Source organism: Bufo gargarizans, chromosome 4 (assembly GCF_014858855.1).
Source record: "Bufo gargarizans isolate SCDJY-AF-19 chromosome 4, ASM1485885v1, whole genome shotgun sequence".
Taxonomy (NCBI): Eukaryota; Metazoa; Chordata; class Amphibia; order Anura; family Bufonidae; genus Bufo; species Bufo gargarizans.
In genome coordinates this window covers 215406452-215509577 of record NC_058083.1, presented here as the reverse complement: position 1 = coordinate 215509577, position 103126 = coordinate 215406452, and the positions used below count along the sequence as shown (strand labels likewise).

The 103126-nt window shown below is 45.6% G+C and overlaps 1 protein-coding gene across 1 annotated transcript; it reads right to left on the bottom strand.

Annotated features, from left to right (window-relative positions):
- Positions 1–2523: 2523 nt before the first annotated feature.
- On the bottom strand, positions 2524–49310 carry LOC122935327 (5-hydroxytryptamine receptor 3A-like). Its single transcript, XM_044291093.1, has 9 exons — positions 49205–49310; positions 42206–42363; positions 41517–41561; positions 22703–22812; positions 21768–21937; positions 14248–14408; positions 8581–8791; positions 7363–7641; positions 2524–2792 (listed from the first exon to the last, which is right to left on the bottom strand). The coding sequence occupies exons 1-9, from the start codon at positions 49308–49310 to the stop codon at positions 2524–2526; spliced, it is 1509 nt and encodes a 502-aa protein (XP_044147028.1).
- Between the last annotated feature and the right edge of the window lie 53816 nt (positions 49311–103126).

The following is a 103126-nucleotide window of genomic DNA, read 5'->3' as shown; positions in this document are numbered from 1 at the left end:
TCTATTTTCCATTATTTCTTGTGGAACACCTAAAGGGTTAACAAAGTTTGTAAAATCAGTTTTGAATACCTTGAGGGGTGAAGTTTCTTAGATGGGGTCACTTTTATGGAGTTTCTACTCTAGGGGTGCATCAAGGGGGCTTCAAATGGGATATGGTGTAAAAAAAATCAATCCAGCAAAATCTGCCTTCCAAAAACCGTATGGCATTCCTTTACTTCTGCACCATGTCGTGTGCCCATGCAGCAGTTTGTGACCACATATGGGGTGTTTCTGTAAACTACTGAATCAGCCCCATAAATATTGAGTTTTGTTTGGCTGTTAACCCTTGATTTTTAACTGGAAAAAAAATATTAAATTGGAAAAGCTGCCAAATTAGTGAAATTTGGAAATTGTATCTCTATTTTCCATTAATTCTTGTGAAACACCTAAAGGGTTAACAATGTTTGTAAACTCAGTTTTGAATACCTTGAGGGGTGTAGTTTCTTAGATGGGGTCACTTTTATGGCGTTTCTACTCTAGCGGTGCATCAAGGGGGCTTCAAATGGGACATGGTGTCAAAAAAAACAATCCAGCAAAATCTGCCTTCCAAAAACCGTATGGCATTACCGTTTTAAAGTTATCACCACTTAAAGTCACACTGGTCAGATTTGCAAAAAATGGCCTGGTCCTTAAGGTGAAATATGGCCATGTCCTTAAGGGGTTAAAGTCGCCCATTTTGAGCCTTAGCAATGCTCCTCTGTCTTCTATTTACATAACTGGGGCGACTTGCCCAACACTGACTGTGTTATCTAAACAGAAGATAGAGCAATGTTGGTAATGCTCAAAATTGGCCACTTTAGACCTATTTTTCTGATAGAAATGTATGATTTCACTAATTAAAGTATATTACAAAAATTGTCAGTATAACTGACCCTACACAATACAAAAATAAAAAAAAGAATGACAGTTACACTTTAACATCCAGATGGATGCTGTCATATTTTACTATTTCTGATCCCACTTGACTTAACTACTAACAAAGTTGTGTAGGACAGTTCCAAATCACTGGAGAGTCTGGATGCACATACGCCAGATTGGGATGGCCTTACTAGGCAATCCAAGAAGCGAAAGAGGCAACATTATCCATCATCCACTAGGCAATTTTTATTGATGCAACTTACACGAAAAGGTATGGTTTTGACTCCTCGCAATGGCTGGGTCTTTATCAAGCCTCTTCTGCTTCTTGGATTCAGAAGTGACTTTGGTCAGATGAGCTGCTATGATATTGTGATATCACAAGTGTTTCTCCTGTTGTGACAACACAAGTTGCTTCAGTGAAGTAAGCTGCTGTGACATCACAAGTGTGATTCAGGTGATTCTGTGAAATAAGCTGCTGTGACATCAAAAGCGATTTTCATTTCTGTGAGCGGTTGTGATATTTCAAGTTGGTGTTGAGATCACAAGGGACTTTCAGTCACAAGTAATCTGCTGTGACATCACAAATTGGTTTTCAGCCAGGTGACCAGTTGTGACATCACAGGTGAATTCAGTAAGGTATTCTTCTGTGACATAAGTGGGTTTCAGTCAAGTAACTGCTGTAACCTCACGAGTGTGTTCCTGTCATGTTGGTGGCTGTGGCATCATAAGTGAGTTTCCATCAGGTATGTTGTGACATCGTAGGTGAGTATCAGGCAGCTATCCTACTGTGACATCAAAACTATGTGTGCTGTCAGTGTCATTGCTGTGACATCACATGTAGGTTTCAGTTAAATAGGCTGCTGTGACATCACAAGTGAGATTCAGTCAGGCACACAGTAGTTTTTGTATGTCTTCATGCAGCAGATTCATTGCAGAAACTTCTGTGACATACATCACAATGTGATGGGACCGTTGCAGCAAATCTGCCATGTGTAAACATACCCTAAAATGCTAAAATACTTTTTGGTGCAGAATTGTATCGTCATTAAGAATCTGGCGTATATGTACCATATTTATTAAAAACCTTACACCATTTTATAATTTTTTTTACAATATTAGACATTTATTCTCAAATTATAAATTTGCGTTTTTGTGTTTCTTGGTCAGTTCTAACTAATCAGTTCCTCTAGAGAAATCAGTATAATGTGATAATGAGGCTATTGTCACAATGTTTCACACTACGCGAGGGTCAGGGTGTGGACTGGTCCCTGAGTTCACACCAAGGTAAGGTACAGATGTGTTGTTTCTCATTAACAGTCCCAAAAGTGTACTCCAAATGTTCATGCTCATATTAAACACCACCATTCACTATGTATATGTTTTTCATAAGCTCAAGAAAAAGGTTCATTTGATTTTCAACATAAATACATTTTTATTTCGTATGTCATATGTTGCATCTTGAGATGCAAATCCAGGATTCAAAAGTTCAGCAGATTAGACAACTCAATTTGTAGTCATTATGGTCTATCTCTTATGGGTTGATTCTGTATAGATGAAGGGTGGACCATCAGAATCATTTCTTCCGGTGGAACCAAGAAAGCCCAGTCCAATGCTTCCCTCATCAGTCTACATGTTGTACCAAACGCACCACACACTAATGATTATAATAGCATATGATCCAATGAAGATCAGGTATAGACGATACAACAATGAGTCGAGGATGTAGCCGACTTGAATCCATTCTTCTTCCTGTGCACGTAGCTGGTTCCTACTCTCCAACATTTCTCTCACCATACGCAAGTTTTGGCTAATAAGAGCGAGTTGTCTCTCTGCACCAGGACACAAGGCCTCTGGGGGAAGTATCTCCAGGACAGGTGGGACAAACTCCTTTAGCTCTAAAAGAATACAGATATATATCTGTAGTTAGAACGCTTTCAAAAACAGAAGTGTTAATAGTTTTTTTTTTAATCAATTAACACAATGCAAAGAGAGTGAACAAGAGATGTGTATGTAAAGAGATGTTTATCGGATCAATACTTGGGGTGACCACCCTTTGCCTTCAAACCAGCATCAGTTCTTCTAGGTACATTTACACACAGTTTTTGAAGGAACTTGGCAGGAAGGTTGTTCCAAACATCTTCGAGAACTAACCACAGATCTTCAGTAGATGTAGGCTGGCTCATACATGATTAGGAACAATTCCGTTTTTTTTTATCTCTATAAATCTAAGGGGAAAACACCTGACCCTGCGTTTTGTCAAAAGTGTCAAAAATGTACAAATGCAATGCAAATGTCATAATTCTCTATAGACTTTAAGTAATATACAGGATGTATGCAAAAGAAAACATAAAAAAAATGCAGTAAAAAGGCAAATAAAAAAACTAACAAAAAAGACTGTGTGAAACCAGCCTTGAAAGCATCACTCTTATAAAGGGTAATATCTACCCCTTCTTCTCAGTACAGAGGTGTCACATAACTGGTATCTCTTCTTGTGCTTACGTTTACCCAGTCCTGCATGATTTATTTTGTGACCTTCTCATTCTTCCTGTAGTCTGACCTTCCCCTCCCTAGTATGCTCAGTTATTTAGGTATTGAGAATTGCTGGGAAATGTTTTTTATGTTCTTTAAAAATCTCAGTATTCCCATTAGCGGTTGTAAATTCTTATTATTAAGAATAAATGAACAATCTGTTCTCTTGCCTTATTAACAGCTAATGGTGCTTATACGTATATGATGGAGCCAGAGATGAAACAGATCAGGCTAAACATAAAGACTGGTTCTTTTATTTATAGATCAAACAATATCTTTTTTTTCCCCATCTCTAATCCTTAAAGAGATTGTCTCACTTCAATCCTGTTCTACTTACGTCCCAAAATTAAAACCCTCAATCGTTATTAAAGTCACTTAAAAGACCTAGAAACCTAGGTCCAGATATCTCTATCTCTCTCTCTCTCTCTCTCTCTCTCTCTCTATATATATATATATACTATATATATTCACTCTAGTCAGCTATATACATTCTCGTGTTGTCTTTATGCTGATATCGGACACACAAATATTCAGAAATAATAAGGTAGGCAAAATAGGGACTCTTGGAAAGGGGATATCTTTTCCTAGTTTAGCCCTGCTTGTCCCTCAGCCCGGAGGTATCCCCTGATGGTGGGGACCCTCCGTCCTCGTTCCTACCCTACAGTACCCTAATACACCCTAATTGATAGATGTTTCCATTATACCCCGACGCGTTTCCCCCGAGACACAGGGTTCCTCAGGGGGTCGTGTGGGAGGCCTAGATAGGCTAAACCAAATGAAGTAAAATATAGGGTAACAGATACCAAAAGAAAGAAAAAAACAACTATAATGAGCGAAGCTGGTTGCACAGATATATAGTGAGGCACTTGATAAGCATACATAACATGAGGATCCAGTGAAAGATCACCAAGTCCCTCCTGTACTGGAATAAAAACTTGGTAAGACAAAAGAAATATAAGTGCATTAGCATCATACCATAATGCAAAATGCAATTACTCACAAGTACTGCTGGATGGTGCGGACAAGTATCGTGGGTAAGTCCCAGGTTAAATAGAAAGACGCCATGGGAGTCCCTATATAAGGTCCCTATATTGCCTACCTTATTATTTCTGAATATTTGTGTATCCGATATCAGCATCAAGACAACACTATAATATATATAGCTGACTAGGGTGAATATATATATATATATATATATATATATATAACTGTGGACCTAGGTTTTTAGGTCTTTTAAAGGGAACCTGTCACTGGGATTTTGTGTATAGAGCTGAGGACATGGGTTGCTAGATGGCCGCTAGTATATCCGCAATATCCAGTCCCCATAGCTCTGTGTGCTTTTATTGTGTAAAAAAAAAGATTTGATAGATATACAAATTAACCTCATCGCAAGATTACAGCTCTCTAGCTTTCTGACGTTGGGGAGCGAGGAGATTCTGAGTATGCAGGGCGGTGCTGGGCTCCTTCACACTGGACTCATCTCAGGGACAGGACTCATCTCAGGTAATTTGCATATGTATCAAATCGTTTTTTTTTTACACAATAAAAGCACACAGAGCTATGGGGACTGGATATTGCGGATGTGCTAGCGGCCATCTAACAACCCATGTCCTCAGCTCTATACAAAAAATCCTGGTAACAGGTTCCCTTTAAGTGACTTTAATAAAGATTGAGGGTTGTAAGGTTCCTTTTTTATTTAGTTTGGTCATAACCATGGAAACAAGCAGCATATAATGTGATGAAAAAATGAAGCAAAGGAGTCAATATCGACAATCACAATACATTAGTAAGTGCCTTGTATTAACTTTCTCTATATGATAAATGCCATTTGCTGAAGTGAGACAACCCCTTTAAATGGTGTACAGTTGCTGTTTTGTTCACATGATGTTTATGACAAGAATATCTTATATATTCTCGTAAATGGGCTGCCCGGGTTCAGAGCTGAACCCGGGCATATCCCCTTCTTCACCCAGGCAGCATCGGAGCATGCTCATCCTTGCCCTGCGCTTTTCTTTTATATTTTTATAATGTTAGGTGAAGGCTCCCACTTAGCAATGTTCCCGGTGTCATCACTGGCACTAATATGCGGGCTTTAGCGCTGCCCTGGCTTTTTTTTTACAGGCTAGGGCAGCACTAAAGACCGCTAAATGCTCAACTCAGAGGGGCTGCCTGGATGACAACTGGTTTAAGGTTGGTTTACATGTCCCAATGGAGTAGGAGATTGTCAAGAAGGGACTATTCCTTCCCGACAACGGCCTGCTCATCAGTAATAGGAACGCTTAATGTCCCCTGGATTTGCAGTGCGCCCAGTAGTTATTTTCCTCCCTCCACCATACAGTTCCATGTAAGTAACATCACACCCCTCCCTTCAGCCCCTCCAACATACAGTCCCATATAAATAGCACTATTTCCTTCTCTCTGCCATAGAGTCCCATGTAAATAACATCATACCATCTCTCCACCCACTCCAATATACAGTCCCATGTAAATAACATCCCTCTCTATCTACAGACCCCTCTAAAATACAGTCCCATGTAAATAACATCACCTCCTCCCCAGCAGCCTTCAACAAACAGTCCCAAGTAAATAAAGTCACCCCCTCCCCAGCCGCCTCCAACATGCAATCCTATGTAAACATCACCCCCTCAACATTCAGTCCCATGTAAATAACATCATTCCCCCCACCAGCCATCTTCAACATACAGTCCCATGTAAATAACATCACCCTGCCCCCTCCAACATACAGTCCTATGTAAATAACATCACTCCCTCCTACAGCCACTATCAACATACAGTCCCATGTAAATAACATGACCCCCTCCCCAGCCACCTCCAACACACAGTTTCATGTAAATAACATCCCTCCCTTCAGCCCTAACATACAGTCCCAGTTAAATAACCATAACTCCCAGCATTGCTCTGCCTCTCCCTTCACTTACCTCTCGTCATGTAGCAGACATCACAGCTTCTACCCCCAGGACTTCTCCTCTTCACTGCCGTCCTCTCCTGTACTGGTCACGTGATGGTGACATCACCGCAGGTCCTTCTCAACCACTGCTTGTTTTACTGGTCACAAGACCTGTGATGTCACTACAGGTCCTTCAGCTCTTCCACTGCATTAGATTCAATTGTATTGCCGTCCTCTGTAATCAGTCCCGTACCTGTATGGGGAAGTGTGGCCCAACAGTCCTCCCGACTCCGGCCTTGTGACCCTTGAATCCCGGCATCACGGCGTTTCCCAAACTTCGGGCTGTCACAATGCTCTGGTCTCTCAGCCTGGCAATCTGAGACCACGCACAGAGCCTCTGCTCTGGGTCTCTGTATCTCACATCGTATCTGTTCCCAGACTGACCTACTCTAAAGCGCTTTATGCCAGCCTGATTACAGCAGGCCTCACCTGCGATCACTTCAGGTAGAAAGGAAAACCCGTACTGGAAGGGTGTGTACTGGCAACTCCCTCTACCAAGCGTAGCCACCAGTCCAAGTAAAATCCAGCCCAGAAAATGTATACAAAAATGTCTCAGCAAACTATGCTTTGCTGAGACTACTGCCACTCTCTGGATTTTATCTGTCTCACCCATCTGAGGTACCTGAAGTGGGACAACACACCTTCCAGCACTGTTCACATTAACACAGTATATAAAATATAATGGCTGAACTATGATTTTCACTCCAGTTCTAATTTAATCAAATTTTATGTTTTGGGTGGGAACGCTCTTTAATTAGGTTTTTGGGGCAATTTTCCATTTTGTATCAATTTATCATGGGTTTCCACTGCTTGCTGTAATTAAATGGGAACCATTTTCTTCCAGGCTTGTTACAATATAGTTATATCTAGCAAGAAGCAATATTTAATTGTATCATTGCCAGCACATTTATCTTAACATCAAATTGTACCTAAAGTGACAGTTGTGTTTCTGGAAACATAGATATTACCTCTGTTGACAACTTTTTCATGGCAGGGGCTGGGTGGCGGCTGTCTTGGTGGATTTTCATTAGTTGGAGGTAGAACATGTTCATTGGAGGATGTGATACCGTTATTAACATTTGGGTCACTGTAACATATCAGCTGGGCTAGAAAACCCAGGACAAATCTTCTGACCCAGTAAGGCACAAAGCCGCTCTGCAGAGTCCCACGATGCAGCACATGGGTGATTATTACTGTCTCCAATAAACTGAGTACTAATAGTGCAAGGCAGACTGAGAAGTAAATGCCTGTAAAACATAAAATGAGTATACCATAGTCTTGATATTAGAAGTATGTAAAATGTAGTAAAATAAGTATAATACGTAATGTGATATTATTCAAATAGATGCAAAATACATGAAGCATTTAGCACAGTGATATATTTGTTTAAATCAATATGGTTCCTCGGAAATTGACTGTAGTATGTCTGTGCGCATATGCAAAAGATAGGGAAATGAGACTGAAAACTTTACCGTAGATAGGGATCAAAGGGAAATTGCAGGTTATGTCTACATTACAGGAAAATAAAAGCAGAAATATAACACTTGTGGTCTCAAGCAGATATTGTTATGGTCATGTCTGGTATCTGGACACCCAGATGCTTCTTCTCCTCCTGTTCAGTCTCTTGCCTTGTATGGCTGCACAGCGGTATCAGGTTACAAGGCAACCAGAGCCCAAAGATGACGTCAGATATGGCTGTTTATAGGGGAATAGTCCTGCCATGTATTGCCTGATAATTGAAGTTCATTCCTTTCCAGGTTCTTGTTTCTGACGATGGTGTAGAACTTGACCTTGGCCTTGTTACTGACCTGGCGCCTACCTTGTCTGGTACCTGATGTTCTGCCCCTAGCTCGCACCCTTGGCTACACTTTTGACTACATTCCCATCTGGTTCTCTCGCCTGTTGCATCCTGACCATCATCCTGCTGAAGACACTTGTCTCTGATTTTGACTATGCTACTTCTGCATCAGCACTACTGCTTCTAATCTATGACTGTTCTGGGAACAGCGACCTGGGAATCTTCCTGCAGCACAATGCATAGTTACTTGTGGGGGTAAAGGGGATCTGTTAGACTCTGCACCCTAATCTATACAGGACACCAAGTGGATTACAGCTTAGAGCAACCACATATTTGGTATGTGACTATACAGATATCCAGTATTTAGAAGAAATAGCAAGATGCTCACCGATCAGTGGAGTCCCATTGGCTGTGCTTGGTAGTAAGTCATTCATTATAAGTAAGAACACAGTGTATCCCAAAAGCAAGGTCATCTTGAATGATGCACGGTCAGTACTGTGTGGTGGAAGGAAGAAGCTCAGTATGTCAATCAGCATCAGGAAGGCACTAGGGATAAGTAGATTCACCACATAGAGGACAGAACGACGTCTGATCACGACCTGTATGGGGTAGATAGGAACAGAATCTGAGCTAGTGATGTCCGGATCATGAACGAATCGTTCTTTTGAACCGATTCAGTTCACTGATCCGGAAGAGTCGGTTCCTCTGACTGAGCCGATCCGAATGAAACGGCTCAGTCAGATCAGCATACAGGCAGCAGCAGCCAGTGTAATAGCCCCGCCCTCCAACCAATCAGAGGCAGCCAGTGGACGCTAGCCCCACCCCTCCCCGCCCTCCAACCAATCAGAGGCCGCAGCACTGACTCCCAGCACAGGGGGAGTCGCAGGGACTCGGAGAGTCGGCTGAGTCTATTAGTTAAAAGAATCGAATGAGTCAGAGACTCATTCGATTCTTTTGAGTTAAAAGAACCGTGAGTCACCGAGTCCCTGCCAGGCTCCCTGCTCTGCGGCTCCCTGTAAGTCCGTCCGGGGGGAAGGGGGGCATTAATCTAGCATGTAGCAGAGCTGTATGTGTACTGGGTGCATGCAGCAGTGTAGCACATGCTACGCTGCTACATGCACCCTGTACACACACAACTCTGCTACATGCTGTAGCAGAGCAGGAAGTCTGGTAGGGACTCGGTGACAATTCTTTTAACTAAAACTCTCAATTATCACAGTCTGCTCGCTGCAGCAGAGCTGTGTTTGCCAGGAGCCAGTCCCTCCTGACCTTCGGTTCACTTGAGAGCCGACTCAGCAAGTGAACCGAAGATTCGATGAGCTGAACATGCGCATTGATCTTCAGTTCACTTGCCTCTGCCGGCTCAGGAAGTGAACCGAAGATCCGATTCATGAATCGGTTCATTTGAATGAGCTGATTCAAATGAACCGATTCATTTGAAAGATCCAAACTTCCCATCACTAATCTGAGCATGACAATTCTAAAATATTTACAGGATGACAATTTCTATTAGTTAAAAGGGAGGGAAGAAATGCAAATGAGCTCTTAACAAGCTTTGCCTCCAATGCCACCAGATGTAAGGCAGCTATCCTATAAGTCAATAGCCAGCTCTTAAAGTAAGCCTTGAGACATGACTAGGATATTAAAAAAGCCAGCACCTCATCTGCAGACAGCTGTTTCAGGGTGATTGCCCCTCATCAGTGCAGAGAATACTGGCTTAACTGGGTAGGAGGCCTGTGTCGGAGCAAGGGAGGAACTAACTCTCCTTAGGGAGAGAGCACCTTAATCAGTGTGAGGAGACTTATAGGCCATACATGCTCCTCTGGAATTCTGGGAGGGAAGAAATGCAAATGAGCTCTTAACAAGCTTTGCCTCTAATGCCACTAGATGTAAGGCAGCTATCCTATAAGTCAATATTCAGCTCTTAAAATAAGCCTTGAGACATGACTTGGATATTAAATAAGCCAGCACCTCATCTGCAGACAGCTGTTTCGGGGTGATTGCCCCTCATCAGTGCAGAGCAGAGAGTACTGGCTTAACTGGGTAGGAGGCCTTGTCTGAGCAAGGGAGGAACTAAATATATGCATTTTCTTTATGATTATTTCTCTCTCTCTCTCTCTCTCTCTCTCTCTCTCTATATATATAAATATATATATATATATATATATATATATATATATACAGTACAGACCAAAAGTTTGGACACACCTTCTCATTCAAAGAGTTTTCTTTATTTTCATGACTATGAAGGCATCAAAACTATGAATTAACACATGTGGAATTATATACATAACAAACAAGTGTGAAACAACTGAAAATATGTCATATTCTAGGTTCTTCAAAGTAGCCACCTTTTGCTTTGATTACAGCTTTGCACACTCTTGGTATTCTCTTGATGAGCTTCAAGAGGTAGTCACCTGAAATGGTTTTCACTTCACAGGTGTGCCCTGTCAAGTTTAATAAGTGGGATTTCTTGCCTCTTGAATGGCGTTGGGACCATCAGTTGCGTTGTGGAGAAGTCAGGTGGATACACAGCTGATAGTCCTACTGAATAGACTGTTAGAATTTGTATTATGGCAAGAAAAAAGCAGCTAAGTAAGGAAAAACGAGTGGCCATCATTACTTTAAGAAATGAAGGTCAGTCAGTCCAAAAAATTGGGAAAACTTTGAAAGTGTCCCCAAGTGCAGTCACAAAAACCATCAAGCGCTACAAAGAAACTGGCTCACATGCGGACCGCCCCAGGAAAGGAAGACCAAGAGCCACCTCTGCTGCGGAGGATAAGTTCATCCGAGTCACCAGCCTCAGAAATCGCAGGTTAACAGCAGCTCAGATTAGAGACCAGGTCAATGCCACACAGAGTTCTAGCAGCAGACACATCTCTAGAACAACTGTTAAGAGGAGACTGTGTGAATCAGGGCTTCATGGTAGAATTTCTGCTAGGAAACCACTGCTAAGGACAGGCAACAAGCAGAAGAGACTTGTTTGGGCTAAAGAACACAAGGAATGGACATTAGACCAGTGGAAATCTGTGCTTTGGTCTGATGAGTCCAAATTTGAGATCTTTGGTTCCAACCACCATGTCTTTGTGCGACACAGAAAAGGTGAACGGATGGACTCTACATGCCTGGTTCCCACCGTGAAGCATGGAGGAGGCGGTGTGATGGTGTGGGGGTGCTTTGCTGGTGACACTGTTGGGGATTTATTCAAAATTGAAGGCATACTGAACCAGCATGGCTACCACAGCATCTTGCAGCAGCATGCTATTCCATCCAGTTTGCGTTTAGTTGGACCATCATTTTTTTTCCAACAGGACAATGACACCAAAAACACACCTCCAGGCTGTGTAAGGGCTATTTGACCATGAAGGAGAGTGATGGGGTGCTGCGCCAGATGACCTGGCCTCCACAGTCACCGACCTGAACCCATTCGAGATGGTTTGGGGTGAGCTGGACCGCAGAGTGAAGGCAAAAGGGCCAACAAGTGCTAAGCATCTCTGGGAACTCTTTCAAGACTGTTGGAAGACCATTTCAGGTGACTACCTCTTGAAGCTCATCAAGAGAATGCCAAGAGTGTGCAAAGCAGTAATCTAAGCAAAAGGTGGCTACTTTGAAGAACCTAGAATATGACATATTTTCAGTTGTTTCACACTTTTTTGTTAGGTATACAATTCCACATGTGTTAATTCATAGTTTTGATGCCTTCAGTGTGAATCTACAATTTTCATAGTCATGAAAATAAAGAAAACTCTTTGAATGAGAAGGTGTGTCCAAACTTTTGGTCTGTACTGTATATATAATTATTGTACCCCTTTTATAAAACAACCTGATGTAATCAGAGGCTACTGAGCAATGCACTGGCAGAATTAGATACATTATTTGATTTTAGGGGGTAAAACATTAGGATTCACATCTGATATATCCTTCTTATTCCACTGCAGTCTTCTTGCATGGTGAACAATCATAACGTATACTGTAATGAACCATTCAATTCCAGTTGTGCTGGTTGCCCACATGCTGCTGTACTGTATATTTGTAAAATCTATGACGTTACAAATACAGTGATCAAATATGTGCCACTTGCTCCAAGTATTTGCTTCATAGCCACATGTTTTTTCCTCATTCTTCCTGAAAAGGGGTTGAAATAAATGGACTGTCCATGTAAAGCATGGACTTGCTAGTTTCTCCAGAGCAGGTAGCTGCTCTGTGCTGTGGCTAATGCACTCCTCAACATTGATATTACAATACCAAGAAGAAATTATGGAAATCACAGGAACAATAAATATGTTAATGATATGCAAATGATACAAAATGGACAAAAAATATTCAAAACATCTTTATTTATCACAGTATGGAGTATGAGGCTACGTATATAAATACACACCCTTACAGGCCTTGGCATGCTATCACTGAGGGTATTAAGGGTTTTCTGATGAACGTTCTGCCATGCTGAATGCACTTGAGCACATGAATCAAGATCTGCTGGCAGCTCCTTTTTGCAGTTGCCGACCTATGACGTCCCAGATATGCTTGATGGTAGACAAGTCTGGAGACGCTACAGGCCATGGTTGCAAGTTTCAGCCAAGCAGGTTGCTCACAGTAGCAGAAGCAACATGCTGCCTGACGTCCTGTTGAAAAACGGCTCATGGGACACTTTGGAGAAATGGCTGTACCACTGGTTCCATGACCAAATCAATGTAGCGCCGAGCTCTTACTGTATCTGAAATGAAGACCAAAGGGGTCAGTCTACCGTAAATTATGCCATGTCACACCAGAATCCTGGGAGTAGGACCATGTGATGTTCCCTTGTGAAGGTCTCTTCATGGCATTGCCCACGTGATCTTCCGACCAATCTCTGACTATCATTACATTCAAGACAACAGCGGGACCATTATAGCCTTTGAGAGTAGCGGCATGAGGTCAATGGAACACCTGTAGCCAGACATCTGGCTCGTAGTGCAAATACTAGGCATGTTTTGCTGCCCTCGCCTCGGGATATGACGTACAATTTAATTTGTCGTACAGAATGGATGACTACGCACCATTCTTCTAATCAAACAATCAGTCCGTGCAGCGGCTCATCTTTGTTTTCCCAATCATCAGGACACACAATGTTGAAGAGTGCAGATATCTCCATCTAGGCATGTAGCGATCTGCCAGAGCAATAAACCAAGGTCTCTTAAGGATTCTGTCCTTCTCAGTTTTTGACAAGTAGTGATAACTGGCACATCGATGAACAGAAGGCATCGCACAATTATCCTGCACAAGTTGTTTCGAAGTCTAAGGTTTCATGTGGCTAAAAACTTTGCTTTTAATCTAGCTTTTGTGCCCCCCCCCACACCACAGATTGAAGCTAAGTGCTTGAAAATTTCTCAATTTGCAATCTTATTCTATCTTTTTGCAGTTGCGATTTCAATATTGAGGAGTAAAGATGATGACCCTCAGAAATCCTGATTAGTATTTAATTAAGCATTTTGTTAAAGGGGTTTTCTGAGATTTTTATACTGAAGACCTATCCTCAGGATTGGTCATCAGTATCTGATCGGACCACCCGCCAAACAGCTGTTTGAGAAGGCACCGGCGTTCCTGTGAGCGCCGATGCCTTCTCTCTACTTTTCCTAGGCCAGTGACAACACGTTTAAATATCACGTGGCCTAGGAGCAGCTGAATGCAATACCAAGCACAGCCACTATACAATGTATGGCGCTGTGCTGGGTGAGCTGCGAGAAGACAGCTCTCAGGAGCGCCAGTGTCTTATAAAAATAGGTCATCAGTATAAAAATCTCAGAAACCAAACAACCCCTGTAATATTTTATTTTAGGAAAATAACATATATTTTAAAAGAAAATCATTCTAGAAATTTTTGTTTTGTTTCAGTTGACAAATAAAATAAAACACTACAGCAGCAAACAAATATAGAATATTGTATCACACAAGAATACACAATGGGGGATTAGGCTTGTTAAATTTAGCATTTTGGTTGGAATCCAGTAAACATTTGCATTTTTATATTCAAAGCACTCCTCTTTCTGACATTTTGTTTGAAAAGCATCCTCACCCAAAATGTAATTATATCCCATTCATCAATGCCAAATTTCAGAATATCAGGTTTGCCTTCAATTCTAAGGAGCTCCCATTCACCGCTTGTCTCCAAGTACTGTAGAGAGTTCTGAAGGATTTGTTCCACAGGAAGGGCCAACCCTAGGCGCACATCCCTCACTGCAAGAAGAACAAAGAACACATTTGCACTATATTATAGTGATGCTCCACTTAAAATAAAGATTGTGCTGCAAATATAGCTCATGTATAGACAAGCATGGAGCCTAATATATAAAAATTCATACACACTTCTAAGCAGGATGTCTCCACTTTTGAATTCTTCCTGTTATACATATTTATAACTTAGCCTGTTGATTATTTTCTGCATGTTCTGTATTGCAGACTATACTAAACACGGTCAGAGCATGGAAAGCAACAGCATATAATGGAGGATGGTCCAGCAAACACTGTTGGCTCCATGAGAGATACTTTCACCATAAATGCCAGAACATTTACTGTCAGTGTCAGGCACTGAGTCCACCATGATAAAAAGGGACACAACAAAAATATGTTTTTACAATTCATTGACATTACACTACCCCCTCTATTAATAATCCCAAACACAGTTGATTCAGCCAGGAAAGAACAACACCGTTTTGAACAAACTGTGTTTGGGCTATGTGGTTGCGGGTGAGGGGGCACTTATGAGGGTTATTTTTTGTTCTGCAATTTAGCTACAGCCATGGTCTTGGTTTGTTTGAAAACTGACAATGGATAATATCTCAGGATCCAACTAAGCTGGAGTTGCAATCTTGGTGTAATGACCTGCAACACGCACAGGGAGGAAAAAGGGAAAGTCCTGCCCAAGGGAGAGGGAAAGGTGGTGACCCCTAACTCTCCTTGCGGCTGGCACCTGACTGCCCTGACGTCCCTAGACGGGTTCCTCACCCGTGCAGCGATCACGTACCTAAACCCTGGCTTTCCCTGAAATAAACCCTAGATAATGAACAGGCCGGTGGGATCGCTAGTCCTCACCACTGCACTAAGAGGGAAACACCAGGGAGAGGACAGACAAACACAGACAAACACAAACACCCAGGTGGACGACAACAACTGTCCACAAAGGTCCAACAGGGATCCGGAGGGTAGCGTTCTAAAGCAACAATCAGAGAACGCAGCAACACAGCTCCAGTGGGTCAGAATAGATGTCCAGGCAGGAAGCTCTATATCTGGCAACCAGAGAAGTGTGAGAGGGGAATATAAGGAGGATTGGGAGTGCTGGACAAGGAACAGCTGAGAGAAGGAGCTACGGATCCCTGAGTGAGCCAAAAGGGTTTGCAAAGCAAACCCAGAAAGCTACAATAAGGAAACAGCCCTATCTTACATAGAGCGTGCAGCCAACCGCTGCGACCTCCTGACCCCGGGTACAACGGAGTCAGGCGTGGCTCTTGACACCCTTGTGACACTTGGTCTTGTTTGAAAGTGTTCAAACAAACTAGGATCACGGTGCTAACTTCAATACAACCATTCCATTACTGCTGTTTGTAACAGGTCCCAATGAGACCTGCATAAACTTGCAGCTCTCGCTCCCTACTCGATTTTTAAAGGCTGTATCTCTTGTCTTATGGCAGCTAGCATCATGATCCTAGTCTTATTCTAAAGTTTTTAAACTAGACCAAGATCGCAGCTCTAGCTTAATCGGATCTTAAGATTAAACAGTCCTCCCCCCATTCAGCCAGATGTGATCTCAGCCAGCCTGGTGGAGGAGCGCATGAGCAGTGGGGGACATACTGACAGTCTGAAGTAAGGAGAGACATAGATTGTCTCTCCCTGTGTAACATAGGTTCCCAGGGTTGGAGTAAAATGGACTTCTGTGCACGTGGTCAATCCCCCACTCCCCCATCAATCAGATAGCATACTTGCTACTAATGTTACTGGTCCTTAAAAGGGCATCTGTCAGCAGATTTGTACCTATGACACTGTCTGACCTGTTACATGTGCACTTGGCAGCTGAAGGCATCTGTGTTGGTCCCATGTTCATATGTGCCCGCATTGCTGAGAAAAATGACGTTTAAATATATGCAAACGAGCCTCTAGGAGCAACAGGGACCTTCCCATTAGACCTAGAGGTTCAGCTCTCTCTGCAACTGCCACGGCCTCTCCACTTTGATTGACAGGGACAGGCAGTGAAAAAATCATCACACCTGGCCCTGCCAATCAAAGCAGAGAGAGCATGGCAGTTACAGAGAGAGCAGAATTTCTAGGTGTGACGGAAACACCCCCATTGTTCCTAGGGGCTCAATTGCTTATATTTAAACTTCATTTTTCTTAGCTTTGTGGGCACATATGAACATGGGGCCAACACAGATGTCTTCAGCTGCCAAGTGCACATGTAACAGGTCAGCCAGTGTCATGGGTACAAATCTGCTGACAGATGACGTATCCCCGCTGTTTCAGGAAGCCGTGGTGCTCACCAGCCCTCTGGTGCGTGCTGGGGCCTCCTGGCAGCTTGTTACTGCAGCTCACTACTATACAGACAGGCACAGGCTGTGTCTGGCTGCCATATTGAGACCTTAGCATCCTGCCATCTGTTTCGCAGTGGTGCCGATGCCTCAGAGAGAGCACCCTCCTTTTAAACCACTCACTGTACTATTGACCGCGGCATCTAAGGGGTTAAACGGCCTGGGTGGATGCTTCTGCCACTCCGATATGGGCTCTTACTCTACGCTGCAAGGCAGACCCATGCAGCACTTAGACTAGCAGCCTAGCCTAAGGCCTGTTAGTAACTGCCATAGAAAGGCATATTGGTGGTCGATAACTGGTTAACAGTTAAATGCACCAGTCATGACACAGGTTCCAGTAATTGGCTGCAATGGTCGCATGTGTTGATGTGATGTCACCACTGCAGCAAAGTAAACAAAAACCAGTGGGAATTATTGGAGCACCATTTAACCCCTTCAGAACCAAGCCACTTTTCACCTTAAATCCCAGACTGATTTTTGCAAATCTGACATGTGTCACTTTATGGGGTAATAACTCTGGAACGCTTTTACTTATCCAAACGATTCTGAGATTCTTTTATCATTACACATTTTACTTCATGTTAGTGATAAATTTAAGTCAATATGTTTTACCTTTATGTCTAGAAAAATCCAAAATTTATAGAACAGTTTTTAACCACTTCCCATCTGGGCCATTTGCCCCCTTCCTGACCAGGCCTAATTTTGCAAAACTGACCTATCTCACTTTATGTGGTAATAACTTTGGAACGCCTTTATTTATCCAAGTCATTCAGAGATTGTTTTCTCGTGACACATTATACTTCATGATAGTCATAAATTTGAGTCAAAATATTTCACCTTTATTTATGAAAAAATCCCAAATTTACCCAAAAATTTGAAAAATTTGCAATTTTCTAAATTTCAATTTCTCTGCTTTTAAAACAGAAAGTGATACCTCATAAAATATTTATTACTTAACATTCCCCATATGTCTACTTTATGTTGGCATCATTTTGGAATTGTCATTTTATTTTTTTAGGACGTTAGAAGGCTTAGAAGTTTAGAAGAAATTCTTCAAATTTTTAAGAAAATTGCCAAAACCCACTTTATAAGGACCAGTTCAGGTCTGAAGTCACTTTGTGGGGCCTACATTGTGGATACCCCCATAAATGACCCCATTGTAGAAACTACACCCCTCAAGATATTTAAAACCGATTTTACAAATTTAGTTAACCCTTTAGGCGTTCCACAAGAATTAAAGGAAAATGGAGATCACATTTTTAAATTTCACTTTTTTGGCAGATTTTCCATTTTAATCCAATTTTTTCTTTAACACATCGATGGTTAACAGCCAAACAAAACTCAATATTTATTACCCAGATTCTGCGGTTTACAGAAACACCCAACATGTGGTCATAAACTGCTGTATGGGAACACGGCAGGACGCAGAAGAAAAGGAACTCCACATGGTTTTTAGATGCCATGTCCCATTTGAAGCCCCCTGATGCACCCTTACAGTAGAAACTCCCAAGAAGTGACCCCATTTTGGAAACTAGGGGATAAGGTGCCAGTTTTATTAGTACTATTTTTGGGTACATATGATTTTTTGATCATTCATTATAACACTTTATGGGGCAAGGTGACCAAAAAATTGGTTGCTTTAGCACAGTTTCTATTTATTTATTTATATTTACAGCGTTCACCTGAGGGGTTCAGTCAAGTGACATTTTTATAGAGCAGATTGTTACGGACGTGGCGATACCTAATATGTATACTTTTTCTCATTTATTAAAGTTTTACACAATAATAGCATTTTTGAAACAAAAAAATTATGTTTTAATGTGTCCATGTTCTGAGAGCTATAGTTTTTTTTATTTTTTGAGACATTTTCTTATGTAGGGGCTCATTTTTTGTGGGATGAGGTGACGGTTTTATTGGTACCATTTTGTGGGACATACGCGTTTTTGATCACTTGGTGTTGCACCTTTTGTGATGCAAGGTGACAAAAATTGCTTGTTTTGACACAGTTTTTTTTTTTTTTACGGTGTTCATCTGAGGGGTTAGCTCATGTGATATTTTTATAGAGCTGGTTTTTACGGACGCGGCAATACCTAATATGTATACTTTTTTTTATTTGTTTCACTTTAACACAATAATAGCATTTTTGAAACCAAAAAATTTGGTTTTAGTGTCTCCATGTTCTAAGAGCTATAGTTTTTTTATTTTTTGAGAAATTTTCTTATGTAGGGGCTCATTTTTTGCGGGATGAGGTGACGGTTTTATTGGTACCATTTTGTGGGACATACGCGTTTTTGATCACTTGGTGTTGCACCTTTTGTGATGCAAGGTGACAAAAATTGCTTGTTTTGACACAGTACTTTTTTTTTTTACGGTGTTCACCCGAGGGGTTAGGTCATGTGATATTTTTATAGAGCTGGTTTTTACGGAAGCGGCAAAACCAAATATGTCTATTTTATTTTATTTTTTCTATTTTTAATATTTTTTTTTATTCCTTACTTGGGGACCTTTTTTTTTTTTACATGTGAAACTTTATTTTATTTTATTTTTTCAACCCTTTATTTTATTTTTTTACACTTTTCGTCCCCTATAAGGTCATACAAGACCTCTGGGGGACATTTGCTTCACTTTTTCATATTTTTTTCACTGTTGATTTCTCCTATAACTGGGGCTAACATAGTAGCCCCAGTTACAGAAGAAATGCACCCCCCCAGAGAGGCTGTAGAGCATGATTCTGCGCTGTACAGCCTCAAAGCAGGGCTGATCGAGGTCTCTGTAAGACCTCACACAGCTCCTGCACTCTCCGGTCCCGGCGGTCACATGACCGCCGGGCCGGAACAGGAAGCGCATAGCGCTTCCTGCTCTGCAGACACAGCGCTCGGTGAGCGCTGTGTATGCAGCGTTTCGGAAGGCAGGGACACCTGGGAACTGTCCCTGCCTTCACTCTGGGTTGCCCTGCTGTCACTGACAGCGGGCAACCCGATCAGCAGCTGCACGATTAGCGTGCAGCTGCTATTTCTGAAAGGGCGTTTTAAAACGTGCTTTCAGAAATAGAGGTCCACCCATAGGACGTTTATATCCTATGGGCGGACGTAAAGTGGTTAAGGGCTCATGTACACGACCGTAACCTGTTTTTTCTTTAAGTTGCGGATCTGCAAAACACGGATACTGGCCTTGTACGTTTGCATTTTGCAGAACTGAATGTCCAGCCCATAATAGCACAGTCCTATTCTGTAAAACGGACAAGAATAGGATGTGTTGTATTTTTTTTTGCATTAAAGCGAATGGGTCCGCATCCAACACGCAAAAAATGCAGATCACATTCGGAGACTCCCAAAAAGTGACCCCATTTTGGAAACTACGGGATAAGGTGACAGTTTTATTGATACTATTTTGTGGTACATATGATTTTTTGATTGCTCAATATTACAATTTTTGTGAGGCAAGGTAACCAATAATGACTGGCACAGTTTTTATCTTTTGTTTTTTTACAGCGTTATCCTGACAGGATAGATCATGTGTTGTTTTTATAGAGCAGGTCGTTATGGATGCGACAATACCAAATATGTGTATTTTTTTTGTTTTTTTGTTTCAGTTTTAAATTTTTTGTTTCCATTTTCTGAAAGCCATATTTTTTAGCTGATCGTCTTGTCTAAGGGCTTGTTTTTGTGGGAATAATAGATCTTTTAATTGGTACTATTTGGGTACATATAATTTTTTGATCGTTCAATATTACACTTTCTTGGGGTTAAGGTGACCAAAAAATGGCTGCTTTGGCACCGTTTTTATTTAATTTTGTTATGGCATTCACCTGAGGGGTTAGATCATATGATATTGTTATAAGGCCACTTGTTACAGATGCAGTGATGTCTACTATATCTGTTTTTCCTTTTCTTCTTCTTTTTTTTTTTTTTTTTTACAAATTTATATGTCTTTATTATGGGAAAGGGGTGTTGTTTTTAAACTTTTTTTTTATTATGAAAAACCTTTGTTTTTTACTTTTAATTTTTCCCCCCACTGTGGGACTTCCAACATTTGGGGGTCTGATCCCCTCTACAATGCATTACAATACATTGTGTATTATAATACATTGCCTGTCAGCTTGTACACTGACAGAGTGCCTATGAAACCCAATCAGGCTTCCGTAGCTGGCAGTCTCTGATGCCTGTGGAAGGCATTGGGCTGCCATACCAGTCTATGGGCCCCCATCACTACAACGCAAAGACCTGATGATGTCGCAGAGGATGCCTGTACACTCCGCAAACCCCGCACATGCCGTAGTCAGCAGTGACTGCGGCATACAAAGGGTAATTATGCTGGCATAGGTGTATTCACTGATGCTGGCACATACAACAGGGGCTCGGCTGTCAGTAACAGCCGGGCTGCTTCTGCTACTGATTGAGTGCCCTGAGCCCACCTGATCAGAGTGCCATACGTGTATGGCTCTTGGACTTAAGTTATTTCCGGTAGCGCCATACAGGTACGGTGCTGGTATCCTCCAGATTAACAGTAAAGTAATGATTTATTTTAATCACCCACACCCCAGGCTCATTTTTATTAATGCCAGACCACCACTTCAATGACCAGTGAATGGGAATCAAATTTGACATTTGTTTTTTCATCCCATATAGTCTAAGAATGGACCACAAATTTGTTTGGTCATGAAATGTGCCTTTTCCTGTGCTTATTTCTTCTGCCGTCCCCTACAAGATAAATAATAAATACGTTTAATGCTATCGGGAAGGGGACACTGGTACCTTAAAGGGCATCTGTCAAATTTGTACATATAAAACTATCTGACCTGTTACATGTGCACTTGGCAGCTGAAGATATCTGTGTTGGTCCCATGGTCATATGTGCCCGCATTGCTGAGAAAAATGATGCTTTATTATATGCAAATGAGCCTCTAGGAGCAACGGGAGAGTTACCTTTACCCTAGAGGCTCAGTACTTACTTGTAGCTTGCTATTTGTATAGTTTTGTACATAACTTATTTGCCAATATGAACTTGTAATACACACCTGTGTGCATGTATGAGCCAAAGGTCAAAGAACAGTTCTGAACATCAAATGGGAAGTTGAAGATGCCAAGATTACATGAGCTGACCACTCTAAGCATTCTGTCATATCGCACGCGTCCAGTGTGATTAACAAATACGAAGGGGGTCCGCTGTGACTTATCCTCATCTATGCTGCAGAAAAAAATAATACAGTTTGCAGTTACACACATACATAATGCAAGAATAATAAGAAGTTATAATTTTACAATACAAATCTCCTTTGCTTCAGTCCTGCTGCGTCTTCTCTATCTTTTACCACCTCAGAACCTTTTCCTGTCCATTTAAAATGTTCTTTTTTTTGTCAAGTCAGCATATCCATTAGGTTTTAGCAGGCTGATATTTCACATCAAAATGGATACAGTTAGAAGATACTGTATCCACCATAAGGTACTTAGCATGTCAGGAAGATGTCACTGCCTGCCCTGTGAGAGGTCTGAGATCAGATAGACTTGCAGCACGTGAGTCTATCTGACAGATCTTTCTGTTTTTCCTTGCTGTCTGTTGTTGTGGGCAGGATCTCACCTCTCCACAGGTTCTGTTCATTTGCTGTTTAGTGGCTCTATTTTAGCCTGCCTCTCACTGCAGACCTTGCGGTTGTTATTTCATCCCCGCTCCCTAATTTAGGGTTTGAGTCAGTTTCAGCAGGTCTTACGTTCCGGTGTATGAGTTCTTCCACTATTAGGATTAGCTCATACTGTTAGCAGTCAGGGAGAGGCTCAGGGATTACTAGAAGGTTACCTTCCCCCTCCTCACTAGCTTTGGGGCCTAGTCTGTGTTACTGTTGTAGTTTGTTTATATGGTGTTCTTCCTTTCCCCACCTACCGTGACAGAGACAGATCAACTACTGGCATTACTGACTATACACACACAAGTAGAAATATGGCTGTCAACACATACAACTCATAGACAATTATGTCTGGGGTCCAGATGTCCTCCACTGGCAATGAAATTTTCTCAACCGATCCACATTTTGCTGGGGTCCAGGTTAAAAACTCATTGTTCCAAAACTGAAAAAATGAGAAATATGGAATTATTAAATATTATAGAAATTACTATGTACAAATCATAAACCTTGCATAATGTTCCCAGCACCCAGACAAAGCGGATGGTTACATAATGATATGCTTGTAGAAGAATGTGTGTGTCCATCAAACAGAACCAAGAGGTTGTCTGTCATGGCAAAAGGACCCCGCCCCCTCCCCCCAAAATTAAATAAAAGCATCATACTTGCCATTGGGCAGTGTCTGGTATTTCAGCTCAGTTTTATTTATGTGCTCCATTTTTATGAAAGGCTTAGGGCTCTTTCACACTTGCGTTTTTGTCTTCCGGCATAGAGTTCCGTCGTCGGGGCTCTATGCCGGAAGAATCCTGATCAGGATTATCCTAATGCATTCTGAATGGAGTGAAATCCGTTCAGGATGCATCAGGATGTCTTCAGTTCCGGAACGGAACGTTTTTTGGCCGGAGAAAATACCACAGCATGCTGCGCTTTTTGCTCCGGCCAAAAATCCTGAAGACTTGCCACAAGGCCGGATCCGGAATGAATTCCCATTGAAAGGCATTGATCCGGATCCGGCCTTAAGCTAAACGTTGTTTCGGCGCATTGCCGGATCCGACGTTTAGCTTTTTTAGAGTGGTTACCATGGCTGCCGGAACGCTAAAGTCCTGGCAGCCATGGTAAAGTGTAGTGGGGAGCGGGGGAGCAGTATAGTTACCGTTCGTGCGGCTCCTGGGGCGCTCCAGAGTGACGTCAGGGCGCCCCACGCACATGGATGACATCCATGCGCATGGGGCGCTCTGACATCACTCTGGAGCGCCCCGGGAGACGCGCGGACTGTAAGTATACCGCTCCCCCGCTCCTACTATGGCAACCAGGACTTTAATAGCGTCCTGGGTGCCATAGTAACACTGAAAGCATTTTGAAGACGGATCCGTCTTCAAATGCTTTCAGTACACTTGCGTTTTTCCGGATCCGGCGTGTAATTCCGGCAAGTGGAGTACACGACGGATCCGGACAACGCAAGTGTGAAAGAGGCCTTATACTGTCCCACAGGGGAATCCCCCGGTCGGCCCCTGAAAAAGTTGGGCTCCCAGCACAGAATCTCATCTAGCCTATATACATAAAAAAAACTAGGTAGACTATTAACCCCTTAGTGACCACCCATATGCCTTTTTCCAGTGGTCACTAAGGGGCCTTAGGCTGGGCCACCACTTTTTTACGGCGGCCCAGTCTAAGCGCTGCAAGGGTCCCCCATGCAGCGGGGAACGGGGGCCCGGAGAGGAACCCGACGCTTAGTTGGCATGGCCCGGGAGCAGGCCCTGTGTCCCCACCTGTCCTGAACCTTCATCTGTCATTTTCAGTTCCCCCACTGCGAGAAGTATTATATGCCTTAGGCTCAGCTTCACTTTTCAGCGAGGATGAGCTACTTGAGGACTGTCAGCATCTACCGCCCAGCCAATATCTGGAGGAGACATCCGCCACTTCCTCCGGTAGGCGGGCAAGTAGTGATGAGGAGAGTGGCGTGGGAGCGAGTGGTCAGGCTGTTGACCCAGAGACGGTTGAGGAGGACATCAGTGACATGCTGACGGTACTCGATGATGTAGCTGATTGCACTTGGGAGCCGGGTGACGAAAGGGCTTCAAAATCAGGAGGAGGGTGGCAGCTTGCCTGTGAGGCAGCAGCAGAGCCAGCAAGTCGCTAGCATGGCCAGGAGTCAGCAGGGTGGCAGCAGTGGGAGGTCAGGAACCAAACGTGCCCAGGATAGACCACCTGCTTCGTGGGAGCCAACCTGCCCAGAAAGTAGCGGTACACGAGTTAACGGAGGCAGCGGCGGTAGCAGTCAGTCGTAGTGTGTAGTGTTGGGGGTACAATCACCTACTCGGTGGTGTGGCAGTTTTTTGTTAAGCTGGCGGAGGATGTGAATCGCCATATGTAGAATCTGTGGACAGAAGGTGAAGCGTGGCCAGGGTGCCAATGTTGGCAATACGCCCTGCGTCAACATATGCAGCGTCACCATAAAGTGGCCTGGGAGAACTATGGCTCCGATATGGTGGTCCAGCCTGCTGCAGAAGCGGCTGCATCACCCAGTGGCACGCACCCGGTTTCAGGGAGTCAAGGCTCCACCACCTCAGCCGAAGGGAGCTGTCTGTCCTTCCCATCATCTGCTGGTCCTGATGCTCCTGTTCCTCCTCCTATTCCTCGCCAGCCATTCCATCAGCAATCGATCACCGAAGCGATTGCCAAGAGACAACAGTATGCATGCACTCATCCAACTGTGCAGAAGCTGAACTGCTCCTGTCCAAGTTTCTGGTGCTGCAGTCCCTCCCTTTCCAAGTGGTGGACTCTGAACCTTTCAGAGAACTGATGACTTGTGCCGAGCCGAGGTGGAGAGTCCCAAGCCTTCATTTCTTTGCCAAAAAGGCAGTACCAGCCCTGCACACACATGTAGAACAGAAGGTGGGCCGGTCCATCAGCCTGTTAGTGTCTGCCAAAGTGCACGGCAGCGCCGACTTGTGGAGCTGTAACTACGGTCAGGGACAATACATGTGGTTCCTTCACAGCCACACCAGCAACTGAACCATGGTGATCGGCAACGGGAAGAACATGGTGTCGGTGCTGCATCAAGGAGGGCTGAGCCATGCGCCCTGCATGAGACACGTTTTCAATCTGGTTGTCAAGCGCTTTAACTTTGCATGCACTTCAGCTACTCGTACACCGCAAAGCACACCCTCCTTGAGCTGCAGCGGCAGAACGGCATCCCTCACTGATATGCAACGTTTCCACCCGTTGGAATTCCACCCTCCATATGTTGGACCGACTGTACGAACAGAGGCCATAAACGATTTCCTGATGATCCAAGCGGACAGCAGTACTCCCCTGTTTAACTTCGATGTCAGCCGTTTGCTCAGGTCCTTTGAAGAGGCCACGTTATTTGTCAGTCGCCAGGACTATGGGATGAACGATGTCATTTCACTGCTTCATGTCCTGGAACAGATGCTGGTAAATCTGGCTGGTCATGGGACTGGAGACGTGGCACCTAAATCTCATGGCCACATGAGCCCTGTGGGGGCTGAACTGGAGGAGGAGGAGGACATTGGAGCACAAGCAATGTGTAGTGAAATGGGTGATTTTTCTACACAGTTGACAGGAGAGGATGAGCAGGAGCACACAGAGGAGCTACAGGGCGATGAGGAAGACGAGGCAGAGGACCCAGGCACAGCGTGGCAGTATGCAGTGGAGATGGAGGCAGGGAGTCCCTCCGAGCCACTTGCGCAAATGGCCCAATGCATGCTCTCTTGCTTGCCTAGTGACAGGCGAATTGTCACCATTTGGCAGTGGGATGACTTCTGGCTCTCCACCTTGTTGGACCCTCGCTACCAGTCCAAAATGGGGACCTTTTTTAAACCCGCTGAGAGGGAGGACAAACTGAACTACTATAGAGACAACCTATATAGTCAGTTGGCCGCTGCCTATCTGTGCCATCGTCCATCCTCTCACAGGTCTGACCGGGAAGGGTGGCCCTCTGCACTCACGTTCCACTGCCATGGCTGCTTGTAAGGGGTGGGGTGGCAGGAGCAGTACTAGCTCCATCAGCAGCAGTTTGAGTCTAGAGTCATTGATGAGCAGCTGTCATGGAAGGTGAGGGAAGGGAAGCAAACCAAACACAACGAAATTAAACAAAACAGCAGGCTAGGCCCCACAGCTACGTAACAGGGAAAGGTCAACTCCTGACAGTCCTTGAGCCTTTCCCTGACTGCTACCAACATGAACAAATCTCGATGGTAGAAGTGTTCATGCACTCGAACCTAAGCCCTGCTGCAACTGACACAAACCCTCAGCTAGAGAGCAGGCAAAAGACAACCGATTCCTTGCACAAGATGAAGGAACCAGCGTCTACCTAAGGCCTAGCCAGTACAAACAACAGAAGGGAAGGAAGGAGGACTTAACTAAAGACGAACTGGGAACAGGAGATCCACAAAACACCAGCAGAGAACTCCAGGAGAAACTATAAACCGCAAGGGCTATAGTGAGAGGCAGGAATAAATAACATCACTAACTAATGAGCAGAACCTGTGAGGGGGTGGGATCCTGCCCAAAGCCAAAACAAAGAAATATGTCAGATAGATGCACGTGCAGCAAGTCTGACTGACAGATCTTCTCAGATCACTCACAGGGCAGAGCGTGACAGCAGCTTTCTTCACCTGCCTAGTGAAGAAACTACTCACCAGCAGCATCTAGACCCGGAACAGAACCTGAACCAGCAGGTGGTAGCATACTTGCAGTGCACCCTGCCAGCCGTCATTAAAACATAGTGAATAGTCACCTCCACTCTATATCACTTTGCCACTCTGTGGTCTCCTCATGCTGCTGCCACCTCCACACTAGTGATGGACGAACATCGGCTGGGACGATTTGCGAAAACCTTCAGGTCATATTTGCAGCCACCAAATACTTACTGGAAGTGCACAAATCGTCCCACAACATGGACAGTGACATACCAGAGGGGGGATCAATGGCAAAAATTCCCACAAAAATATGTATTTTAACCAGGGGCCATTTTTATGTGTCTTAAAGGGAAACTGTCAAAAATGTGCCCTACTAGAGCCTAGAAAATTTTATTTTAGACCACAGGAGTACAGGCCCCAAACATTAGGCATTCACCGGACAGAAAACATCAATTGATTATGTGGCTTTAGGTATATTAGAAGGTCAATGGATATAAATTTTACTGCAGGCCAGTGAACAACAGGCCCCAAAAATTATTCATTCACCGTACAGAAAAGAACAATTGATAATGTGGCTGGAGGTATATTAGGTGGTCACCGTTTAAGAATTTTACTGTTGGCCAGATTACAGGCCCCAAAAATTACGCATTCACCGTACATAAAAGATCAAGTGATTATGTGGATGGAGGTATATTAGACAGTCGATGGATATCAATTTTACTGCAGACCAGTGGACTACAGGCCCCAAAAATTATTCGTTCACTGTACAGAAAAGAACAAGTCATTATGTGGCTGGAGGTACATTACGCGGTCACCGTATAACAATTTTACTTTTGGCCAGTTAGCTTACAGGCCCCAAACATTATGCATTCAGTATTCACCGGACAGAAAACATCAAGTGATTATGTGGCTGGAGGTATATTAGACGGTCATTGGATATCAATTTTACTGCAGGCCAGTGGACTACAGGCCCCACAAATTATTAATTCACTGGACAGAAAACATCAAGTGATTATGTAGCTGGAGGTACATTAGGTGGTCACCATATATACATTTTACTGTTGGCCAGTTAGATTACAGGCCCCAAAACTTATGCATTTACCGTACAGAAAAGATCAATTGATTATGTGGTTGGAGGTATATTAGACGGTCAATGAATATAAATTTTTCTGCAGGCCAATTATTCATTCACCGTACAGAAAAGAACAATCGATAATATGGCTGGAGGTACATTAGGTGGTCACCGTATAACAATTTTACTGTTGGCCAGTTAGATCATAGGCCCCAAAAATTATGCATTCATCGTACAGAAAAGATCACAGGATTATGTGGCCAGAGGTATATTAGACAGTCATTGGATATTATTTTTACTGCAGTCCAGTGGAGTACAGGCCCCAAACATTAGGCATTCACCGGACAGAAAACATCAAGTGATTATGTGGCTGGAGGTACATTAGGTGGTCACTGTATAACAATTTTATTGTTGGCCAGTTACATTAAAGACCCCAAAAATTATGCATTCAACGTACAGAAAAGATCAAGTCATTATGTGGCTGGAGGTACATTAGGCGGTCACCGTATAACAATTTTACTGTTGGCCAGTTAGATTACAGGCCCAAAAAATTATGCATTCACCGCACAGAAAAGATCAAGTCATTATGTGGCTAGAGGTATAGACGGCCATTGTATATCAATTTTACTGCAGGCCAGTGGAGTACAGGCCCCAAACATTAGGCATTCACCGGACAGAAAACATCAAGTGATTATGTGGCTGGAGGTATATTAGATGGTCATTGGATATCAATTTTACTGCAGGCCAATACAAATACATGTCAAATACATATGTTTAAAAGAACTAAAAATATAAAATTGGATTAAAAACAAGGCAAACGAAATCCCCCTCTCGAAACCCCCCCCCCACCCCCAATGGTAATAGGTGAAATTCAATTAAACGTGGTCATCACAGGTGTTGAATTACTCCGAGATCCATGCCTCGTTCATTTTTAGAAATGTGAGGAAGTCCACACTGTCGTGAGCTAGGCGAGTGCGCTTATCGGTCACGATCCCCCCTGCTGCACCCTCTTCTTGTATGCACGGTAGGATTGGTACCCGCAACTGTTTCTCTGTGGGTTGAAATTCCTCTGCCAGCACCCGCAACAGCATAATGCAGCATCTCTCGAAGCAAGGCCTGGAAATGCTGCATTCTGACAGCTCTGTGATGCTGGTAACATGCCCACCATTTTGTGTTTGTACTGGGGTTCTAAGTACGTTGCCACCCAGTACTGGTCCTTACCCTTTATGCTTTTTATATGAGTGTTCCTCTTCAAACACTGGAGCATGAAGGCCATTATTTGCACTAAATTGGAGGAGGTGGAGCGGCCTGGCTCCTGCTCATCGCCCAGGAGAATGTCATCCTCGGTCTCCTCCCCCCATCCATGGACAACACAAGGGATCCAAGAAAAGTTTAAAGCCTGCTCTTCTTGCTCCTCCTCCTCCCCCCAGGCAACATCCTCCTCTGACTCCTCTTCAGACACCTGCTGACTTGGCTCAGATGTAGTAGCCCCCCCTGGGAATTCATTCAGCATTGCGACTTCCTCATCTTCCTGCTCCTGTTCCTCGACGGCTTGATCAATGACACGACGCAATGCACACTCCAGAATGAAGGCGTAAGGTACGATGTCACTGATGGCGCCCTGGCTGCGACTGACCAGTTTGGTGATCTCATCAAATGACCGCAGAAATCTGCATGCGTCGCGCATGAGCAGCCACTGGCGTGGTGAAAAAAAAACAAGCTTCCCAGAACCTGTCCTGCTGCAGAGTTCGTACAGGAAGTCATTAACGGCACGTTTCTGCTGGAGCAGCCTATCAAGCATATACAAGGTGGAGTTCCAGCACGTCGGCCAGTCACAAATCAGACGTCTGCTGCTGAACATCAGCAAGGCGAGCCATGCTCATGTAAGATCTTTTAATGGCTAGAGATTTTCCTGGCCTGCCGCAAAACATCCTGGACCCCGGGGTATTTGGCAACGAATCGCTGTACGATTCAGGACGTGTGACATGCACGGCACTTGTGTCATTTTGCCCTGTTTCAGCACGCTCAGCAGATTGGTGTGCGACAACGGTGCCACTTTACCAACTGTCAAATTGAGCGGGGTCAGCCACTGATCGGCCTGTGACCGCAGAGCTGAAAGCAGTGGAGGACCAGTGTGGCTCTTGGCTTCCAGGCACAACAGCCGCAGCACAGCACGGCAACGTCTCACGTGGCACATCGAACAGGTTCTGGGGAGCTGGGGGAGTGCAGCGGAAGAGGCGGTAGCAGTGGAAAAGGAGGAGCCAGCTGAGAAGGAGACGGAGGATGGAGTAGGAGGAGGAGAAGAAGAGGCAGGCCTGCATGCAATCCATGGCGGTAACACCAAATCCACACAGGTGCATGCTTGACAGCCGTCAGAAGGTTCACCCAGTCGGCAATAAAAGTTATGTACCTTCCCTGCCCGTGTTTGATAGACCACGTGTCTGTGGTCAGATGTATCTTGGCACCGACACTGTGTGCCAGAGATACATTCACTTGCAGCTGAACATGGCCATATAGCTCTGGGATGCCCTTCTGGGAGAAATATTTCCTTCTGGGGACCTTCCATTGCGGTGTGCCAATGGCCACACATTTTCTAAAGGCCTCCAAGTCCACCAGTTTATATGGCAGTAGTTGGTGGGCTAGCAGTTCCGACAAGCCGGCGGTCAGTCGTTGGGCAAGAGGGTTATCTGGCATCATCAACTTTTTACGTTCGAACATTTGGGCCACAGAAGCCTGCCTTTTGCCAGATGAACGTGACGACGGCACGGTGGAAGGTGGAGTGGAGGAGAGAGGAGAAGGAGAAGAGGCAGGACGTGGAGCGCCGGGAGTGTGGCTTTGTGGGTTATGACGGTATTGCCCCCACTGTGCTCGGTGATGGGACGCCAGGTGCCTTCTTAAGGCGCTCGTCCCTAGGTGAGTGTTGGGCTTACCGTGACTTATGCGTTGACAGCACAGACTGCAGATGGCAACACTATTGTGAGCAGCTGACACGTTAAAAAAAAGCCCATACTGTGGAGTCATGTGCTGGTATACTGGGAGCTCCAGATGTGACCATGCATGATGGATGGCTCGCTCCAGATACATTTGCAGTCTGCTTTTTGCCTTGTGTGCGAGTTCTGCCTGCTTCTCCTCATTCTCCTCCCTATCTGCTGCTCCGTATCTCCCTCTGATCTCCCCTCCTCTTCCTCTCTTGTGGGCACCCAAGTGACGTCCATCGACACGTCATCATCATCACCTTCACCACCACTGACATTAGAGATCTCGGAGTAGGCAGCAACAGCGGGGACCACCCTCCTTGGGCTGATCTGGGTACTGTCGTCAGACCACCTGGTGGCGGCTGTTGCTACCTCCTCTTCCTTATCCGATGCCAAGAATGGCTGCGCATCCGTAAGGTCTGGGAATGGATGGGAAAATAATTCCTCTGACTCGAGTGGAGGGGCTATGGTGGTGGTGGTGTCTTTGGGGGTGCACAAAGAAGAGAGTGAGGAGGGTGCTGATACAGAGGATGAGGAGGGTGCAGAAGCAGAAGGCTGAGTAAGCGACTCAACCAACTCTGGTGCGTCCTTTGACGTAATTGCACGCACCTTCTCAAACTTCCCATTTAGACTCCGGTCTGGTGCACCTGCACGACCCCTACTACCCCTGCGGAATGGCCTGCCTCTTCCTCTGCCTGTCATTTTCAAAATGACCCTGTGACAAAGTCCCTATAGAAGAGCAGTATTTATGTAATCAGGTATATAGAACCCCTTAATGATCATTTCCTGGAAACAGATATATCAAACCCCTTAATCAGTTTTTGGGGGGCAACAGGTATATCACACCAGTTGTAATTAGTTGTTCCAAAAGTCTTTGTCCCTCTGTATAGCTGTGGTATCTTAGCAGAACCGCACACAACTGCTGCACAATATAAATGAACTATATAAAAGTATATTATAGGGTTGTTGCGGGTATCGAAATTTCGATACCCAATCGATACTTTTGTCCCGGTATCGATACGATACCGGGATTTCCGTTTTTTCGATACTGGGCTGCGCTTCTGCGCAGCCTAGTATCTCTGAACATAAGCGTGCTGCTATCGGCGCGCTCATGTTCTCTCAGCAGCACAGGGAGAAGGAAGCTGTCCTCCCTCCCCCTGTGCTGCTGCCGCTGCCACCAATGAACGAGGAGAGGGGCGGAGGAGGGGCGGGCGCACTGCGCCACCAATGAGGAGAGAGGGGCGGAGGAGGGGCGGGTGCTCTTCGCTACCAAATAGGACTATTCCCATTTCCCATACAGAGCGGCGCCCAGCGATGTCTCAGCACTCACCATTAGTCCTGGGCGCCGCTCCGTTCGCCTGCAGTGCCCCATTACTGTCTCCTCTCCTGCTCCACATGCTGCTCATTACTATCGGAGCGATGGGAGGAGACATCAGCTTCACTAGTGGGCGTTCCTTCTCCCTGCGCTGCGATTGGACAGTGCTACAGCCAGGAAGAAGGAACGCCCACTAGTGAAGCTGATGTCTCCTCCCATCGCTCCGATAGTAATCAGCAGCATGTGGAGGAGGAGAGGAGACAGTAATGGAGCACTGCAGGCGAACGGAGCGGCGCCCAGAACTAATGGTGAGTGCTGGGACATCGCTGGGCGCCGCTCTGTGTGGCCTGAAAGTCAGTCTAACACAATACAGGAGGCGGGTGCCGGCAGCAGAATCGCATTGCCGGCACCCTGCCCGACAGGGAGCTGCAATCAGAGGCAGTTAACCCCTCAGGTGCGGCACCTAAGGGGTTAACTGCTGATCTGCCAGTACCCGCCTCCTGTATAAAGGGGTAATTTATCATTGGTGGTTCAGTGTGCCCCTCAACCCCCCATCCCATTAAAATCATTGGTGGCACAGTGCGCCGGCCCCTCTCAACCCCCCAGTATTAAAATTGGTGGCAGTGGCCACAGGGACCTCTCCCCTCCCCCTCATTGGTGGTGCAGTGGCAGCTTCTGATCGGAGCCCCAGCTGTGTAAGCCTGGGGCTCTGATAGGTTACCATGGCAGCCAGGACGCTACAGAAGCCCTGGTTGCCATGGTAACATCCCTGATGCTGTGTGCACAAGGCACAGAGCAGCAGGGACAGTGTGAAGTCCTATTCACCCTGATAGAGCTCTATCAGGCTGAATAGGACAAGGGATGAAAGATCCCAGGTTCTAGCCCCTAAGGCTACTTTCACACTTGCGTTCAGAACGGATCCGTCTGAGACGGATCCGCTCATATAATGCAGACGGTGGATCCGTTCAGAACGGATCCGTCTGCATTATATTGTAAAAAAAAATTCTAACTGTGAAAGTAGCCTGAACGGATCCGTCCAGACTTTTACATTGAAAGTCAATGGGGGACGGATCCGTTTGAAGATTGAGCCATATTGTGTCATCTTCAAACGGATCCGTCCCCATTGACTTCCATTGTAAACATTGTAAGTCTGGACGGATCCGCTTGCCTCCGCACGGCCAGGCGGACACCCGAACGCTGCAAGCAGCGTTCAGGTGTCCGCCTGCTGAGCGGATCGGAGGACAAACGGTGCCAGACTGATGCATTCTGAGCGGATCCGCATCCACTCAGAATGCATTAGGGCTGGACGGATGCGTTCGGGGCCGCTTGTGAGCCCCTTCAAACGGAACTCACGAGCGGACACCCGAACGCTAGTGTGAAAGTAGCCTAAGGGGGGAAATAGTTATTAAATAAAAAGTGTAAAAAAAAAAGTAAAAAAACCCCCCACCAAAATATGAAGTATAAATGACCCCCTTTTCCCAATTTCACATATATAAAATATATAAATAATAAACATATTACATATCGCCACGTCAGAAAAGTCCAAACTATTAAAATATAAAAAAAAATCTAGGTGGTGAACGCCGGAACAGAAAAAAATTAATAAAAACTGCGCGATTCGCCATTTTTAAACATGCGGAATGCACGTGGCTTTTTTGGTTTATTTTTTTCCGCGTGGTATCGAATGGTATCGAGTATCGCAATACTTTTTCATGATATCGAAACCGAATCAAAAATTTGGTATCGCAACAACTCTAGTATATTATAGGTATATCACACCCCTGCCTTAATCAGGTTTTTTGGGGGGGCAATTGGTATATCACACCAGTTTCAATTAGTTGTTCCAATAGTGTTTGTCCCTCTGTATAGCTGCGGAATCTCAGCAGAACCACACACAACTGCTACACAATACAAATGCACTATATAGAAAGTATATTATATGTATATCACACCCCTGCCTAAATCAGTTTTTTTGGGAGGCAACTGGTATACCACAACAGTTGCAATTAGTTGTTCCAATAGCATTTGTCCCTCTGTATAGCTGCGGTATCTCAGCAGAACCGCACACAACTGCTGCACAGTACAAATGCACTATATAGAAAGTATATTATAAAAAATATATAATAAATAATGTACTAATGCTCAATTATGAATGTGAGATTCTTGGCAAATACATTTTTACAAAATTATTTGTGCTTGTCCACCAAAAACAAGGTGATCTCTTTAGGACAGAAACTTATACTAAATATTAACGCTTTTGGTGCCACAATGGCCTCCATTAAATTCGGGGAATGCAGGTTCCACATGCATGCTGAGCCCACATTGTATTATACCTCTTTTGGTGCCACAATGTCCTCCATTAAATTTAGGGAATGCAGGCTCCACATACATGCTGAGCCCACTCTAGATATTACCTCCCCTGGTGCCGCATGGCCTCCATTAAATTCAGGGAGTGCAGGCTTTAACTTTATACTTGCACTAATTAAAATCAGTATATGGGGCAGACAGGTGTCATGGTCTTACCTTCTTGCTGTTCTCCTTCGTTTGACATGTGCTGGCGGCCATCTTGGTTTCTGGGTTTCTTGTAGCCTCCCACCCTGCGGCTTCTCCTTCCCACTGGGAGGAGCTGGATGCCTAGCTCATATATATAGGAGGTCTGTGGCTTCAGTTCCTTGCTTGGTCCTCCTGTGTTCACATGCTTCTAAGACTGCTGCTGCTTCTGGTTCCTGATCCTGGCTTCGTCTGACTACCCTGCTGGTTCCTGATCCAGGCTTCGTCTGACTACCCTGCTGGTTCCTGATCCAGGCTTCGTCTGACTACCCTTCTGGTTCCTGACCTCTGGCTTCGCAAGACCCTGCTTCGGTTTAGCCATCCGTTTGGACTTTTGCCTTACAGCTTGATTTTCAATAAAGCCTTCTTATTTCCACTTATCTCTTGTTGTACGTCTGGTTCATGGTTCCATGACATTAGGACCAAGCCATGAATTCTGACGGTACAGGGCCATACTCGCTACCTACGCTGGTTGCCAGACTTGATCAGCAGGATCACCTGTTGGGTCGGTTCGCTGTGGCGTTGCAAACCCTGCTTGAACGCACGGCTCATTTAGCTTCCGTTGCCGATGGGTCGGTTGTCGCTCCTGGGCCCGCTCCTACTGCCGCTCCGGTTGTTGCGCCAGAGTCTACCCCGACACCTGTTGCTGCGCCTGCGGTGTTTCGGGGTATGACCGGTTCTGCCCCCCTTCCACAGCGCTTTGGGGGAGAGCCAACTCAGTGCCGAGGTTTCCTTAACCAGGTGGGCATTTATTTCGAGTTGCTGCCACATGCCTTTCCTACTGAGAGATCAAAGGTGGGCTTCTTGATCTCGCTGCTCTCGGACAAGGCCTTGGCCTGGGCCAGCCCTTTATGGGAGAACAACAATCCGGTGGTTGCCGAGTTTTCCGGTTTTGTTGCTTCTCTTCGGAAGGTATTCGATGTGCCGGCTCGTGCTGCCTCTGCTGCGAAGCTCCTTATGTCCATCAGACAGGGTTCACGATCCGTAGCTGAATACGCCATTGAGTTTCGTACCCTGGCAGCAGAGGTGGGCTGGAATAATGAGGCTCTGGTCGCTGCTTTCTCTCATGGTCTCTCGGATGCCTTGAAGGATGAGGTTGCAGCTAAGGACCTACCAGTGGAGCTCGAGTCTCTTATTTCTTTCCTGATTTTGATTGACACCAGACTCAGGGAGAGACCTTCCTTTAAGGAGAGCCTGCGGAGGTCTTCTAACAGATTGGCGCCTACGTTTGCTGTCCCACCCGTGCCTCCCTCTCCTCCCACGCCTCCTGGGGATGACTTGTCTGGGGGTGAACCCATGCAGCTGGGGTTTGCTCGCCTGTCCGAGGGGGAGAGGGTACTCCGGAGACGCGAGGGCCGATGCATGTACTGTGGTCTCGGTGGGCATTTTCGGTTGGCATGCCCGAACCGTCCGGGAAACGCTCGCACCTGAGATCCTGTCGGGGGCAGATCTTGGGTGGAGTCTCCTCGTCCCCGGTTTCCCGTGTTGACAAACCACTGATTACTGTTGTCCTCTCCTGGGTCGGGGGCTCGGTGACGACCCAGGCGTTGGTGGACTCTGGTGCTGGTGGTTTGTTCATTGATAGTGTGTTCGCTGCCGCCAATTCCATTCCTCTGCAGCCTCGAGGTTCCCCACTGGCTCTTGAGGCGATAGACGGCAGACCCCTTCTGCCGCCACACGTGACTCAGGAGACCCTTCCAGTGGGGATGGCCATTGGTGCCGTTCACAGAGAGTCGGTCTGTCTCCAGGTTATTTCGTCTCCACACTACTCGGTGGTCTTGGGGTACCCCTGGCTCCAGAAGCATAATCCGACTTTCGATTGGAGATCGGCCGAGATCCTCTCGTGGTCACCGCAGTGTGGGGCTAGTTGCATCCATGGGCCTGTCAAGTTGCTGTGTACTTCCTCGGACTCTCTGTTGCCTCCTGAATACAAGGAGTACCGGGATGTATTCGATAAGGTGCGTGCGGTTGCCCTACCTCCGCACCGCCCATACGATTGTGCCATAGAGTTACAATCTGGTGCCGTTCCTCCTCGTGGCAAAGTCTATCCACTGTCGGTAGCGGAGAATGAGGCCATGGAGGAGTACGTGAGGGAGGCGCTTTCACGCGGACACATTCGCAAATCCTCGTCCCCGGCAGGGGCTGGATTTTTCTTTGTGAAAAAGAAGGGCGGTGAGTTGAGGCCTTGCATCGATTACAGGGGTCTCAATCGCATCACGATCAAGAACGCTTACCCGATACCCTTGATTTCCGAGCTGTTCGATCGCCTCAAAGGGGCCACGGTCTTTACCAAACTCGACCTGAGGGCGGCATATAACCTGGTAAGGATCAAGGCGGGCGATGAGTGGAAGACCGCGTTTAACACCAGGACCGGTCATTATGAATCCTTGGTTATGCCCTTTGGGTTGTGCAATGCGCCCGCAGTCTTCCAGGAATTCATCAACGATGTTTTCCGTGACCTGTTGCAGCAGTGTGTGGTGGTCTATTTGGATGACATCTTGGTATATTCTGAATCCATGGAGGCCCACATTCTGGATGTCAGACGAGTGTTGCAACGGTTACGAGAGAACAAGCTGTTCGGTAAGCTTGAGAAATGCGAATTTCACCGATCCCAGGTAACCTTCTTAGGTTACATCATTTCCGCTGAGGGGTTCTCCATGGATCCTGAGAAGGTTTCGGCTGTCTTACAGTGGCCCCAGCCCAGTGGTCTTCGTGCCCTGCAGCGCTTTTTGGGCTTCGCCAATTATTATCGGAAGTTCATCAGGGACTTTTCCATGCTAGCCAAGCCTCTCACGGATCTGACCAGGAAGGGCAGTAATCCCCAGGTCTGGCCGCTCGAGGCCATCCGAGCTTTTGAGGCTCTAAAGTCCGCCTTTGTGTCGGCTCCGATTCTGTCGCATCCCAACCCTGGGTTGCCTTTTGTCCTCGAGGTGGACGCGTCTGAGACGGGAGTAGGCGCCCTTCTGTCTCAGCGTAGAACACCAGAGGGTCCTCTGCTTCCTTGTGGGTTTTACTCCCGGAAACTGTCTTCCGCGGAGTGCAACTATCAGATTGGTGACAGGGAGCTATTGGCCATCGTGCAGGCCCTTAAAGAATGGAGGCACTTGCTCGAGGGCTCGGTGGTTCCGGTTCTCATCCTGACGGACCACAAGAATCTGACCTACCTCTCTGAGGCCAAGAGATTGACACCACGTCAGGCCAGATGGGCTCTGTTCTTGTCACGTTTTAATTACATGGTCTCCTACCTACCCGGTTCCAAGAACATCAGAGCGGATGCCTTATCACGGCAGTACTCCGAGCTGTCCAGGGAGGAGTCGATTCCGACTTCGGTCATACCTCCGAATCAGATCCTGGCCGCCATTCGCACCAGCCTGACCTCTCCCCTGGGTGAGCAGATTTTGGCGGCTCAATCTGGTGCTCCCTCTGGGAGACCCAACGGCAGATGTTTTGTGCCTGAGGAGTTGCGCACTCGGTTGTTGCGAACCTATCATAACTCCAAGGCCGCGGGGCATCCTGGAAAGAATCAGCTGTCCTGGGCTGTTTCACGTCTGTTCTGGTGGCCTTCTCTACGTTCCGACATCGCCGCATACGTAGCGGCATGCTCCGTTTGTGCCCAGAGTAAGTCCCCTCGGCACCTTCCGTTGGGCCTTTTGCAACCCATAGCCACCGGGGAGCGTCCATGGTCACACCTGGGGATGGATTTCATTGTGGACCTCCCTGCATCCCGAGGCCATACGGTCATTCTCATGATTGTGGATCGGTTTTCCAAAATGTGCCACTGTGTTCCTCTCAAGAAGTTACCCTCTGCACAAGAGTTGGCCTCGATTTTTGCCAGGGAGGTCTTCCGGTTGCACGGTTTGCCCAAGGAGATTGTGTCGGATCGGGGGAGTCAGTTTGTGTCCAGGTTCTGGCGCGCCTTTTGCTCCCAGTTGGGGATTCATCTCTCTTTCTCCTCGGCCTACCACCCTCAGTCCAATGGGGCCGCAGAACGATCCAATCAGGCCTTGGAGCAATTCCTTCGTTGCTATGTCTCCGATCACCAAGACAATTGGGTTGACCTCCTGCCTTGGGCTGAGTTTGCCAGGAACACGGCGGTGAACTCTTCCTCTGGGACGTCTCCCTTCATGGCCAATTATGGGTTCCAACCTGCCGTGTTACCGGAGGTATTCTCTCCCCAGGATATTCCGGCTGTGGAGGATCACCTTTCCGTCCTACGTGCTTCTTGGGTACAGATCCAGAGGTCCCTTGAGGTCTCTGCGCAGCGCCAGAGACTCCAGGCTGATCGCAGACGAGCGCCCGCTCCTTCCTACCAGGTCGGAGACCGCGTATGGTTGTCCACCCGCAACCTCAACCTTCGAGTGCCCACTCCCAAGCTGGCGCCTCGCTTTGTTGGTCCCTTCCGAGTGCTTCGCAGGGTAAACCCGGTAGCCTATGCCCTTGCGCTTCCTCCTGGCATGCGGATCTCCAACGTGTTTCATGTCTCCCTGTTGAAGCCACTGGTGTGTAATCGTTTCACTTCCTCGGTTCCTCGGCCTCGTCCGGTCCAAGTGGGCAATCGTGAGGAGTATGAGGTGAGCAATATCCTGGACTCACGCCTGGTCCGCGGTCGGGTGCAGTTTTTGGTCCATTGGCGTGGTTATGGTCCAGAGGAGCGTTCCTGGGTTCCCTCCGCAGATGTCCATGCTCCTGCCTTGCTCCGAGCCTTCCACGCACGCTTCCCTCAGAAACCGTTCTTTACTCCGCGGAGGAGGGGCCCTTGAGGGGGAGGTACTGTCATGGTCTTACCTTCTTGCTGTTCTCCTTCGTTTGACATGTGCTGGCGGCCATCTTGGTTTCTGGGTTTCTTGTAGCCTCCCACCCTGCGGCTTCTCCTTCCCACTGGGAGGAGCTGGATGCCTAGCTCATATATATAGGAGGTCTGTGGCTTCAGTTCCTTGCTTGGTCCTCCTGTGTTCACATGCTTCTAAGACTGCTGCTGCTTCTGGTTCCTGATCCTGGCTTCGTCTGACTACCCTGCTGGTTCCTGATCCAGGCTTCGTCTGACTACCCTGCTGGTTCCTGATCCAGGCTTCGTCTGACTACCCTTCTGGTTCCTGACCTCTGGCTTCGCAAGACCCTGCTTCGGTTTAGCCATCCGTTTGGACTTTTGCCTTACAGCTTGATTTTCAATAAAGCCTTCTTATTTCCACTTATCTCTTGTTGTACGTCTGGTTCATGGTTCCATGACAACAGGTTAATTAGGAGTGCACGACCAAAGGAGTCAGCCACACCTCCAATGCAGACTGCAAAGAAAAAAAATAGGGGTTAGTCAGCACATTCCAGTGTGCAGGTGCACGTCGCCATGGCTGAAATCACAAAAGCACAAACAAACACAATGCAACAGCACTCATTTGTGCAAACACAAATAATCAAGTAAATACAATTGTGCTATACTCCGTGTGGAAAATGTACCAATGTGAGATTCTTAGCAAATACATTTTGTAAAAAATCATTTGTGTTTGTCTGCCAACGACATTTACTTGTATTTACTTGATTATTTGTGTTTGCAGAGTACTGTTGCATTGTGTTTGTTTTTGCTTTTGTGCTTTCAGCCATGGCGACGTGCACCTGCACATTGGGATGTGATGACTAACCCCCACTTTTTCTTTGCTGTTGAATAAATAATGACTTTGTTTTTCTTATGACTGTACAGTATATTACTATAAAGGCTTTTCCTGGACTCACATATTGATGACCTATCCTTAGAATAGATCATCAGTATATGACTGGTAGATTATCGGGAACGAGTGTTTGTAGGAAATCCACCTTAAGCCACTTCTATATTGTCTTGGCTGTGTGTTAGGGGTCATTAGGGCAGATTTATCATCTCCCTGCTCCAGAAAAGTGGTATTAAAAAGTCACAAACACATGTTTGTGACTTTTTAAATATATAATAAATAAATAAAAAAGTTGCAATGGAAAACTGCCCTCGCCACTTTTTAGAAAGGGGTGTGGGAAGGGTTGGTGGCCAGCCACCGCTACAAATTTATCTTCATTTATGTCAGTTTTCTGGCGGAAATGAAGCCAGAAATGCACAGCAGCTCAGCGCCGACCATAGATTTTGGTTTTTTGGTTTAGGTACATGGAATGCCAGAGGATGCATCTAATTTATGGCAAGTCCTGTGCCTTGTCATAAATTAGGTGCATCCTCCGGCAGCGCAGAGGATAAAACTCCACCTTTGTCTTGCTTAAGGTGAACCTTCGGCCCAGTCTAAGGTTCAGAGCACTCTGGATCAGGTTTTCATTAGGAATATAACTTCTCCATAACTTCGACGCATCGAGCGCTAGTTCTAAAAGTAAGACTTGCAGTGTCTTACATTTAGACCATTCTCTACGCCTAAAACAGGCGCAGAATATAATGAATGAGATGGGCCTGCCGGCCCAACCCCTTCCGCGCCTACACCTTGCCCACAATTTTAGACCTGGCATGAGCAAGGGGAAGTCACAGATATTGGCACAAATAATATATGGTGTATTTAAGCTTAGTAAATGACCCCCTATATGTTCAAAATTAAGATGGGTATGGTAACTTACCAGCCGTAGCCAAAGGAAAGTGGTAAGGATCTGAGATTTTTCATTCTAGAAAAAAAAAGAGTATAGTTTAAAAGAGGTGATAAAAGGTGAGATATGGGATTATCTGATCATAAACCACCTTTTATGGTCTTTCGTCCTTGTCATGAATTATTATTAAAAGGGTTGTCTCACCACTGACAAGTTCCTTAAATCTAAAAGCCAGCACGCCCATTAGTTGATTGTTAAAGACCCCTCATCAGCTTATTTGGCAATGTAGCTATCCTTTTCATCACATAGTGATATACTTCTGTGGTCACCTATAATTTCTTGCTTGACTGGTTTCCGTTTCAAATGTAAAATTCACTAAAAGATATTGAAGGATTATTTTAAATTGAATATTATATAATATCTATACAAAGCTACTGAAATATTAGATGTCTTTTTTTCCAACTAATTGTATGATCATGTGTTGATAGCACTTGTCATAAAGAATAAATTGGTGGAGTTTTAGCCACTGGTTCCCCCACTGATCCCAAATACTTTCCAGTTTTTCCTTCTGTGTAACCTTATTGGAATGATTCAGAGTTATTAATATTGTTTGAAATTTGGTGATTATGCCTATCATCTTACTATGACCCTATTTAAATTCTTCTCTACACCTATAACCACATGGTTTCTGAGTCGTATATATTACATCCAAGAAATCTTACCACTCCAAGCACTGCATAGAGAGTGAAGGAGATGTTCACACTGGTTGGGCGGCTATAATTCAGGGTTGGACGAAATGACTTCTTATCAAACACACTCTGCAAGGATTCATATGATGGCCCAGCTTCCGAACCTGAACATTTTAGCTCATCACCTTCAGCTGGAACAATGGGGGAAATAATGAAAAATGGCAAATATTTCTTAAGTGATACATTAGTTTATTTTTCCACTTCATAATCCACATCATACAGCTACTGTTAATAACTAAATGTAACAACAATGCTGAATTATAAGAAAGTAAAATATACTTTGTATCATGTTAGCCAGTAAATACGATATATAAAAATGAGATTCCTTAGGGGTTGACGATTTTTAATGGCTAACTGAAGAGATAATGACAATATTGCAAGCTTTTGGGATTACTCAAGTCTCACAATATACATATATATTTACATATATATATATATATGAAGATTCACTTATTTATACTCAAAAATACATGGGATTAGTGAGATAGATGAGTCAACTGATTGAAAGCAGATAATTCAGTGGAGCAAAAAACATTTGTAGCAGTGAATTGTTCTAGCAATTACAGTTAAGGAGTGAGAAACTTTTATTGTCTCTTGATATATATCCAATGCATGAATGTGATGAACTCAGAAGGTCTGAGGGTCATATTCCTTAAAGCCTATGTACACCTTTGGAGGCATTTTTTTTATGATTGCGTTTTACTCATTTCTACTAAAAATTGGCCTTAATTAAAAATATTGAGCCGTTCTGTCACAAAGGGTTAACTGTTTTCTAACTATGTGACTGGTACTTTCATTTTCACTTTGTGCCGTCTGTGCCGGCATACATACATAATTCCTCTGGGTAGCCATCTTATATGCTTCTGGCCTATGTAAAGAAAACAGTGAACTCTCATCTTCTGAAGCCTGGGTCGCCTATGATATAGATGGACACTTTTATTACCACTACTCTGTAAGGCCAGCAATAAAAGGTAATAAAGGCTATACCAGGCCCAGCTCATCCTATAAGATAAGATCAGCTCGCTGTCAAGCCTGGCTGGAGCGTGACGTCATTAATTTCCAGGTCTGGTTTGAGGAGAGCTAATAGCCCTTAATTAGCTCTGGGCATAAAACCAGTCCACTTTCATATTTCATTTAGGAATCAACTTATGCCCATTCTGACACCAGATCCAGGCTCTACGGAGTATTGTGGTTAATTGGGTATCAAATATGACTAGAGGATGTGATTCCTTAGCTGACCTATGGGTGGTAGAAGAACTACAGGTCCCAGCATTACCGTGTGTGGTCTCATTCTGTAGGTAAATAAATAAGGATCGCAAATATGTATTCTGTATAAAAATATGCGGATGTATCAGGGAGATACGAGCTTAAGTATAATCCTCATTGTAGGAACTAAACTTTGATGGGGTCATAAAACACTTGGAGGCCAATCCCTAAGTTTCACAGTCACTCTGCTGCCATTGGATGACAGGAGTAAGTCTCCTGCCCATGGGAGAGTTCATAAAAACCTGTGCACAAGGACAGAGGAGAGAGACCCATTGAACATCACCAGACACTTAATTGGAAATTGACAGCATATCCCTGTATCAGAAGAACTTTGAGGGTCTCCCCTGATACATACTGAAAAGGGGTTTGCAAGGATTCAAAAAGGACATATGAACGACCATCTGAAACCCTCCAGAGAAACTAAGTATTCTTTCATCTTTTTCCCTTTCATTTGAACTGTCGTGATTATTTATATTGTTATTATTATTCTGCAGATTTATAGTAATTTTCATTAGACTTGTATGCACTGCTTTTTACCGCTTATTAAAGATTATAAAATCTAAATAGCCAAGTCTTCCATATTCTAAGCTGCTGAACAACGTACCTTGCCTTTGAAGAGACGTTACCAGGTAGTTAGTTAAATTGCATTTAGGAATTGTAGCTGGGGGTGATTGACTGCGGTTGGTCAGTAAGTGATATCCGGTTCATCCACTGATCTGTGTGATAGTGAATGACCCGGATAGTCGGCTCGTGGACCGGGAACCCAGGTGGTGGCAGTTACCGAAGTATAGTGGGGGGGTGTTAGCCGAGTGGTAATACCCCGGTCACGTGAGGTCTCTGTGTGTGCGCAGACTCCGTCACAGACCACTACGTCAGAGCTGTGGGATCCGGAGCGATCGGATCCATAGTTCGTGACACCGTCATCTAATAAACCTTATCTGTAAACTACTAAGAGGTCATAAACATTTAAGTCACATTCTTATCAGTAAGATAATAACTGAGCTATAATAAGTGTTTATAATGTCAGAGATAAGGAACCCATCAAAAAATCCAGAGGCTACTACTAGAGCATCTCAGCTATGTACAGAAAAAAGGGCTCCAAATTTTTAATAAAAATGATTTTAGCTCAAAATTAGTACAATGCACTCTGGTCTGAGTGTGTTAAAGTTTGTCATAAGCTTGTACTCTCAAACTGTCACGGCTGAGGATGGGGAAAACCCTCAGCCGTGCGGTGCCAGGTGATGGTAAGGTTGCTACTTGGCCAGAACCACAGAATTAGGGAGCAGGTCACCTTCTAGCGCTTCCCTAATCTGACCCTGACTCCTAGCTGCATGGGCCGCCCTTAAAGGTAGGAGGGCCCATACTCAGGAACCTCGGATCCCTACTGAACCTCCGTTGTTCCCTGAGCTAGGAGCTGGGTAGACAGCCCGTTCCTCCTGGACACGGAGAAACAGGAGTCTAAAGTGGCCAAGCTACAAGGGGAACAGAAACAACTTATGGCAGTGACAGGCAAATGCAACCAACACAACACTCACCTGCCACAGACAACAAAACCTGGAACCCATGTGCAAGTGCTGCTGTTCAGAACACAAACGAACACAGCACACACCAGACATCACACAGGAACCCAGGACCATAAGTTGCAATAATAAGGAAACCCCCACACACACCTTCATAACACTGTGTAACATAGTTTTATGACCAGAAGGGTGGCCCCCACTGGCAGTTGTTAAATAACCAGGAGGATGTCTCCAGCAAGCATGGCTGAAGCACCCTCTCTGACTACTGCCTTCCACTGAGGCTTTATAGGGCCAAGAAGCCACACCCAACAGTCAGACACACCCAGTGCTCACACAGAAAGAAGGGAGTTAACCCTTCCAACACCAGGCAGGGTAGTGAAGCCACACAAAGGGAAAAGCACACAAACACACTCACCTGTTACCGCCGGCAACGGCATGCGTGGCAACCGTGTCCTGAAGAACAGCCAGCAGGCCGAGACACTGCCACCACATGCACACAACACCAGACGTTGCCGCGGACAACCGCAAGTGAAGGGAAGTGCATACAAACATGACCACGTGCACAACAAACAGACAAAGGAAGTGTACACAAACACACGTTGCCAAGGGCAACCACACGCATGTCTGTAGTCCGCGGCAACCGCACCTGAGGCAAACCACTAAGTGCCCCCAGCTGCGGTTGACACAACACCAAACCGCAGGCAACTGCATGCGGCTCCCAAGGAGTCACAACCATGACCAAGGGTCATGACACAAACCTTCTTGTCTTTCTTAGATTTGAAATTTTCTTTTAATAAGACAACTGACTTACTAAATAAACTGTCTACAATAGGTCCCCTAACAAAGGGAATTATCCTTGCTACCATGGATATGGAATCTTTAGATTCCAATATTCCATGCCGGTAGGTACTAAAAGCCTGCCAGGTTTTTATTAAAAATAAAGAAAGTGGCAACAAATCTGTGTAACTTCGGCTACTTTCACATTAGCGTTTTCAATTCCGTCATAGGATCTCAATAGCGGAAGATAACGCTTCAGTTTTGTCCCCATTCATTGTCAATGGGGACAAAACTGAATTAAATGTATTCCGTTCTGTTTGGTTGCGCTCCCATCGCGGACAGAATAACGCTGCAAGCAGGGTTTTTCTGTCCGTGATGTGGTGCTGAGCAAAACGGATACACATTGTAAGTCAATGGGGACGGATCCGTTTTCTCGAACACAATAGAAAATGGATCTGTCTCCCATTGCCTTTTAATGGTGTTCATGACGGATCCGCCATGGCTATAGAAGACATAATACAATCGGATCCGTTCATGACGGATACATGCGGTTGTATTATGGTAACGGAAGCGTTTTTGCAGATCCATGACGGATACACCAAAAACGCTAATGTGAAAGTAGCCTTATCAAACTACTACCCATAACTACTTTTCATTTGGAGACAGCATATATCTTCAAAAGACCCGTGCTGAAATTGGAAGCAAAATAGCACCACAATATGCAAATCTGTTCATGGCAAAGCTTGAAATTGACTTCCTATCTGGATAGATTGCAGGCTTGGGCAGATAAGTGGTAGATGAGGTTTAACACTGACAAATGTAAGGTTATGCACATAGGAAGGAATAATGCAAGTCACCCGTACATACTAAATGGTAAAACACTCGGTAACACTGACATGGAAAAGGATCTAGGAATTTTAATAAACAGCAAACTAAGCTGCAAAAAACAGTGTCAGGCAGCTGCTGCCAAGGCCAATAAGATAATGGGTTGCATCAGAAGGGGGCATAGATGCCCGTGATGAGAACACAGTCCTACCACTTTACAAATCATTAGTCAGACCACACATGGAGTACTGTGTACAGTTCTGGGCTCCTGTGAACAAGGCAGACATAGCAGAGCTGGAGAGGGTCCAGAGGAGGGCAACTAAAGTAATAACTGGAATGGGGCAACTACAGTACCCTGAAAGATTATCAAAATTAGGGTTATTCACTTTAGAAAAAAGATGACTGAGGGGAGATCTAATTAATATGTATAAATATATCAGGGGACAGTACAGAGATCTATCCCATCATCTATTTATCCCCAGGACTGTGACTGTGACGAGGGGACATCCTCTGCGCCTCGAGGAAAGAAGGTTTGTACAGGCTATAGCTACTAGAGAGGGGTCGTTGATCCAGGGAGTTAGTCTAATTGCATGATTGGAATCGGAAAGGAATATTTTATTCCCCTAAAGTGAGGAAAATTGGCTTCTACCTTACATTTTTTTTTTTTGCCTTCCTCTGTATCAACTTGCAGGATGACAGGCCGAACTGGATGGACAAATGTCTTTTTTCGGCCTTATGTACTATGTTACTATGTTACTATCTCCCTGTCCCATCAAGCCTCTGGCCTACTAAAATTAGCATAGCCACTGAGCTATTCAATAAAATGTATCCCTTTAGTGCCACCTGCTGTTTGTTCTTTTTCTTATTTCTTTGTCTGGATCACTGAGAAGGCCGCACATGCTCAGTTTCATCCTCCCACTGCCTCCTGAACTATATCCAGGAACGTGGATATAGTAATAAAGCCATTCAGAAAGGCTATCAGAGAGCATGACAACTCGAAAGATTTGAATTGGTAAGCAAAAAAAAACCTATATAACGATTTGATGAAAAAAACGTACCGTATTTTTCGCCGTATAAGATGCACTTTTCCCCCCCCCCAAAAGTGGGGGGAAAATAGCAGTGCGTCTTATACGGCGAATGCAGCTTATTTTGCGATTTGCGAATTTTTGCGCGAATTTTTTGCGCGAATTATTTTGCGATTTTCAATGATACACCCGCTGCGATGCCGCGCGGCGGGTGTATCTGCTGTGAGGGAGGAGGGGCTGGGGGCCGGCGTCTGCTTTTATAATGACAGCGGGGCCCGTGCAGTGACTATTCTACTACACGGGCCCCGCTCACTGTATAATCGTATGTCTAATAGTAAATAGTTATGTACATAATCGCTTAATGAGCGGAGTACTTACAACTACAAACGCTCGCCGAGAGGAGGGAGGAGGCAGGCTGGGAGGACAGGCGCTGGCAGTGTGTGAGTCATACGTCACGCGCCTGCGCCGCCCACTTTATGAATGAAGCAGGCGGCGTGGGCGCATGACGTATGACTCACGCTGCCAGCGCCTGTCCTCCCGGCCTGCCTCCTCCCTCCTCTCGGCGAGCGCTTGTAGTTGTAAGTACTCCGCTCATTATGCGATTATGCACATAACTATTTACTATTAGACATACGATTATACAGTGAGCGGGGCCCGTGTAGTAGAATACAGTCACTGCACGGGCCCCGCTGTCATTATAAAGCCAGATGCCGGCTCCCAGCCCTGTATTGAGGGTCATTCACTACAGGGACACTTATGGAGGGGATCTGTGGATGACACATAGCATAAGATGCTATATATGTGTCATCCACAGATCCCCCCCATAACTGTCATACACAGAGACCCCAATAAGAGCCACCCACAGATCCCCCATAAGTGTCACCCACAGATCCCCCATAAGTGTCACCCACAGATCCCCCATAAGTGTCACCCACAGATCCCCCATAACAGTGCGTCACCCACAGATCCCCCATAACAGTGCATCACCCACAGATCCCCCATAACAGTGCATCACCCACAGATCCCCCATAACAGTGCCATCCACAGACCACAATTAGTTCAAAACCCACCAAAAGCACACCTTTTGGTTCAAAATATTTTTTTTCTTATTTTCCTCCTCAAAAACCTAGGTGCGTCTTATAGGCCGGTGCGTCTTATACGGCGAAAAATACGGTATTTATTTCAACATTTAATGGCAATTCGAGAGAGATACGAGAATACCTTCAGCAACATTGACCAATTCTGCTATCAGAGAGATTTCGCATTTGCATTATGTCCATATCCACCTGTCACATGGAGGAGAAGTCGCAATTTAAAGGACATTTTGACTTCTAGTCATTTTGTTCCTCCTAAAGCCAAATGTCCTTTTGGCAGCAAAAGCCAAAAATGGGGTTCTTACTCTTGAGTTGTACAGCATGTAAATTTATGATCAGAGCCACTACTTTTGACAGTTCCAATGGGGATTGTCAATGCAAAATTGTCCACAACATCACCTGCCGCACTGAATCCGTCATTTATTATGTCACTTGCCTATGTGGGCTTATTTATGTAGGCATGACATTGAGACCTCTCAAGGTCAGAGTCCTTGAACATGTCAATAAGATCATAGCAGGCGGTAAAGCGGCGGATGATGCTGTTGACAAGTTTCAAAATATTCCTAGGCATTTTCAGGATCATCACAATGGAATTCCTTGTGGCTTTAAAGTAAGAGCCATGGTTGGGGGGTTTGGCTGGCGAGAGCGATGGCTGCCCGAGAATTCAGCTCCGGCACCTCAGCGACGTTAACGCAACAAAACCCACACCTAGTCTATCCACACCCGAACAGGCCTCCAACATCATGGGCAAGACAAAGAGACAATTGCCGCGGTTACTCTGTGAAAACTTAAAAAAATACTTTGACAAGAGCCAGAGCCAAGATGACGCCGCAAGCCCTGAATCAGCCGAGTCATCATCTCCGGTGAGAGCGCTAACCCCGGCTCAGACTCTTACCCCCGGTTCTCCCTCGTCTCCTCCGGTCCACCCACACTAACCCAGACCGGGATCCCCCACCTTACCACTGACCCCGGGGGACATTAAAGCAGCGGGCACATGCGTCCAAGATGGCGCTGGGGATGTTACGATCTCTCCCTCCAGCAGCCTTTAGAAGAGGAAACAGCACCTGGATACTGAGCCGGACTCCCAGGAGGGCAATCTCCTCACAATTTCTGATGTAATGACCCCAGAGACAGACTGTCTAACAGTATTTCCCACATCTGAAAAACCAGTATCCGAAGAAACTTTTAAACTAATGCTTCAGGCCCTAAAATCTGCAATGTTTACTAACCTGGCAACTCTGATAGCTACTATTTCTACCAAAGTGCAGGAGTTAGAGGTTCACACGTCTCATATAGAGACCAAGATGTCAGAATTCGCTACCTCTCAAAATGCCATCATCGATGCCTATAACGACATGGTGGAGGAGGTGGAAATACTCAAATTAAAATTGGCGGAAATTGGTGGATATAGAGAACCTCTTGCGTAGAAACAACATCAAATTCCATGGCATTCCTAAAAATATCACTAACTCTAACCTCAACTCCTATTTACAAAGGCTGTTTTTGACGCTTCTCCCTCATCTGTCGCCTCAGGACTTTAGCTATAGATAGGGCACACAGAGTCCCGAACTACCTGGGACCTGAGGTTCCGAGAGATGCTTTGGCCCGCATCCACTTTTACACCACTAAGGAAACGATAATGCAAGCAGCACGAAAATTTGGAAAATTGCCTGCCCCCTGCCCGCCTATACACGGACCTCTCTGCGGCTACCTTGCGACAACGCCGCTTCTTAATTCCTATCACTGCATCCCTACGAGAATGCAACACTCCGTACAAGTGAGGATACCCGTTGAAGCTGCTTATTTCAAAAGAAGGCCGTACCTATTGTCGGGCAGTAATAATTAAATTAAGAATGATTAATTATGGTCATAAAAATAATTAACCATGAAAAAATAAAATGTATAAAATTTGTCATAAATGCTTAAAATCATGACCTGGTTAATTGTAGACAACCTAATCGATACAATTTACATCTGAGTCCAACTATTTCCTCAGATAATAAGTTATTTTTTACGTGAGATGACGTTAATGATAAAAATGTAGTTCTGCATTATACAATAATACACAGGTATTATAAAAAATATGCACATTTATTGGTTACAAGGTTATAAACATATACAGTATAAGTAAATAAACACAATGATACATGCAAACAAATATATATAGCATTAATATAAAGCATTACAAGCTTACTAATACATGTGAGTGGAAATAACTTGTCACATTATAACCAAGCTATTATTAGCTTAGGATATCAAAATAGGAACATAAGTTATAGATATTACTACTGTTCAGAGGAAACCTCATGATATCAAGATGGGCATGTCTAATCCTAGAGACAGGGGCGTAACTAGAAGTGACTGGGCCCCACAGCAAATATTTGTAAGGGCCCCTCCAGCGCGATTCGCACCTCCCTCCTCCTGTGTAAACCCCACTCCTTTGGCACAGACAAGGGCCGGAGGCACAGGCCAGGGCCAGGGGGGCTTAGAATAGGGCCAGGGGCTGCACTGAAAGGGCCAGAGAGGTGCACACAGGGGCCAGGGGCGCAGACAAAGGCAGGGGGGGGCATAGCTAAGGGCCACGGCCCAGGGGTACAGACAGTGGCCAGAAATGTATGGGCCCCAGCCAGAGCAAATTTATGAATGCCCAGAGCAACTTCCCCACAACCCCTCCCTCAGCAGCGGCTTGCAGGGAAGTGCCGGGAAGGGGGGCAGGGAGGCAATTGCCCCCCAGGCTGCCCAAAAGCATGTCAAAAAACGTCCGCTGGGCCGTCTTTAACAAATAATTTTATTTTTATTCCTCAGGGCCGCACCGCCTATCACCACAGGCGGCGCGGCCATGGTCCTAGTTGCTGGCGGCAGTGGGGGGCAGTAGGAGATGTGCACTTCCATTGTGGCACCATATCTCCGCCGTCCTCAAGACAGTGATACAGATGCCTGTGCTGCAGCAGGGCAGGGGAGGGAGAGGTATGGGGGAGTGGAGCACTATTGGGGCATCTGGTGGCACTAAGAAGGGGCATTTTTTACTGGCACATTATGGGGGAGAGGAGCACTATAGGAGCATCTGCTGGGGGCACTAAGAAGGGGCATTTTTTACTGGCATATTATGGGGGACACTATGGGGAAGGGGGAGAGGAGCACTATGAGGGCATTAGATAGGGGTATTTTATACTGGCATACATTATGGGGACATTAGCTCAACTGCAGGCACACAGCGGGGGTATTTCATGTACTGTCATATTATAGGGAGAATTATTACTACTAGGAGGTATTATGCAGAGCTTTACTACTACTGGGGGGCTATGAGGAACATGATTACTAGGGCACTATAGAGGTATTATTACTACTAAGTGTGCTCTGGCAGATAAATATTTCTATTGGTGGGATTTTGGGGAGCACTGTTACTTTGGGGGCACCCTGGCACAGTATCAGCTTAGCACAATTATTTTTGGGGGACATTATCTTTATACTATTACTGTCTGGGCGCAGTTATTTTTTAGAGCACTCCTGTTCCAATAATTGTTGAAGGGGGCACTATCTGTGTGGTAGTAGTAGTTTCTGCAGTATAGTACTAGGGGTGGCAGGAAAGGGTGTTCAGAAGATGTGAAGATGATGGAAATGTGGGAAACTAATGTCTGTTTGTTAATCTCTGCAGAGACGAGAGATGGCTGAAAAATCATCATGGCGGTCTGGTCTGAATGGAGAAGAGGAGGAAAGAGAATGTCTACAACAAAGGTGACATCACTGGATGAAGGAGGTATTGGGCGCTATGTAGGAGAGGAGATGCTCCGGCTCCTCCCCCTGCCATTTGCAGAAGGAGGATTCAGAGCTGGGTGAGGACGGCCAAAGGGGGCAGCAGGCCACGGGTGGGTGGCAGATGGTGGAGGGAACCACAGGCCTTGAGCAGGATCTGGGGAGGGAGGAGAGCGGAGGAGCTTCCTGGCTGTAGCTTGCTGTTGTCTATTGTATGATGTGAAGCAGGCAGTGCAGCCGAGACAGGCCCTCCCCTCCCTGTATGATGTGTAGAGACAGGCCTCAACAATAGAAGACTTCAGGAGGCAGTAAGATTAGATCACATTAGCGAGGATTGGATGGGGGGGGGGGTGGTCCACCGCCGCTGCTTCTGCTGCTGCGCCTGCTGTGAAGGGGCCCTGAACATTAACACAAGAATCGATCATGATTAACTATTTAACTAACTTGAAAATAAACTGTCCAACACGCTGCCGGGCGCCGGGCCCCGAAGCAGCCGCTTCCCCTGCTTCCCCGGTAGCTACGCCACTGCCTAGAGATTAATATGGAAAACTAAATACATTCCACCCCCTTCTAACCAACTACACATCACATGACTTCAAGAATGGGCAAATCCATTCAAGGATATGACTTAGAAGAGATAACTGTATCCTTCCGCCCCATCCTGGACTATTTTCACACATATAACTTTGGTAAGACTATTAAGACAAATAACAGGGATCTAGGATCTTTGCTAGACCATATCTTAAATGGGAAGGACTTGAAATAAGTCTTTTCTATGGGAATCCATCATTTAGCTTGGCGAAGAATGTTCTATCTATATATATATATATATATATATATATATATACACACAATCATTTAATGCTCTGATAAATTATGAGTCTTGATTCTTCTGCAGGTAGAATGAAGCCTCACAATATCCTAAGACTACATCTCAATATGAAGATGATCAATTAATTAATTAATTTAGTTATTCACCAATTTAGATGGGAATAAAAGGTTAAGAAACAAAAAGAAACCAATGTGGATAAATAGAACTGTAAAGAAATCAATAAATGACAAAAAGAAAGCATATAATTCACTGAAACAGGAGGGTAGCATGGAAGCACTGAAAAACTAGAGGAAAAAAATAGAATATGTAAAAAACAAATAAAAGCGGCCAAACTAGAGACCGAGAGATTAATTGCCAAAGAGAGTAAAACTAACCCTAAAATGTTCTTCAATTATATAAATGTTAAAAAGTATAAATCTGAAGGTGTCGGCTCTTTAAAGAGTAATGAGGGGGAAGTCGCAGAGAGCGATGAGGAGAAAGCAAAGCTGTTAAATATTTTTTATGTCCAATGTATTCACTGAGGAAAATAAACTGTCAGATGACATGCAGAATGCAAGAATAAATTCCCCATTAAAAGTGTCCTGTCTTACCCAGGAAGAAGTACATCAGCGACTTAAAAAGATTAAAATAGACAAATCGCCAGGATCGGATGGCATACACCCCCGTATCCTAAAGGAATTAAGTAATGTCATAGCCAGACCCTTATTTCTGATATTTGCAGACTCTTTACTGACAGGGAATGTCCCACAGGATTGGCGCATGGCAAATGTGGTGCCGATATTCAAAAAGGGTCCAAAAACAGAGCCTGGAAACTATAGGCCGGTAAGTTTAACATCTGTCGTGGGTAAACTGTTTGAAGGTTTTCTGAGAGATGCTATATTAGAGCATCTCAACAGAAATAAGCAAACAACGCCATATCAGCATGGCTTCGTGAGGGTCATGTCAAACTAATTTAACCAGTTTCTATGAGGAGGTAAGTTCTAGACTTCACAGCGGCGAATCAATGGATGTTGTATATCTGGACTTCTCCAAAGCATTTGACACTGTACCACATAAAAGGTTAGTATATAAAATGAGAATGCTCGGACTGGGAGAAAACGTCTGTAAGTGGGTAAGTAACTGGCTCAATGATAGAAAACAGAGTGTGGTTATTAACGGTACACACTCATATTGGGTCACTGTCACTAGTGGGGTACCTCAGGGGTCAGTATTGGGCCCTATTCTCTTCAATATATTTATTAATGATCTTGTAGAAGGCTTGCATAGTAAAGTATCAATTTTCGCAGATGACACTAAACTGTGTAAAGTAATTTACACTGATGAGGACAGTATACTACTACAGAGGGATCTGGATAGATTGGAGGCTTGGGCAGATAAGTGGCAGATGAGGTTTAACACTGATAAATGTAAAGTTATGCACATGGGAAGGAATAATGCAAGTCACCCGTACATACTAAATGGTAAAACACTCGGTAACACTGACATGGAAAAGGATCTAGGAATTTTAATAAACAGCAAACTAAGCTGCAAAAACCAGTGTCAGGCAGCTGCTGCCAAGGCCAATAAGATAATGGGTTGCATCAGAAGGGGCATAGATTCCTTTGATAAGAACATAGTCCTACCACTTTACAAATCGCTAGTCAGACCACACATGGAGTACTGTGTACAGTTCTGGGATCCTGTAAACAAGGCAGACATAGCAGAGCTGGAGAGGGTCCAGAGGAGGGCATCTAAAGTAATAACTGGAATGGGGCAACTACAGTACCCTGAAAGATTATCAAAATTAGGGTTATTCACTTTAGAAAAAAGACGACTCAGTGGAGATCTAATTAATATGTATAAATATATCAGGGGTCAGTACAGAGATCTATCCCATCAGCTATTTATCCCCAGGACTGTGACTGTGACGAGGGGACATCCTCTGCGTCTGGAGGAAGAAGGTTTGTACACAAACATAGAAGAGGATTCTTTACGGTAAGAGCAGTGAGACTATGGAACTCTCTGCCTGAGAAGGTGGTGATGGTGAGTACAATAAAGGAATTCAAGAGGGGCCTGGATGTATTTCTGGAGTGTAATAATATTACAGGCTATAGCTACTAGAGAGGGGTCGTTGATCCAGGGAGTTATTCTGATTGCCTGATTGGAGTCGAGAAGGAATTTTTTATTCCCCTAAAGTGGGGAAAATTGGCTTCTACCTCACAGGGTTTTTTTTTCCTTCCTCTGGATCAACTTGCAGGATGACAGGCCGAACTGGATGGACAAATGTCTTTTTTCGGCCTTATGTACTATGTTACTATGTTAGATGGTATAATTTCACCCACACTATCTAATTAGTCTTAATAAAATGAAATATCATTCTCTGTGTCTCTTACCAAGTCCTAGTAGGAATCTCACTTCTGCTCCCAGGAAAGCTGGGTGGTCCCTCATTGCGCATCTCACCATGGCCATTATCTTGATAGACCCCTCTTTCTTTCTTTCCTTTTTACTCTAACAATCTCGATTTTCTCTCATGTGTGCTTTCTTATCCAAAAACGTATCAAATGATCACACCCTTCCAGATTAGGGTTTTCCAATCACATCGGATGGGTGTGCTCATATGGTAATGATCCTATGAGATCATATTTACCCAGAATGCAATATTGTTGTGAATGGTGTCATGATATCCACCTGTCTCCAGATGGAAGTGTTGTGTAACATATTTTTGGGTGAAAATGTGGCTTTATTTTATCATGTGCCCTTTAACCTTTCTCAACGTATATCAAAGAGGGGAGATTTCTTTGACACTCTGAAGTAATCTTTCCAGACTTACAGGAACCAATTTGATAGTTCCCATACCATCCTATTTATGGCCAGATAAGAAATACAATGGGCCTTACACTCGCACTGTGGGGTTGTATATTCTAACTGTCTAAACGACTGATTCATTATGGTTAGAATAACATCAGTCCCTCTGAGTAAATCCCATTAGCAGAAAACCAACGTAAATGCTTTCCATATATCCTAAGAATACATTTTCTTTTAGTGGGCTACACATGGCATCAAGTATATATATATATATATATATATATATATATACACAGTATATCAATACCTTGTTATAACATGTGCCAATATAGAATATTATATATATGATTTATCAATTCATTTATGCTAAAACTATATAAATCCACTATAACTAGGATATATGGATACATGTTTTGTGCTTAACATAATCTGTAAGGAAGCAAGTACTCCCTCAAACTGGTATAATTATAGAGAAAAATATAAAAATACATTTTAGGAACGTGTGCCCTTTCCATAAGCTCACACAAAATGGTGGACATATCATAAAATGGTAGATGCCACACTAGTTAACATAGCAATTCATGTTTGATTCATTTCGGGCCTATAATTATCCCGACACTATATGGTTAAGAACTTTGAAGACGGCAAACGCTTGCTTAAGGAATGACAAATTCCCATAGCAACACCCAGACCAGGAAAATTACAGTCCCTCATTACCTCAAGAAAAGACCGGAGATGAAACTTTACCTTCAAAGTCACTTCCTGAATCATCAACCCAAGATCTTGCTTGCATTCTGGATCGTGATAAAAGGCTGGTACTCTGATACCTTTCCTGGTCTTTCTCTTGGTTCACTAAGTTATGTATTAGTTTATCTAACTAACATCCATTCCACGGATGGCTTCCATCCCTGGTTTCCGACATGATGTCTCTGTCCTCCACTCACATCTTGTCTTCTTCTCATTGAAAATATCAGACGGGATCATTATGGTTTGTTAGCCGCAGCATCCATTATATCTAATTTCAGGTGCTATCCTATAGTTGATTTCCCTGACCCACGCCAATTTGTAGCCTAGCTATTGGCTTCAAGATGAAACTGTTGCCCCATACTCATACCATTATTGGTTATTTCTTGTTAAGTACTTATTTTTATGTTTTATTCCTTAATCCTAGCTGCCTTTCTAACACAGGCCGCTTTTACTGTGTTCTATGGTTCACTCATAGGTTTGGGATCTCTCAGGATTGACAATAAAATCTTTCTGAATCACTACCCAAAGCCATGGGATTGAAAATCCTTTCCCTTAACATGAAGGGGCTGAACTGCCCGGAGAAAAAGTCTGGTGCTGACATAATCTGCGTGCAAGAATCTCATCTTTTGCAGTCAGATGCATGGCGTGTTAGACACCTTCTATTCCCTACTGTTATTAACTCACATAATGTGAAGAAATCTAAAGGTGTTTTTATTGCAGTTAAAAATTCAGTTTTTCCTCAACCTACCAGGTCATTGATCCAAGGGGTAGGTTTGTGGTTCTGGTATAACACAATAAACAACGTTGCCTATACGCTAGTGAACGTCTATGCCCCCAATGAACGCCAAATTTCTTTTTTGCATAGGATGATGCGATAGGTCCACGAGGTAAAACTGGGTAAACTAATACTATGCAGGGATTTTAACACCCCTTTCTGATGGTTCTCCCATAGGCTTAGCATCTTTCATTCACACCGAAGGCCTGGTGGATGTCTGGCGGGCGCGGCATAGTCAAGAAAGGGATTACACATTTTTCTCCACAATACACTCCTCCTCTACTCTAGAATAGATATGTTTTTGGTGGATCACATGACTCTTTTTCACACCAGTAATGCTTCCATTGGCGTAATCCAATTGTCCGATCATGCCCCCATTTCACTAACATTAGCAGAAAAGTATCAGACTCAGCCAGCCCAATATGGCGCAACAACCCTTTCCTGTTCACTCATCATGAATACAAGAAACAGATCTTGCAGGACAGTAATTTTTCCACTTTAATGTGGACTCCATGTAGACAAAAAAAATTAGAAAAGGAAACTAGACTGACATTGGAAAATATCGTACAACTGGAAAGAACCAATAAACAACAACCCTCGATAGAGTTACCGGCTAAACTCTGAACGGAGAGGGACAAATTAAGAAATCTACTTAGCAGGGACTTTTTAATAAGTCTCTTCTCAAACTTAGGGCGAGATCTTACTCCCAAGGAAACAAGGCAGGTAAACTGTTAGCCCGTAAGCTCTCTACAGACATAGAAGGTCTGCAGATAGGTGCTACATCACACATATTTTCTTTATACGCGGATTACATTATTCTCACAGTCACTAACCCCATTCAGTCACTCAAACATGCCTTATAACTTATCTCCCTATTTGGATCCCTTTCCTACTATAAAATCAACAGCTCCAAATCCCAAGCCCTTCCCATTAACATCCCACTCCCTGAATTGAGATATTTAAAAGGCATTTTTTTCTTAGACTGGCAGACGACTGTTCCATGCCTTGACATTAAACTCACCTATCCCTGCTCGCTGGCATACCAGAACAACTACGAACCATTTTTAACCACTATGGCAAAAGATTTCTCGAACTTCAATATGAAAGAGGTCTCATGGTTAGGCAGAGTGGCATCGTTCCAAATGATGACCCTGCCAAAATTGATCTACGTTTTCCGCTCTCTTCCGATTCCAGTGCCTGAGGCATTTTTTAGACCCGCCAAAAAACTCAATGCTTATATATGGAGCTCAGGCCGCCCAGACTCGCCTAATCTATTATGTCTAGGAAAAGAATAGCAGGAGGTACCGGCCTTCCTTCCATCAGAGATTACTTTTTCTCCATAGCCCTCTCCTTTCTTAAGGAAGTGGTGGAGCTCTACTTCAGAAAAACACTGGGTCCAGATTGAAGCCTTCTCCTTAAATGGAGGCACGCTGAAGGACTGCCTCTACTTGGCTACATGGAAATTACCCCCACCTAAAGCTACGCTCTTAACTATTAGTAACGCTGTATCAGTTTGGTTTGATGTCCATAAGATGCAAGCCCGAACTTGCCTTGGGACGTTTTTGTTCTTTTGGCCATAAACTAACTTTTTGAAGCCTGGATGTGATCATCTATGCGACCATCAAGCATTTTGTTTATAAAAAATTTTTCTCAACGGCTTTTTTTCCCACTGCTTTGTTCACTTTATACGCTTCAATTATTGTTTATCATGAATTTTTACACCAATTTTAAATTATTTATACATGTGTGTTCTAATCATGTGTTCTACACAATATTTAGCAATTTTTTTCTGTGTGTTTGTATTTATTTCAATCATGTCATCTCACTTTTTTGATTCTATGTATTTAAATCATGTCACTTCACGCTCTGATTATTTTTATATATATATACATATTTCACTTATTATGAATTATTGTTATTATTGTCATTATTTATCATGTGTTTTTTATGCACAAGCACTTTTTCTTTTTGTATTGTCCATCATTTGACAGTTTCACTTTTTGCATATCCTAGGTGCGCTGCATTCCACTGGCCAGGGCACGCCAGGCTTGCGTGCGTTCTGGATCGCGTCATGTGGCACGTGATCCGGAAGCACGCTGCGCTGTGTGCGCAGACCTCTGGAGCGCATCACCATGCTGTGAGCCACATATTGGTCACATATGTTTGGAGGTCTATAAATGCCCTACTATTTTAATAGCACACACCTCCTGATTAAGCCAGTAGGTTAAACGCGCGTCAAGATGGATGGTTTAGGCTACTTTCACACTCGCGTTTTGGCTTTCCGTTTGTGAGATCCGTCATGGGCTCTCACAAGCGGTCCAAATCGGATCAGTTTTGCCCTAATGCGTTCTGAATGGAAAAGGATCTGCTCAGAATGCCTCAGTTTGCCTCCAATCAGTCTCCATTCCGTGGAGGTGGAATCTATAGTCTTCCTTGACCTGAGATTGACGGGTGTCCCAGGCAATACTATACTGCATGCAAACAGCCATCACCCAGCACATGTTATAAAGGCTATACCTGTGGGTGAATTTATGCGCGCACGCAGAAACTGCAATTCAGAGGTGGTGTTCCAAAAAGAATGCGAAAATATTATGACGAGATTAACAATTAGGGGATACTCGAAGTGGATGTTAGAAAGGGGCTTCAATATAGTTTCACAAAAATCCAGATTTGATCTATTATTTGGTACTAAAAATTATTGTAAAAAAATGAGTGCAAATAAAAGGTCTGCATAAATAATGTAGGCAGCAGGGAAAGTATAAATCAAGATCATATAGAAACCAAAATAACAGAAACAAAGGATACAACAGGTAAGGATCCGCCCACTCTGGTCCTGACATATAGCCGACAATTTAATGAGATACGAAGCATAGTACGGAAATGTCTACCCATCTTATTTGATGACAATATTCTGTACAATGCTTTGAAGAATGGCTGCAAAATAGTATCCAAAAAAGCACTAACTATGGCAGGCTCCCTTTCTCCTTCCCTATTTGTGCAAAAAATTGCAGAGCGCGTGGTTAAATTACAAAGGCTTCACCAGGTGTGGCAGTCACCCGTGTAAAACATGTAAATATGTAATAGTCCAAAAAAGCTTCCATAAGGCCTCGTTCACACTTCAGTGTTTAGTCAGTGATTTCCATCAGTGATTTGTGAGCCAAAACCAGGTACAACTCTAAACACAGAACAGGAGCAGATCTTTCCCTTCTACCTCATGTCTGTGGAGGCTCCACTTCTGGTTTGGGCTCACAAATCACTGATGGAAATCACTGACCAAACACTGAAGTGTGAACGAGGCCTAATGCCGACCACTCAACCACTTTCCCCATCAAAACTTATATCAATTGCAATACCACGGGGGTGATCTATGTTATACAATGTATCGAGTGTCATATGATGTATGTTGGCAGCACCATACGTAAATTCAAAACCAGAATACTTGAACATCTGAATTATATTATTAATACATCTATTATTAACATCTCGGGTGCTGCCAAACATTTTATCCACACACATGGACGTAACATGGGATCCCTCCGTGTGTTTGCAATTGAGAAAGTAGTGGCACCAGGTAGGGGAGGAGATTATCAAAAGAAAATACTCCTAAGGCCCCTTTCACACGAGCGAGTTTTCCGCGCGGGTGCAACGCGTGATGTGAACGCATAGCACCCGCACTGAATCCTGACCCATTCATTTCAATGGGGCTGTGTACATGAGTGTTGTTTTTCACGCATCAGTTCTGTGTTGCGTGAAAATCGCAGCATGTTCTATATTCTGCGTTTTTCACGCAGCCCTGTCCCCATAGAAGTGAATGGGGCTGCGTGAAAAACGCATTGCATCCGCAAGCAAGTGCGGGTGCGATGCGTTTTTCACTGATGGTTGCTATGAGATGTTGTTTGTAAACCTTCAGTTTTTTATCACGCGCGTGAAAAACGCATCAAAATGCATTGCACCCACGCGGAAAAAACTGAACAACCAAACGCAATCGCAGAAAAAACTGACTAGTGCGAGTTTCACTGAACACACCCTGAACGCATCCGGACCTAATCCGGCACGCTCGTGTGAAAGGGGCCTAAGAGAGGCTTTTTGGATTTTCTTGCTAAATACAAGGGTGCCAACAGGTCTCAATCAAAAGAAGGAACTGATGTACATTTACCGATAAGCTTGTTTCTTCTTTTGTATTGGAGCCCTGGATACAGTTTCATGATAGTTCCAGGACGTCAGTCACCATGCAGCACTCACACATGCATTTTTCTTGTGCATTGTCTTTTCTGATTGTACATTTACTGGGATATATTCCAACATATTTTTTCATTATATTGTATTTTTATTTTATGTTATTACAATGATATGAAAAGTGCGGCTGTGGTCATCCATTTTCACATGTAGAAGTCTTTTGCTACAGGCTTACATTTTAGTTGAACCTTAATATTTTGTATAGACCTGTTCGCATGGCGCGGTTCCCCACACCCTGCGCTTGTGCCTTGCAGACAGACTTCCCTGTTTGTGCTGCTTCAGCCCAAGCGTGGAGATGTGGGTAGCGCATCATGTGGGGCCATTTTAAATCTATGTTCTTTGTAAATGATGCTTCAGGTGTGAGTCTGCGAGCTGATTGATTTGTGACATCATGTTACCACCACCCACTAGATGGGGGAGTATACATGGGTCTTTAAATTTCTCTAAACTCGCAGACCACATTGTTACGACTAAGGAGAAGGTCTCCAAAACGCGTAAACAGCTTGTTTGTGATACTGTTCCGCATATGATGTGATTAAATAAAGAGAAAGATTTTATGGGAATTAAAATAGATGCCGGAATCGTCTTTTCTATTTTACTTTGTCTACGTCCAAGAACTTGCTGGCTTGACTCCGTGCACACGGGATATTACACGCCGACCAGGTGAGCTGGATAACATTACCTATATACAGTCTCCATTCCGCTTTGGAGGCGGACACCAAAACGCTGTCTGCAGCGTTTTGCTGTGGCCTTAACGAAACTGACACAATCTGGCGCAATAGAAAACGGATCCGTCTCCAATTGACTTTCATTAGAGTTCATGACGGATCTGTCTTGGCTATGTTACAGATAACACAATCGGATCTGTTCATGACGGATGCATGCGGTTGTATTATTGTAACGGATCAGTTTTTGCAGATCCATGATGGATCCGCCCAAAACGCGAGTGTGATAGCCTCAGCCTAGCGGTGTGTCTTTTTATTTTAGATATATAGTGACCACTTGAGTATTTGCTTATCTGGTGTTTATATACATCATACTCTGGTATTGTTGCCTTTGATATTTTATTTATATTAACACATAAGCTATATTTTGGTATACAGCTTTTCAACACACAGTAAGAGATATTGTATGAGGTACACGTTCAACTTAAAAAACTATTCTCAATATGAATACGTTAGTAACAAAAATAATAAATACTTTATTAGGACTAAATCATTGGGTATAGATAAAATCAGGCATACAGGAAATCAGCAGTGCGGAGAGGGATCAGGTAATAGTCCATCCAGCACTCTGATAGCCTGACTAAGTGACCTGTGTATATATGACAAACATCCAGTGTTGGAGCACATTGATTGATGTTGAGCCTATGTTCACAGGATATAGTGGATACAGCACTCAACTCAGGGGCAGACACTGTTGATCCAATCCACAGATGTTAACAGTAGCTAGTATGTGTCTAGCAATGTAATGGATGGTCCACACAGTAAAAGCAGCACAGTGGGTCCTGGTGCACCCTAACACTGCTCCCCTAGTGGATGAGCGATGCGTCTGCTTGAGTGCGCTCACACATCGGCAGTACTGTGATCAAATTATCACTATTGGATCCTGCCCTGTCTAGTGAACACTACTGACATCGCAATTCACTCTACGCGTTTCAACATGACAGGTCAATTTCATGTCTCATCAGGAGCGAGCTGACTATTATTTCAGTGTCAATTCAAGTAAGGCACCGCACTGTAGCGTGCGTACATCGGCGCTGTGATGGCAGTCACAGCGCCAATGTGACGGCCATCACAATACCTTGCAGATAAAAAAAATTATATTTATATTATTTCTCTGTGATATAATCGCATTTGCAAGCCAGTGAGTGACTGTGTGGCCCACAGACAGTACTGTGTGCACACCATCCATACAGGGTGTCACAGACAATACCTTGCAGATAAAAATAATTCAATTTATATTATTTCTCTGTGATATAATCGCAGTTGCAAGCCAGTGTGTCAGGCCCACACAGACTGTACTGTGCCCACTGCCCACCACTTATATACAGGGGCCGTCGTGGTCGTGGTGCTGTGATTTCCACTGGCCCTGGAATAATGCCCAGTGTTCAGAGGCCACGTACCCTGAACCCAAAAAATTCGGAGAAAATAGTTGACTGGCTTACACAGGAAGCCCAATCTTCAACAGCTTCCGCTAAGAACCTTGATGCACCATCCTCCTCCAGCTCAGCTTTGGTCACCTGCTCTCAAGTTACCACTCTCCCACCCGCCGCCACCACCACCACCACCACCACCACTACCACCACAGCCACCACAGCCGCTTCACTTGATCCCTCAGAGGAGTTATTTACACATCAGTTGGATGAAATTAGTGATGCGAAACCATTATTGCCAGAGGATGTAGATAACAGAGATATGTCTCAGTCAGGCAGCATTACACACATGGACGTACAGTGTGATGATGATGATGTTGTATCCGCTGCTGCTGAGGTGTCAGATACAATTGAAGTGGTTGATGATGATGATGTGTCCGTGGATGCCACGTGGGTGCCTGCTCGAAGAGAACAAGAAGAGGGGGAAAGTACAACAGAGAGAAGGAGAAGACGAGTTGGAAGCAGGGGGAGGCCGTCGCAAGGAGCTAGTGGCACAGTCAGACAGCATGTATCGGCACTCGGGGTCAGCCAGACAGCACGCCAATCAACGCATGCTGTTGCCACCACCAGAATGCTGTCATTGCAAAGCTCAGCAGCGTGGCATTTTTTTTGTGTGTCTGCCTTTGATAACAGCAATGCCATTTGCAACCTGTGCCAAAAGAAACTGAGTCGTGGGAAGTCCAACACCCACCTCGGTACAACTGCTTTGCGAAGGCACATGATCTTGCATCACATACGCCAATGGGATCAACACATGAGTACAAGCAGCACACAAACTCAAAGCCACCATCCTCCTCCTGGTCCAGCATCTTCAGCCACGTCAACCACTGCTGTCCTCCTTGCCCCCTCTCAACCACCCGCCACTCCGCCTCACACCTTCAGCAGTTCCATCTCATCTGCCCACATTCAGGTGTCTGTAAAGGAAATGTTTGAGCGTAAGAAGCCAATGTCACAGAGTCACCCCCTTGCCCAGCGTCTGACAGCTGGCTTGACGGAACTCAGCGGAGTTGGTGACACCGCCACGGCTTGCAGGCAGGCCTACTGCCACCTCCTCTACTCCTCCTACTCCATCCTCTTCGATAACCTCCTCGGCTGAGCCCTCTTCTGCTGCGGCGTCTGGCTGCACATCAACTGAATCCCCCCAGCTCCCCAGGGGCTATTCCACATCCCGGATACGACAGTGTCATGCTGTCTTGGGGTTGACTTGCCTGAAAGCAGAGAGCCACACCGGACCAGCACTCTTGTCTGCCCTGAACGCACAGGTGGATCTGACCCCGCACCAACTGGAGATCGGCAAAGTGGTGTGTGACAATGGAAGCAATTTGTTGGCGGCATTGAATTTGGGCAAGTTGTCACATGTGCCGTGCATGGCACATGTGTTGAATCTGATAGTACAATGCTTTGTGTCTAAGTACCCAGGCTTACAGGACGTCCTCAAGCAGGCCAGGAAGGTGTGTGGCCATTTCAGGTGTTCCAACATGGCCATGGCGCACATTTTAGACATTCAGTGGTGAAACAACATGCCAGTGAGGCGCTTGATTTGCGACAGCCCGACACGTTGGAATTCAACACTTCTAATGTTCGACCGCTTGTTCTAACAAGAAAAAGCCGTCAACGAGTATTTGTATGACTGGGGTGCTAGGACAGCCTCTGCGGAGCTGGGAATTATTTTGCCACATTACTGGACGCTCATGCGCAATGCCTGTAGGCTCATGCGTCCTTTTGAGGAGGTGACAAACCTAGTCATTCGCACCGAAGGCACCATCAGCGACCTCATCCCATTTGTTTTCTTCCTGGAGCGTGCCCTGTGAAGAGTGCTGGATCAGGCTGTAGATCATTCTCCTGATTTGTTGACCTAACCACAACCTCGGTGATTGACAACTGTGTCTCATTCTCTTCATCAACCTCTTGAAATAGTAATTGCAGTTGACTCATTGGCAACTGTGTCTCATCATCATCCACCTCATTAAACACTAATTGCCGTTCCCCACCGTCATGTTCTTGTGACTGTGGATGCTCAAGAGGTTGGGAATCAGGGCACAAGATCTCATGTCCCTCTTCAAGCGTGCTTGGCGAGAGGGCCAAATCGAATAATGGCGATCAAAAGAGGTCCTCGGAATATCCGAGTGTGGGATCACTTGTTTGGCCAGACTGTACATAGTGGGAGGAAGGAGGATCAGGGTGAGGATTGTGTTGACCAGACTCCTGGCTACTGAGACTGGACTTGGTGGAAGACAGGGTGGTGCTTAACCGACTGGAAGCATTATCTGCTGCAATCCAACCGACCACCTACTTGCACTGGGCTGACTTTGCGAGTGTTGTCCTGCACCTCCCTGCAAACTGGGACACGAAGCTAGGTATCGTGGATGATTGTTTTTCTTGTGCTCTGGCAGCAGGCACAGTTTCTCCACGCCCAGGGCCACGGCCTCCGCGTGCACCATTAGCATCACAGCCACTTCCCCGTCCCTTACTGCTCGCTTTCTTCATTTTAAATGTTAAATATGCTTGAAATTATGTCACACGTACAGTAGCATAGGATTTGGAAGTGTATGCGCTAAAATTTTTACAAAGGTATTTGTGATGAGGAAACGTTATACAGGACAGGTACCACAGGTAATGTCACTGTTCGCAGTGTCTATGGAAAAAGTACACTGGATGTCACTGATATTTTAGGGATGCGCACACTTTAAACAGGAGATGTGGCACGCATAATTTAACTGTTGGCAGCGGACACAGTCTATGGAAAAAGTACACTGGATGTCACAGATATTTTAGGGATGCGCACACTTTAAACAGGAGATGTGGTGCGGATAATTTAACTGTCCGCAGTGGACACCGTCTACGGTAAAAGTACACTGGTCTGTCACTGATATTTTAGGGATGCGCACACTTTAAACAGGAGATGTGGCGTGCATAATTTAACTGTCCGCAGTGGCCTATTACAAGGTATTTAGTGCAGGATGCGCTAAAAATATATATTGCTGCTGTCACACACAATAGTCCTTAAAAGGACTTTTGGGTCTCTGAAAAGTTTTTGTATAATACCGTGTCTGTCTGTCCCTTCCTATGCACAGCTCTCTCTAACACAGAGCAATTTAGCACAGGTTGTGCTACAAGCATAGCAGCCAAGAAACGTGCAGGGAGGAGACTCGAGTATGGCGCTCAAGCACATCTAGATGCTCGAGCGGAACAGGTATTTGGCAAAACATGCTCGATCAACACTACATACCACCCAACTTTTTGGATGGTCAAAGAGAGACACTTGAGGCTCATTATGTGAAAGATCCAATCACTGGCGGGTCATGGGTGAAGCCAGTGATTTAGTGATTTTACTGAGCAGAATTCACAGTCCTTTCCTGCCATGTTGAGACAGTTGCCTGAAGTGGGGTGCAGTGATCAGGTACCATCAAAACTGCAGCTACGGGGGATCATTAAGGTATGTATAAGATTTGGATTTTGGTGCATGTGCAGCTCATGGGGCAGCTATTTTCTTGCCCTAGAATACTCATTTAAATCTTCTTAGCACAAAAATAATCTAATTATAGACATTTTTAAGGCAAAATTGCACCAAATAATGAAATAAAGTTGAAGTATAATAATTAAGGAGCAAAGAGGGACTGTCCTTCCAAAAAAGGGACACTTGGGAGGTATGCCTTTATATCCATTTCTACAGGAAGATCTGGAGCTCTGTAGTAAAATACTGGGCTGTGACCATAAAAAAATATTAATTAGCACAGAATTTAGGACCTAAAACAATTTGATGATAAAAGGTTAAGATGAAATAAAATGCCATGCCTCCTTCATCAATTCTACTGGTCTGTTTTAGGTAGCTGTTAGAGGTATAATACAGAGTTCCATGTTTGATAGGAGTGATCATAAGTAACATAGAACAAAGTCATAAAAATGAACCAGAAATTTGATTTCTATATACAAGTTTTACCAAATAATTTCCCATAAAACTATCAATCTGCTCAGCTCCTCCTGCTCTATATTATGCTGGCTGCAGGTGGCCTTACATTTTGTGGTGACAGGTCCTCTTTAGAAATAGGTGCTTGTTTAGATTTTGGTTCTTTCAAGCTTTAGGACAGAGTGGGCACACATTTTGTGGAAACTGATGATATTGGACTTGTTGACAGCAGGTATCAATAAGAAATTCTAATTGCTCTTTACAATGTTGTAATTGTGGCAAAGGAGGCAGTGAAACATTTTGCCCACTTCTAATTTACGGTCTACAAATGTTAATTTAAATAGCCAATTCACTCTATAGTTCACACGTCCCAGGAACAACTGGCAGCACATTCCTAGAAATTAAGTTAGAGCCTTTTGCTATTTTGAGCCATTGACTATTTCTGATGGGCCATATGTGACAACCCAAGACTTGGCACCTTTTTCTTTTATACTGCCCAAAGATCTGAGATCTTAATGGGGGTTTTCTGTGATTTAAATATTGATGCTGTATGCTCAAGATAGGTCAATAATTAGGGATGAGCGAACTCGAACTGTATAGTTCGGGTTCGTACCGAATTTTGGGGTGTCCGTGACACGGACCCGAACCCGGACATTTTCGTAAAAGTCTGGGTTCGGGTTCGGTGTTCGTCGCTTTCTTGGCGCTTTTTGAAAGGCTGCAAAGCAGCCAATCAACAAGCGTCATACTACTTGCCCCAAGAGGCCGTCACAGCCATGCCTACTATTGGCATGGCTGTGATTGGCCAGAGCACCATGTGACCCAGCCTCTATTTAAGCTGGAGTCACATAGCGCCGCCCGTCACTCTGCTCTGATTAGCGTAGGGAGAGGTTGCGGCTGCGACAGTAGGGCGAGATTAGGCAGATTAACTCCTCCAAAGCACTTGATTAATTGATCGATCTGCAGCTGTGGATCATTGAGCTGCTGATACTCAATTGCTCACTGTTTTTAGGCTGCCCAGACCGTTTGTCAGTCACTTTTTTCTGGGGTGATCGGCGGCCATTTTGTGTCTTGTGCGGTGCTGCGACCAAGTGCATCCAAGCTGCGACCAAGTGCATTTAACCCTCAATGGTGTGGTTGTTTTTTGGCTAAGGCCTACATCAGGGTGAAGCTGTCACACCAAGTGCATTTAACCAGCAATAGTCTGTTTATTTTTTGGCCATATACTACATCAGGGGCAAGCTGCGCCTGTCACCAAGTGCATTTAACCCTCAATGGTGTGGTTGTTTTTTGGCTAAAGCCTACATCAGGGTGAAGCTGTCACACCAAGTGCATTTAACCAGCAATAGTCTGTTTATTTTTTGGCCATATACTAAATCAGGGGCAAGCTGCGCCCGTCACCAAGTGCATTTAACCAGCAATAGTCTGTTCATTTTTTGGCCATATACTACATCAGGGGCAAGCTGCGCCCGTCACCAAGTGCATTTAACCCTCAGTAGTGTGGTTGGTCAAGCTATCTGTGCTGTTTCTTTCAAATTTAATTAATGCACTGTATTATTATATCTCCTTTTACTATGTTGTTTCTACGTATTGTTTCTCTGCTGCCATCTGCTGGCCGGAATTTGTATGCTGCACGCCTTGTTCCTTATCCATAAAGTTTTTCTCTGCTGGGCGTGGTTTTTGCAGCCTTGGTCCTGGTCACTTCCTGTAGCCATTTTCAGTGCTGCACTCCTTGTGACTGGAGACACACATCCTGGCTTGTTAAGGCATCAGTTTTTGACCAGCAGTTGCCTCAGCAGTTAGCCTCCGGAAAGACATCCACATGACAGCATCTACTCTACTACCGCATTACAGTACTGCATCACTGTATGTCACTGCTCTGGATCAAATAAACCCACGTTTGATTGCACCCTCATGTCTACGTCTGGATCCATCTAACCTGAGCATCTGCCGGTCCGGTCTGCTCCACTGCTTGGATACGAAGGTAGGACAGTCACAAGGTCATTATCAGTTACACCTTCATTCGCCTTCATGTGGGGACAGAACAGTCAAAAACTGCCTTAAAGCCTTATACCCCAGTAAATACCCGTCTCAAAGTCTAATGCCCGGCTACAGGTTCCCTCAGAGCCCAGTGCCACACTCAGGAACCTCCCTTGCAACAGGCCCACTCGCAGCAAATCTGCCCGGCAACAGTGCACGTCCCACAAGCCCAAGGGGAAGCACGGCGTGTCCGCAGTAGATATACTCTCGCCTGGAAGTCCTCCACTACTCGCCAAGCCACTTTCTACATCCTATATTAACCCTTGCTCGCAGGATATAAGAACTGTTCACGCACGCGGGGCCTCCCTCAAACCAAAACCCCGCAATTCACTCAAAACACTTTAGGAACCTTATCGGGGTGCCTTATCTGAGTCGCACAGCAATTTTCAGCCCCCAATTCGAAAGTTCATTTTCTTAAAGAGACAGCGCACCTTAAATCAAAATGGCCGAAAAGGACCTCGTACAGTTCCCCAGTGATGAAACAAAGGAAATGCAACCTGATACTGATCATTATGAAGAGCTGGAGGTAGAATCCACACTTCCAGCAGACCAAGTCACGCGACCAAGGCACTCTCTCAAACCAACTATAAAGATCACGGAAAATTATCACACCAGGAAAGATGAGTTATGTGACAACCTGGAAGAGCTATGGGAACGAGTTTCCTCCCTCATATCAGGAATTAAGTCCTCCTCAGGCGATGCCACCAGTTTAAAAGTTGCCGTCGGGCGGCTGAACTCAGCCCATGAAAGATACAAGAGACTGTCCACAAGGTATATAACCTTTCTAAAAGACTCTAATATTGAAGAAGCCCCATCAGAATTGTGCGAGGCAGAATTAATAGACAGACAAAGAGACGCCATGGTGCTGGACGCTAAAGATAAAGTGGAACTCCGCATCTCTCATTTGCAAGAAACTAGATCACACAGATCGCATTCATCCAAACATTCCTCGCGGTCCTACAGATCATCATGCTCTAGAAGCTCCGCCCTGAGCGACAGATTACTAGAGGCTCGCATAAATGCAGAGCTATCCAAAGTGAGGCGTTCCTTCACCGAAAAAGAAGTCCTTGCGAGAACAGAAGCACAGACGGCGGCGGCCAAGAGGGCAGAAGCGGAGGCAGAAGCCAAGAGGGCAGAAGCAGAGGCAGAAGCCAAGAGGGCAGAGGCAGAAGCCAAGAGGGCAGAAGCGGAGGCAGAAGCCAAGAGGGCAGAAGCGGAGGCAGAAGCCAAGAGGGCAGAAGCGGAGGCAGAAGCCAAGAGGGCAGAAGCAGAAGCAGAGGCTCGAATAAAGATCCTTGAATCAGAGAGGGAAGAGGAAATTGCATTAGCAAAAGTAAGACTACTTGAGCAAGCATTGAGCCAAGGCTTTGATTCAGTCTGCTTACCACCAGAGGAGAGAGACGATCCAGTTGATCGCACCAGCGACTATGTACTGAAACAGTTATCTGCACCACCCCTAGTGTGCAGTACTGTCCAAGCAAACAACACTGAAACCTCCAAGTCAGCTCTACCTGCAGTCCCAGCGATACCCACAGCACCCGAGCAACCCAATAACAGTTGCCCAGGCGCGCCCTCTCAAGGGCAGTTATTACAGCAAGATGGCTACCAGGTGTTTCCTGGCCTACCTCCACAGCTCAAGCGGCAGTCATCAGAATCTACAGAGGCTAGACCACAGCTCAACCCTGCAGCAACATCATTCTACCCGGAAGCATCTCACCCTTTCACGCCACACAGCCTATACGCCCCAGGGGCATCACAAGTTGTCATGGCAACAAGCAGTGAGAGATCAGATATGTCTGAGTTTGCCAGGTTTATGGTGAGCAGAGAGCTAATTAACACCAGTCTCTCAAAATTTGATGACCGTGCGGAGAGCTACAGAGCCTGGAAGGCAACCTTCAAAGCTGCCATTGCCAACCTCAACCTAACCGCAGAGCAGGAGCTCGACCTCTTGATCAACTGGCTGGGCCCAGGCTCCACAAATCGCATCAAGAGCCTTAGAACTGTCTATGTGGGACAAGCAGAAGCAGGTCTCGCTGCAGCCTGGCAGAGACTCGAACGCACCTTTGGCAGTGTAGAAGCAATAGAGAAGGCACTATTCAGGAGACTGCAGAACGTTCCCAAGATCAGTCTCAAGGATGTCCACAAGCTTCAGGATTTAAGTGATTTGCTCATGGAACTGGAGCTCGCCAAAAGAGATCCTCGTCTGTCCGGGCTGTGCTACCTGGATACTGCCCATGGGGTGAACCCAATTGTCGTGAAGCTACCATACAGCCTGCAAGAGAAGTGGGCGGCATCGGTCTCAAGGTACAAAAGAGTGCATGATGTCACCTTTCCCCCATTTATTCATTTCTGTAGGTTCATCGACGAACAGTCCCAGATGAGGAATGACCCCAGCCTCGACTTCCTGGAGTTCAATACTACAGCTTCAGTGACACCATCATCAAGGTATGAAAGTATTGTGCATAAACACAGAGACTTTAAGAGCAGCGTGAATGTTAGGAAGACTAACCTACCATCATCTGCAGTACCCACTGGTAAACAGTACACTACCTCATCAGGAGACAAGGCCTTCAATCGTGAATGGCCCATTCATAAAAAACCACACTCACTAAACAAATGCAGAGGATTTAGATCCAAAACCATACAGGAGCGCAAGAAAGTCCTCACCGAGCTTGGGGTATGTTTCAGGTGCTGCGCTTCATTGGAGCACATGGCTAAGGACTGTAAATCCATTATCAAGTGTGAGGAGTGTCATAGTGAAAGACACGCCTCAGCTATGCACCCAACTCCACTTACAAGGGATTCACCGGCTGCTGTCACCACCAGTCCCGCTCCAAGTCATGGCGGGGAGCCCCAAAACAACGCTAACACAGCCACTGCTGTTTCCTGCTCATGCTTGGACGTATGTGGGGAGGGCCAGAGTGAGAAATGTTGTGCCCGCATATGCCTTATCAAGGTCTACCCGGAGGGGCTACCAGAAAAGGCAGTAAAAATGTATGCCATCATTGACGACCAAAGCAATCGCTCCCTAGCAGGACCTAAATTCTTTGAAGCCTTTGGAATAAAGGGACCGTCAGAACCCTACATCTTAAACACCTGCTCGGGTCGCATAGAGACTAGCGGCAGGAGGGCACAAGGATTCATCGCTTGTTCCGTCAGTTGGAATACAGAAATACCTCTACCAACGCTGATCGAATGCGATCAAATACCCAACCATAGGGATGAAATTCCTACCCCGGAAGCTGCATTTCACCAACCACACCTAAGGCACCTAGCCAACGTTATCCCACCTATGGACAACAACGCCGAGATTCTACTCCTGCTTGGCAGAGACAATCTAAGGGTACACAAGGTGCGTCAACAGTGTAATGGTCCCGACTATGCACCATACGCCCAGAGACTGGACTTGGGATGGGTAGTCATAGGAAATGTATGCTTGGATCAACCAAGAATCCACTCTTTCAAAACGTACGTGCGTGGAGATGGACGCACAACTTGCATTAAGCCTTGCCCTCATCACTACGAGGTGAAAGAGAAGCCTCCAGACCTCATACAACCACCTGATGACATTCCTCCCTTCTTTGCCGACAACTTGGGAAGATTAGTCTTTCACACAAGCAAGGACGATGATAAAGTAGCTTTGTCAGTAGAAGACAGAGAATTTATCAAGATAATGGACAATGAGTTCCTTAAAGACGAAACCAATCACTGGGTTTCTCCATTACCCTTCCGAGCTACCAGGGTAAGACTCCCGAACAATAGGGAACAAGCTCTGTCTAGATTTAACTCTCTTCAGCGTACCATGAACAGTAAGCCTGAGATGAGAGAACACATTGTTGCCTTTATCGACAAAATATTCCGCAACAACCATGCAGAACCAGCTCCATCCTTAGGGAAGAACGACGAGTGCTGGTACTTGCCTTCATTTGGAGTGTATCACCCACGAAAACCTAATCAAATTAGGGTTGTTTTCGACTCAAGCGCCAAACATCAAGGTGTATCTCTTAATGATGTCCTTCTCACAGGTCCTAATCTGACAAATAACCTAGTCGGAGTGCTGATGAGGTTCAGAAAAGAGCTCGTTGCCATCACCGCCGACATTGAACAGATGTTCCACTGTTTCGTAGTCAGAGAGGACCACCGGAATTTCCTCAGGTTTCTGTGGTACAAGAATAATGACACCAACGCAGAGATGGCAGAATATCGAATGAGGGTACACGTATTTGGAAACAGCCCTTCACCTGCCGTGGCAACTTACGGCCTTCGGCGCACTGCATTAGAGGGAGAATCCGAGTACGGTAAAGACGCCAGAGACTTTGTAGAAAAGGACTTCTACGTAGACGATGGACTCAAATCACTACCGACTGAAGAAGCGGCCATCGATCTGCTCAAAAGGACTCAAAGTATGTTGTACCAAGCCAAACTTAGACTACACAAAATTGCCTCAAACAGCCTGGCCGTTATGAGGGCCTTCGAATCAGGCGATCATGCACCAGGATTCAAGGACATTAACTTGGGACTTGACAGTCCACCTGTGCAGAGGAGCTTGGGCCTCAGATGGGATCTCTCGGCTGACTCCTTCGGTTTTCAGATAAGTTGTGCAGACAAGCCATTCACAAAACGAGGCGTCCTATCAGTGGTAAACAGCCTATTTGATCCGCTGGGATTTGTAGCGCCCATCACCATACAAGGTAAATCTCTACTGAGACAGTTCTCTGAAACAGTCAAGGATTGGGATACCCCACTTCCCTCCGAGAAAGAGCAAAAATGGGAAGCCTGGAAGCGATCCTTGTGTGCCTTGGATGAGATCCACATCCCGAGATGCTATGTTAAAACCTCACTTTCCTCTAGCATAAAGAAAGAACTCCATGTGTTCTCAGACGCCTCCACGGAGGCCATCGCAGCGGTTGCCTATCTGAAGGTGACAGAACCCAACAACCAAAATCATGTTGGATTCGTCTTTGGTAAGGCTAAGTTAGCCCCTAAGCCCGATCATACTATTCCCAGACTGGAACTTTGTGGGACTGTGTTGGCAGTGGAGATTGCGGATTTCATACAACAAGAACTGGGTGTCGACATAGCTGAAGTCCAGTATTACACCGACAGTAAGGTCGTTTTGGGTTACATCCACAATCGGACCAAGCGATTTTATGTGTATGTTAGTAACCGCATAGAGAGAATCAGGAGATCCTCCAAACCCGAACAATGGCACTATGTACCGTCCGAACTTAATCCAGCAGATCACGCCACTAGGCCTATGTCTATAGGTTCCTTTATTAACTCTACTTGGCTTACAGGTCCAGAGTTTCTGCTTGGAGAGGCAGACGAATGTGTACAGGAAGCTTTCAGCATCCAGGATCCGGATAATGATCCAGAAATCCGCGCTGAAGTTAGCGCATTAGTCACTGGAACTAAGCAAACAGCCAGCTTCGGTTGTCAGCGCTTTGAGCGTTTCTCCAGTTGGATGAGACTCGTCAGAACTATTGCAAGGTTAGTGCACATTGCAAGATGTTATCATAATACTCACCAAGATAAAGATTGTCATGGTTGGCATGCCTGCCATAAACCCTTCTCTGCTGAGAACATCTCTCATAGTGAGTACCTCATAATACGTCACGTCCAGCAGGAAAATTTCAACATAGAATGGAAGTGTTTGTACAACAAACAGCAGATTCCTTTAAAAAGTCCTCTCGCCAACTTAAATCCAGTTATCGACAGTTTTGGCTTGCTGAGAGTTGGTGGTCGTTTGAATCAAGCCCACCTGGGAATTGCAGAACAAAATCCTCTAATCATTCCCAGCAAACATCATATCACCATCTTGCTAATCCGACACTACCACGAAAGGGCCGAACACCAAGGCAGGCAAATTACTGAGGGCAAATTACGGTCTGCAGGCCTTTGGATTATAGGTATGAAAAAACGTGTGGCCCAAGTACTGCATCAGTGTGTGCACTGTCGTAAAGCAAGAGGAAAACAACTACACCAACAAATGGCCGACTTGCCTGCAGATAGACTATGTACAGAGCCGCCTTTCACCTATGTTGGCTTAGATGTCTTTGGGCCATGGATGGTATCCGCACGCAGGACCCGCGGCGGTCACGCAAACAGTAAGCGTTGGGCCGTACTATTTACTTGCATGAGTGTGCGAGCAGTTCACATAGAGGTGATAGAATCTATGGACACATCCAGCCTTATTAATGCCTTAAGACGGTTCTTCGCAATCAGAGGACCAGTAAAACAATTGAGGTCTGACCAGGGAAGCAATTTCATCGGAGCCTGTAGAGAACTTAACATCGACACCAAGTCCATTCAAGATCAGTTGGCGGAAAAAGGTTGCACCTGGATTTTCAACCCTCCTCACAGTTCCCACATGGGGGGCTCCTGGGAGAGAATGATCGGCATCTCACGCAACATCTTAAATTCTATGTTGATGGATGTAAACTCGTCTAGACTCACACATGAGACTTTAGTTACTCTTCTCGCTGAAGTTTCAGCCATTATCAATTCAAGACCCCTCGTGCCAGTGTCTATGGATCCTGAAACACCAGCCATACTGACTCCGGCTATTCTACTTACCCAAAAAACTGAGAGTGTGCTAATTCCTAGTGGAGAATTCACTCATGCTAACATCTATCAAAAACACTGGAAACGTGTACAATATCTAGCAGATTACTTCTGGAACAGGTGGCGAAAGGAGTACCTCAGTGTTCTTCAAGGAAGAAGAAAATGGCAACACCACAAACCAAACTTGAGGGAAGGAGACCTTGTATTGATGAAAGAGCAACAAACCGAAAGGATTGACTGGCCTGTTGGGCTAATTTCAAAGGTTTTCCCTAGCAAGGATGGTAAGGTCCGGAAGGTGGAGTTGAAGATCTTCAGGAAAGGCGAGCTTAAAACGTTCTCAAGACCAATCAATGAACTCATCTTAATACTACCCATCGAGGACGTCCCTGACGGGTGAACAGGACTGTATTTAGCTTCGCAGATCTTCTCCATTCCAATTTGGAAAACTGGACTAATCTATGTTTGCGTTCTAACATGTTTCCTTTTACAGGTTGTTTTATATTTTATGGACATTCGTCATAGTGAAATCCCCAAAGTGAATTTCAGACGGGGAGTGTGCTGTTTCTTTCAAATTTAATTAATGCACTGTATTATTATATCTCCTTTTACTATGTTGTTTCTACGTATTGTTTCTCTGCTGCCATCTGCTGGCCGGAATTTGTATGCTGCACGCCTTGTTCCTTATCCATAAAGTTTTTCTCTGCTGGGCGTGGTTTTTGCAGCCTTGGTCCTGGTCACTTCCTGTAGCCATTTTCAGTGCTGCACTCCTTGTGACTGGAGACACACATCCTGGCTTGTAAAGGCATCAGTTTTTGACCAGCAGTTGCCTCAGCAGTTAGCCTCCGGAAAGACATCCACATGACAGCATCTACTGCATCACTGTACTGCATCACTGTATGTCACTGCTCTGGATCAAATAAACCCACGTTTGATTGCATCCTCATGTCTACGTCTGGATCCATCTAACCTGAGCATCTGCCGGTCCGGTCTGCTCCACTGCTTGGATACGAAGGTAGGACAGTCACAAGGTCATTATCAGTTACACCTTCATTCGCCTTCATGTGGGGACAGAACACTATCACACCAAGTGCATTTAACCAGCAATAGTCTGTTCATTTTTTGGCCATATACTAAATCAGGGGCAAGCTGCGCCCGTCACCAAGTGCATTTAACCAGCAATAGTCTGTTCATTTTTTGGCCATATACTACATCAGGGGCAAGCTGCGCCCGTCACCAAGTGCATTTAACCCTCAGTAGTGTGGTTGGTCAAGCTGTGACACCAAGTGCATTTAACCAGCAATAGTCTGTTCATTTTTTGGCCATATACTACATCAGGGGCAAGCTGCGCCTGTCACCAAGTGCATTTAACCCTCAATGGTGTGGTTGTTTTTTGGCTAAAGCCTACATCAGGGTGAAGCTGTCACACCAAGTGCATTTAACCAGCAATTGTCTGTTCATTTTTTGGCCATATACAGGTCCTTCTCAAAAAATTAGCATATTGTGATAAAGTTCATTATTTTCTGTAATGTACTGATAAACATTAGACTTTCATATATTTTAGATTCATTACACACCAACTGAAGTAGTTCAAGCCTTTTATTGTTTTAATATTGATGATTTTGGCATACAGTTCATGAAAACCCAAATTTCCTATCTAAAAAAATTAGCATATTTCATCCGACCAATAAAAGAAAAGTGTTTTTAATACAAAAAAAGTCAACCTTCAAATAATTATGTTCAGTTATGCACTCAATACTTGGTCGGGGATCCTTTTGCAGAAATGACTGCTTCAATGCGGTGTGGCATGGAGGCAATCAGCCTGTGGCACTGCTGAGGTGTTATGGAGGCCCAGGATGCTTCGATAGCGGCCTTAAGCTCATCCAGAGTGTTGGGTCTTGCGTCTCTCAACTTTCTCTTCCCAATATCCCACAGATTCTCTATGGGGTTCAGGTCGGGAGAGTTGGCAGGCCAATTGAGCACAGTAATACCATGGTCAGTAAACCATTTACTAGTGGTTTTGGCACTGTGAGCAGGTGCCAGGTCGTGCTGAAAAATGAAATCTTCATCTCCATAAAGCTTTTCAGCAGATGGAAGCATGAAGTGCTCCAAAATCTCCTGATAGCTAGCTGCATTGACCCTGCCCTTGATAAAACACAGTGGACCAACACCAGCAGCTGACATGGCACCCCAGACCATCACTGACTGTGGGTACTTGACACTGGACTTCAGGCATTTTGGCATTTCCCTCTACCCAGTCTTCCTCCAGACTCTGGCACCTTGATTTCCGAATGACATGCAACAGTCCAGTGCTGCTTCTCTGTAGCCCAGGTCAGGCGCTTCTGCCACTGTTTCTGGTTCAAAAGTGGCTTGACCTGGGGAATGCGGCACCTGTAGCTTATTTCCTGCACACGCCTGTACACGGTGGCTCTGGATGTTTCTACTCCAAACTCAGTCCACTGCTTCCGCAGGTCCCCCAAGGTCTGGAATCGGTCCTTCTCCACAATCTTCCTCAGGGTCCGGTCACCTCTTCTCGTTGTGCAGCGTTTTCTGCCACACTTTTTCCTTCCCACAGACTTCCCACTGAGGTGCCTTGATACAGCACTCTGGGAACAGCCTATTCGTTCAGAAATTTCTTTCTGTGTCTTACCCTCTTGCTTGAGGGTGTCAATGATGGCCTTCTGGACAGCAGTCAGGTCGGCAGTCTTACCCATGATTGCGGTTTTGAGTAATGAACCAGGCTGGGAGTTTTTAAAAGCCTCAGGAATCTTTTGCAGGTGTTTAGAGTTAATTAGTTGATTCAGATGATTAAGTTAATAGCTCGTTTAGAGAACCTTTTCATGATATGCTAATTTTTTGAGATAGGAATTTTGGGTTTTCATGAGCTGTATGCCAAAATCATCAATATTAAAACAATAAAAGGCTTGAACTACTTCAGTTGGTGTGTAATGAATCTAAAATATATGAAAGTCTAATGTTTATCAGTACATTACAGAAAATAATGAACTTTATCACAATATGCTAATTTTTTGAGAAGGACCTGTATATACTACATCAGGGGCAAGCTGCGCCCGTCACCAAGTGCATTTAACCCTCAGTAGTGTGGTTGGTCAAGCTGTCACACCAAGTGCATTTAACCAGCAATAGTGTGGTTATTTTTTGGCCATATCCCAGTCTAATTCTGTCGTTAAATCCATACCGGTCACCCAGCACCTAAATACTAGGCCTCAAATTTATATCCCGCTAAATCTGTCGTTACTGCTGTACTGTTGTGGCTGGGCAAGTTATTTAGTGTCCGTCAAAGCACATTTTTTGTTCAGGGTTGAAATACAATTCCCAATTTAGCAATTTCATAATTTAGTGGTTTCTGCTATATCAGAGCTATTTGAAATCTATCCCTAAAAGGGTATATAATATTCAAGGTGCACATAGGGTCATTCAGAATAACTTCACACACACGCTACTGTGCATTTCCAAGTCTAATTCTGTCACTAAATCCATACCGGTCACCCAGCGCCTAAATACTAGGCCTCAAATTTATATCCCGCTGAATTTGAATACAATACATTGGGCCAAATAATATTTTTGTTGTTGTGGTGAACCATAACAATGAGGAAAACATCTAGTAAGGGACGCGGACGTGGACATGGTCGTGGTGGTGTTAGTGGACCCTCTGGTGCTGGGAGAGGACGTGGCCGTTCTGCCACATCCACACGTCCTAGTGTACCAACTACCTCAGGTCCCAGTAGCCGCCAGAATTTACAGCGATATATGGTGGGGCCCAATGCCGTTCTAAGGATGGTAAGGCCTGAGCAGGTACAGGCATTAGTCAATTGGGTGGCCGACAGTGGATCCAGCACGTTCACATTATCTCCCACCCAGTCTTCTGCAGAAAGCGCACAGATGGCGCCTGAAAACCAACCCCATCAGTCTGTCACATCACCCCCATGCATACCAGGGAAACTGTCTCAGCCTCAAGTTATGCAGCAGTCTCTTATGCTGTTTGAAGACTCCGCTGGCAGGGTTTCCCAAGGGCATCCACCTAGCCCTTCCCCAGCGGTGAAAGACATAGAATGCACTGATGCACAACCACTTATGTTTCCTGATGATGAGGACATGGGAATACCACCTCAGCATGTCTCTGATGATGACGAAACACAGGTGCCAACTGCTGCGTCTTTCTGCAGTGTGCAGACTGAACAGGAGGTCAGGGATCAAGACTGGGTGGAAGACGATGCAGGGGACGATGAGGTCCTAGACCCCACATGGAATGAAGGTCGTGCCACTGACTTTAACAGTTCGGAGGAAGAGGCAGTGGTGAGACCGAGCCAACAGCGTAGCAAAAGAGGGAGCAGTGGGCAAAAGCAGAACACCCGCCGCCAAGAGACTCCGCCTGCTACTGACCGCTGCCATCTGGGACCGAGCACCCCAAAGGCAGCTTCAAGGAGTTCCCTGGCATGGCACTTCTTCAAACAATGTGCTGACGACAAGACCTGAGTGGTTTGCACGCTGTGCCATCAGAGCCTGAAGCGAGGCATTAACGTTCTGAACCTGAGCACAACCTGCATGACCAGGCACCTGCATGCAAAGCATGAACTGCAGTGGAGTAAACACCTTAAAACCAAGGAAGTCACTCAGGCTCCCCCTGCTACCTCTTCTGCTGCTGCCGCCTCGGCCTCTTCTGCTGCTGCCGCCTCGGCCTCTTCCTCCGCCTCTGGAGGAACGTTGGCACCTGCCGCCCAGCAAACAGGGGATGTACCACCAACACCACCACCACCTCCGTCACCAAGCGTCTCAACCATGTCACACGGCAGCGTTCAGCTCTCCATCTCACAAACATTTGAGAGAAAGCGTAAATTCCCACCTAGCCACCCTCGATCCCTGGCCCTGAATGCCAGCATTTCTAAACTACTGGCCTATGAAATGCTGTCATTTAGGCTGGTGGACACAGACAGCTTCAAACAGCTCATGTCGCTTGCTGTCCCACAGTATGTTGTTCCCAGCCGCCACTACTTCTCCAAGAGAGCCGTGCCTTCCCTGCACAACCAAGTATCCGATAAAATCAAGTGTGCACTGCGCAACGCCATCTGTAGCAAGGTCCACCTAACCACAGATACGTGGACCAGTAAGCACGGCCAGGGACGCTATATCTCCCTAACTGCACACTGGGTAAATGTAGTGGCAGCTGGGCCCCAGGCGGAGAGCTGTTTGGCGCACGTCCTTCCGCCGCCAAGGATCGCAGGGCAACATTCTTTGCCTCCTGTTGCCACCTCCTCCTTCTCGGCTTCCTCCTCCTCTTCTTCCACCTGCTCATCCAGTCAGCCACACACCTTCACCACCAACTTCAGCACAGCCCGGGGTAAACGTCAGCAGGCCATTCTGAAACTCATATGTTTGGGGGACAGTCCCCACACCGCACAGGAGTTGTGGCGGGGTATAGAACAACAGACCGACGAGTGGTTGCTGCCGGTGAGCCTCAAGCCCGGCCTGGTGGTGTGTGATAATGGGCGAAATCTCGTTGCAGCTCTGGGACTAGCCAATTTGACGCACATCCCTTGCTTGGCGCATGTGCTGAATTTGGTGGTGCAGAAGTTCATTCACAACTACCCCGACATGTCAGAGCTGCTGCATAAAGTGCGGGCCGTCTGTTCGCGCTTCCGGCGTTCACATCCTGCTGCTGCTCGCCTGTCTGCGCTACAGCGTAACTTCGGCCTTCCCGCTCACCGCCTCATATGCGACGTGCCCACCAGGTGGAACTCCACCTTGCACATGCTGGACAGACTGTGCGAGCAGCAGCAGGCCATAGTGGAGTTTCAGCTGCAGCACGCACGGGTCAGTCGCACTACAGAACAGCACCACTTCACCACCAATGACTGGGCCTCCATGCGAGACCTGTGTGCCCTGTTGCGCTGTTTCGAGTACTCCACCAACATGGCTAGTGGCGATGACGCCGTTATCAGCGTTACAATACCACTTCTATGTCTCCTTGAGAAAACACTTAGGGAGATGATGGAAGAGGAGGTGGCCCAGGAGGAGGAGGAGGAGGAGGAGGAAGAGGGGTCATTTTTAGCACTTTCAGGCCAGTCTCTTCGAAGTGACTCAGAGGGAGGTTTTTGGCAACAGCAGAGGCCAGGTACAAATGTGGCCAGCCAGGGCCCACTACTGGAGGACGAGGAGGACGAGGATGAGGAGGAGGTGGAGGAGGATGAGGATGAAGCATGGTCACAGCGGGGTGGCACCCAACGCAGCTTGGGTCCATCACTGGTGCGTGGCTGGGGGGAAAGGCAGGACAATGACGATACGCCTCCCACAGAGGACAGCTTGTCCTTACCCCTGGGCAGCCTGGCACATATGAGCGACTACATGCTGCAGTGCCTGCGCAACGACAGCAGAGTTGCCCACATTTTAACCTGTGCGGACTACTGGGTTGCCACCCTGCTGGATCCACGCTACAAAGACAATGTGCCCACCTTACTTCCTGCACTGGAGCGTGATAGGAAGATGCGCGAGTACAAGCGCACGTTGATAGACGCGCTACTGAGAGCATTCCCAAATGTCACAGGGGAACAAGTGGAAGCCCAAGGCCAAGGCAGAGGAGGAGCAAGAGGTCGCCAAGGCAGCTGTGTCACGGCCAGCTCCTCTGAGGGCAGGGTTAGCATGGCAGAGATGTGGAAAACTTTTGTCAACACGCCACAGCTAACTGCACCACCACCTGATACGCAACGTGTTAGCAGGAGGCAACATTTCACTAACATGGTGGAACAGTACATGTGCACACCCCTCCACGTACTGACTGATGGTTCGGCCCCATTCAACTTCTGGGTCTCTAAATTGTCCACGTGGCCAGAGCTAGCCTTTTATGCCTTGGAGGTGCTGGCCTGCCCGGCGGCCAGCGTTTTGTCTGAACGTGTATTCAGCACGGCAGGGGGCGTCATTACAGACAAACGCAGCCGCCTGTCTACAGCCAATGTGGACAAGCTGACGTTCATAAAAATGAACCAGGCATGGATCCCACAGGATCTGTCCGTCCCTTGTCCAGATTAGACATTAACTACCTCCCCTTAACCATATATTATTGGACTCCAGGGCACTTCCTCATTCAATCCTATTTTTATTTTCATTTTACCATTATATTGCGAGGCTACCCAAAGTTGAATGAACCTCTCCTCTGCCTGGGTGCTGGGCCTAAATATATGCCAATGGACTGTTGCAGTGGTGGCTGACGTGAAGCCTCATTCTCTGCTATGACATGCAGACTAATTCTCTGCTGACATGAAGCCAGATCCTCTGTTACGGGACCTCTCTCCTCTGCCTGTGTGCTGGGCCTAAATATATGCCAATGGACTGTTGCACTGGTGGCTGACGTGAAGCCTGATTCTCTGCTATGATATGAAGACTGATTCTCTGCTGACATGAAGCCAGATTGTCTGTTACGGGACCTCTCTCCTCTGCCTGGGTGCTGGGCCCAAATATATGCCAATGGACTGTTGCAGTGGTGGCTGACGTGAAGCCTCATTCTCTGCTATGACATGCAGACTAATTCTCTGCTGACATGAAGCCAGATTGTCTGTTACGGGACCTCTCTCCTCTGCCTGGGTGCTGGGCCTAAATTTATGACAATGGACTGTTGCAGTGGTGGGTGACGTGAAGCCTGATTCTCTGCTATGACATGCAGACTGATTCTCTGCTGACATGAAGCCAGATCCTCTGTTACGGGACCTCTCTCCTCTGCCTGGGTGCTGGGCCTAAATTTATGAAAATGGACTCTTACAGTGGTGGGTGACGTGAAGCCTGATTCTCTGCTATGACATGAAGACTGATTCTCTGCTGACATGAAGCCAGATTGTCTGTTACGGGACCTCTCTCCTCTGCCTGGGTGCTGGGCCTAAATATATGCCAATGGACTGTTGCAGTGGTGGCTGACGTGAAGCCTCATTCTCTGCTATGACATGCAGACTAATTCTCTGCTGACATGAAGCCAGATCCTCTGTTACGGGACCTCTCTCCTCTGCCTGTGTGCTGGGCCTAAATATATGCCAATGGACTGTTGCACTGGTGGCTGACGTGAAGCCTGATTCTCTGCTATGATATGAAGACTGATTCTCTGCTGACATGAAGCCAGATTGTCTGTTACGGGACCTCTCTCCTCTGCCTGGGTGCTGGGCCTAAATTTATGACAATGGACTGTTGCAGTGGTGGCTGACGTGAAGCCTGATTCTCTGTTACGGGACCTCTCTCCTCTGCCTGGGTGCCGGGGCCTAAATATCTGAGAATGGACTGTTCCAGTGGTGGGTGACGGGAAGCCAGATTCTCTGCTATGGGACCTCTCTCCAATTGATTTTGGTTAATTTTTATTTATTTAATTTTTATTTTAATTCATTTCCCTATCCACATTTGTTTGCAGGGGATTTACCTACATGTTGCTGCCTTTTGCAGCCCTCTAGCCCTTTCCTGGGCTGTTTTACAGCCGTTTTAGTGCCGAAAAGTTCGGGTCCCCGTTGACTTCAATGGGGTTCGGGTTCGGGACGAAGTTCGGATCGGGTTCGGATCCCGAACCCGAACATTTCCGGGAAGTTCGGCCGAACTTCTCGAACCCGAACATCCAGGTGTTCGCTCAACTCTATCAATAATATCTAATCTGTGGGGATCCAACTCACATAATTCCCTGCCTATCAGCTGCTTGAAGAGGCTCAGGCGCACCTCTTCCTAGGTCTGCCATGTCATGCCCATCAGTCATATGAGCTTTGTATAGCGCAGTCCCTTTAAAAAGCACAGACACAATACAATTTACAGCACTCTGCTTGGTACAGATTGAAGAGTCCGCAGTGCTTGGACAAGTACTGGGCCCCTTCAAAAGGCTGATTGGCTGGGTTTTGGAAACAGTATCCTCATTGACCTTTCCTGAATATAGGTCATGAGTATTTAATTCCAGTGCCGGACTGAGACTAAAATTCAGCCCTGGAATTTTAAAATAGAGTTTGTGCCCCCCCTCTCCCCCAGCGCTAATGGCATAGTTGGATGGACATTACATTCAGCACTACCAAACATACAGGAGTATACAGCACTACATACCTATTATATCCAGGGATGTCTCTTCTAATGTAGATGCTCTCTTTCCTCATCCTCTCTTCTGGGAACAGACTGCCATGATTACATCTTTCAGCCATATCTCGTCTCTACAGAGTTTTCCACACAATTATTAAATTCCTCACTTTTTCTATCCCCCTGGGGCCTCAACAATGTTGTCCCACTGCTACCCCCAATACTGCAGCTGCTTTGCTCCCCAATGCCACCAAATACTATAATGAAGAAATAACGATACCATACAGAGTGTTCCTTCTCATACTTTAATGCTCTCAAAAATCCCACCAATTATAACTCTCTCCTACAGTGCCCTTATCACTAATATTGCCCCCCTGAAGTGATAATGCACCCTGAGAGCACCCCTGTAACTAGTAGTACCCTCCTTATTGTGCCCTCAGTAGTAATAAGGCCATTCTATATTGCCCCCAGTAGTTATAATATCCTCTATAATGCCTTAATAGTTGTAATGCGCCCCTGAAGTGCCCCCAGTAGTTATAATGTCCCCCTGTAGTGGCTCCAGTAGTTATAATGCCCTCTATAATGCCCAAATACTTGCAGTGTGCCCCTGAATTGCCCCCCAGTAGTTATAATGCCCCTGTATTGCCCTCAGTAGTAATAATGTCCTCTATAGTTCCCCAGTAGTTATAATGCGCCCCTGTAGTGCCCTGGGTAGTTATAATGCTCCTTGTAGTGCCCCCAGTACTTATAGTGCCCCCCTGTAGTGCCTCCAATAGTTATAATGCCCCCCTGTAGTGCCTCCAATAGTTTTAATGCCCCCTATATTGCCCCAGTACTTATAATATCCCACTGTAGGGCACCCACTAGTAATAAGGCCCCTTTATAGTGCCCTCAGGAGTTATAATGCCTTCTATAGTAGTTATAATGTGCCACCGTAGAGCTCACAGTAGTTATAGTCAACTTCTGTAGTTTCCTCAGTAGTTATAATGCCCCCTAAATTGCCCCAGTACTTATAATGTCCCACTGTAGGGCACCCACTAGTAATAAGGCCCCTTTATAGTGCTCTCAGGAGTTATAATCCCTTCTATAGTAGTTATAATGTGCCACCGTAGCGCTCACAGTAGTTATAGTGAACTTCTGTAGTTTCCTCAGTAGTTATAATGCCCCACTATGTTGCCCAAGTACTTATACATCCCTATAGTGCCCCCAGTAGTTATACTGTCCCCCTGTCGTGCCCCCAGAAGTTATACTGCTCCCCTGTATTGGCCCATAAGTGATGAAAACCCCCAAATACTCACTGAAGTTCAGTTCAATGCTTCAGCCTGCGAAGCAGGCCACAGCCCTTTTTTGGCCTGTGGCCTGAGTTACCCACAGCCCGGCGCAGGTGGTCATTTCAGAGTCATTGCATCATCACGACTGCCTGCACCGGCTTATATAATTTTGGCCTAGTGGCCTGTGATTTATGACAGTGAACGAAGGGGCCAGAAACCATTGGTTCACATGCCTTGCCACACAATTAATTCTATCAGTGTTTTTCGGAGGGAGATACGTTTGCATCTGCAGAAGCCACTATATTTGGGGCCCAGGGCAAAACATCCTGGGGCCAAGTCCCAGGAACAGGTGGCCCACTTTGGCAGTCTGGCCCTGTTTAATTCCTAGAAAACCATTTTAACTAATGCATGACCAATCAGTTTGGTAAATACCTTCACAAGCATTTACAACCATCTATAGTAAAATATCACTAAATACAAGAGGGAATAGAAAAAAACACCCTTTTACAACATTTGTTATCTGTTCTCCAACAGTTATACCATAAATAACACATAATGGCAGGCTGAAAAAAAGATCCCACATGGTCCACCTATATCAACATTTTGTCAGACTGTCATAATTCAATTATTTGTATGAAAGAACCCAATTAATGGCTGATAATGGGGAGAACAGCTGAAATTTGCTGCTTCTGTAAATGCTTATCTCTCCCCAAGGCCAGCTGTACAGCTACTCCTGCTTTTCTCTCATAACCTTCTATCTGCTTACTTGTTCTGCTGACTCATTTGTACTGCAATGTAATGCCATGTATTTGTACGTTGAGGACAATGAATCTTTTGTGATAGATAATTATTAGTGTAGAATGGTATTTTATAACATGGTTCTATTGGTATAAGATCCTCACCTGGATCTGAAGAACTTTCTGTGCCTTTTTTCCTTACTCCCCTGTTTATAGTTTACACTAATGTAAGGCTATATCAAATACCCCCATAAATATCAGCATGGTAATATTACGTACTTGAATCAGGAGGAACAAGTAGAGAAGAATGTGGTTGCAGGTTTATGTGAGGTCTCAGTAGTATGGTAGGTGAGAGGCTAGGAAGAAGGTAATTTATTTATAGCAAACTAGGATAGGATTTAAGATTAGACTCTGGAGATACAGTTATTATCAGTACTAAAGGGATAGCAGGTCATGACTTAGCAGTTGTGGGTAAAGTCAATGGAACTGGAAGACTAAATCCCCTGGAACAGCAGTATTTTACTTAAGATACCAGTGTGTCTACTGGTTTTGAGATCTGACAAGTAGACTTCAGATATATGGATAATAAAAGCAAGGCATGTCGTCCTCCAGAAAGACCAGGCCAGAAGTTAGAAAGCAAGGCCATGATTTCAGGTAATTAAAGATGCATAATCCACCCTGTTAAACTAGACATTCTGTCTGTTAGTGTTGATCATGCAGAGTTAAAGGGGTTGTCCACTTTCTGGCTACTGTTGACCACTGTTTATGGCCCTTACTAATATAGCCTTTGTTGATATTCTGTGCAATATGTAATATTACATAAGTTATGTTCTCTTCCTGTACATATCTTATGTGCTGTGCACACAGAAATCTTGTCCATAATATGACTGCTGATGCAGGGTCATGTGACCAGGCAAATCACTCAGTAGCCTTCATTCACACACACTGCAGCTGCACCAAACTCCCAGCATTGCAAATGCAGATTGCAGATCTTGTGTGAACACAAAAAACTTGGACAACAAGTGGTTGACAACCTTATGAAATATAGCCCCTTGGAGCATGGCTTACCACCTCTTTCCCCTCTTAGCCACTCCTATTTTCCCTTTTAGTGACAGGGCCAGGCATCCACGACTCAACATTCACAGTATGGGTGGGATTACAGGGACAGACTGTGTCCTGAAACACAGTGCTTAATACTGTGATTGTGTTTCATGTAAATTGTGCTTATACTGTATATGAGTTCAAATAAAGTTGTATATGAGTTCAAATAAAGTTGCATAGGGAGGGGAGGTTCTAACAAGCCTCCCAGGGCTGATTCCGCCCTACACACACAGTACAGAGAAGAAGGAGGTCAGTGTGTGTGTGATGTCTGAGGACAAAGCTGCACCTCAGCAGCCATCTTGGAGAGTTACAAAAACTCCAAAGTTTAGTTCCATGTACCAGCCCAGAGAAGGGAAAGATTACAGAAGAACCAAGCAACTCAGAGAGGGAGTGAGAATATTGGCAAAGGAAGGTAACTGTCGTTTATCAGGCTCTAGTCTCCTTTGAATTAGGTGGAGAGATTCTAAGCTACACGCTGCCCACCATAACCAAGGATAGAAAGGCCATCTGTCAGGAAATAGTATTCCTAGAGAGGATACAGAAGTACATGACTATACAGTACAGCAGAGATAGTCCATCCCTCCAGCCTGGAGAAACAAGAGAGAAAGATTGATTGTCATAGAAAACTGCCCGTTATGCAACTTCTGGGAACTAATATGAATCACTGTAAAAGCTGCTTTGCTGTAAATGACTTTTGCATATATTGATGACCTTTGGATCAGCTTTAGTAATGTACTAATTGCACCTCATGGTGCTGGCGTCACGAACACAGGGTCACAGCCACCAAAGCACCCTAAGCATACCCATTACCATAAAGGGCACCTCAACTTCCATCTGGCTGGTGTTCCCTGCAATAGAGAGTGCCCCAGAGGATTTAGTGCTGTCTTCCTCATCACTGCACACTGACCCAGGGAGCTGCAAACCCGTGAGTACGACTACTACCCCCATCAGCCCACCGTGCACTCACATACTGCCCCTGCGGTCTGGTCCACTGCATTAATTTTGGCTTCACGAACAGGATCCAAATCCTTTGTGCCTTAGTATAAAGAAGCTTACAGCATCTGTAAAAAACCCCATACAAGTGACTGTATTGCATTTATTTGCTGCTGGTAAAACAGGGGTTAATCAGCCGCCTCCACAAAGGAGCAAAAGTGTTTGAGTGCAAGTCCCTAGGAGAACAGAAAAAACAGCTGTACCCATAGAGGAAGTGAAAGCAGCTCGACCTTGAAAAAAAAAAAATTGAGTTCCAACTCCCGTGCAGCCTGTGAATCATCCATGAATGTCAGAGTGAGTGCAGTTGGGGAAAATTAACCTTAATAAGGACTTTTGGGATTACAATCTGCCTTACAGGGCACCATACTCCTCTATATTAAGCTGTCACAGCGACTCTCTAAATGGCCAGACAAAGTAGTGGTTGCCCATAGCAACGCAACACAAAAAGTGTGTAAAACTGTATGTAACCTGCATTATATTGAAAGACTGTCACTGCCATGTCTGACCAAGGAAATAGTGAGCAGCCTGACCTTAACAGGTTCCCTGCAGCAGCCACAGCTTGTTCTAGTGCAGCACCAGCCGCTGCAGCACCAAGCATCATGCCCTAAACAAAGCCTTATTTTCTAGGAGCACCCTGGTTCCCACGATATGCTGGGGAAGCTCATATTTTAAGAGAATTTAAAGAAACATTTTTGTCTGTATTCAGATTGTACCCTGTGTCAGCAGAACAGCAAATGGAAATCCTCATTGCACAATTGGAAGGAGCTGCCCTCAGAGAAGTGAAATCCTCGCCAAGCTTAGAGAAAAGAACAGTGGAGCAGATATTTAAACAACTCCACACCACTTTTGAACCCAGGTCAGAGGTCAAGATAAGATTCTTCAGCAAGAGACAGCAGCCCGGTGAGTCACTCAGAGACTTTGCAATATCCTTACAGGAAGCCCCACGAGCTGTTATACAGGTAGACCCCCATAAAGCAGAGGATCAAGATAAAACACTGAGAGATCAATTCATTGAAGGTGTTAGGACCGAATCCTTAAAGAGCCAGATGTTAGCTGCACAGCACCCAAGTTCTACCTTCCTAGACTTCAAAGAACTAGCTACCAGTATTTTGGGGAAAGATCCACAACCAGAGCCTGCTAGGCCTGCTGAAATGTCAGTCAGCAAGCCCCAATTCTTGATGCAGTTGCTGCCTTGACAGAACAAGTCAACTTCCTAACCAAAAGTCTGGAGAAAGTATGCCGAAAACTAGAACAGTGGGAGAAACCATTATTGCTAGAGGATGAGACACCATTACCAAGGAAGCATTTGACTCCTGATGGTAAAGAGACTTATCCCAAAAACTCTGGTAGACGCCCCACTGACTGCTTTAATGAGCAAAAGCGACCCATTTGTAGATAGTGTCACAAGCCAGACCATACAGAAATTATGTGCTGGCAGTTTAAAAGGTCGACCCCCGAGGCCATAAAATGCTCCTCGGGAGGTAAAGCAGTAGGTCCAGAAGATCCCAGCTGGATGCCCAGATATGTAGGACCCCGTCCAGAAGTGGTTCTACAAATCAATAGGGTTCGCTTTGTTGCCTGTCACGGTCATATTGTTGTTTGACTGTGACGCAGTTGCCGTGCAGACTGGTTGCCGGGGGCAACGTGTAGTTTTCGGTTTGCACATGCATTTCCCTTTTAAGGTGTGTCTCCCTGCTGTTTGGTGAGCGAGGGTTTAAGCCTCTAGCTAGTGGGGTTTTAGGTGTATCCTGGGTGTGGCTGCTTTGTGGATATTACCTGTGGCTTCCTGGCTGGAGTCAGTGGGACTCCAGCCTTGTTTGGTGTTGGAGCTCTGCTCCTTTCCTGGGTGATTTTGCCCAGTCCTTGAGGGCCACCTTGTTGGACATAAATTGTTTTCCTTTTGTATGCTCCTTATAATCTACCTCACTTTTTGTATGTTAGGTGTGGGTTTATGTTCAGGGTGTGTTGTACGTCTTGATTGTTGTTAGATGTCTGGTCTGTTGTTGGTGTTTGTCCCTGCATGTATGTAAGACATTTTCCCTGTGTGTTGTCTCCTCTGAAAGGGGGTTGATTTCCCGGAGGGGTGAACCACTAGCCTGTATGCAGCGCTGCCTGGGGCTGCCATTCACACCCGGCACCGGCCTATACCATCAACTATGTTCCAATCTCTTAAAAAGATGATCCAGGAGATGAAAGATTAAAAAAATCATCAAAGACAGCCATAGTCCATGGGCTGCATTTCTAGTCCTTGTCCGAAAGAAAGATGGTAATATTCGATTACGTGTGGACTACAGGAAGAGTAATCAAATTACCCACAAGGATGCCTATCCTTTACCAAGAATCGAGGAGTCCTTGACAGCATTAGGGTCCTCAGCTTACTTTTCAACTCTGGATTTAACCAGTGGATACTGGCAGGTACCCATGGCTCCTGAAGATTTTGAAAAACCAGCATTTACTACCCCTATTGGCCTATTTGAATTTAACTATCTGCCGTTTGGACTTTGCAATGCACCTGGAACTTTCCAAAGACTAATGGAACGCTGTTTAGGCCACAAGAACTTTGAAACTGTCTTGTTATACCTAGATGATGTCATCATCTACTCTAAATCCTATGATATTTCATCCCTCACTTCGCCCTGATTTATGAGCCGATACAAGAACTCCTGAGAGGACATCCCAAGAAGTACCAGAAAGCCTAGATACCAATCGAATGGAATGAAGACAGAGATATCGCTTTCCAACTCCTGATCCGAACCACCTGTCTTAGGCTATTCAGATTACTAACAGCCATTCCATCTCTACACTGATGCTAGTAAGAAAGGCCTGGGAGCTGTCCTGTCTCAACTGCAAGAAGGTAAGGAGAGAGTAATTGCTTGTCAAGGAACCATGAACCAGACGTACAACAAGAGATAAGTGGAAATAAGAAGGCTTTATTAAAAATCAAGCTGTAAGGCAAAAGTCCAAACGGATGGCTAAACCGAAGCAGGGTCTTGCGAAGCCAGAGGTCAGGAACCAGAAGGGTAGTCAGACGAAGCCAGGATCAGGAACCAGCAGGGTAGTCAGACGAAGCCTGGATCAGGAACCAGCAGGGTAGTCAGACGAAGCCAGGATCAGGAACCAGAAGCAGCTGCAGTCTTAGAAGCATGTGAACACAGGAGGACCAAGCAAGGAACTGAAGCCACAGACCTCCTATATATATGAGCTAGGCATCCAGCTCCTCCCAGTGGGAAGGAGAAGCCGCAGGGTGGGAGGCTACAAGAAACCCAGAAACCAAGATGGCCGCCAGCACATGTCAAACGAAGGAGAACAGCAAGAAGGTAAGACCATGACAGTACCTCCCCCTCAAGGGCCCCTCCTCCGCGGAGTAAAGAACGGTTTCTGAGGGAAGCGTGCGTGGAAGGCTCGGAGCAAGGCAGGAGCATGGACATCTGCGGAGGGAACCCAGGAACGCTCCTCTGGACCATAACCACGCCAATGGACCAAAAACTGCACCCGACCGCGGACCAGGCGTGAGTCCAGGATATTGCTCACCTCATACTCCTCACGATTGCCCACTTGGACCGGACGAGGCCGAGGAACCGAGGAAGTGAAACGATTACACACCAGTGGCTTCAACAGGGAGACATGAAACACGTTGGAGATCCGCATGCCAGGAGGAAGCGCAAGGGCATAGGCTACCGGGTTTACCCTGCGAAGCACTCGGAAGGGACCAACAAAGCAAGGCGCCAGCTTGGGAGTGGGCACTCAAAGGTTGAGGTTGCGGGTGGACAACCATACGCGGTCTCCGACCTGGTAGGAAGGAGCGGGCGCTCGTCTGCGATCAGCCTGGAGTCTCTGGCGCTGCGCAGAGACCTCAAGGGACCTCTGGATCTGTACCCAAGAAGCACGTAGGACGGAAAGGTGATCCTCCACAGCCGGAATATCCTGGGGAGAGAATACCTCCGGTAACACGGCAGGTTGGAACCCATAATTGGCCATGAAGGGAGACGTCCCAGAGGAAGAGTTCACCGCCGTGTTCCTGGCAAACTCAGCCCAAGGCAGGAGGTCAGGCTGGTGCGAATGGCGGCCAGGATCTGATTCGGAGGTATGACCGAAGTCGGAATCGACTCCTCCCCGGACAGCTCGGAGTACTGCCGTGATAAGGCATCCGCTCTGATGTTCTTGGAACCGGGTAGGTAGGAGACCACGTAATTAAAACGTGACAAGAACAGAGCCCATCTGGCCTGACGTGGTGTCAATCTCTTGGCCTCAGAGAGGTAGGTCAGATTCTTGTGGTCCGTCAGGATGAGAACCGGAACCACCGAGCCCTCGAGCAAGTGCCTCCATTCTTTAAGGGCCTGCACGATGGCCAATAACTCCCTGTCACCAATCTGATAGTTGCACTCCGCGGAAGACAGTTTCCGGGAGTAAAACCCACAAGGAAGCAGAGGACCCTCTGGTGTTCTACGCTGAGACAGAAGGGCGCCTACTCCCGTCTCAGACGCGTCCACCTCGAGGACAAAAGGCAACCCAGGGTTGGGATGCGACAGAATCGGAGCCGACACAAAGGCGGACTTTAGAGCCTCAAAAGCTCGGATGGCCTCGAGCGGCCAGACCTGGGGATTACTGCCCTTCCTGGTCAGATCCGTGAGAGGCTTGGCTAGCATGGAAAAGTCCCTGATGAACTTCCGATAATAATTGGCGAAGCCCAAAAAGCGCTGCAGGGCACGAAGACCACTGGGCTGGGGCCACTGTAAGACAGCCGAAACCTTCTCAGGATCCATGGAGAACCCCTCAGCGGAAATGATGTAACCTAAGAAGGTTACCTGGGATCGGTGAAATTCGCATTTCTCAAGCTTACCGAACAGCTTGTTCTCTCGTAACCGTTGCAACACTCGTCTGACATCCAGAATGTGGGCCTCCATGGATTCAGAATATACCAAGATGTCATCCAAATAGACCACCACACACTGCTGCAACAGGTCACGGAAAACATCGTTGATGAATTCCTGGAAGACTGCGGGCGCATTGCACAACCCAAAGGGCATAACCAAGGATTCATAATGACCGGTCCTGGTGTTAAACGCGGTCTTCCACTCATCGTCCGCCTTGATCCTTACCAGGTTATATGCCGCCCTCAGGTCGAGTTTGGTAAAGACCGTGGCCCCTTTGAGGCGATCGAACAGCTCGGAAATCAAGGGTATCGGGTAAGCGTTCTTGATCGTGATGCGATTGAGACCCCTGTAATCGATGCAAGGCCTCAACTCACCGCCCTTCTTTTTCACAAAGAAAAATCCAGCCCCTGCCGGGGACGAGGATTTGCGAATGTGTCCGCGTGAAAGCGCCTCCCTCACGTACTCCTCCATGGCCTCATTCTCCGCTACCGACAGTGGATAGACTTTGCCACGAGGAGGAACGGCACCAGATTGTAACTCTATGGCACAATCGTATGGGCGGTGCGGAGGTAGGGCAACCGCACGCACCTTATCGAATACATCCCGGTACTCCTCGTATTCAGGAGGCAACAGAGAGTCCGAGGAAGTACACAGCAACTTGACAGGCCCATGGATGCAACTAGCCCCACACTGCGGTGACCACGAGAGGATCTCGGCCGATCTCCAATCGAAAGTCGGATTATGCTTCTGGAGCCAGGGGTACCCCAAGACCACCGAGTAGTGTGGAGACGAAATAACCTGGAGACAGACCGACTCTCTGTGAACGGCACCAATGGCCATCCCCACTGGAAGGGTCTCCTGAGTCACGTGTGGCGGCAGAAGGGGTCTGCCGTCTATCGCCTCAAGAGCCAGTGGGGAACCTCGAGGCTGCAGAGGAATGGAATTGGCGGCAGCGAACACACTATCAATGAACAAACCACCAGCACCAGAGTCCACCAACGCCTGGGTCGTCACCGAGCCCCCGACCCAGGAGAGGACAACAGTAATCAGTGGTTTGTCAACACGGGAAACCGGGGACGAGGAGACTCCACCCAAGATCTGCCCCCGACAGGATCTCAGGTGCGAGCGTTTCCCGGACGGTTCGGGCATGCCAACCGAAAATGCCCACCGAGACCACAGTACATGCATCGGCCCTCGCGTCTCCGGAGTACCCTCTCCCCCTCGGACAGGCGAGCAAACCCCAGCTGCATGGGTTCACCCCCAGACAAGTCATCTCCAGGAGGCGTGGGAGGAGAGGGAGGCACGGGTGGGACAGCAAACGTAGGCGCCAATCTGTTAGAAGACCTCCGCAGGCTCTCCTTAAAGGAAGGTCTCTCCCTGAGTCTGGTGTCAATCAAAATCAGGAAAGAAATAAGAGACTCGAGCTCCACTGGTAGGTCCTTAGCTGCAACCTCATCCTTCAAGGCATCCAAGAGACCATGAGAGAAAGCAGCGACCAGAGCCTCATTATTCCAGCCCACCTCTGCTGCCAGGGTACGAAACTCAATGGCGTATTCAGCTACGGATCGTGAACCCTGTCTGATGGACATAAGGAGCTTCGCAGCAGAGGCAGCACGAGCCGGCACATCGAATACCTTCCGAAGAGAAGCAACAAAACCGGAAAACTCGGCAACCACCGGATTGTTGTTCTCCCATAAAGGGCTGGCCCAAGCCAAGGCCTTGTCCGAGAGCAGCGAGATCAAGAAGCCCACCTTTGATCTCTCAGTAGGAAAGGCATGTGGCAGCAACTCGAAATAGATGCCCACCTGGTTAAGGAAACCTCGGCACTGAGTTGGCTCTCCCCCAAAGCGCTGTGGAAGGGGGGCAGAACCGGTCATACCCCGAAACACCGCAGGCACAGCAACAGTTGTCGGGGTAGACTCTGGCGCAACAACCGGAGCGGCAGTAGGAGCGGGCCCAGGAGTGACAACCGACCCATCGGCAACGGAAGCTAAATGAGCCGTGCGTTCAAGCAGGGTTTGCAACGCCACAGCGAACCAACCCAACAGGTGATCCTGCTGATCAAGTCTGGCAACCAGCGTAGGTAGCGAGGATGGCCCTGTACCGTCAGAATTCATGGCTTGGTCCTAATGTCAAGGAACCATGAACCAGACGTACAACAAGAGATAAGTGGAAATAAGAAGGCTTTATTGAAAATCAAGCTGTAAGGCAAAAGTCCAAACGGATGGCTAAACCGAAGTAGGGTCTTGCGAAGCCAGAGGTCAGGAACCAGAAGGGTAGTCAGACGAAGCCAGGATCAGGAACCAGCAGGGTAGTCAGACGAAGCCTGGATCAGGAACCAGCAGGGTAGTCAGACGAAGCCAGGATCAGGAACCAGAAGCAGCTGCAGTCTTAGAAGCATGTGAACACAGGAGGACCAAGCAAGGAACTGAAGCCACAGACCTCCTATATATATGAGCTAGGCATCCAGCTCCTCCGAGTGGGAAGGAGAAGCCGCAGGGTGGGAGGCTACAAGAAACCCAGAAACCAAGATGGCCGCCAGCACATGTCAAACGAAGGAGAACAGCAAGAAGGTAAGACCATGACATTGCTTATGCTAGCAGATCTCTTAAAGGTGCCGAGAGAAATGACCAGAACTACGGTTCCGTCAAGCTGGAATTCCTCGCACTCGCGTGGGCTGTCACTGAAAAATTTAAAGACTACCTCGCAGCAACACCATTTGTGGCCTATACTGAAAACAACTCGCTGGCGCACCTCAACACAGCTATGTTAGGAGCCTTAGAACAAAGATGGGCCTCACGTCTTGCCAACTACAACTTCGTGGTCAAGTACAGAACAGGCAAAATTATGCCTTATCCCGCCTGCCTACCAGAGAAGACCCTACTGAACAGGAAGGCATTTGGGAAGAAGTAGAGATGCCGGCTTTCTACAAAAATTTTGCCCAACAAGATGTTATCACCATCAACGAAAAAGGCAAAGAAGTCCTGAACTTCCAACAGCAGAGAAATCCAGAACCCCAAGTTGAGAAAGAAAGGTGGATCAAGTTGCAAGCAGAGAGCAGAGTATTAGGTAAGCTACAAGATTTCTTAACTAGTGGAAGAACACCAGAAAGAATCAGCAGAAAGAATGCAGATCCTGAGCTGCTCAAGCTATGGAGACACAGAAAGCAACTGTTTATGCAAAAGGGTCTAACGTTAAGAAGAACCCTAGATCCCGTCACCAATGATCTGCTGCATCAAATTATAGTACCACGCCGAAATGCCAGAATTGTCCTTGAAATGTACCATGATAGGTCAGGATACTTTGGTGTACAAAAAACAGAAGCTACCACCGCTGAAGATTTTATTGGGTTGGAATTAGAGAAGATATTGAAAATTGGTGTTGAGAATGTTCTACTTGTGCCATTGGAAGAAATGAGAGACATGACCAAAGAGCACCATTACATCCCACTGTAAGCCGAACACCTTTAGAAATAGTGGCCATTGATCACGTAAAGCTAGAACCAAGTCACTCAGGAAATACCTACGCCATGACAATAATTGATCACTACACCAAATTCGTAGTAGCTGTACCTGTTAAAGACTTGACAGCCAAAACAGCTGCAAACGTTTTCTGGAAGAATTTACTGTTGCCCTATGGATGCCCTGAAAAGATTCTCACAGACAAAGGATCTGCCTTTGAATCCCAACTCTTCCATGAACTATGTTAACTTCACAATTGTCAGAAGATGACAACCACAGCTTACCATCTTCAAGGTAACAGACTTTGCTAGAAAATGAACCAAACCTTGATTGAAATATTGAGAGCTGTACCACCTGCTAAAAGAACTGATTAGCTAACTCTACTACCTCATTTGATGTATCTTTAAAACAATACCATCCATTGTTCTACTGGATACACCCCATATTACCTTATGTTTGGCCGTCAAGGCAGATTACCTGCAGATCTGACCTTGGATGTACAAGTTCCAGATTCTATCAATCCTTGAACATTAAAAACGCCTAGCTGAAGCCCAAGAGATTGTCCAGATCCGTATGGCGAATGCACACCAAAAGCAACAGAAAGACTATGATCAGTCTGCAAAAGCAGAACCCTTAAAAATTGGTAACCATGTGTGGCTGAAAAATAATCATTGCACTAGTAAGCTGGATAGTAAATGGGAAAGAGAACCCTACGTCAGCACAGCTATTCCTAATCCTGATAGTGATATCTACGAAATCACCAAAGAGAACAGAGCACCACAAATAGTGCATCGCAACCGTCTCAAGTTGTGTTTGAGAGAGATTGTCCAAGAAGAAACTCTATCCACAGAACAATCGTCTGAAAAGTCACCTGATCCAGTGGAACCAACACTGTCTATTGGAAAATTACTATTAGACTCAGATCCCCTTCAGTGGTTCTTTACACCATGGCTTAACATTTTTGTACCCGCAAAGACTAATACAGCCCCACTTCAGCCAGAAGAACTACCTCATGAAGGATCCTCAGAAGCTCAAGATGTACCAAGTTACCTTGAACCAAGGCCTATAGAGTCACAGCCACTTCAAATATCCAACCGGCCTACCAAGGGAAAACTACCTGCCTGATATCGGGATTAACTGTTATTGCATTCCTGCATCATTTGGAGTTACAGAGCCCGGGTAAGAAACTCATTGCCTTGATTATTTGCCTTGCTCTAAAGACTCTCTAAAGACTCCTTTACCCTTGTTTTGCAATGTTCAAGTCACATGCCCAGAGTAGGACTTTCAAGTACTAAAGCCGTTTGTGATGTTCTACAACCATCATGCTTCATGCCCAGGGAACGGACTCATACCCTGTGAGTCTCCTGAGAAGTTTCCTTTTTGTTAACATTATGGACTATCCTGGTCTTTACTGTTCGCTGGTCAGCGCCCCCAGATCCCCAGTTACAAGAGAAACTACGGCCCTTGTCACTCATTCTAAATTGTGATGCTCCTGATTTATATGCCTAATCCAATTCTCTTATAGCCAAATAGGAGAAACCACAAGAATGGGGTAATGGTACTGTATTTATGCATGCATGCTCTTTTTATATTTTTAAGGTGACGTATCATCATGGAAAGAGTGCACAGAGGACAACTTACATTAAAGCAGGGGGGGGGGGAATCAGTGTCCTAAAACACACTGCTTAAAGGGAACCTGTCACCGGGATTTTAGGTATAGAGCTGAGGACATGGGTTGCTAGATGGCCGCTAGCACATCCGAAATACCCCATAGCTCTCTGTGCTTTTATTGTGTAAATAAACCGATTTGATACATATTCAAATTACCCTGAGATGAGCCAGAGCTTGAAAATATGACTCTTCTCTGGTCACACAAGCAAGATATGACTCTTTTATGTTAATTTGCATATGTATCAAATCGTTTTTATTTTCACAATAAAAGCACACAGAGCTATGGGGACTGGGTATTGCGGATATGCTAGCGGCCATCTAGCAACCCATGTCCTCAGCTCTATACCCAAAATCCCGGTGACAGGTTCCCTTTAATACTGTGATTGTGTTTCATGTAAATTCTGCTTGTATATGAGTTTCCATAAAGTTGCATGGGGGGGGGGGGGGGGGGAAGGTTCGAACAAGCCTCCCAGGGCTGATTTCGCCCTGCACGCAGTAAAGAGGAGAAGGAGAAGGAGGTCAGTATGTGTGTGATGTCTGAGGACAAAGCTGCACCTCAGCAGCCATCTTGGAGCGTTACAAAAACTCCAAAGTTTAGTTCCATGTACCAGCCCAGAGAAGGGAAAGATTACAGAAGAACCAGGCAACTCAGAGAGGGAGTGAGAATATTGGCAAAGGAAGGTAACTGTCATTTATCAGGCTCTAGTCTCCTTTGCATTAGTTGGAGAGATTTAAAGCTACAAGCTGCCCACCATAACCAAGGACAGAAAGGCCATCTGTCAGAAGATAGTATTCCTAGAGAGGATACAGAAGTATATTAACATACAGTACAGCAGAAATAGTCCATCCCTCCAGCCTGGAGAAACAAGGGACAAAGATTTATTGTCATAGACAACTGCCCCTTATGCAACTTCTAGGAACTAATCTAAATTACTGTAAAAGCTGCCTTGCTGTAAATGACTTTTACATACATTGATGACCTTTGGATAAGCTTCAGTAAAGTACTGGCAGTTTGTTAAGAAACTTGGTCTCCTTATTCCACATCATCTAAGTGCACCTCATGGTGCTGGCATCACAAACACAGGTGCTCAGCCACCAAAGCACCCTAAGCATACCCATTACCATCAAGGGCACCTCAACTTCCATCTGTCTGGTTTTCCCTGGAATAGAGAGTGCCCCGGAGGATTTAGTGCTGTCTTCCTCATCACTGCACGCCGACCCAGGAAGCTGCAAACCTGTGAGTACGACTACTACCCCTATCAGCCCACCGTGCACTTACATACTGCCCCTGCGGTCCGGTCCACTGAACTGTCACTCAAGGGAAGGGTGGGAGTGGCTCGGGGAAAGCAGGTGGTAAAGCAGTGCTCCAAGAGGTTAGACCCGCCCCTTGGTGCTCTGAACACCTCATTAGCATATACACTAAAGTGCTGACAATGGGGCCATCGATTTCAAATACAGAAGGATTGTTTAACTCAGGCAGTATGCCTGGTTTAATTGGGACCATGCTGACAGATGCTTTTTAAGGTAATAATAATATCTAAATGCAATATAAGTCATACAAGATAAAAGGAAAAGTGCAACACACACACAACTATAGAGTTTATTGGTGACATACTATTAAAGCGGTTGTCTACGGTATTTAAAAATGTGACAGAAAGTTGGGAATATGATACAATAACAAAATGAGTATTACTCACCTAGAAAATTCATTACTGCTCTAGAACCACACCAGGGTCAATTGTAGCCTTTCTGCTGTCTGAGGCAAAAATTTAAATGCCGCCACCCCCCACCCCTGTGCCAATTTCTCAATCCAACTCCTCCCCGCCAGCCCTACTGGACATTTGTAGATGAAAATTACATACAGCTCTATCACACATACAGAAGAATACAGCACCACATACCTCTTACATCCAGTGATGTCTCCTCTTTTCTCATCTTCTCCATTTGAAGCAGACCGCCATGATGACATCTTTCAGCCGCATCTTATCTCTGCAGAGTTTGCAACACAGATATTTTTTTACTTTTTTTCACAGATATCGTATTCCCACTTTTACATCATACCCCCTTCCCCCCGATGCTTAAACATTGTCATCCTGCTGTTACGCCCAATACTGTGCCCGCTTTGTTCCCAATGATGTTCCCAACACTGTATTGCCAAACTAATAGTGCTATACAGATAGTCCATCCATTGCAATAGTGTTCACAGACTGCCCTCAATAGTAATAGTGCCCCCTACAGTATCCTCAATAGCAAACCCATTAGTAGTAAAGCCCTCCATATTGTGCCCAATAATAATAATGCCACCAAGGTAACCCCAATATTAATAATACCCCAATAGGGCATTAAGGCCCCTTATAGCAGTAGTAACAAGGCCCCTCTATAAGGCGCCCCTTTAGAGACCCCAGTAGTAATAAAGCCCTATAATGTTCCTAGTAGGTATTATGCCCCCATTATTTATAATTCCCCCTGTAGTAGCCTCAGTATTTATAAAGTCTGATGCAGTGCCCCCTGTAGTTATTATCCCTGCTCTAAACCCTCCCCCTCCGCAGTATAATGTCTGCATGTAGTGGTGGCATATTATGTTCTCCTCCCGTAGTGCCCCCTAGTATAATGCCCCCTACAGCTATAGTATACTTAATGCTCTCCTCCCTGTAGTATATTACCCTCATATTTGTAATGTATCTATAATGCTGTTCACCCGTAGTATAGAGCCCCTATTTATATAATGCATCCCCTTCTAGCATAATTCCCTCATATATATAATGGTAATAGTGCCCCCTACAGTATCCCCAATAGCAAACCCATTAATAGTAAAGCCCTCCATATTGTGCCCAATAATAATAATAATGTCCCCACAGTAACCCCAATATTAATAATACCCCAATAGGGCATTAAGGCCCCTTATAGCAGTAGTAACAAGGCTCCTCTATAAGGCGCCCCATTAGAGACCCCAGTAGTAATAAAACCCTATAATGTTCCCAGTAGGTATTATGCCCCCACTATTTATAATGCCCCCTGTAGTAGCCTCAGTATTTATAAAGCCCGATGCAGTGCCCCTGTAGTTATTATATGTATTATTATGCCCCCTGTAGTGCCAGTATGTATAAAGCACTCCTGTATTGCCCATATGTATAATGCTCCCTGTAGTGCTTTGACCTGTGCTATAATTCCCTCCACCCCGCAGTGCTCCGGCCTGTATTATAATGCACACTGTAGGGCGTCATGTATTATAATTCCCCCTGTATAATTATACCCTCTATAGTGGTCTGGCCTGTATTATAATGTCCCCCATAGTGTTGACTGTAATGCTAGAATGTATAAAGCCTCTCTTAGTCCTCCTGTAGTATAATGACCCCTGTAGTGTCATCATGTATAATGCTCTAAACCAAGGTAAGGCAAACTCGGTACTCCAGCTGTTGTAAAACTACCAATCCTATCATTCCCAGTCTG

What these genes read in the sequence shown, in the direction of transcription:
- LOC122935327 (XM_044291093.1), bottom strand. Translation starts at nt 49,310, where the DNA reads ATGCCTAGGAATATTTTGAAACTTGTCAACAGCATCATCCGCCGCTTT. An exon ending in TCTATGCAGTGCTTGGAGTG is followed by an intron (nt 41,562 to 42,205) that starts GTAAGATTTCTT and finishes TTTTTTTTCTAG; the next exon opens with AATGAAAAATCTCAGATCCT. An exon ending in GACATAATTGTCTATGAGTT is followed by an intron (nt 21,938 to 22,702) that starts GTATGTGTTGAC and finishes TTTTTTCTGCAG; the next exon opens with CATAGATGAGGATAAGTCAC.